At 45.0% G+C, this 121,896-nt stretch overlaps 2 protein-coding genes across 2 annotated transcripts; one reads left to right on the top strand and one right to left on the bottom strand.

Annotated features, from left to right (window-relative positions):
• The first annotated feature begins 352 nt into the window (after nt 1-352).
• GPR101 (G protein-coupled receptor 101) lies at nt 353-7,685 on the top strand. The gene has a single exon (XM_023249204.2). It carries the CDS (start codon nt 452-454, stop codon nt 1,943-1,945), a length of 1,494 nt encoding a protein of 497 aa, XP_023104972.2. The 5' UTR covers nt 353-451; the 3' UTR covers nt 1,946-7,685.
• A 3,102-nt stretch (nt 7,686-10,787) lies between these two features.
• LOC101083916 (transmembrane 9 superfamily member 2-like) lies at nt 10,788-99,240 on the bottom strand. The gene is made up of 17 exons (XM_023249085.2): nt 98,797-99,240; nt 89,207-89,274; nt 87,533-87,626; nt 82,713-82,840; nt 81,906-82,035; nt 65,876-66,003; nt 60,708-60,819; nt 48,262-48,341; nt 44,166-44,274; nt 42,795-42,927; nt 41,203-41,322; nt 40,944-41,001; nt 31,172-31,331; nt 29,414-29,562; nt 26,580-26,691; nt 24,538-24,709; nt 10,788-10,953 (listed from the first exon to the last, which is right to left on the bottom strand). Exons 1-17 carry the CDS (start codon nt 98,980-98,982, stop codon nt 10,886-10,888), a joined length of 2,007 nt encoding a protein of 668 aa, XP_023104853.2. The 5' UTR covers nt 98,983-99,240; the 3' UTR covers nt 10,788-10,885.
• Between the last annotated feature and the right edge of the window lie 22,656 nt (nt 99,241-121,896).

Below are 121,896 nucleotides of genomic sequence, written 5' to 3'. Positions count from 1 at the left end.
CGAGAGAGTCGGAGAAAACCGGTGAGACGCGGCACACACACACCCCCCGAGAGACACGTGACGAGTGCGCTAGTGCGGGACACTGGGGCGAGAGAGACAGCGACACGTAAACAGGCAGAGACAGCGCGCGCGCATGCGCCGGCGGGAGAGATCGCTGGAGAGATGCAGAGACGGTGGGAGAGAGACGCAGCGCGCGCGCGCCCGCCGAGGGGCCGGCGGGGGTGGGGGATGGGGGGTGGCGCCGAGACCCCGAGAGGGAGGGGCGGAGGGGCCCGGAGAGGCAGAGGAGGTTCAGACGAGCCGCGGTCACGCGCGGACTGGCGCGGCGCGGGGGTCCCCGAAGCGGCCCCGCTCGGCGGGGTGACTAACCCGGCCCGCGTGTTTTCTTTGGTCCCCGGCACAGGCACTGAGTGCGGTCCCGGCGCGCCTCCGCCGCCCGCCCTCTGTCGCCATGACGTCCACCTGCACCAACAGCACGCGCGAAAGCAACAGCAGCCACACGTGCGTGCCCCTGTCCAAAATGCCCATCAGCCTGGCCCACGGCATCATCCGCTCGAGCGTGCTGCTCGTGTTCCTCACCGCCTCTTTCGTCGGCAACATCGTGCTGGCGCTCGTGTTGCAGCGCAAGCCGCAGCTGCTGCAGGTCGCCAACCGCTTCATCTTCAACCTCCTGGTCACTGACCTGCTGCAGATTTCGCTCGTGGCCCCCTGGGTGGTGGCCACCTCCGTGCCTCTCTTCTGGCCCCTCAACAGCCACTTCTGCACCGCGCTGGTGAGCCTCACTCACCTGTTCGCCTTCGCCAGTGTCAACACCATCGTGGTGGTGTCCGTGGACCGCTACCTGTCCATCATCCACCCTCTCTCCTACCCGGCTAAGATGACCCCCCGCCGGGGCTACATGCTCCTCTACGGCACCTGGATCGTGGCCATCCTGCAGAGCACCCCCCCTCTCTACGGCTGGGGCCAGGCTGCCTTTGACCAGCGCAACGCCCTCTGCTCCATGATCTGGGGGGCCAGCCCCAGCTACACCATTCTCAGCGTGGTGTCCTTCATCATCCTGCCGCTGGTCGTCATGATTGCCTGCTACTCCGTGGTGTTCGGTGCCGCCCGGCGGCAGCATGCCCTGCTGTACAACGTCAGGAGCCACAGCTTGGAGGTTCGGGCCAAGGATCGTGTGGAGAACGAGGACGAAGAGGGAGAGAGGAGGGCTGCGTCCCGGCGCCAGGACGGAGGTGAGGCCGAGGCCGAGGAGGGCGGCGTGCAGGCCGAGGAAGAGAGCGCGGAGGCCAGTGCAGGTAGGGTGGCGGCCGCGGGCAGCGAGGAGGTCTGGGACGGCGGCTCGGTGGCCAGCGAAGGCAGCTCAGAGGGCCGGAACGGTGGCCCCCACCCCGCCGGCAGCGTGAAGGCGGACAAGGGCCGCGTGGAGGTCAGCCAGTGCAACGTCGACCTGGGTGAAGATGACGCGGAGTTCGGCGAGGATGACCTCAACTTCAGCGAGGAGGACGTCGAGGCAGTGAACATCCCCGAGAGCCTCCCGCCCAGTCGTCGAAACAGCACCGGCGAGCCCCCTCTGCCCAGGTGCTACCAGTGCAAGGCTGCGAAAGTGATCTTCCTCATCGTCTTCTCCTACGTGCTCTCCCTGGGGCCCTACTGCTTTCTGGCGGTTCTGGCCGTGTGGGTGGATGTCCAAACCAAGGTGCCCCAGTGGGTGATCACCATAATCATCTGGCTTTTCTTCCTGCAGTGCTGCATGCACCCCTACATCTACGGCTACATGCACAAGACCATCAAGAAGGAAATCCAGGATATGCTGAAGAAGTTCTTCTGCAAGGAAAAGCCCCCGAAAGAAGACAGCCACCCGGACCTGCCGGGAACAGAAGCCGGCACAGAGGGAGGGACCGAAGGCAAGACCGTCCCTTCGCACGACTCCGTCACTTTGCCTTGAAGCTAGCCAGAGGGCAAACCTTGAACTGTCCACAGTGCGGAAAACGGGAGCGGCTTTGTGTCACACGGACCCCCCACAGCCCCACTCACGCCAACCCCCGCCATTTCAGGCCAAGGTGTTGCACGCGTCCTTCTCACCACGAGATAGACAGACAGACAGATAAATACACGGAAGAGGTAGGAACTGGAGCATTCCCTTAAAAGTGTGCCCCTCAAAGCACGGACTTGAGGATTCTGACTGAAATTTCTCGCCCCCCCCCCTCCGCCCCCCGCCCCAAATTATTAGGCTCTAAATTTCTTAAGGCAACAAGGGCTCTCCACTTTGGTCCTGGATCTGTCTGCCCAGAGCTACAACGTCCCAGCTTTTGCTCTGAGGGAAAAGGAAGAGGAAGAGGAAGATGACGCCTGTGAACCTGGGGACTTTTAGGCCCTCGGGTCAAGAGATTATGGGTGAGAGCTACAGCCTAGCTTCGACGGAAAGAAAAGCAGTGACCAGATCGTTCCTGGAGCCCACGAGGCAGAACCTGACTGACTGATCCGTGTTGTAAACTGAAGAGACCCACAGTCCGGTGCAAAGACTGTTTTGGAACCTAAGACAAAGGGCGTCGTGTGTGGAAGATACGAAGAAGGTTCCCAGATCCTCTCAAGGGACCCAGAGAAGTGGAAGAGGATATTAGGGCATGTTTGAAATGGGAAGCCGGTCCTAGGGAACAGTTAGAGAAATAACACACATCCATGAGGCTAAACAGTTGGCTTTTTTTTCTTTCTCTGTAAAACCCTGGGTTTGTGCATGGGCTGGGACCAAGGTCATTCCCTACGCACGGAAAATTGTCAGTTGACACTAAAACGGTGTTTGTTCTGTCTCCTATTTGAGCCACAGTGGGACAGGAATCACGCCACTACTTTGTAATGTTCCTCTTGTGGTCGAATTGGGATGCCCATCAGAATCTGCAACATCTCCTCTGCCAGTCCCAGAGGCCTTTTCGGTCAAACAGATGTTTCCAGAAAAAAAAAAAAAAAAAAAGAAATGTAACTAGGAGTGGCCAAAAGTTTCTCAAACTCACACTCCCGATCGAGAGTGGCGTGCCCATTAGAAATCTCTTTTGTGTCAAGGGGATCATAGACAAGAAACGTGACCTCCACGTGGGGAGCAAGCGAGGCAGAATAAACATTTTTCTTCCCCCAGGCACACCCGTGGGTTTTTTCTACCTGTGGCTCTCCCTTAAAGCCCTTAAGCTCCCCGCAGATGTGGAAGAGAAATACAAGAGAGTCAGAAATAGCAGAGAGGATGGTTTCTCAATACCTAGCAAGCATCCGACCTATTTCAAGCAAGCCTAGTTTCAAAGCATTCGGGTCAGACATGTCCCGATTATTGCTATTGGAATGTATTGCTTTGGGAAGACCGTTACAATATCTAAATTATCCCCAGGGTCGGTGCAGAGGGAGGGCTTTTCACATCTCCGACCCTGAAATCACTCCGGGTCAGGAGATCCCTGTGTGTTCCTGGGGGCCCAGACCACGTCGACATGACCAAATAATGTGGGCCCCCAAAACGGTCAAGAGAGTGTTTTTGATCGACCTGAAGGTCGAATTAAAGCCGACTGGTGGCCAGTCGACTGTTCATGCAGAAATCCAATGTTAATATGGGTGGAGGCACAGGTGGGAGGAGTTGGTTGAAAAATGTTCATCGGACGGTTGTGTATAAAGATGGCCACGTTCAGAGTTTAGCCTCATTCTTGTGTGGTTACCGTGTCTGTATTAGAACTCAAACTTCAGCCATGTAAATGCCCGGCTCACTGATATTTTCTTTATCTCTTCCTCCTCACAGATCCCAACCTGAGCTTCTCAAGGGGGAGAGGTAAACAGCATTAACCTGGAGTGTGTGGCAATTGAGACAAGACACGCGGGCTGCTGTTTACCCTCGCGCTATCGTTCATTTTTCTACCAAAATGTATGAAGCGAATTAAGAGTCGTCAATTTATGACACCCGTTCATTGCCACATTCTCACACTGCCCCGTCCTCAGAGGATATCTGGGTGCGGAAATAGCCTGTGTGGGCGACCCTGTTATGGGGGGAGGGGTATCGCCTCGGAGGTCTGTCATGGTCAAGAGTTCCAAACAGCTCCGGCCTGTCCTTTGGGTAGAAATGCTTACCTGGGTAGGAGACAGGCTTTCAAACGTAAGTGTCCCCAAAATCATAATCAGAATGGAACCACAACCTGTGCGAGCGTGGTAAGTTCATTTAACAGCACACACAACATTCTCCAGGGCGCCAGGACTCGCCAACTTCCTTCTCAGAGTTCCTCTCTTCCCTGTTTTAGTCACTGTCTGTTCTCACGGCAAATTGGATTTTTCAAAGGTGAAAACCTTTTGAAAATAGACTGGAAAAGAGGACCTTCGAATCGAGAGCACTCTGCTTTGCTGACATTTTCTGCTTAATGAACAATGGGGCCTCTAGTTAGCTCGAGATAGCAACTGCTTCAAATTTTGTGCCATTTCGAATAAAACACTATCAACTTAATGAGGTTTTACTGCACATACTCTTTTGTCATTTAAAACTCTGGAAGCACACACAAAAAAGCCATCATTAGCCTCACACATCCTCATGTGCAATAGCTCTCCCTAAATGTTTTTAAAGGATGTATTCTTTTGCCAAGGCCACTTCATATGTGCAGTAAAAATCCCATTAAAGTACAGGGGCCAGACGAACCAGACTTTGAAATGATGTGATTTCCAACTTAATGATTTCCTTATTTAAAAATAATAAAGCATCCAGTTTTGCCAAGGAGCCGCAGGTGCTCTCGCTAACGTACCAATTTCAACAAGCTTGGGAAGGCGGTAATAAGGAACAAGCCCAGGGCTTCTATGATGCAAGGGTCCATCTTCTCGAAGGCACCGCCGACGGCAGCTGCCGGGAAGTCCTCTGCACTGCCGGCTCCCTGCCCCCCTCTTGCCCATCACACCCCTGCCTCCACCTGCCTCACTCCCCCTCCCCCTTGCCTGCGCTGGCCCCCGAGGACGCTCCGTGGGCTCACCCCCTCCCATGCGTCCCCTCCTCCTCCGGCACCCAGAGCTGGCACATTCTCCAAGGGACCCCGGGGGCCCGAGGAAGCAGGGAAGGAGAGAAGTGAAGGATAGGAGTGGCCAGCAGTTAAAGGCATGTTTCCGTCCAATACAATTTAGAGATGACGGGATATCAACTTCAAATCCGACGTAAGGAAAAGGGCCATTTTATCATTTAGGAGGTAGGCACCTTGTTTCTTACCCAGAAAAGCACCCACTACCACCCATCTTCGGGGGCACATTCAATCCTGTGGACCACCGTCCACTTATTTCAGAAAAAAAAAAAACCCACAGAACACTAAAAAAATCCCTTACCGATAAAATTACAAGGTGCCTAACGCCTTACTTGATACATAATTAGCCAATCGAGCTGAAGTTACTTCAGAAGGTTTCGTTTTCGTACCACCTTAAAGAATAACGTACGAGATTAAACTAGGCGTTCTCTCTTAGACTTTGCCAAGATGCTCTTAAAAATGTCTGAGATGCACCATTTGGAAGAGAAGAATCCTGTATCACCTGATAGTTGGAGAGCCCCCAAATCGAAGCCTCCGAGGTGGTTGGGAGGAAGCCTTCCCCCACATTTTGAGGACAAAAAAAATCAAAAGAAGTGTTTTCCCCTCATGTTTTTTTGCTGTATTGCTCTTTAAGACAAAACCCATGCGGTCAGGAGAGGCTTCTCTAAAGCAAAACGTCTTTTCCTCCTAGAGCAGACGAAAGATTAAAGGAACAGTTGGCTGCCAGCCAGTTACCAAGATAAGGAGAGAAAAGCTGGTCAGTCATGGCTTTAACCCTGTCCCTCCTTATCTCTGTCCCTCTCGTTTTCTGCGGGCCGGACAGGGGCTCTTGACCCCCCCCCCCCCGAAGCCCCTCCCAGCTTAGGCATAAGGAGACAGGCCGCCGCCGAAAACGTAGAAAGAATGGAAGCCCTTGTCATAAATTCTTTCCAGTTACTTCCAAACGCTCTCTTCCTCTACGGCCAGTGCCCTGCCTGCTGGCAGCAGTCTTCTGCTAAAAGCAACAAGACTGGCCGGAGGCAGAAGTAGGAAAGCCACAATCTGCAGAACTTGACCACTGATTGCCGCGTCACCGGCAAGTTCACCGCTCTTTGGTAAGTAGAGTAGGCACCCTCGAGGTAAACAAAGGTTGCCAACGGGAGTCAGACGTTCCCACCGTCACCTCCCAAAGCTCTTCGATCTCAAAGCACGCACGCACCAAGAGGGGACCGCATCATTTCCACACTCGCCAGAGGCTCGCCGTGTCTGAGGGTTCATTACCGGATCTCCCTTATTCCAAAAACGAGACTGGTTTCGGTTCGGTGCTTTAAAGTTGAGTGGATTCCACCACCCCACCCCCCACCCCCGCTTCATCCGTGTTACAACTCTGATGTTAAAAATTTGATATTTTTGTCCGTTTCGGTGGTGTATTTCTCTCTGTAGTAGTTCTCCGAATTGTAAGCTGTAACTGTATATATAATACCAGTGTTCTTGGAGATAAGGTGCTAGATATTAGATCTTGTGTGTTCATAGATAGTGTCATCCTCAAAAATGGGTAGATGTACATGTAACGTTAATCAAGTGCATGCGGAATTCTCTGTGTGACCCACACCTTGGTCCGTTTCTAAAGTAGAACGTAGTACATTCGTTTGTAAAATTTCATTTTTAAAGTGTATGCTACGGGCTGTATAACATGGCTCCAAGGTGGGGTAGCAGGTAACGGTGCCTTTAATTCCTCAAGCCCCTGGTAGAGTCTCTGACAGGTGAGAACTCATTCTGGTACAATTGGCCACTAATGCGAATTAATCATCTCGGCAGTTCTCCACGACACTCTTGGCACTGGTATGCCTGGCGTCCACGAGTTGAACGTATAGAATGCAGAATCCGAGAAGACAATCCTTTCCCCCTCAAAGAGCAAAGACCCCCGGATAGGCTGTTGGAGTCCTGTTAGCAGGATTAAAAAAAAAAATTACTGTGAACCGACAGGATTTGCATTTAGCAGGTCTATATCGTACCCCTCCCCGCCCCCTAGAGCAGCGCCCAAACCAGAAAAAGGCTGCTCGGGTTTTTTTCTTTGGTCGATCACCTGAGAGAGAAGACAGAGCACGGGTGGGTAAATAAAGTAGTGGGACTCCCCCAGGGGTCACAGCTAAGGTGTTTGAGAATATCACAATCGTGTATCGACAGCGTTTGCATCAGACAAAAAGAGAGAACCACGAGTTTATTATATTTTAAGACCAAAAATATTACAACTAGAAAACTGTGTATATATGGATACCCTCACTGAATAATTTCTCAAACTGCCTTTAATACCAAATTGTGCTACTTTGAGACTGAAAACAATAGAAATCTTCATTCAGTCAACAAACAGTTCTCCTTAGTATTTTAAATCTTGAATTTAAAATGTTCCTTTTCCTTTCCCCCCAAAAATTTGTCATTTAGAAGTGCCTTTTCAAAGGATTGCCAAACTACAATCCTGGGGCCAGGTTCCCATTGGCACAACTTACCTTCAGGTGCACAAAAGGGGTGGGGCTTTGTCCTCCTCACCCGGCAAGAAGAGAAACCCCGTCACACCCCAGTCAAATTCATAAATCAATACTGTTACACGGACCAGTGTCTCAGAGACTCTGCCCAAGGACAAGGTTTCATATATTGGTTGGCTTAATTTGGATCGTTTCTAAAATGGTTACGATGCATTTTTTTTTTTTTTTTTTTTTTTTTTTTTTTTTTGCTGGACAGGAATAACGGACTCCTGCTTGGGGAAGGCAGAGAGTTTGATGTTTGTGGCTTAACTAATTATTCTTGAGTAATGTTTGTGTTTCTTAAATAGGTGCTGTTAATCTGTCCTTGGTATTCTTCTTAAATATGCTAAATAAAGTCTAATTTTAATGTGCGTATCTGGTCATTATGTGGGAAGACAGCGAGGGAGACACACAACCAGCTGTTCGTGCCTCCTCTTTCGCTGCAAGGGAAGACGCGGGATGAACTAACTGTATTACACAGAATGAAAGACGGGGGCTCTGAGATTTCCCATTGTGCTATCCAGATATAAGAAGTACGCAATGGGACGGGGGAGCCGTCCTGATGGGCTTGGCAGAAGAGGGGCGGGTGCCTAGCCCTCTATGAGTGAAAAGGATGTCAAAGTGAGGGTGGGGTGGGCAGAGTGGAGAAAGAGCGGGTGGCCTGTGGGCCTACCAGCGCCCGTCTTTATTCCCAAGGCAATGAGGTTGGGGGGGGTGGGCGGGGCAGGGAATAGCCTTCATTTTCAGGAAACAGGACTGCCCAGCACCCGGGCCACCCCCCACTGGGCTCCTGACCCCCCCCCCCGGTGCCCCGCTACTCAGGACTAGAACACCTCCCTGGGCCCAATCCGGTCACAGCCACTGCGGCTCACCAAGGTCTGGGGGACAAGAGGGCAAGTGCATATTCCCTGGAGCCCCAGGGTGAGAAAACGGTGACACCTCGAACGCCAACCATGAAATATGTACACACGGGACACGGATGAAATAGTCAAATATGTCTAAAACTTAAGAGCCCGCCAGTTCGTCTGGAGCTGACGTGCTTGACCTACTCGTAGCTCTTCTTCTGTCATTTCATCAGCAGTAGCTCAAGGAATCGCATGCCTCGTGCTTCCCGAGTGGCATTCAGGGCCCACACGCAGAGGCTCAGGGAACTATTCATCTCCGTTTCAATCAAAGTGAAGAGCCCTTCTCCAGTTTTCACTCCAAAATCAAGCTAAATACTGACTGACACATTGTATTTCAAGATGTTCAAAGATGGCTGCCATGAGACCCGCATGTGGCTACCTTCACCTTAACCTGTGAATGCCATGTCTAGGCGGCGACTTTTTCCTGCTGCAAAAATAGATTTGCCTTTGTCTTTTTAGCCCTTGTTATTGAAGCATAGTTGACTTAGAATGTTATATTAGTTTCAGGTGTACGACGTAGTGACTCAACGATTCTATACGTCACTCACCGCTCACCACGGTGGGCATAGTCACCGTCGGTCACCACACAACATTATTACGCTATCACTGATGGTATTCTCTTTGCTGCACTTTTCATCTCCGTGACTTATTTTATAACTGGAAGTGCGTACCTCTTAATCCCCTTTGCCTATTTTGCCCATCCCCCCACACCCCTACCCTCTGGCAACCACCAGTTTGTTCTCGCATCCATGAGTCTGTTTCTGTTTTATTTGTTCATTTGTTTTGTTTTGGTTTTTAGATTCCACGTATGAGTGAAAGCCTATGGTATTTGTCTTCCTCTGTCTGACTTATTTCACTTAGCATAATACCCTCTAGCTCCATCCATGCGTAACAAATGGCAAGATCTCATTCTTTTAATAAATTTGCCTTTCGAGCAAACTACTACCATTAATGCAAGTAGGAGGGCTTGTGAGCTTAAATAAAACTATCAGGCAGCCAACCCGGCGGGAGAAGAGTCCCCCGAAGCTCACTATAACAACTGCTTAGTTCAAAGTATTTAGAGGAGAATGGAATTGGTTCCAATGAATCTCGTAACTGCACTTACTCCTCACAGGGCTCAGCCTATGATTCTGAGACTGAATGGAAGAAAGTCGAGAGGATCTGAAAATTCCACTGTTAAGAGACACCTTTGACCTTGCGTAGCCACTCCCTCCTCTCTCACCGGCCAGCTCCAGGTCCCAGGCCTATTTGCCACCAATCAGAGCCCTGATCCTTCAATGTAGACAAAGGCATCCTAGTGGTTCGGAAATTACCTCCCTCCGTGAGGAAACCAGTCGAGTTCCATGTCCCCCCAACTCTCCTTCAGAATGCAACTCTCTGACCCTGTCCTTCTGAATTTCAATCTCCCCTTCAAGGGTAACCCGACTTCTTTGATCCCCCCCCCCCCCCCCCCCCGCACACAAACAAGTACTCCTCAGCTTAAGGACGGCTTTGAGAATGTTCATGAATTGAAGCATATGTGTACATTGTTTTCAAACGTTTTCCCCAATAAGGCCAATAATTATCAATAAAATTTATCACAGGAAATGTATGATTTTCATGACTGCTTCCCCAAAACGGCAAGCTGGGAGAATATTTGCCACACAAATTCCTGACATTTGGGGAGTTATGACACCTGACTATTGTTTAGTCAAAGCAAATAAATCCAAGAAAATTGAGTCCCAAGATTTTTAATCTACACACAGCTAAGTCAAACTTGAACATTCTCAACCTCCAAAGGACAGCAAACAGAAAAAGACAACCAATAACCAGAAATGTGCAGATTTAATTGAGGAATATGACAGCGGTATCTGGTATTTCATAAACTTTATATGCTAAACCAATGTGCATTTTTAAAATGGTCATCCAGGGACACCTGGCTGGCTTAGTCAGTAGAGCACGTGACTCTTGGTCCTGAGTTCAAACCCCACAATGGGCATAGAGATAGATAGATAGATAGATAGATAAATAAAATGATCAACTACAAGAATGGAATACAGTTTGTCCAATTCACTGACGTTAGAAAAATTCACGTTTTATTTAACATTTATTTGACAATAGTTCTGATGCCGTATACAAAATGAGGAAGAAAAAGGAAAAAGGAAAAAGGAAAAAAAAAAAAAAAACATTTCATCTGAAAAGCCAGTGTGCTCACCTTTCATTTTGTAAGGAAATGTGCCTCCCTTGCTCTAATTGCTTTCAATTAAACCTTTTTTATGCTATCTCTTCAGAACGGTCTGACTTTGAATAAACCTGTTTCCCAACCTGTTTTTTCCACACACTCGGTATTTTGTGTCATACAAACGGAAGCCAGACAATGAGATTTTTAAGTGATATCTATTTATAGATGTTCATTTCGATACAGATGTATATATTCCAAAGCCACGGTGATGTGCCTGGAAGCCCCTGGGTACGTTCTTTAATCCACTTTCACCACACTGTAGATTTTAATAATAAACCAAAAGCAGGAAAAAAACCCAACTGTCCCTGAAAGAAAATGAAAAAAGATCCTTGTTAACCAGACACTATAGCAAATCAAAGCATGTCAGTTTTGAGGTGGGCCACTGATTCTCTAAGTCTCAAGACTCGTACCTTATCAAATAAAAAAATCACCAGGCTCTCTTGCCGAGCAAAGAGGATGAGCAGAAGGGCTGGAGTAGCTTAAGTTCTCTATTTCAAAAAGGATACAAAGAGGTCCAAGGCTTGTTCCTAATATAATAAACTTGGTAGAACTTGCTTCGATTTAGAAAATGTAAATAACCGTTATCATTCTATGTAACAAAAGTGGCAATAATCTATTATTTACTTGCATACCCTGGACATATATTAGTTGTTTTTTTTTTTAACGTTTCTTGATTTTTGAGAGAGACAGAGACAGAATGCGAGTGGGTTAGGGGAAGAGAGGGAGGGAGACACAGAATCCACAGCAGGCTCCAGGCTCCGAGCTGTCAGCACAGAGCCTGACGTGGGACTCGAACTCACAGAGTGTGTGATCATGACCTGAGCCGAAGTCAGACGCCCAATCAACTGAGCCATCCAGGCACCCCTATATTAGTTTTATTTATTTATTTATTTTTTATTTTTTTTCAACATTTATTTATTTTTGGGACAGAGAGAGACAGAGCATGAACGGGGGAAGGGCAGAGAGAGAGGGAGACACAGAATCGGAAACAGGCTCCAGGCTCTGAGCCATCAGCCCAGAGCCCGACGCGGGGCTCGAACTCCCGGACCGCGAGATCGTGACCTGGCTGAAGTCGGACGCTTAACCGACTGCGCCACCCAGGCGCCCCTATATTAGTTTTATAAATCAAAGTTTTGTCTTATTAAACTTGAGAAATATCCAATTTCTGGGGATTTATCTAAAAGAAATGACCCCATAGAAGGAAAAAAAATTACATCCAAAAATGGCATTCATAATACTATGATTTATGATATTGAAAAATGAAAAACAAACCAAATGCCCCCAAATAGGTGACTTAGCTCAATGCTGGACTAAGTGCTCAATGAAATAAGACAGTCGTCAAAAGTGCCTGGGTGGCTCAGTTGGTTAAGTGTCCCACTCTTGATGGTCGCTCAGGTCATAATCTCCCGGTTTGTGAGATCAAGTCCTGCCTTGGGCTTTGTGATAACAACACGGAGCCTGCTTGTGATTCTCTCTCTCCCTCTCTTTCTGCCCCATCCCTGCTTGCTCTCTCAAAATGAAACATTTTAAGAAATGACAAATTTAAAGCAGCATGGGGCAATCTCTGTAATATGGTGTTAGGTAAGCCAGACCTTAACTCACCAGTGTGGACACGGTATATACACTTAAACCCAAGGACCAGATAGAGCAGAGCGTGGACGAAAGAAAATACCTTTATATTTACAGTGATACAATTGTGGGCAAATTTTTCTTTACCATAGGATTTCACTGATGTTCGTGTTATAAAAGCAATTCTCAGATATTAAGGTTCAACGACTCAATCAAAGAGAACTCTAACAGTTCTCTTTCCCAGATCCTATAACCTAATGGGGCACCCCGAGACAATTCGGTTGTCTAGGAAAACATCTTAACCACAGAAAGCATTAGGCAGGATTTGGTCCCTTTTTCTTTGCCATTCTCCAAGCTCAGAATAACTTCCCATCCAATACACTATCCTGCCACTTCCCTCCCTCCCTTCAATGCTCCTTTTCAGCAGTCAGTATGGTACAGTGACTAAGACCATGGGCTCCGGAGTGACACAAATCTACCTATTCCTACTTTAAGCTTCCTCTCCTGAATCCAGCAACTTTAAGGGTTCAGGAGACGGCAATGTGTAGCTAACACATGCCTCCGAATCTAAGACATTCCTGACTTCAGTTTGCTGCATATTGTCCCCATAAACTACGGAAATGTCTATGAATTTTCAACTTTTTGATGCTCTACTTACAATACCCAAATTGTCTCCTACCCCAAACACAAATATCCAGCAACCCTCACACTGTTCTGATAGTCGACTGAGCTCAGTCAGCTGACTTCGGAGTCAGGCAGGCACTTAGCTATATGATATAGAACAAGCTACCCATCTCTCCTGCTCCTCCTAAGTGAAAAGGAGTTATATTCCCACCCAAATAACAGGCTTGACCTGAGAGAAAAAGGTAAGATACATCAGCGTGCCCGTCAGAGTAGAAATTACAAGAAATTACAGCTGCCGTTCATGTTCTGATTTGAAAAATAGGTTCATGTTGAAAAATATGGTCACATGGGGCTTATTTGACTAGTGTAGTAGGACTCAAGATTGCCTGTACCCTGGAATCATCTGGGGAGATTTAACAACTACTAATGCCTGGGTCACAACCCCCAGAGATTCTGATTTAATTGATCTGGGATGCAATCTAAGTATCAAGATTTTTAAAACCTCCCCAGGTGATTCTAACATGCAACCAGGGTTTCAGAACCTGTGGACTAGCGGGGCGCCTGGGTGGCTCCGTCCGTGAAGCACCGGACTTCGGCTCAGGTCATGATCTCACAGTTCATGAGTTCAAGCCCCGCGTCGGTCTCTGTACTGACAGCTCAGAGCCCGGAGCCTGCTTCGGATTCTGTGTCTCCCGCTCTCTCTGCCCCTCCCCTGCTCGTGCTCTCTCTCTTTCTCAAAAATAAATAAACATTAAAAGAAATTTTTTAAAAAAGAACCTCTGGACTAGCCTGCCTGCCTTCCTACCTTCCTTCATTGTATGTAAGCAAACATAATTAAGTATAAAGAGAGGTGGGGAAACTTCTCTTCTGAAGGTCATTGAGCCACACAATTGAAAAAATAACTTAAAAGGATCTGGAGAAATTAAAATTTTTTTTTCTACAACTCAATTGCGTGTAGCACAATTTGAAGGTAGAAAAACAGAGACGGGCCAAAAAGGGAGAGAACGATCACTTCGGTGTCTCTGTCTACTTTTGCCTCAGGTCAGAGAAAGTACTAACGCAATACGAGAAATGTCCCGGTTTCTTTCTAAGCTTCATAACCTTTTATCGTTAGGTCAGGGGATACATAAGAAAAAGACAATCTCACCACAGAATCTTGATGAGGCACTCCAAGACAAGCAGAGAAGCCCATTTTTCCCCTTGTCTTTTCCCTAATTGCAGTTCTAGCACATTCTACTCAATATAACCAATCTTTAAAGGGTCTTCCCACAGCCACGGTGGGCGCTAAATTCCAATACACATTAATTTAAGAATGTGCAGCACTGAGTAAACCATGCAGACGAAAGCTTTTCCTGAAGTTGGAATTAAGGCCGTGCGTTGCACGAAGGAATGAAGAGAAAGCTTGTTTGGAGAAGAGAGTCTTGAGGGTCGTGACTCCCTTCAGCCATGTTTGATTCAGTATTCATGAAGCACTCTCCCCGGGCCTGGCCCTTGCTGGCCAATGGGAAGGCCAGACAAGGGCTCTCATAGGGACTGATCTCAGGTGATGTCTACACACTCCTATCTCTACTTACATAGACAACACGTTAAAGCCTTCTTCATTTGCATCCACATCTTGTGGATCACATCACCAAGACCTGCCAATTCCAACTACTTATGACCTTTGGAATCACCCCCTCCATCCGTCTGCTCAACTGCACAGCAACTGGGCCTCCAGCCACATCCTTTCCGTCTCTCATCTAGAAAACTCTCTCGGCTTGCCTCTACCTCCAATCTCTCTCTTTCTCTCTCTCTCTCTCTCTCCCTCTCAAATCTATCTTCCACCCTGTCAGAGTGACGGTGAGATTTCCAAAGCACAATTTTGATTACCATGCCTCTACTTAAAACCTTACATTGTTTCCCATAGCAGAAGCACTCAAACTCTTGAGTGTAGGAGAAACCTTTTAAGCTGTTAAAAATAAACATCAGCAAGGATTCTGATTCAGGGCTGTGCGATGGGCCATGGGCATCAGATATATTGGTTTTAAATAATTTTCACAAATGAATGGGATGCACACCCCCATTTGAAAACGACGACTGGATATAAAAATTCCAACTCCTTAGGGTTGGCACACGAAGCCCTCCAGGACTGGGCCCTACCCTACTTCTTTAGGACTTGTTCTTGCCACTTGCCATCCCATGTCTTAAATTTCTTTTTTTTTTAATGTTTATTTATTTTTGACAGAGAGAGAGAGAGAGAGAGAGAGAGAGAGAGAGAGACAGAGCATGAGCAGGGGAGGGTCAGAGAGAGAGGGAGACACAGAATCCGAAGCAGGCTCCAGGCTCTGAGCTGTCAGCATACAGCCCAACGCAGGGCTCGAACCCACAGACCGCGAGATCATGACCTGAGCCAAAGCCGGACGCTCACCCGACTGAGCCACCCAGGCGCCCCACCCATGTCTTACATTTCAAACTCCGGCAGCCCAAAGTTACCTATAGATCTCCACATGCCATGCCTTGCTCAGCCTGTCAGTTCCCCCTTCACCCTGTTAAGACTCAGTCTTCCCTCAAGACTCCACTCTATCACTTTCTCCAGCAAAATTTTTTCTGATCTCCTTCGCTCCCCCCACCACCTATGTCTGAGCTGGGAGGCCCTGTTCAGGGCTTTCACAAAACCCTGGGCTTCACTCTACTAGGCTCCTTGCCACAATGCATGGAAATGATTTGGAGGTCTTCTCTCTCCAGACTGTAGCCGTGAGGCTAAGGGTTAAGCCTTGCTCAGTTTTGTACCCCCAGTGCTTAGCATAGTGCTGAACACATTGTAGGCAGACGACACTCGTTTGTTAAACTGAACCGTTTGAATGAACTGCATAGCAATGTAAGCTGCACGAGGGTAGAGATTTTTATCCTGTTATATAAAGTTTTGCTCACGGCTACAGTCCCGGCCTCTAAGGACTGACGCACAGTAGGTATTCAATATATACTTCTTGAATGAATGGCAAGAATTTGGAGAGGGCATCACAGAGAAGGTACTCTAAAGCAGGACTCAGAGGCATTGGAGGATGGGAGACAGCTCTTCGAGACAGAGCAAAAAGTACCCATAAAGGCCTGGAACAATTAAACCCGGCAGTGTTAAGGAACAGCGAGAACCATGGCAGAAGAATTGGGACATTAAGGATGTGTCATCAAAGAATGAAAGGAACATTGGGGAGCCTGGCTGGCTCAGTCAGAAGCACACACGACTCGATCTTGGGGTCGTGAGTTTGAGCCCCATGTTGGGAAGAGAGATTACTTAAAAATAAATAAATAAACTTTGAATATATTTTTCAAAAATTAAAAAAAAAGTACAAATTAAGGGAACACCAAAGACAGCATATAGGAGAAAAAGTAGGTGAGAGCCAAATAGGGAATGGCGAGTTAAGAAGTTTGGATTTGATCAGGCAGGCGCCTGGGAGCCAATGAAGGCACATAAGCCAGAGAATGAGACGACCAAACTTGTAGTTCATGACGACGACAATAATGATGACAGTAATGCTAAAAATGATGAGCATATCTGCTGTGTCCTAAATACTTACATGCTCAGCTCTGGGTTAAGTGCTTACATGTGCGATCAGATTGAGTTGAAGTCTCCGAGGTAAGTACCAGGATTTTTCCCCACTCTGCGAGGAAAGAGAGGCTCAGACAGCCCGTTGACTTGCCTCGCAACACCCAGCCAATAAGCAATACAGCTGGAGCTCAAAGCCAACCCTGTCCGATTGTTCCGGGTTAGGGAGATCAATACAGGTTGAGGTGACCATGAACTGCTTTGTGCAGAAAGACCTCGAAGAATAAGCACCAGTTGGACACAAAAAGCTTGGGGTGGAGGGAGGAGACATCAGTTCAGGTATGAGATGCCAGAGAATGTAAAATACACGATACGAGAACGCCAGAGAATGCAGATTCTGCTCCCCTCCGGGGAAAAGGAACGCTTCCCTTCCAAACTAGAGGAATACCGGCTGCTAGGGGCCCAGAGCTGGAGGAGGAGGCCAGCAACCACTTGCGCTGGGAAAAACAATGGGAACCGGAAGTTTTCAATACCCTTGAGAATCGACGGGACTCTGTCCTGCTCATTTCTACAGCACTTAGCATTTAGGGCCATAAATGTAAGTTGAAATCAAAATGAGCTGGGACTGAAGAAGTAATGAAACTATTCCAGAGGAAAAACTAGAAGAATGTGCCTCTATTTTTTTGTTTTGTTTTGTTTTTTGTGCCTCTATTTTTTTGAAAGAAGGGTCGAAAGGGCATGGGAAACACTTGAGATACTGTTTTCATCATGGATTCCCAAGGGCGATATTGTATCGTCTTACGTGTGCCGATCAGCTCTCCCGATTAAGAGCAATCTACCTGGTCAAACAGAGGACCACAGAGAAGAGTCCGTGGGCATTCTTCCGTTGTTGGTTTGGCCTCCGCCCAAGGAGAGTCTCTCTCTTGAGGAGGACATCAGAGTTGTATTCAAGAGAATGAGCTTTGGAGTCAGACCAACCTGGGTTTGACTGAATCATAGCTCCAACGCGTACTAGCTGAGTGACTTTGAACAAGTCACTTAATCTCTCTGGGGCTCAGTTTCCTCACCCATACAATGGGAGTTACATGACCTAACATGTCATGATAATTAGACAATTAGGTGAAAATTAAGTGAGATAAATATATGCAAACAGTTGGTACATAGTCAACTCAACAAAAAATAAATAGTCTCAGATCTGTGTTTCCGTATTCCCTATTAGCACATTGCCAAGCCCACAGAAGCTTAATAAATATTTGTTTGTCGGTTAACAATTAGCATTAATACATCTTTATCCCTTTTTTTGATTTTTTGGCCTTTAGAGCCGAAAACTTTAATAAGGCAGAGACAACTTGGTGTCGTAAAACACAAAAGGCCCACTAGAGCTAACATTTGTGTGTTAAGGTAATTGGACTTTTCCTTCAGGATATTTCATCTTACACTGATAAACTATTACACAATAGAAACTCTCAAAACATATTGAGCGTCGTGAGGCTCTTTTAATGAATAGAAATATATTCAAAGCACAGACACTTAGTGAGAAAGCCACCAGAAAGGCACTCTGCACCTGGCTGACACTTCTTCTGGGTCTCAAACACTCCTTGTACCACACTGGCTTCAACACCGCACAGTGATTGGTGGTTCGGAGTCTCAGATTCTAAACATAATCTTGATTCCTGAGACGATCAAAATTGTCTTTTGAAAACAGCATCAACTCCCAGGTAAAAGTGAGGTTCAGAAATAGTTCAACTCTAGACCAGGGTTTCTTAACGGTGGCACTGTTGGGCATTTGGGGCCAGATAATTCTTTGTGGTAGAGGGCTGGTCTGCACATAGTAGGATGGTTAGCAGAATCCCCCCCACCCACTAGATGTCACTACCAACCTCCCAGTCATGACAATCAAAAATGTCTCCAGGGGCACCTGGGTGGCTCAGTCGGTGAAGCATCCGACTTCGGCTCGGGTCATGATCTCGCAACCGGTGAGTTCAAGCCTCACGTCGGGCTCTGCGCTGACAGCTCAGAGCCTGGAGCCTGCTTCAGATTCTGTGTCTCCCTCGCTCTCTCACTGCCCCTCCCCCACTGGCTCTGTCTCCTTCTCTCTCTCTCTCTCTCAAAAATAAATAAACATTTTTAAAAAACTAAAAAAAAAGTCTCCAGATATTGCTAAGTGTTCCCTAGGGGCAAATTCACCCCTAGTTGAGAACCACTGCTCTCAATGGCTGAATAATAGATTGTGGCTAAATAAAAGCATTTTTCATTGCTTGCCTAAAATATACATCATCACATAAAATATTTCATTTACTACCCAATATCCATGGAAGCCAGGTTTACATTAGGCTATACATTATAATACAACATAGCACTATAGACTTTTAGAGAAGGAATCCTAAGGTTAGATCTTAATTGGTTATTGTGATCTTCTGGCCTTCCTATCAATATAAAAATCTATTATTTCAATTCATTTTCTTAAGCCTTTAACTTATTTGGGGTGCCTGGCTGGCTCAGTCAGTAGACTGTGTGACTCTTGATCTCAGGGTCACAAGTTTGAGGCCCATGTTGGGTGTAGCGATTACTTAAATAAATACATTTTTAAAAAATAAATAAAGGGGCACCTGGGTGGCTCAGTCGGTTGAGGGCCTAAGTTCGGCTCAGGTCATAATCTCACAGTTCATGAGTTCAAGACCTACATCGGGCTCACTGCTGTCAGCACGGAGACCACTTTGGATCCTCTGTCCCCCCTCCCTGCCCCTCCCCTGCTTGCATTCTCTCAAAAATAAATAAAACACTTTAAAAATTAAAATAATAGAGGCGCCTGGGTGGCTCAGTCGGTTAAGCGTCCGACTTCAGCCAGGTCACAGTCTCGCGGTCCGGGAGTTCGAGCCCCGCGTCGGGATCTGGGCTGATGGCTCAGAGCCTGGAGCCTGCTTCCGATTCCGTGTCTCTTTCTCTCTCTGCCCCTCCCCCGTTCATGCTCTGTCTCTCTCTGTCTCAAAAATAAATAAACTTTAAAATAAAAAAATTAATTAATTAATTAACTAAAATTAAAATAATAGGGGCACCTGGGTGGCTCAGTCAGTTAAGCATCCGACTTCAGCTCAGGACATGATCTCACGGTTTGTGAGTTTGAGCCCCGCATCAGCTCACGGCCTGGAGCCTGCTTCCGATTCTGTGTCTCCCTCCCTCTGCCCCCCTCCCTTGCTCACACTGTCTCTCTCTTTCTCAAAAACAAATAAACATGTTTAAAAAATTAAAAAATAAATAACATAAAATAATAAATACATACATAAATAAAAATAAAGGATTTGTAGCAACATGGAAATAGACTTAGTGTATAAAGAGTCTTCCCTAGAGTCACAATACTCAATATTAAAAGATGACAGCTGTGAAGTCCTAGCCTTCTGCTGTGATGACACAGATGAATCCAAATACCAAAGATAAATGTGGTGATCGCAAGGAATAGCTTCGGATGAATGCATAATTATTCTAAATAAGTGTGAAACTCCTCAGCATTTTTTACCATGAGTGGACACTGCTAATTTCCAAGTTGCCATTAAAAAAAAATCACTTTCAGGGGCGCCTGGGTGGCTCAGTCGGTTGAGCATCCGACTTCCGCTCGGGTCATGATCTTGCGGTTTGTGAGTTCGAGCCCCGCGTCGGGCTCTGTGCTGCCAGCCCGGAGCCTGGAGCCTGCTTCGGAGTCTGTGTCTCCCTCTCTCTCTGCCCCTCCCCTGCTCACGTTCTGTCTCTCCCTCTCTCTCTGCCCCTCCCCTGCTCACGTTCTGTCTCTCTCTCTCTCTCTGTCAAAAATAAATAAACATTAGAAACAAATTTTTTTAATAAAAAAATCACTTTCAGAAGCATGTGTCTACAGCAAGAAAGAGTAATCAGCAATTAATAACCGTACTCTTGTGTACATCTATATTCTCAAGACTAATGATTTAATTGAGGATGGCTTCCTCAAAAGTGAAACAACATGAACATAGACAATAAGACCTGCTTCCTGCCGTGAACCTCCAAATACAATGATAATGAAAAAATAAAAGCAATTCAACAGGAAAAAACTATATGATGATGAAATGTAAGGAGATGCCATTTACAGGTCTGTGAGCAGACAGGGATTCTTAAAAAACAATTCTAGAAAATAGACGTCAAAAACACACTTCATAATTTTCCTAATGTTTTTTCTGATACGAACGATAACCAGAATTTACCTGGGAGGTTTCTCATACCTATGATGTAATTTTTAAAAAAGATATGGAAACATCATGCCATAATGGTATCTCCTCTCTTTCACACTCTACACAAGTCAAGAAGAAACATGTGCTTTGCACAATGAAGGATACAAAATAGGCATAAGACACAGTCCCTGTTCTCAAGGAGATTCCAATTCCGTGCTCAGTCTGGAGGAGGCTTAGAAAATACACTGAGTAGGCAGAACAGGGGCCCAACCCCCAAGGTCAGTTTACCCTTGATAGACAAGGACATACGTCACTATTAAAGTTTTCTAATTAGAAGAATGATGGGCGCCTGGGTGGCTCAGTCGGTTGAGTGTCCGGCTTCAGCTCAGGTCGTGATCTCACGGTTCATGAGTTCAAGCCCCTCATCAGGCTCTCTGCTGTCAGCACGGAGCCTGCTTCAGATCCTCTGTCTCCCTCTCTCTCTGCCCGTCCCCTGGTCGCTCTTTCTCTCTCTCTCTCAAAAATAAACAAACATTTAATTAGAAGAATGAGGGCACCTTTTGGGATGAGCACTGGGTGTTGTATGGAAACCAATTTGTCAATAAATTTCATATATAAAAAAAATAATAAAATAAAATAAAATAGGAGTCACAAAAAAATAAAATAAAATAAAAAATAAAACAAAACAAAAAAAAGAAATATAAAAATAAAAAAAAAAAAAAGAAGAATGATACAATCACATTAGTCCCTTGTTTAAACTCCCTGAACTTCCTATGGCTCCTCTAATAAGATCTAAATTCTTTAATATAGTTTCTAAGACCCTTGTAAGATCTGACCCCTCCTTACGTCTCTAACATCACTATTGTCTCCCAGAGGCCCCCTCCCTCTAATGCCATCCTAAGCTTCTCTGTGTTCTTTGAAGATGTCAAATTCCTTCCTATGTCAAGACTTCTGAACACACTGTCACCTCTGCTTGGAACAGTTGACCACCCACCTCTTCTTTAACATCATTTCTTTCATGAAGCTCATCCAACTAATAATTGCTTGTCTCCCTGCATTAGAATATAAGGTCCACAAAAACATGGGACCCCTATGTCTTCTTCACCCCTATGTCCCCAGCACCCGGCATAGTGTCTTGTGCAGTGTAAGCATTCTATAAATATGTGTTGACATATTAAAATTAATCTTGGACTGAATTGCATTAATATAATGAAAAAAAACGACAGAAGTTCACCATCAGGTAGTGTGCGGAGTGGGCTAGAAAGAAGAGACTTGGGTCCAGCCAACTGAATAGGAGGCTGTCGGAGCAATTCTGGCATCAGGGAACAAAGGCCTCGACCAAGACCAAAAGCAAGAGTTGGGCAGAATGAACAAAGATAAGAAACTTCCGAAGAAGCACGACTAGGGAAGTTTAATTGGCTATCGGGCACGAAAGGCCTATGTTAAGAATTCCTGACTTGGGAGCTGTCGGCATCGAGCAGGTAAACAAAGCCACAGGACCGAACGGGCTCCGCCAGGGAGGCGGTACAAAGAGGAGACTGAAATGCTGAAGACTGAAGCTTGGATAAAGGCTAGAGGTAGGTGACAGGATAGGGGAAGGGAAGCAAAAGAAAGCCCAGAGGGGCACAGGGAACATGACACAAATCACACTGAGAGACTTCCACACAATAGGTGTTGGGGAGTGAGCTGCAGAAGCCCAGGAGGGTGAAGGCTAGAGAAAGGCCACTGGATCTGGCAAGGGATCACCGGGAACCTTCACGAGTCAGAATTCGGGGGGAGGGTGACAGACGACACCGCAAACGGTGGAGCCAACCAATGGGAGAAGATTTCTGCCCGCAGTGTGACCATCCGGGATTCCACCTACCTTCGGAAAGAAGCTGTTGTAATACGAGGCTTCCAGAAAAAAAGCAACCGGAGTCAAAGTGCTAGGTAATGAAGAAAACAGAAGCCTGAAATTACCGTGCTCAACACAGCCAACTCCGTATCACTCAAATATAAAAGCCAGTCAGTCCCTGGGGGAGAAATCCAAAACAGAAGACACGAGGGGTGTAGAACGTCCAGTGGCTGAGAGACGAGAGGAAGTCTGCACAGCCTTCTGTGTACCGAGGAGTTGAGACCGGCAGCTCACGGGTAATACGGTATCAAAAAGGAGCCGCCACCGAGATGCCTTGGTTTCTCCGGTGACATTTACACCTGACTCAGGGCTTTGATTTCTTTTTTTTTTTTTAAGTTTATTTCTTTTTACAGAGAGAGAGAGTGCACACGCACACAGGAGAGAGGCAGAGAGAGAGAGAGAGAGAGAGAGAGAGAGAGAATCCCAAGCAGGCTCCAGGCTATCAGTACAGAGCCTGTCATGGGGCTCGATCCCATGAACTGTGAGATCACGACCTGAGCCGAAACCAAGAATTGGACACTTAACCAACTGAGCCACCCAGGCGCCCCTCTTGGCTTGGATTTCTGACAAGTTTCCACTGTGGATTTTTACACATTTGTTGAGCCTGAGACTTAAAATCCGAGACAGTAACTTAAAATTTGTCAAAATGACCTGTGACTTGAGCTAAAACTAGAACTTAAAAATGAAGAAAAAGTATGGGGTGCCCAGATGGCTCAGTTGGTTGACGAGCATCCGACTGGCTCAGGTCATGATCTCACAGTTTGTGAGTTCCAGTCCCACATCGGGCTTGCTGCTGTCAGCATGGAGCCTGCTTTGGATCCTGTGTCTCCCTCTCCCTCTGCCCCTCCCCCGCTTGTGCTCTCTCTCTCTCTCTCTCTCTCTGTCTCTCAAAAATAAGTACAACATTTTTTTTTCCAACGTTTATTTATTTTTGGGACAGAGAGAGACAGAGCATGAACGGGGGAGGGGCAGAGAGAGAGGGAGACACAGAATCGGAAACAGGCTCCAGGCTCTGAGCCATCAGCCCAGAGCCTGACGCGGGGCTCGAACTCACGGACTGCGAGATCGTGACCTGGCTGAAGTCGGACGCTTAACCGACTGCGCCACCCAGGTGCCCCACAACATTTTTTTTGTTAAGTGAAGCAGGTAGATGGGTGCCTGGTTGGCTCAGTCATAAGAGCATGTGACTCTTTTTTAATTTTTTTAATGTTTATTCACTTTTGAGAGAGAGAGACAGAGCGCAAGTGGGGGAGGGACAGAGAGAGGGAAACACAGAATCTGAAGCAGGCTCGGGGCTCCGAGCTGTCAGTATAGTGGACACACTGATGACTAGAACCCACAAACCACGAGATCATAACCTGAGACGAAGTCAGAAGCCCAAGTGACTGAGCCACCCAGGAGCCCCAAGAGCTTGTGACGCTTGACCTCGGGGTTGTGAGTTCAAGCCCCACATTGGGTATCGAGATTACTTAAAAATAACATCTAAAAAAATAAAATATAAAATAATAAACTCTTTTTTTAAAAACGTGAGGCAGATAGAGATGGGACACTGCCTCACTTGTACTGAAAAGGGTTCCAAGCTCTCTGAACTCATAATTTCCTTAACCGGATCATTTTATACACCACTCCATTTTGTCACGTACTTCAACAAGCCTTCATCTACAGAAAGGCTGCTGTCACATGTTGAACCCAAATAACAACCCCAAATGAGTAATCCTGGGGAGTATACATCTTGTCCCTCACATCTAATTGCTTATATGGCCACACATTTGCTTCATCTACTTTTGCTAATTTAAAAGTTATTCAAGTCAGTTCATTTTTATGCTTGGAGGCTATTCAAAGGTGATTACACATAACCCTTTATGTGCTTTGGAACACATCCCTACTGTTTAGAAACATTCACAAGGGACAATCTTGAAGCTAAGTACATCAGGTCCCTCCGGTTCCCCAGGCTTTACAATCTTTTATCCCCAAAGCATAGAAATGAACATGATGAATTTGTTCCCTATTCCTTCCATTAGTCCTTAATTGATGCTTATCACATTATGGCTACCTCCAAGTCTCTTCAGAGAGTGTGAAATGCATGAAGTCATTCTGTGGTTACCTGTGAAAAGGAAGAAAATCAGGACCATGACCATCGTGTACCCAAAATACAAAATGGCGCTTGCCATGCCTGTGATTTGAAGTTTGGCGAAGAAGTAATGAACTGTATATATCAGAAGATAAACAGCTGTAAAGCTGCTAGTGAAAAAGGCTCTCCACCACCAGTGATAATCCTGCAAAAAGAAGTGGAAAAAATTCACTGTAGGTGAAACCTAACTCTAAACGGGTTAGCAATTATTGTGATAACAAACCACATGAAACAGGCTCCGTTAGATTATGGATGAGAAGAAATCCAAGGGGAAGTTTTAGAAGAAACCGTCGGACTAATGTACGTTCTGCTTGGGGTGCCTTAACATTGATAAACTCCCTGTTTCCAGGGGGAGCACGTGTGCCCTCGGGGACCGTACTTGTAATGCACGCATCCTTTCTGTCATGACCCTGCCTCAGCCTTGGAAGGCTTTCGGGTCAGCTTCAATTTACTGGCAGGAGCTGGGCCTGAATTGATGTTTCGGGCCAGGTAGACAAAGGTTAGTACAGAAACTGCATATAGAGCTTTATGGTGAATGGGATTTGTCTCACCCAGCTGAATTCAGGACCCATGGGGGCATGACTGAGGTCAATACACAGGTTTGCCTCACCCTTCCCCACGGCTCCAACTGATGCTCACTTTACTGTAAAGGCACTGTGGTCAAGGGCCAAGGGAACCTACAGTGCAGAAAAGAGTTAACATAGCAGGTCTGAAGTTGCTATCTTTAGAAGGGCCTGCTTGCAAGGTTGGCCCTTGGCTTATATCTGAGAATTCGGCATTTAATCATCCCCTGACTGATAAGACGTGTTGGCTATACCTAGGCCGTACGAACAGTGTGATTTATGGCGAACACATGCTTTCCTTTTGGGGGTCTGGAATTGTTGTAATTGCTAGGCAGAGGGTGCCTATGTGACCAGCTCCCGGTAAAAACCTTGGATGTGAAGTCTCCAATGGGCTTCCCCGGGCAGAAACATTGTACATATATGACTATATTTTTTATCGCTGAAAAAGGGAACGTAATTGGTGCGTCCCCTCATGGAAAAGAAAAGGCACAGGAAGACTAGACGTGGATTTCTCCAGGCTCCACCTGTGTCTTTTCCCCTTGCTGATCCTGTCGCGTGTCCTCTGGCTATATTAAGCCCTAGCCAGGCGTACATCTGTGTGCTGAGTCCCACGAATCTTTCCAGTGAACCACCAGACATGTGGGTGGTCTTGGGGGCCTTCAAAACACTTCTAAGAAACAGAAATATACACATCATCTGCCTGTGAGTATATACTTCATTCACGATTGTTGCGGGTTTTCTGTGACAAAAAATACACCGTAGAACTGAGAAGCTGAGTATAATATATACAAAATTCTAATTTTTTCACCCTTATACTTGTAGCTCAAGAAGAAAATGCTCTAAGAACATCATGCATATGATCCTCATTCCCAAAACTCTCTATTGTTACGTTTAGAGAGTCACATTTAACTGAGGGATTTAGGGGATTTAAGAAAATAATGTTCACTACCACCTTACTTACCCAGAAGGACATCAGAAACAAAGTGGGGGTAAACAAAACTACTTCTGCCCATGGTAACCAAAAGTAAGAGAAAAGGCCTTTAGCAGCAATCTCAAACCCATAAAATGCAATCCTGGCCCAAGCTGTGAAAACTTCAATTGTCAAAAAAAAAAAACAACAAAACACCAATTGAGCCAGATCTTTTGTATGTCTAAATATCAAATCAGTTCCCTGCTTTTTTCTATGTTAACTGAATATTATGCAGCAATTATAGTAACGAGCCGGAGAGAAATTGCTTTCTGTTTAGATTTTCCATCAAAGTGGCATTAACTTTCCATCAAAGCTGCATCAAAATCAACATGTGTCATCAGGAAAACACAATATGAAACTGATCCCAAGTTGTAGAAACGAGGTAGTTAACATGTGCTTCAATTCCTTTCTCAACACAGGCTTCCACTTCCAATAGCGCGAGTTTAGGAAGGAGAAGATGCATTCGTTTCTTAGGTCTTTACCTCAGCACACAAGTAGAAATAACACAGCAGAACTGCAGCTTCTGAGCAGGTAATCAGGAGAATTATAAAGACCAAGAAAAGGAAGCCAAACATGAAGTACATTTGATGAGACCTGAAAATAAAAATGATAGCCTTAAAATTAACTTCACAATACACAGAAAGACCATTCCGAATGAATACAAGAGACGGTCACGTTTGTCTAACCTGAGAGATTCACTCCAGACCTTCATCGATCCATCCAACATCCAAAAACCATTCCCTGACCGACCAATGTGGCTTCAGAGTTTGGCCTGATCTCCTCCAGTACGAATCCGTGTTCCTACTTACCCCTATTCCTCTGCTCGTGCAATTCTTCATCCACATTTTATGGTTGCTTTGTTTTTTTAGAGAGAGAGAGAAAGCAAGCGGTGGAGAGGGGCAGAGGGAGAGAGAGACAGAATCATAAGCAGGCTTAGCCTGACGCAGGGCTCGATCGCACGACCCTGCGATCATGACCTGATCCAAAATCAAGAGTCGGACGCTTACCTGACTGAGCCACGCAGGCGCCCCTCTTCACGCACACTTTAAGCCATGCTTTCTTTTTAGCAATGGAAGGTTATAAATGCCATAAATATCAGCAAATACATTATACAACCAAAAAACCCCCACAGAGTCAGGGGCACCTGGGTAGCTCAGTCGGTTGGGCATCTGACTTCGGCTCAGGAAATGATCTTGCAGTCCATGGGTTCAAGGCCCGCAACGGGCTCTGTGCTGACAGCTCAGAGCCTGGAGCCTGCTTCAGATTGTGTCTCCTTCTCTCTCTGCCCTTCCCCTGCTCGCTTGCTCTCTGCCTGCCTCTCTCTCTCTCTCTCTCTCTCTCTCAAAAATAAATAAGCGTCAAAAAATTTTTTAAATCTCGTGTAGAGTATATACCTGGTTGCAAGGACGAAGAATGGGGGTTGGGGAGCATCATGTATATAGATAATAAGTATATACAATGTCGTACACAGCAAGCACCCTCTTTTTCATTGAAACAAAAGTTAACTTGTCCAAAGAAGCTTTTAGTTTTCACTTTAAAATTATCCCATCAAAAACATCTGGAAAATACAGTTACATAATCTATTTTGCAGCATGTTAAATATTTCGTTGCTGACAAGGTAACAGATTTTACTGCTTATCTTTTAAACCAATTTGCCACAATGCTGTTTAAAAAGTGAGCAATTAATGTGCATGATTAAACCTCACTTTTGAGGACTTGAAAGCTTTGTCTGAAAGATTGCTTTGGGATGAAAGTGTTAGAAATACACGCAGCTGGCTACTCCATTTGATTTTATGGGGCCTGTGCCCCATCTCCAAAACTCCCTCTGCAGCGACACCCCACTTGCCCAGCTCCTGAAAGCAGAATGCAGTCAAGCATCAGGAATTAAGGAAAAAGGGACTGGGGGAAACTGAAATAGCTGTCACGGACCTGGAGCTTTGCAAGTAAAAACTGTCGCGCTTTGGAAAGCCTGGGTTCTCACCTTACGTGCGTTTCTGTCTTGGTTACCAGAATTCTTTAAAAAAAAATTTTTTGGGGGGCGCCTGGGTGGCGCAGTCGGTTGAGCATCCGACTTCAGCCAGGTCACGATCTCGCGGTCTGTGAGTTCGAGCCCCGCGTCGGGCTCTGGGCTGATGGCTCGGAGCCTGGAGCCTGCTTCCGATTCTGTGTCTCCCTCTCTCTCTGCCCCTCCCCCGTTCATGCTCTGTCTCTCTCTGTCCCAAAAATAAATAAATGTTGAAAAAAAAAATTTTTTTTTAAAAAAAATTTTTTTTAATATGTATTTATTTTTGAGAGAGACAGAGACAGAGCATGAACAGGAGAGGGCAGAGAGAAAGGGAGAGACAGAATCCAAAGCAGGCTCCAGGCTCTGAGCCGTCAGCATAGAGCCCGTCGTGGGGCTCAAACCCACAGACCGTGAGATCATGACCTGAACCGAAGTCGGTCACTCAACAGCCTGAGCCACCCAGGCGCCCCTTGGTTATCAGAATTCTTTTTTTAGAGATTTTTTTTAAATGTTTATTTATTTTTGAGAGAGAGAGAGAGAGAGACAGAGCGTGAGCGGGGCAGAGGAGAGGGAGACAGAATCCGAACCAGGCTCCAGGCTCCAGCACAGAGCCCGACACGGGGCTCGAACTCGCAAACTGTGAGATCATGACCTGAGCCGAAGCCGAACGCTTAACCGACTGAGCCACCCAGGAGCCCCGGCTATCAGAATTCTTAAACCCCAACAGATTCAAAGCAGCAGATAAAAGGGGGAAAGCTGTGAGGAAAGAGCGGGCATCCTGACACCAGAACTAACACTTGACAGAAAGGAGAGCCGAAAAACATGACTAACAGCTCAAAGTAAGTCTTTGAAGCTGTAAGTCTTCCAAGTATTTTTAGCGGAGGAACTCTGAACTCTTGCATGGAAGGTCGGTATGGAAAAGAGATACACATCACGGCTGCCTCTTCCGGTCTTTAGGTGCCTCCTTCCAAGGGACACCCCCCCCCCCGCCCCACCCCCTGCGAAGGCTCGGAGAAGTGTGGTGTGAGCCAACTTTGTAAGTCATCTGGAAAGGCTTAAAAAGAGGTTACTGCTTTTAAAAAAGGAAACCTGCATAGAAATTTCCATCAAAAACTGTCTTTAAAAACTTGTGAATTAAGTCTCAGTTCCCTAGGAAGTCCCCCCCACCCCAGGGGTCAGAGAGCTATTTCCTGGATAAAACCCGAGGCAAATGAAGTTTTGCCATACCCAGACTCTAACCTCCTTGAAATATAGGAAACTTCGTTTATCAACAATTAAGATGTTTTGAGGTTGTGACGATACCGTACTCACCAAATACTGTTCAGAATGAGAAAGAGTTGAATGAAAACACAGCCAAAAGGTAAAATGCCACCGACCATGATGCCAAACAGTGGTTTCGTAAAAAAACTCTGCTGAGGAATGTGACGGGGAATCTGGTTCGTGCAAACTGGAAACCTAAACTGCTCGAAGAGAAATCAAGTGAAAATCAGAATGACATGAAATTGAAGTGAATTTATAGACATATAATCACAAGACAGAATCCTGAATCGGAACTGGACGCAGAACACTTCCCAGAGCAGTCATGTGGGCAGAGGCTAGACCGACACTGTGCTATAGAAAGATAATGCAAGCCACATAGGCAGTTTTAAATTTTTTAGAAGCCGCATTTTAAAGAGTAAAAAGAAACAGGTGGAATTAATTTGTGAATCCATTTCACCGGATCTAACAAATGTTCTCAGTTGCGTGTGTCATTGCTATAAGAAGGACTCAGTAGGGGCACCTGGGAGGCTCAGTCTCTCCAACGCTCTCTCTCTCTCTCTCTCTCTCTCAAAAATAAATACACATCACAAAAAACTGTTTAAAAAAAGAAGTAGTCAATAGATGTTTTCTATTTGGCTGCTGTTGTTCGGTCTGCAATCCACTGTGGATTTTCCACTTCCTCACAGCACATCCCAGTTTGGAAGCAGCCACATTTCAGGCCCTCAAAAATCACACGTGGCCAGTGGCCACCACACGAGAAAGCACACAGCTAGGCAACAAGGATGTTTATCATTTCCTGTCAGTTTCAAGGGAGAGACCGGACAAGATTTAGTGGTGCCTATTCCAATATGAAGTAATCCATGTCAAAAAGTCGTCTCAGAATTTGTCTCACGCATTTCCCTTAAAATCTGTCGGGAGGTTTCAGACATTTTTTCCTTTTTTCTGCTCTCTGTGGACCTCCAGCTTCTGTTTTGTGTTGTCTGATTTCTCCCTTTGCACACAGTGTGCAAACTCACACTATGTCTTTATACATTCCTTTTGCAGAGTAGTCTTTTCAGTGTCCTGCTCCTTTGCCCTCTATGTAGAATAAGCTAACTTCAAATCTATAAACTCAACAGTTCCATTTTCAGACTGTACCTTAGCTTTCTTCCCCCGCTGTCTACTTTTCTGACTCGGTTAAAGTCAGCCTTCCTACTACTATATATCCTTTTAATTTTCTCCAACAGAGACAGAAATTTAAACAACCTATAAAGTGGGGAGTACTTTAACGTCTTTTAAAGGGTTACTGGGTTCCATTTTTGTTAATTTTTAAATCTTTGATTCTGGAATGATTATCCCAGGATGCCTGGCTGGCTCAGTCAGAAGAATGTGTGACTCTTGATCCTGGGGTTGTGAGTTCGAGCCCCATGCTGGGTATATAGATTACTTAAAAATAAAGTATTTTAAAAAAGGAGTATTCTAGGAGCACTGGGGTGGCTCAGTCAGTTAGGCGTCCAACTTCGGCTAAGGTCATGATCTCACGGTCTGTGGTTCAAGCCCTGTGTCAGGCTCTGTGCTGACAGCTCAGAGCCTGGAGCCTGCTTCGGATTCTGTGTCTCCCTCTCTCTCTGCCCCTCCCCTGCTCATGCTCTCTCTCTCTCTCTCTCAAAAATAAATAAACATTTAAATAAATGAAGAAATAAATAAATAGGATTATTCTTCGTAGTTTTCTCCAATGGTACATTTCACATTCCATGTACAGTAATATACACGTTGAGGTATTATTTCAGACATCAGTCAATGGTCAAAAGCAGTATTTTAGAAATTTACCTTTTTCTTGGCTCCAAAGTACGCACCCACAAATGTTAGGGGTACTGAAATTCCACACCACATTGCAAGAATCCCTATCAGAGTACCAAAGGAGATGGCAGCCGATGAACCTTCCACCCAAAGAATCACGTTCATAAAAAAGAGGTCGGCAAAGACGATACTGGGGAGAAAAAGAGTCATCAGGAAGCAATATGCTTTCGTGAAAATGTTAAACTCATACTTGAGGTGAATATCAGAACGTTCTTTTGGTGAGAAGGATAGAATAAATTATAAGGCTATACCCTAAAAGAATAGTAAATCTCACTGTGGGAAACCAGTCATTGAGCTGGGACTTAAACCCAATACCATATAATAAGATAGCAGTTCATTATAGGACATCATTTCCACATCCTACTCATCTTTGCACCCCTAGAGTCCAGCAGAAAATAAATGAGATGGGGAGTAATATGCCACGGAAAAACTCAATATGCAATAGAGCGAACACAATAAAGACAATGCATAGACTAGGGGCGCCTGGGTGGCTCAGTCGGTTAAGCGTCCGACGCTTGGTTTCCACTCAGGTCACGATCTCATCTCACGGTTCGTGGGATGGAGTCCGGCATCAGGCTCTGCGCTGACGGTGCAGAGCCTGCTTGGGATTCTCTCTGCCCCTCACCCGTCTGCGTGCTCTCTCTCAAAATAAATAAATAAATAAACTTAAAAAAATGCATAATAAAAACAGATTTTTTTAAATTTTGTTAAGTTATTATTTGAGAGAGAGACAAAGAACGTGGGGGGGGGGGCAGAGAGAAAGAGAGGGAGAGAGAGAATCCCAAGCAGGCTCCGAGCTGCCTGTGCAGAGCCCGAAGTAGGACTGGAGCTCACGAAACCCGCTAGATCACGACCTGAGCAGAAATCAAGGGTCGAACACTTAACCAATCGAGCCACTCAGGCGCCCCTAAAGACGGATTTTAGAATCCTAGACTGAAATAGGCTACAAGCCTCAAGTCCAATAAATGTTCACTTAAAGCAAGAGCTTTAAGTCAATCGCTCAAAATCAACAGGTCAGCTGCTGAATCTACTGGATAAATCACCAGGCAAGCCCAGTTGTCGTGCCCCTATTTGTCCCAGGCAAGTTGGGCTACAGGTGAGTATGGGCAACCATATGGATGTGAGTGTTTCTGAAAGCCTAAAACATGAGGTTGAAAAGGTGGGCGGAGGCTAGACTGTGGAAGGCTTTGAATGGCAGGGTAAGGAATGCGGACGTCCAGAAGCGGCCAGAGGGTTTTTATGCTCAAAGCTGTGAGGTACATAATACAGTCTTCCCGGCAGATGAGTCCACAGCGTGGCAAAGGACAGACCTAAAGGAAGAGAAACTAGAGACCAGGAGACTAGATAAAAAGTGGTAAGAAACAGTAAAATGTGGTGATGGTTAAAACCTAAGTGATGGATATGAAACACGTGAAGAATTAAGAGGTTTGGTCAAAGATGGTACATGGAAATCACACTTTTGGCTCTGCTCCCTCCTCAAAACTCTGATAAAATTATGGTAAAAGAACTTTAAAAGGGTATGAATACACAAGGGTGGGGGACACAGGAGAGAAGCAACCCATTTTGTAAACCAGACAGCAGAAGGACAAGTAGTAACTGAGTTAGTAGAACAGGGAGACCTGGGATCCCGAGTCGTCCGTAGGAAAAGCTGAGAGGCAACTCCGCTGACACCAAGGAGCTCCAACAAAGGCTCAGGGATTTGTAGCGCCGCGTTCCTCTGGAAGTGGGAGGGAAGGAGTGGCTAAAACCAGGACTGGTTGGAAGTCAGCCTAAGACACTGACAGGGTCGCCGGCTCCCTCCCGACTCTGCAGAGCCAAGGAACTTCCCTTCCTGACCCCAGCAGAAGACTGGAGGTCTAGTCTCTCAGAGAAGGTCCCTGAAGCTCAGAAGAAAATTTTAAAAAGGAAAATCTGTGACTGACATCCTCGGAGAGATTAGAGGAGGCACTGCAACCATGAAGCAAGAGGAATTAGAAATATGACAAGGAGAACTAAAACCTCAGTAAAAGGGTTGGGATATAAAGCTAATGATATGTCTTAGAGAGCAGCGTTAGGGGTGCCTGGGTAGCTCAGTTGGTTAAGCGTCCGACTCTTGGTAACGGCTCAGGTCATGATCTCAAGGCTCGTGGGTGGAGTCCCAGGTCAGAAGGAGGATAAGGAGGAGGGGGGGGAAGAGAAGAAGAAATGAAGACACCCTAAGTGCCCATCGAAGGATGAGTGGATAAAGAAGGTGTGGTGCACGTATACATTAGCATATTATTCGGCCTAAAAAGTGAGGAAATCCTACCATTTGCCACAACATGGATGGACCTTGAAGGCATTATGCTGACTGAAATAAGTCAGAGAAAGACAAACACCGTATGATCTTCCTTACACGTGGAATCTAAAACGCAAACAAAAGCAAACCAAACTCCTAGAAGAAGAAAATCACACTTGTGGTTTCTGGGGCCAGGGTGGAGGCACGGATTGGAGGAAGGTGGTCAAACTTCCAGTTAGAAGAGAAGTACGTCCTGGGGACGTGATGTACAACGTGATGACTACAGCTAACACGGCCGTGTGACAGGGAAGCTAAGAGAGTAAATCCTCAAGACTTCTTATCATCACAAGGAGAGATTTGTTTTCCTTTTTTTCCCTTTCTTTTCTTTTTATTGTATCTACGTGAGATGACGGACGTGAGACGAACCCTTTGTGGGACTCATTTCACAATATATGTAAATTGAACTGCGATGTATGTCGATTGTTTCTCAACAAAACTGGAGGAAAAAGAAAAAAACTTGAACAGAAGAAAAAAACGAAAGAAAGGAAAATTAGATAGACAACCCAGGCACGTGCAAAATAGGAGTTACTTGAATAGACAGAGTTCTTTTTTAATTTTTTTTTAATGTTTATTCTCGAGAGAGAGAGAGACAGAGACAGAGACAGAGACAGAGACAGAGTGTGAGTGGGGGAGGGTCAGAGAGAGAGGGAGACACAGAATCGGAAACAGGCTCCAGGCTGTCAGCACAGAGCCTGATGCGGGGCTCGAACTCACATACCGTGAGGTCATGATCCGAGCCGAAGTCGGACGCTTAACTGACTGAGCCACCCAGGCGCCCCTAGACAGAGTTCTTAATGTCTTTTAGGGATATTAAATAATTCCTCAAGGTCAGACAGCTGATAAGAGGCAGAGCTAGGATTGGAATTCACGTGTGTGTGTGATTCTTTAAGGGCAAGCTGTTTCCATCCCACTACGCTATACTAAAGCCTCTATGGTGGGGACCTCCCCCCACCACCAATCGGGTGTATCTTCTCTTCCCCCAGACATTTAGTCAAACACCAGAGACAGGGAACATGGTAACATCCACATTATGAGGCACCAGGTAAGGCTTTGAGGTCTCCCGTCGAGGGAATCTCTGGTTTAGTCCTGTAGTTGGAAGTTCTCTCAAGGTCCATTCCAATTCTAGGATTTAATGCTGCCTTCCAATTTCTGTTTCGGGATCTTTTTTTTTTTTTTTTTTTTTTTTTTTTTTGGATGTTCCTCATCTCTCATGATAAACCGACTTCAGCCATTTGCTCCTTCATTTTACTATTTCTGCCTCACCTCCCCCCCCGCCCCCCTGCCACCTTGTGTGTACGATCTCTTCTGCGTACTAAATCTATGTCGGTAGGGACATTGTGCTTTTTCAAGGCTCATACTTTGCCCCTGCTGGAGCTGTGGTTTTGAACCCTTTCAAACAACAACAAATACAACCACAGTAAACCTCCACCTTAGGTCTCATTGGTTTCTGGCATCTTAATAAGGGAGGCTGGTTTCCCATGATTTAACCATGCTTCTTCAAATGTTTCTTAATACCTTTCTGCTCTAATGAATTTGTTTAGCCACGGTATTCCTCTGCCAAATTTCCTAGCTTTTGAGAGATTCATTTCAGCCGTTATCATTCCATGGCCAGAAAAAATTACTTCTCACTTGACAAATCATAACCTCCCTTCTTATACATAAACTCAATTAACCTGTCTCAACGATTTCCCTTTTGAAAGTACACTCTAGAATGTTAATATGTGTTTAACAATTCTGTAACTGCCCTTCAGTTTCCAGTTTTTATATTCTAAATAGTTCTTCCTTTGTTGGTCTCTAATTATTTCTAGACCTTTTCATGGAATCTTAAACAGCAAAACTAAAAGGAAACTTGAGAGGTCATCTGGGTTCATCTCCTACCTGAAACATTTATTCACACACTCATCAAACATTTATTGAGTACCTATGTGTTAGGCCCTGGTGTTCAAAGATAAATAAAAATCTTTGCTCTGCAAAGCTCAGTCTAGTGGGGGACAGAGATAAACAAATAAATTACAACACGACACGGAAAATGCTATAGCAGATGATAAACACAGAGCCGTAGGAACACAGAAGAAAAGAGTGACCAAAAATACTTTATAGCTCACAAAACAATTTCACAATCCATTAGTTCATTTACTTCTCTGAACGACTCTGTGACACAGGCATCACAGGCAAGGAAATGGACAATCAGGAAGGGGATAGGACTTCCCCAAAGTCACTTAGCTAATACTGACTGCCTAATATTAAGTGCTGGAATTCAGACTTGCTTCTTATGATTGTTAAGTTTGGGTGCATGACCATCAAACTATGCTGCCTCTTCTTTTCCCCCCCTACCACTTTTGGGGTTACATGAAGGAAACGTATATAGTTTAATAATCTTACTTTCTTCCATTTCTTCTAGGGAGCATAAGTGTTCATTAGTCTAAATGCTTCTCCTCTTAAATGTAAAGCCTGATTTTTTTTTTTAAATAATAAATTTGAAGCCAGTTCTACACTGCCCATTTATGGCACTGTATCAGCTACTCACACATTTATACACTGCGAGGCACTGAACTTCTCTTTCAACCTACTACTTTCTAAGAAATAAGAATGCCAGTACCTTACGATTTTCTCTCCCATCGACCTAAGAGGGCCCCTAAACCACTTGAGGGAAATCTATCCTTTGTATCATGCCTGTTTACTGCTTTAAAACTGCATTCAGGGGTGCCTGGGTGGCTCAGTCAGTTGAGCGTCCGACTCCTGATTTCGGCTCAGGTCATGATCCCAGGGTCGTGGGATCGAGCCCCTCATTGGGCTCTCCACTGAGTGTGGAGCCTGCTTAAGATGCTCTCTCTCTCCCCTTCTGTCCCTCTCCCCCACTCACACTCTCTCTCTAAAATACAATTTTAAAAATTTAAAAATGTTTACTTGCATTTAGTTCTACTAACAGAACTAGGAAACTGAATCTGTTTTGCACTTTTAAATTATTCACTTGATTCAATCAGACAGTGATTATTTACTGAGTACTTGTTCCATATAAGGCACTTATACTCTGTATAAGGCACTTGGTTACACACTGTGAAAGATACAGAAATGAATAAGACCTCATACTCACCCTCATGAACGTTAGAATGCAGAATAAGACATACCACAAATAACCGTAATCTAAGGAACACTGTGATAAGTAGTATAGCGATGGTGAGAGACACTGTACAATTTCAAACATGGAAATGGTGGCATTTGAGCTGGGGCTTAAAACAATGAATAGAAATCTGGCATCGGAGGGTTGGAAAGAAGTGATTACAAAAAGGTGGAACAACACAGAAAGATGGAACAGCATGAGCAAAGGCACGATAGCAGAAGGGTTGCTAATAACCACAGCTACCATTCACTGAGCACTTAGTATGTGCGAGGCACTGTTCCAAATGCAGTACGTACGTTATCCCGTTTAATCCTCACGGCTCAACCAGGAGGAAAGGGATACCATTATTCCCATATGACCCATGAGGAAACCCAGGATTAGAGAGGTAACACCACTTGCCCAACAGGCCATGGTGAGTAAATATTATCTGAAGCTCTTTTTTTTGCCGAATTTAAAAGACACCTGCGTAGCGCGATAATTTTAAATCTGCGCTGACGAGCATACAAAGTATTAAGACGTAATTTGTATGGCAGTGACAGCACGAAGAAGGGAGGTGAGAAAGGAGCTTGATAGGAGCAAAGTTTTGTCTAATATTGAAATTAAGCTGGGATTCATCCGAACTAGATTGGTGTAAATTGGGACACTAATTGTAATCTGTAAGGTAACCACTAAGAGAATAACTCAAAAAAAAAAAAAATGGTAAAATAGATGACAAGGGAACAGAAATGGCACCGCAGAAAATATCTATGCAACGGAAGAGAAGACAAAGATCTCAAAGAGGTACGTGCACGCCTATGTTCGTCGCAGCGTTATTCACAATGTGCTCAAGGCCCGGTAACTAGGAGGAGGTAGAATTGGGAAATGAACCACTCTATACGTTTGCAGTACAGGGTACGTGTGCGTGCGTGCACGCGCGCGTGTGTGTGTCCGACTCTAAAGTCTGGGCCGTCAGCTTCTAGCACTACCTCTCCCCTTTAATATATGGTTCTGAGTTGGTGTTACTGTTGTTCATAATGAAATTACTTAAAAATAGGTAACACGGGGGCGCCTGGGTGGCTCAGTCGGTTCAGCGTCCGACTTCGGCTCAGGTCACAATCTTGCGGTCCGTGAGTTCGAGCCCCGCGTCAGGCTCTGTGCTGACTGCTCAGTCTGGAGCCTCTTTCAGATTCTATGTCTCCCTCTCTCTCTGACCCTCCCCCGTTCATGCTCTGTCTCTCTCTGTCTCAAAAATAAATAAACGTTTAAAAAAAAAATAAAAAAAAAAAACAGGTAACACGTGCATATGGTACATGATGCAAAAAGGTGGGGGAAAAAAAAGCGAAAAGTAAATCTAATACAAATAGTCTCCTTCACACTCCTGTCCCCCAGCCCCCCGAAAACCCACCCAGGACACAACCACTGTTCCCAGTTGCTTTTCAAATCAAAAACATTTTTTTTTTTACTTTGACAAAACTGTGTCTTGACACTGCATCATCTCAAAGTCCATGTAAACCTGAGCCGTGTAATTATGGATTTCTACTCGAATTTTTGAATTTCTCTGTGTAAAACATGCTTCACAATCAATCTCACAGAAAACATGATGAAAACAGCTCATAGCGCATTGGGAATGCTAATGCTTTTCTCAGACATTGATTGTTCAATTTGGCTCATCAAGCTTAGCGATATGATATATTCTAATTCTTTTACATTTTCTTTTTTTTAATTTTTTTTAACGTTATTATTTATTTTTGAGACAGAGAGAGACAGAGCAGGAGCAGGGGAGGGTCAGAGAGAGAGAGGGAGACACAGAATCCGAAGCAGGCTCCAGGCTCCGAGCTGCCAGCACAGAGCCCGACGCAGGGCTCGAACTCACGGACCGTGAGATCATGACCTGAGCCGAAGTCGGACGCTTCACTGACTGAGCCCCCCGGGCATCCTTTACATTTTCTATTTCTATGATGTAACTTCTTTTTACAGTAAGATGGAACATCTGTGTGATGAACGCTGGGCCAGTATTAGTCCTCTTAAGCCACGAAGACAGTTTCAGAGACAATTTGTGTTTAATTTCCTCTACAGTGCCTAGGATAATGCCTTAAATAGAGTAAGAACGAAAGCAAACACAACCAAAAAGACCACACTGGGTGTGCCGAATGAGTAACGAACTAAAGCAGAGAACAGCGGACGGTTCGTGGACTGGTTCCTGCACGTGCTGCCCCTTGTAGTACAACCCAGTATAATGACACTTGCACAATGGCACTTTGCTGCCAAATTTATCCAGTGTGGGATTCATTTGAGTCTTGAACTTGAAGCAACAAATAGCTGAAATATTGTCAAGGACATTGCTTTCTTACATAAATGTAATAAAGCATTCACCTCAGAGAAGACCACCCATTCTAGTTCCCTTGAAAACAGTTACAGGAAAAGCAGATGGCTCTAGTCAAGGTGGGGAGGGGGAGGGGACTGCATTGTCCTTACTTTAAATAAGTCAAAAATTCTGAGGTTCCTGTATTTGGTGTGCAAACTCGTAATGTTCAATCCTCTCAATGATCTCCTCTTTTTCCCCGGAGTTTCAAGGAAAACAAGCCACATGGAGATAAAAGGTTACGGGTCTACAGAATCTATCACTGTGTTGCCTCATTCACGGCATCATGCACAGCCACAGAGCACTGTTAGAGCATTTTGCTCTCCCTTTGCCACCAATCAGCATATAATGTAACTGAGTTTACTATGTATAACTTTCCTTATAGGACCTCTTCCACTATGGGGACATACCTCTAGCATCAAGGACATAGGAATTTTGTAACAAATAGGAACTAAAGTACATGACAATTAAGATAGAATCCACTAGTTTTTCTTTAAAAAACAAAAAAAGTGGGGGGGGGGGAGGTGGGGAGCCTGAGTGGTTCAGTCGTTTAAGCATCTGACTCTTGATTTCAGCTCAGGTCATGATCTCGTGGTTCGTGGGATCAAGCCCGGCATCAGGCTCCTGGCTGACAGTGCGGACCCTGCTTGGGACTGTCTCTCCCCCTCTCTCTCTGCCCCTCCCCCACTTGTGCTGTCTGTCCATCTGTCTCTCTCTCTCAAAATAAATAAACCTTTTTTAAAAAGACCTTTCCTTCATAACATCAAGGAAAGAATATGAGAAATGAAACGTGCTATGCACTGATCCACAAGGTAATGGTATTTGGGGGTGGGGCCTTTGGGAGGTGATTAAGCTTAGATGAGGCCTTCATGATGGGATTAGTGCCTTTGTGAGAGGAGACACTAGAGAGTTTGCTGTCTCTGCCTGCCATGTGGGGAAACAGCAAGACTGCAGTCGTCAACGAGCTAGGAAGAGACTTCTCACCAGGACCCAACCCTGTCGGTGCCCTGATCTCCAACATTTCCGCCTCCACAACTATGAGAAATCAAATGTGTATTGTTTTGTTTCAGCCCCCTCCCCCCACTCTATGGGATTTTTTTTTTACATTTATTTATTTTTGAGAGACAGAGACAGCACAGGTCGGGGAGGAGCAGAGAAAGAAGGAGACACAGAATCCAAAGCAAGCTCCGGGCTCTGAGCCGGCGGCACAGAGCCCACAGAGCCGGACGCGGGGCTCGAGCTCACAAAATGAGATCATGACCTGAACCGAAGTCAGACGCCCGACCGCCTGAGCCACCCAGGCGCCCCTCCAGTCTATGGATTTTGGTAGGGCAGCCCGAGCTGACTAAGGAGATGAAACCCTAAGTGAGTCAGCACTTCATCAGCGAGGTTCTGTGGGAAGATCCCAGGACGGGATGCAGGGGGGACATTCGGTTATATATAGCGCTCTGTTACTGACATCCCACGTGACCTTGAACACTTGCTCCCCGGCTTGGCCACCAAGCCCGCACGTCTGTAACTAGGGGGCTGACGGCGCTACTCACACAGCCACTCTGCGGCCCCGCCCACTCCCCCTTGGACAATGACTCTACCCCCGAACTGCAGTCACTAATGACAGTGCAGTCACTAAGGGAGACGGGAAGAAAGAATCACAGAAGGCAGCGACAAGGGGACTAACACAAGGTGGTGCCTAAATTGCCATTCTAATATGGTATATAATGCAAGATGTATAACTGAGATGAGCATTTATGAAATGTGCTCCAAGACCGAAGATCAAAATTCAATACAGCAGCACCCTGGCTATCTCTTTGCGCTCGAGGCTACGCTGTACAAAGAGAGAATGCTGCCGCTACAGAAAACTCCTCTCCCTTCGACCCTTCATTATCACCTACGATGATTTCTCCAAGGCGAAGTCTAAGGAAGAGTGTAATTGCATAGAGAACGGAGAACGTGCAATGCTCACCCAGGACATAATAGTGCCGTCAGCAAAAAGTTGGTCTTCCATTTAACACCTTTAAGTGCTGAGGAAGGAAAAGACAGAAGAGTTACTGTCGCAACTTGATTCGGTCCACTTTAGACCTACTTTATGACCAGGACACAAGTACCTTTGGATGGGTCGGCTAAAATGCCCCATGCGATTCTCAAATGTTGTGTTTTACGGCCTTTTAATTTCTACACTGAACGCATGAACTTACTGGAATGAGAGCAGATGTAATGCTTACTCTTATACATTCTTGCAGACACATATCCGGCAGGGGTTCCCAGAAGGACCCAGAGCACAACGGCACAGGTCATTAAAGCGCCTCGGTTGGAGGGGGATAGAAAACCAAGGCAGGCCAGAACTAAAGGCACAAAAAAGAAATATCAAACCAGTTACGATCATAGCCTCAGAAGCACACAAGACTTTGTAATAAATTAAAGACCCACTGATTAAGACATATTATGTGTAACAGCACACAAGGATATTCTGTCATGTGAGATCTTAAGTGACACTGTGAATGAATGTTATTCACTTAACTAATGACAATTTTGTCTTAATGAAAAGGTGTGATTTTCAAGGCAAGGCAAGTGAAGTTCAGCTTCCAAGTTGGATCTAGTCTTTACCTCACCGTTTAAATCAAAATTAAATAAACAATCCCCCTTACTCTAGTATCATTCCGTAAACAGAAAATCATTTTCCCACAAAAATTTCCTTCTGCTTCCTTGTATTCAAGGGGAAGAATAAAAAAAAAGATCAAAGCAGTGGGGCACCTGGGTGGCTCAGTCGGTTAAGCATCCGACTTTGGCTCAGGTCATGATCTCATAGTTTATGAGTTCGAGCCCCATGTCAGGCTCTGTGCTGACAGCTCAGAGCCTGGAGCCTGCCTCAGATTTTGTGTCTCCCTCTCTCTCTCTCTGCCCCTCCCCTGTTCTCTCTCTCTCTCTCAAAAATAAACATTAAAAAAAATTTTTTTTTAAATCAAGGCGAGGGGCGCCTGGGTGGCGCAGTCGGTTGAGCGTCCGACTTCAGCCAGGTCACGATCTCACGGCCCGTGAGTTCGAGCCCCGCGTCGGGCTCTAGGCTGATGGCTCAGAGCCTGGAGCCTGTTTCCGATTCTGTGTCTCCCTCTCTCTGCCCCTCCCCCGTTCATGCTCTGTCTCTCTCTGTCCCAAAAATAAATAAACACTGAAAAAAAAATTAAAAAAAAAAAATCAAGGCGAGACTTGGTCTCAGGAAAATACAATCTTAAAAGCTGAATTTTGAAGTTAGCACTGACATCTGAAACACCTAACAAGCCTTTTTTTTTTTTTTTTTACAGCAGCCTTGTTTATGAAAATCACCACTCTGGCCATCAAAAATTGACAGGCTCCATTTTTACTTTATACATGAAGGCAGCCAGGGTTCAACAGCCATTGTGAGCCTCCTAAAGATGCCATTCTGTTTATACGTTTAAAGACCAGCACTTAGGCTTGCCACAGCATTTCAAAATGCTAGTGTTTAATTATGAATTCCCTTAGTCCACTTAAAATATGATTCTACCCACATGCTGATTTTCAAGAAAGCTTCTCTTTTGCAAAGCAAGGACTTTGTTATTGGACAGCGCAATAAATAATTCACAACTGAAGAAGCCATGAAAGGTCCCGGAGACAGGAACGTATTCAGACTCCTATCCTTAATTTGAGAAGATAGAATTGTAAGTACCATAAAACGTACATTTTCTTAAACTTTAGGGTATTTTCAAAGCCCTTTTGTACACGTGGATCAAAATTTAACATACGGCAACAGTTCACTAAGAATGTTTAAGATGACGCATATTGATCTGAGCCTACTTACATAAGGTGATAAACGTCATGATCAAAACTTGTATTCCTTGGCCCAGGAAAACTGACAGCAACATTCTACTCCTTGGTGGTCTGAATACATCCCCATGAAGCAGCTTCCAACCAAAGTCCTCCTGGGCGTCTTCCTGCATATGAGAAAATCTTTGGTAAACACACTGTGACAGAAAGTTACCAGAACTCAGAAACTTAGACGGAAATGAATTTTCCTCTAAAGACAGACTAACTGGAAGCCAATGGCTCATTCTGGATACAGCAGCCCTCTGGAAGGTAGGTGATCCTGCCATCCAAATGAGGCACTCCCTTACTCTAGGTTTTGCATTCGAGGGAATGTGTTCCTCATATAAGGAACACACCTGGCTTAATTGCATGAAGAAAGTGAAATGATTTAATATACAGAGGGAATTCGGCCAATTTTTATAGAAATTTAAAATTCGGGGCACCTGCGTGGCTCACTTGGTTGAGCGTCTGACTTCGGCTCAGGTCATGATCTCATGGTGTGTGAGTTTGAGGCCCGCATCGGGCTCTGTGCTGTTAGTGTGGAGCCCGCTTCAGGTCCTCTGTTCCCCCTCTCTCTGACCCCACCCCCGCTTGCACTCTCTTTGTCAAAAATAAATAAACCTTAAAAAGAAAAGAAAAACAAAGGATTCTCTTTTAAAAAAAAAAATAAATCTAAAATTCACCAATACACAGATGATTATAAGAGTCGAAACAGTATAAATGAGATAAAACTAAATTTAACCTCAAAAAAAATTTGTTAAAAAAAAAAAGAGGGGTGCCTGGGTGGATCAATCGGTTAAGCGTCTGACTTCGGCTCAGGTCATGATCTCACAGTTTGTGAGTTCAGGCCCCGCATCGGGCTCTGTGCTGACAGCTCAGAGCCTGGGGCCTGCTTCCGATTCTGTGTCTCCCTCTCTCTCTGTCCCTCCCCCGCTCACACTCTGTGTCTCACTCTGTCTCTCAAAAAATGAATAAATGTTAAAAAAGATTTTTTTAACTAAATTTAACCCAAATGATAACATTTTGCAATGTTTGATACATTTATCTCATACTCCAAATTAATGGAAACATTAAATAAAACTTTAAAAGTTCAGAAACATATAAAAAGGAATAGAACCAGAGTGGGTAACAAATACCTCTCTAATAAACTGACTGCTACTTTTACAGAGCATACCCAACTCTATACTTTCTGATAGAACCTACCCAACTCTATACTTTCTGATTTGGTATAATAGGCTAAATTGCTAGACGTCGAAATGTGCTGTATTCGAGGTATTATATGCCCTAAGTAAAAATATAACATTGACAAGTGGACAGAGTAGGCATTCAAATATTTGCTGAATCAAATATGTGCATTTTTACTTACAGAAGAACTCATCTCATTGTATCTGATAATATCTCTATGAAGAGTCCTCAATATAATTATAGCCACCATGCCAGATAAGAAGAGAATGATAACAAAGGAATTCATAATACTAGAAAATTTAAAGAAGAAAAAAGAGAAGTTAAACGTCAAGTTCCTTATTTAAACAGTGAGAAGAAAATGTGGGTACATATAAAAGAAAGGCATTCAAATTATCATCATGTTGATCACTTTTCCAAGGTTAAACTTAGATCAAAAGCTGAATACATCAGTATATTAAATGAACTTAATATATTATAATACACAATATATTGATATTATGTATTAATACACATAATCCACAAAACTGTATTGCAAATAAAGCAATATAGGGGCGCCTGGGTGGCTCGGTCTGTTAAGTCCGACTTCAGCTCAGGTCATGATCTCACGGTTCGTGAAGTCAAGCCCCACATCGGGCTCTGTGCTGACAGCTCGGAACCTTCTTCGGATTCTGTGCCTCCCTCTCTCTCTGCCCCTCCCCCGCTCATGCTCTGTCTCTCTCTGTCTCAAAAATAAACACTAAAAAGAAACAAAACAAAACCAAATAAAGCAATAGAAGCAACATTATTCTTAAGGTGATTTTAGAATTTTTTAAGGGTACATTCCCAAAAAGAAGCAAGAAGAAGTAAATAAGATCAATTAACAGAAACTCAATTCCAGACCATGGAACTGAGAATGAAAGTCCAGGAATCAAGGTTGAACTAATGGCTGACTGACTTCTTAACTGATAGACCAAGGTTGTGGTCTTTTTATGAGCTTCAGGGTAATGACCCCATGGTCACTGTACTTCCCAGCTCTTACTGTTTCTAAAATTTAAACTTCAAAATTATTCCCAAATCAAAACCAATCCCTTCTGCCATCCCACCACCCAGCCAAACCCAAACACATCAACAAAGCTTCACCAGAATCTGAAAAGACCAACACTGTTCTAGAAAGATGCCAATAAGGAGGAGCCTGGGTGGCTCAGTCAGTTAAGCATCTGACTTTCCCTCAGGTCATGATCTCACAGTCCGTGAGTTTGAGCCCCACATCAGGCTCTCTACTGTCAGCGCGGAGCCCATTTCAGATCCTCTGTCTCCCTCCCTCTCTCTCTCTGCCCCTCCCCCGCTTGTACTCTCCCTGTCTCTCAAAAACAAATTTAAAAAAAGATGCCAATAAGATGATTGATGTCTATGGTTGCCAGAGAGGAGGTAGTATGGGGGGATGGGCAAAATAGATGAAGGAGATTAAGAGGTGCAAAGTTCCAGTTATAAAACAAATAAGTCACTTGTGGCTGCCAAAGGGGAGGGGGTGTGGGGGGATGGGCAAGATGAGTGCAGGGGGTGGGAGGTGCGGCCTTCCAGCTATGGAATGAATAAGTCACAGGGATAAAAGGTACAGCATAGGAGGGGCGCCTGGGTGGCTCAGTCGGTTGAGCGTCCGACTTCAGCCCAGGTCATGGTCTCACGGTTCGTGAGTTCGAGCCCTGAGCCAGGCTCTGTGCTGACAGCGCGGAGCCTGCTTGGGATTCTCTGTCTCCCACTCTCTCGACCGCTCCCCTGCTTGCGTGTGCACACTCTCATGCTGAAAATAAATAAATTTTTTACATTTATTCATTTTTGAGAGACAGAGAGAGAGAGCATGAGTGGGGAAGGAGCAGAGAGAGGGAGACATAGAATCCAAAGCAAGCTCCAGCCTCTGAGCTGTCAGCACAGAGCCCGACGTGGGGCTCAAACCCACAGACCACGAGACCATGACCTGAGCTGAAGTCGGACGCTTAACCGACTGAGCCACCCAGGCGTCCCTCTCAAAATAAATAAATAAATAAAAACTTTCAGGGGCGCCTGGGTGGCTCAGTCGGTTAAGTGTCTGACTCTCGGTTTCAGCTCAAGTCATGATCTCACGGTTTGTGGGTTCGAGCCCCATGTGGGGCTCTGAGCCGACAACGTGGAGTGTGCTTGAGATTTTCTCTCCCCCTCTTTCTGCCCCTCTCCTGCTCATGCTTTCTCTCCCTCAAAAATAAACATTAAAAAAATTTTAAAGATGACTGATGTCTAAAACGTCTGTTAATGTAGTAAGTGAATTAGATCATGGCTGAAACAAAGTACATTCCTTATTACGCTATAAATACGAATACTACTAGAGATTAGCCCCCACAGTGTATCTGGAGGCCCTTTGGTCTCCCAATCCCTTTGGAGAAACCATTTAAATAAATTTTACCTGAAGAGACTTCTGGGGATGTGAGAAAATGGGACCTGGACAGTTGCCCAAACAGAAGACTCTGGAAAAGCTACCATATGATCATAATAATGAGGAGGAGGAGGAGGAGGAGGGGGGAGAGCAGGAAGACACGAAGGAATACGTGTAGAAACACAGGAGCGGGGCGTGTTATTCTCACTTAAAAGGCAATGGGTATATAAGGAGGGTCGTCACCTCAAGAGACCATACTCGGAACCACACCTTCCCTCACTTTCATTTTTACTTTCATAGTCTTCTTCCACCCCAACTGACCTACCCCCCGACCTCCCTCAGCACTTGGCCACAGTCACGCCCAATCGTCACGTTCTCAGCTGGTTCCTCCCTCCATTTCAGGCCGAAACTTCCACCTCTGCGGTTTGGCCCTGTTGAAGGTTCCCGAGCGATCAAGCTCGTGTCCTCTGCATCCGCCCGAACATAAAGCCTCGCGGGAGCAGAAGTCCGTCTGCCTCCCTCACGCTGTCCCAGAGCCCAACAGGGCGTCTGGCCGCCTCGCGGGGACGAGGAAGCACACCAGTGGCATGAGCAGCCCTTCCCCGACACACCTCGTCCCCCACACGGTCCTCTCTGTCACCCGCCCCGCTGAGGGAACGAAGGGCCCCTTGAAAGGTCTTGGTGTCTCACATGTAATGCCTCCGCCTTCCTCCTGGCCCTCTTCCTCAGACTTTCTGAACCCAGGAGCACAAGTCTCTACTGTGTTTTCCTCTCACCTCGTGCGCAGTCACACCCTGCCCACCTCAAGCCGCTCTTCCCTTCGGCGTACGCAGGCGTGTATTTAAGGCCCGTCTTCCTTTTTCTCTTTCTTTGTGCACGTGGAGAGGTGTGTGCGAGAAAGGAGAGGGGAAACCAGCCACAGGGAGGAAAAGGTGTCGCTCAAGATCATCTCCAGTAACAAAATAGCTTTTTAAAACACATAGGTATAGGGGCGCCTGGGTGGCTCAGTCGGTTAAGCAGCCGACTTCGGCTCAGGTCATGATCTCGTGGTCCGTGAGTTCGAGCCCCGCATCAGGTTCTGTGCTGACAGCTCAGAGCCTGGAGCCTGTTTCAGATTCTGTGTCTCCCTCTCTCTCTGACCCTCCCCTGTTCATGCTCTGTCTCTCTCTTTCTCAAAAATAAATAAACGTTAAAAAAAATAAATAAATAAATAAATAAATAAATAAAACACATAGGTATATAGATCTCACCACTCATGGGTTCGAGCCCCGCGTCCGGCTCCTTTCTTTCAGCCCCGAATTTTCTCTCTGCTTCTCTCCCTCTCTCTCTCTCTGCCCCTCCCCTGCTCGCTCTCTTAAAATAAACTTTAAGATATATATATATGTACATATATAAAATATAAGATATATATAAGATATATATATGTATATTTAATACAAATATATATTTACATGTCTCCTACTGAAGCTACCTACTCTTTGTTTTATAAAGTACTTACCTGGAGGGGGCACCTGGGTGGCTCAGTGGGTTAAGCGTCCGACTTTGGATCAGGTCCTGATCTCACGGCTCGTGAGTTTGAGCCCCGCGTCGGGCTCTGTGCTGACAGCTCGGAGCCTGGAGCTTGCTTCAGATTCTGCCTCTGTCTCTCTGTCCCTCCCCTACTCACTCTCTGTCTCTCTGTCTGTCTCTCTCTCTCTCTCAAAAATAAACATTTAAAAATAAATAAATACATAAATACATAAAATAAAGTAGTTACCTAGAAGCACCTGGCTGGCTCAGTCAGAAGAGCATGCGACCCTTGACCTCAGCATGCTGAGTTCGAGCCCCCTGTTGGGCAGAGGTTACTAAAGAAAATAAACGTAAAAATAAACAATAAAAATAAAGGACTTACCTCAACCACTGAATGTTGGTATGAGGCATGGAATCCAAAATGTAGTCCCACCTGGATGCCCACTTGATGCTTTTGTTTTCCTAACAAACAAAAATATACAGTTATATGACCAAACTTCTAGTGACTTGTGCTGGTTATAATCCTAAAACAGACAGAAAGTTATTCTGCATATATTTTTGCCTTTTCTTTACTACTAACTTCCTGGAATAGTAAGATGTGTCCTGACATTTTTATCTTATTTTTATTAAGTGATATTCTTCTTCATTTCAGGAAGGAACTAGGAAGAAAGTACTGGTAGCCTGCCACTGTTCACCAGAAATAGCACCTTAAAAAAAAAAAACAGACTCAGTATTTATTTGTTTGTTTACTTATTTATGTAATCTCTATACCCAACATGGGGTTCGAACTCACCACCCCAAGATCAAGAGTTGCATGCTCTTCTGACTGAGCCAGCCAGGTGCCCCTGCATTTTTATATGTTAAGTATTTTGAGATGTCGTAGCAACAAGTTTATAAAAGATGCTTTGTTTTTAAGATTTGTAGTTTTCAATACTGAATAAACCATAAGAAAATACAATGACTGGGGTGCTTGGGTGGCTCAGTCAGTTAAGCATTCGGCTCTTAATTTTGGCTCAGGTCATGATCTCACAGTTTGTGGGATCAAGTGTGGAGTCAGGCTCTGTGTTCACAGCATGTGGCCTGCTTAGGATTCTCTCTGTCCTTTTCTCTCTTCCCCTCTCCCTCTTCTCTCTGCCCCAGCCCTGTTCTCTCTCTCTCTCTCTCTCAAAATAAATAAATAAACTTAAAAAAAGAAAGAAAAAACAATTACCAATCAAGCTGTTTCTGTGACATGTGATCAACCTCAAACTGTCAGTAGCTTTCTTACAAAATAGCCCCAATAGATGAAGTTCGGAACTGGGAATCCCCAATAAACACACCATTAATACAGTGTAATCACCGCTCAAATCAATAACATGCTTTTAGCAAAAGGAAAATGCTGGTACAAATTGACTAAGTAATGTTTGAAATGACTTATTATTTAAAGCTGGGTGTTAGGTGTTTTTCCCGAAGTTTAGAGTTGGAGTATGGAGAAAAATTAATATACACTGCTTTTTTTTCCTACTTTTTTCTTAAGTAGGCTCCACACTCAACATGGAGCTCGAACTCATGACCCTGAGATCAAGAGATAACGCTCTACTGACGGAGCCAGCCAGGTGCCCCTAAAGTATGCCACTTAAAAAAAAAAAAAACCCAAATGATAGATTTTAATTGGGTTTTAATTCAATGATGGATTTTAGTTAAAACCTGATGACCAGGTGACCCTAGTTAACATTACCAGTGATGGGGCAGGTTGACATCACGTACTTCCTGATGTATGCAGCATCAGGTCTGTGGTACGGTCCCTGCCAAGGACGTACAGCCCGAGCCTTGTCATAAAGAACCATCAGACAGGGGGCGCCTGGGTGGCTCAGTCAGTCTGACTGGTGTCAGACTGGTGGAGTCAGTCAGTCTGACTGGTGGAGTCAGTCCGACTCCAGCTCAGGTCATGATCTCGCGGCTCGTGGGTTCGAGCCCCACGTCGGGCTCTGTGCCGACAGCTCGGAGCCTGGAGCCCGCTTCAGGTTCTGTGTCTCCCTCTCTCTCTGCCCCTCCCCCACTGTGCTCTCTCAAAAATAAATAAACATAAAAAAAGGTTTTTTTTTAATTTTTTTTAAATAAGAACCACCAGACCCAGTTTGCTGGATATCCTGCAGATTGTAAGGTCTGTACTCTATAAAAATTTCAAGGATGTGAAAGACAGAGAAAGACTAAAGAACGGGTCTGGATTGGAGACCACAAACTAAACAACACATACTCCTAGACAGGACCTCAAACCACAAAGGGGAAAAGTGACATTGTTGGCCAGCTGGCAACATTTGAATGGATGCATGTGGACGGGATGGTAATGTGATAGCAATACAGATTCCTGATTTGCAGAGTTATATGCTAGTTGTATGCTATTCTAGTAGGAAAATGATCTTGTTTGGGGGACTCTGGAGCGTTTAGGGGCGATAGAACATCTAGCTCTCAAAAGATTCAGAGAAAGACTAATGATAATGGACACAGAGAGAAGGGTGAACCATGGAGCAAATGAGGTAAAATATTAACAATTGGGGGGTTCTGATTAAAGGGACTGGGGGAGCTCTTTGTATTGTTCTGGCAATCCTTCTGTGGTCCGAAAGTGTTTCAAAATAAATTATCACTTAAAACCTACAAATTGGAAATCAGAATTCACAGATAAATCAAGGGATCAACTACTCACTGCATAAAAACATACATCTTAGCTGTTCTACTAAAATACTGGGCCTGTCGTCAAATGTGACTTAATTTGTAAAAATTTGAATTGCAGGCTTCTCTTCACCAGCCTACCCATTGCCTTAAGCAAGTTAATTCATATCGGGTCTTTCAAAAAGGAGAGATACTTTCCAATATGCACCATGAAGTTTGAATTTTAAATACTAAGAGAGCCTAGAAAAAGCTGCAGCTGGTAAGCCTGACAGTTTTTGCACCAAACATCGCCATCTGCTGGCAATAACAGACCATAACACGTGGTACTCTGCCCTAAGAAAACAAGGAACCATTTAAAACTCCTAAGGCACATTTGAGAGCAAAATGACAAACGCAGGAAGGTAAGTAAGTGGTGAAACCTACTTCCTCAATCCCCCGAACACTAATGAGCTATTCCGCTTCTTTACATTGCAGTTCTCACAAAACCACAGCAGGTAAACAAGTCCTTGGTGTTTACTACCGGAGGCACGAGCCGCAAAAGTAGAAACAAAACCAGACTTCTTGAATCCTGACGCAGGACCCCACGATGGATGTCGACTCAAAGAATATTCACGCAGGGACTCAGAGAATCAAATGGGCAGACAGCTGGGGTTTCTTCTGGTCCAGGTGATTGCAACAGAGGGAGCAGCACCCCCTAAGGGGCATGATGAGGATGCGTAGGGGATACTTCAGGGATCAAGCAGCAGAGAAGGCGGGACCCACACGGCACTTCCCTGGGAGACGAGCACAACACAGAACTGAGTTGATCAACATCTCAGAAAATCATGCCCTCTCTCGGAAAGATGTGGAACTTGAGCTACCAATGGACGATATTCTCATATTCATCTGCATTCACAGCCCTGACATTTACAGTGATTAAACACATTGGTGCATGCATCTGACGGGGACTGAAATATGTACTGAAATACATGCTATTTTCTTAAAAAATTACTTTTTTTCTTTTATATTATAGTTAGGATGTTATACTGATGTTTATTGAAACTAGGTGTACAGACAGGTTCAATCATCTAGTGTCTATAAATATGAATTTACAATAGTAAAGGGAGACAGAGAAAACATTTGATATTAAAATAAGACATCAGGGCGCCTGGGTGGCCCAGACTGTGGAGTGTCGGGATCTTGAGTTCCACTCTCAGGTCATGATCCCAGGGTCCTGGGATCGAGTCCCATGTCGGGCTCCACACTGAGCATGGAGCCTGCTTAAGATTCTGATTCTCTCTCTCTCTCTCTCATCACTCCCTCTGCCCCTCTCCCCCACTCATGCTCTCTCTCTCTCTAAATTAAAAAAAAAAAGAGGACATCAGTCTGATAGGGTTGAGACTACTGATCCATTTCAACTCTCTCATTTTATTACAGGGGAAACTGACGTTCAGAGAGCAAAACGAACTTGCTCAAGGTCACAGTGTGAGCTTGAGGCAAGCCAGCGCCAAAATTCTCTGCTTCTCAATTCAGTTACTGGCCCATGCTGCCTACAAATCAAGAATATGCTTTGGAGGGGGAACAAAAACCCAATGCTATAAATGTGGCTAGGATCCCAGGCCAACCCACAAATGAAGCTTATGTAAGTCACATACATAGCTAAGAGTAATGTGATTAGAATGAAGCCACAAAATCTTTGGTTCGTGGTATAAAAACGGTAAGTTTCTGAAATAAAAGTATTGTGAATCGTAATACGTAGCCTGGCATTCAAGGCCATTCAAACTCTGGCCCAAGTCTATCTTTCTAAACTTCCTACCAATACTATATAAACGATTAAAGTCTGAGGTGTCAAACTGAATCTTTTGGGCCTTTAGGGACCCCAGCACCTAATCCCTGGCACATAAAATGCATTTACTATCATCTGATGAATGAATAAGCAAATGAAGACAATTTTCTTTCAATTGGACTTTTGTTCACTCTTCCCCATAGGCACTGTTCCCATGTACACTCTTACCCAGAAAGCCCTACCCTAGCTCCTCCCCAAATGCCTAAAATCTAGGTCTCTTAACTCAGTCCATTGGCCTTCCCACAATGCCTCACACTCCTCTCTTATAAAGCCTTCTTGGCCAATTCACCTGCCATAATTCCTTCCCATTTTAAACTCACACCATGTATTACAGAGGCTGCGTCAAGAGCCTGGACTCTCTAGTCAAACTAATCTTGGTTTATAATCCTTTACATTTGTAAAAGCCATTTGGCAAGTGGCTTTCCCTCTATGGGTCTCAGTTTTTATTTCTTTTTAAGTTTATTTCTTTATTTTGGGAGAGCGAGAGTGAGGGAAGGGCAGAGAGAGGGGAGAGAGAGAGAATCCCAAGCAGGCTCCGCGCTGTCGGCACAGAGCCCCACGCGGGGCTCGATCTCACAAACTGTGAGACCGTGACCTGAGCTGAAACCAAGAGTTGGACGCTCAGCCGACTGAGCCGCCCACGTGCCCCTCGGTTTTCTTTTCTATAAAGTGGAGTTTTAAAACAGTACCTGCTTTCAGAGGACTATTGTGAGAAATGAAGGTAAAGAAGTTACTTAATAAAAATTCCCAGGCTAGGCATATAGTAGGCACTCGACAAATATCTGTCATATAAATGTATGAATAAAAGGTCTTCACTCAGATATTAATCTTTATGACCCATCCTTCAATAACTTCTGAACATATTTGTTATATAAACTCCAAACTGTATACCCATTTGGGAACATGAATCATTTTCTGAAAACATAAAATACACAAGATGCTTTCTTTTTTTTTTTGAGAGAGAGAGAGAAAGAGAGCATGTGCACTAGTGTGGGGGAGGGGCAGCGGGAGAGAGACTCTTAAGCAAGCTCCAAGCTCAGGTGGAGCATGACGCAGGGCTCGATCTCATGACCCTGGGATCGTGACCCAAGCCAAAATCAAGAGACAGACGCTCAACCGACTGAGCCACCCAGGTGCCCCACAAGACGCTTAACTAAAAACCCGAAAAGAATTGTAACTAAACACTATACCGCCTCTGGACCTTTCTGTAGCCAGTAGCTGCCTGACCAGGGGCTGAGGCCCACGACCTCACCAATGACCGTGAGCTCTGCTTCCAAACAGCAGTTTGCAGGTGACTGTCGAGGAGGTTCAAGGAGGTCTCCGGTGGTCGAGGGCCCCAGCTGCTGCATGGTCCTGACACCTGTAAGTGGTTTGACGTATGCATGGGGTGTGGCTTCCTGTCCGTATCTCCCTGCCCCGTCCCTGCGTCAGGATTGTGCCTGCCCCTCCCCCACTGACCCCGAGAAGGACCCCGTGTGCCAGAGGTACATGGAAGCCTTCCGCAGTCCGCACGGGGTGAGACAGTGTAGTTCATCCAGCCAAGGGCCTGGAATCCATCCGTGTCACGAGACCTGGTGAGATTTTCTGTACTGAGAGTGAGAAGCAGCAGGAAGGGGGGAAACACGCGGAAGCGTGGACCCGAGGGGAAATTCCCAGGAAGCACGGAGATCTAGATCTTTGCCAAGGTAGTGGCCCCTAGTCACATGTGGCTATCCAGCACCTGAAATGTGGCTAGTCCTAAGTGAGATGAGCTGTGTGAAATATGTGCTGGCTTTCAAAGATTAAAAAAAGAAAACCATGGGGCGCCTGGGTGGCGCAGTCGGTTAAGCGTCCGACTTCAGCCAGGTCACGATCTCGCGGTCCGTGAGTTCGAGCCCCGCGTCAGGCTCTGGGCTGATGGCTCGGAGCCTGGAGCCTGTTTCTGATTCTGTGTCTCCCTCTCTCTCTGCCCCTCCCCCGTTCATGCTCTGTCTCTCTCTGTCCCCCAAAAAATAAACGTTGAAGAAAAAAAAAAAAAAGAAAACCACAAGGTATTTCTTTACTAAAATGAGTGCTATAGATACACTGTATTCCAGTTAATAAATCTGTCTCTCGGCGCCCCTGGGTGGCTCAGCCGTATAAGCATCTGACTTTGGCTCAGGTCGTGATCTCATGGTCAGTGAGTTCGAGCCCCGCTTCGGGCTCTGTGCTGACCGCTCAGAACCTGGAGGCTGCTTCCGACTCTGTCTCCCTCTGTCTCTGTCCCTCCCCTGCTTGCGCTCTGTCTCCCTCTCTCAAAAATAAACATTAAAAATATATTTTAAAAAATCAGTATCAGAATTTCCCATTTATAAATAAATTAATTAATTAATCTCTCACAGGGGTATGGGTTATCAGTTTTGACACTACATGTATGCTAGGACTGAACAAATAAATCAGGAGTGCCTGGGTGGCTCAGTTGGTTGAGCGTCCAACTTCGGCTCAGGTCACAGTCTCACAGTTCATGGGTTCGAGCCCCGCATCGGACTCTGTGCTAACAGCTTGGAGCCTGGAGCCTGCTTCAGATTCTGTGTCTCCCTCTCTCTCTCTGCCCCTCCCCCACTCGTGCTCTGTGTCTCTCTCTCACACACACAAAAATAAATAAACATCAAAAAAATTTTTTAAAAAAAACAAATAAATCAACACATTATAGAAGAATGGGGGCCATATTTCTCAGCATCAGAGAAAGAAGTTAGCAGTCAGCAAGAGGAGAGGGCTAGCCCGAACGCTGTAGTGCTGCATTATGGTCAGAGATACTGATACGAACTCGTGTTCATTTATTTCCTTATCCACTCACTTATTTTTATATTTTCCCATTTGCAATTAGCAAGTCATGCGTGGGGTGACACTCTCCCACTGTGAGAACAACCAGCTTTCCTAACACTCATTCATCTCCGATTTTAACATCCATTGATACTATCGGCCTGAATCAATTACTTAATTGGAGGTTGAAAAATAGTGATTTTCAAATTCACGTTCAATTTCCACTTCAAGTAGTTATTACCACTGAAGCAATTCAATAAATAATGATATCAACCCAGCTAACTGACAAAATCCTTCATACGCTATAATGCGATTTCAGTTCTTTTATATCACAGTTACCAACATATGAAGGTTTGCTTCTTATTTGTCGGCGGAAAACTCAAGCTCTGTTGTGGTTTCAATAAGATTTTGTGAGCTACTGTAAGATGCAACCACCATGGACACTTGAGACACCCCAAGTGGGAGCCACGATGCAATATAGATTTTACTCCACAAGAGTACTCCAGAGTCCAGTGTGGTTGCAAAATGCTGAGTTAGACTCAGTCAAAAGATTTCTTCATTAGGAGACTTTTAAATATTTTACTCGTGTGCTTTGGGAAGCTCAGAAAGGAAGTAGTAGAAAGCAGCATTTTCCAAACTTGTCTGACTCGTGTTCTAGGGAGTGCACTTTGGGAAGGGTTGATGTGCATCATTACCACCGGGTTAAGAAAGCATTTTTCAACTCAAGACCATAAAATGAACAGCACCAGAGATGTGTAACCGCACGCTTCCTTACGCTCGCCCCCGCCTACAACGGCAACGCGCTGGTGTTCAGACACGGACTATGGGGCGTGGTGTTTTCTCACCGCACAATCTCACACTGCTGTGTGAGCCACCTGGAAATCAAGTGCTCCCGTGTCCGCAAGAAGGAATGGAAAGGATTGTGTGCCAACTACAGGCTAGGCACGGTGCTAAACGTTTTATGTGAGCTCACATACCCCAGAATAATCACCGGAGGTGATGATTTTATCCGCATTTTACAGATGAGGAAGTTCACACAGCTAATAAACGTCAGCGCCAGTTTTCAAACTCAGGCGCGTCTGGGCCTTTGCATCATGCCACTTTTTGAGGCCAAGGGCCTCCTAAGAACCCTAAGTGAGTTTCAAGGAGAGGGAAAGAATTCCCTCTTCTGGAAAAGCTTCCAAAAGTAGGTGTGTTAAGGAACAAGGGATTGAGCCCTAACCCCAAAGAACGTGACTTCCCCAAATTCCCCCATTTGGTACAGCTGCATCTGAACTTGAGCTTCAGCTCGGTCGGTAGCCACAGTTGCTTCCTGACAGGCAGACGGTCCACTAGCTCCATACCATGGAGGCTCCCAGTGTGAATCTGAACTTCAATTTAGATGTGCGTTCCCTTGGCTTTTACTGTATGCATAAAAGTTCCTACATTAAAAATTTTTTTTTTTTAATTTAAGTACACTCCGTGCCCAAAGCAAGGCTTGAACTCACCACCCTGAGATCAAGAATTGCAGGCTCTACTGACTGAGCCAGCCAGGCGTGCCACTACATTTAAATGTGTATAGCTGACGAATAAGTGATAAAAATGTAGAAGGGCTTCAGTTCTTTGATCATCTTCTTTTAATTTTTTTAATGTTTATTTATTATTCTTGAGAGAGACAGAGAGAGAGAGAGAGCATGTGAGCAGAGGAGGGGCAGAGAGAGAAGACAAAGAATTTGAAGCAGGCTCCAGGCTCCGAGCTGTCAGCACAGAGCCCATCGCGGGGCTCAAACTCACTGACCATGAGACCGATCATGACCTGAGCTGAAGGCGGACGCCCAACCGACTGAGCCACCCAGGTGCCCCTGATCAACTTCTGATAATAACTTAGACTTTTAATAATGTTCTCGATCATTAGGGAAAGGTTATTTTAATTTCTTCAGGGTGTATTTCATTCCTTCCCCCAGATTACACTTCTGTATTTCATCCAGAGATCAGAAGGCTGACCATATTGGACTAGTAAATTGCCTGTTTTCACCAATTGTACTTTGCGTAAACCGCAGGATGTAGGCTCAAGTAATCCTGACCTCTAGCCAGATGATCCAAAGCACACACACGCATTTCTAACATAAACGTTTCTCATTTTCTTTAGAGTAACTCTGTGGACAGAAGATATAATAGACCTTCAATACGGAAAGCCAGAATGGTATAGCAGAAAAGCTATGAGTTTGGGGGCCAGACAGTTTGAATATCACTTGCACCTCCCGCCAGCAATGATCCTGAGAAAATTACCCCACCTCACTGGGCTTCAGTAGCCTCATTTATAAAATGGATATAACCACATAGGTGATACATAGGGACAAAAGCAAGGCAGCCCTAAGATGCGATTGCTTTCAGAGTGAGATTAGGAAAAAATCATGTTGTAATGGCTGGCAGGTCATGTATAGAAATGACACAAGCTGAGCACAATTTGTAAATGTTTGAAGAAATTTGAGACCTAATCCCCAATAATGTGATTAGAGCTTGGTCTCAAGAAAGCACATCTAAAGCTTTAAGAAATAAGTCATTTACACCAAATCGAGTATGATCAAAGCCGACTCAAAAATATGAGATATTGCCTTAAAAAAAATAAAAAGAGAAATGCATAAATCTATATAGTCTTAAAAGGCTTTCCCTATAAAAGGAAAGCCCCCAAGTTAATCTTTCGATGAAACACCTGTAATACTGTCCAGGACTAAGAGTACCCAGCCCATGAATATAAACATCTGGTCCATGGGCAAGCAGAGGACTAGAGGGCCATGAATATCATGTTTTAATACCCACTTCCTTTTGCTCTGGGGTCCTAGGCTCACCAACAAACTTCCTATTTATGCTATTCTATTTCTATTTGCTTTCTCATATATCGTTATCACAGGCAGATGTGCTAACCAGCTAACATGAATGGTGTGGTCCCTGGCACTCATATTTTTCCACGTAAATTAATAAATCGGTATTCTGGTTTATACATCGGACCCTTAGGGGTTTGCTCAATATAAATCGATCTCCCTTTGGTATAGTCACAGAATTAAAATTCGGAAGCATAGGCCCGCTCTTGGTCTGGGCTCAGGTTATGATCTCACGGTTTTGTGAGTTCGAGCCCCGCATGGGGTTCCATGCTGACAGTGCAGAGCCTCCTTGGGATTCTCTGCCTCCCTCTCTCTCTGCCCCTTCCCTGCTTGCACTCTCTCTGCCTCTCTCAAAATAAATAAATAAATCTTAAAAAATAAATAAATAAAATAAAACTCTGAAGCAAAATTTTAAAATATTGACAAAAACCTAGCACTGCTGAGTATGTGAGGAAACAGCACATCCTCGGGCCAGCAACTTCTCTGGACAAGAATTTGGCAATGTGTTCTCGAAATCTGCACGCCCTTTTACCTACATAATCCTGGTGCTGGGAATTGAACTTTAGGAAATAATCACACAAGAAGAAACATAAGAATGTTCATTAAAGCACCGTTTCTAAATTAAAAATTAGACATTTGGGTTGTTTTTCTCAATGAAGCACTAAATAAGTCAATTATGGCCTACACATTAAATGTAGTATGCAGTAAATTAAAAAAAAGGATGGGGGGGTGCCTGGGTGGCTCAGTCGGTTGGGTGTCCGACTTCAGCTCGGGTCATGATCTCACTTTTTGTGGGTTTAAGCCCCGCGTCGGGCTCTGTGCTGACAGCTCGGAGCCTGGAGCCTGCTTCAGAATCTGTGTCTCCCTCTCTCTCTGCCCCTCCCCCACTCATTCTCTCCCTCCCTCTCTCTCTCTGTGTAAAAAATAAATATTAAAAAAATTTTTTTAATAAAAATTTTAAAAAGGATGGGACTCTGGGGCGCCTGGGTGGCTCAGCCGGCTGAGTATCTGACTCTTCATTTTTAGCTCAGCACATGATCCCAGGGTCGTGGGACTGAGCCCCCACATGGGCTCCGCACTGAGCATGGAGCCTGCTTAAGATTCGCTCGCTCGCTCTCTCTCTCTCGCTCTCTCTCTGTCTCCCTCTACCCCTCTCCCTGACTCATGCACTCTCTCTAAAATAAAAATAAATATTAAAAATTTAAAAATAGGGGCACCTGGTAGCTCAGTCAGTTAAGCATCCAACTTTGGCTCAGGTCATGGTCTCAGTTCGTGAGTTCGAGGCCCGCGTCGGGCTCTGCGCTGACAGCTCAGAGCCTGGGCCTTGCTTCAGATTCTGTCTCCCTTTCTCTCTGCCCGCCCCCCCCTCATGCTCTGTGTGTGTCTCTCTCTCAAAAAAGGAATAAACAATAAAGAAATTTTTCTAATCAAAAAAAAAAATCTTTAAAAATTAAAAAATAAAAAGGATGTGACTCTACTGACATACACATGAAGTGAAAACAGCACATGTAAATATCTCATTTGTACAAAGTCGTATATTTTTTGGCACCACGTGCAGTGTTGCCCTTGTATATTCTAAAGAACATTATATCCCCATGAGTTCTGCCATGGTCTATGAAATGCTAAGTATTATAATTATCTTTTGAAAATTCAGTGTTTTTTAACATAACGAATACTCTCAATGCATTGTTTTAACATTGCTTGACCTAGCATTCTGCAAAGTAACCTCATCACAGGACCCTTTTCTCACCTAACACCCTTTAAAACACAAAGCAAAAATAAGGGGCACCTGGGTGACTCAGTCGGTTGAGCGTCTGACTCTTGATCTTGGCTCAGGTCGTGATCTCACAGATCGTGAGTTCGAGGCCGCGTCGAGCCCTGCTGAGCCTGCTTGGGATTCTGCCCCTCCCTCTCTCGGTCAAAATAAATGAACTTAAAATAAATTTGAAGAAAAGAAAATATAAAGCAAAAATAAATAAAATATGAAGCAACTAGTTTCCAGAAAAACCTTTGGGAAACACGGGCATCAGAGAGCTGTTAGATTATTCACCAGACTGTTAATAGTCAGTCTGTACGTCTCTCTAGCCACTGAAGATACACACCACTTCATAAAAACAGCTACTTACGAAAGAAGAATTAAATGTGTAGAAACAATAACGAAGGCCATATGTTGAGGACCTATTCTGTGCAATGCTAAGGCCTTTATATATTCTGAAAACGAGGAACAAATGACCAGAGAAGAAATCGAGCCTGAGATCCCACGACTTACCTAAGCTCACGTGGCCAGTAAGTGGCCAAGCCTCAATTTGAACCACAGGTCAGTCTGAGCCCAATATGGATGCTCTTCTCACTACATATCCTATCCTCTGTCTCTTCCACAACATACTCTTCCTTTCAGGTCCCACTCGAGCAACCTGCCAAGCCCAGGCAACACCCCTCCGGTTTCCCACGTACTTCCTTCAAACCTCTGAGGAAGTAGGAGAAAGTAAATTACCTGACACGGTACCTGAAATGTGGTAAATTTAATACAGATATTCCTTTAAGGATGGTCCTCTGAACGGTTTGAATGTAAAGAACTTACCTACTTTCTCGGGCTTTTGGCTGGGTTATACAACCCTGATGATCAAAATTAAGGCTTTAATATTAATGAAGTATATGATAGTTCTGTACCTGATTTGGAACAAAAGTAAGATGATGGCGTGGAATACTTACTTCAAATTGCACAGAGTAAGTGTAGGTTACATTAAACTTCTCTGTACGTCCTTCAGGAATTTCCATAGGGGGTCCATTACAGGCTAGGCGGCCTTCACCTGAATGCTTATAGCTAAGAAAGAAGGGGGGAAGGAAGAGAAAGTAATTTTTATACCAAACTACCGTTGTAAATTTCCGATTCATGGCTATTCAGGAATGTAATAGTAGCAGGCTGAAAAAATTTGCCTTTCCTTATAATTAGTATTTAAAACTTTATGATTTTATTTTTTTAATGTTTTTTATTTATTTTTGAGACAGAGAGAGACAGAGCATGAGCAGGGGAGGGGCAGAGAGAGAGGGAGACACAGAATCCGAAGCAGGCTCCGGGCTCTGAGCTGCTAAGCACAGAGTCTGACGCGGGGCTCGAACTCACGGAGCGTGAGATCATGACCTGAGCTGAAGCTGGACGCTTAACCGACTGAGTCACCCAGGCACCCCAAAACTTTATGATTTTAAATACTTTTGTTTTGGGGCACCAGGGTGGCTCCGTTGCTTAAGCGTCCGACTCTTGATCTCAGCTCAGGTCTTGATCTCAGGGGCGTGAGTTCAAGCCTGCTGGGCATGAAGCCTACTTAAAAAAAAAAAAAAAATAGCCTTGTTTCTAAATGTCCCTAACACTCAAATAAGAGTCAATATACTGCCCAACACATCAAACAGGTATCCCCTGCTTTTCCAAAGCTCACTTTATGCCACTTCGCTTCTACGAAAGACCTCCATTAGTACCTGTTTTCACTAAGTGAAAGAAATCCGAAGAGGATTCTCACTTTTCTGAAAAATCAAAAAGAGCATTCAGTGTTGGTGTTGCAGGGAGCCATTGGAGAGGCAGTTCCCCTCCCACCCAGTAGCGAGAGTGGCGCCGCCCAGCTCCTTCCTGGGGAACTACACTCGACATTTCGACAAGCCCCCAGAGCTCTGAACTGTGTGAGCATCTGCGCTTTATCTTGGCTTATTTTGTGCATCCATTAGCAAGATGTGCCTTAAGGTATCAGAAAAGCCTAAGAAAGGGGATTTGGGGAGTCTGGAAACGCTCACAAAGTTTTCCGTATAAATGAATGGCAATTGCTTCTTCACTTTTGACATTTCGACTTCCAAAAGCTTTCAGAGGAACGCTCTACTTTCAGATAGCAAGAGAAAATGTGTCGCTAAGAACCTTCTCATGGGGCACCTGGCTGGCTCAGTCGATAGAGTACGTGATTCTGGATCTCCGGGTTGTAAATTCGAGGCCCATATTGGGTGTAAAGATTACTTAAAAATAAAATCTTTAAGAAAAAGGAATAAAGAGACTGCAATATCACGCAAAAAATAAAAGAAGAATAAAGGGGAGATGGAAAAATCAAAAGGAGAAGCAGTGATGCTTCCCTTTTGAATTATTTGCTCAACATACAATTTATCCCTTGGCTTCTGTTTAAAGAATAATATGCAATCCTTGTGGGACTGTTATTTCTACAAGTACGTGTGCAATAACGCCATTCACTCACACTTGCGGATGCCATTCATGGGCACCTCTTCCCATTCATTTTTTGTCACCCTAGTGTCTGACATATGATATGTCCTTACTAAGTATTTGGAGGGTGAATTCATTGAAAGCCAAATTGTATTGTGAAACAGCTATGAATTTTAAAAATGATCATTGTTAAGGCTACCGACAAACAACATCTACAGAAAAAAATTCAATGACTGCACGATAATGCATACCAAGGTTCCCTGTTTAAGTCTGGGCCTTGAACCCAGCACATGAAATATCTGCATTTCACATCAATGAGATTATGCGGCAAAAATTGCATTAAGATCTCTAATCATGGGAATGCAAACTGGTACAGCCGCTCTGGAAAACAGTGTGGAGGTTCCTCAAAAAATTAAAAGTAGATCTACCCTATGACCCAGCAACAGCACTGCTAGGAATTTACCCAAGGGATCCAGGAGTGCTGATGCATAGGGGCACATGGACCCCGATGTTTACAGCAGCACTTTCAACAATAGCCAAATTATGGAAAGAGCCTAAATGGCCATCAACTGATGAATGGATAAAGGAGATGTGGTTTATCTACACAATGGAATGCTACTCGGCAATGAGAAAGAATGAAATCTGGCCTTTTGTAGCAACGTGGATGGAACTGGAGAGTGTTATGCTGAGTGAAATAAGTCAGAGAAAGACAGATACCATATGTTTCACTCTTATGTGGATCCTGAGAAAGACAGGAGACCATGGAGGAGGGAAAGGGGAAAAAATAGTTAGGGAGGGAGCCAAACCATAAGAGACTCTTAAAAACTGAGAATAAACTGAGGATTGATGGGGGGGGGGGGAGGGAAAAGTGGGTGATGGGCATGGAGAAGGGCACCTGTGGGGATGAGCACTGGGTGTTGTATGGAAACCAATTTGACAACAAATTTCATATTAAAAAAAAAGATCTCTAATCAATGTAAAAGCCCTATCTTAAACCACTGGCCTTGCGTGTGGTCTGTATAAGGCCTTGTAGGCCATTTTCAAAACTGGCTTTTACTCTAAGTGAGATGGGAAGTCACTGGAAGATTCTGAGCAGGTTAACATGAGCTGACATTTCAAAAGGAATACTCTGCAAGCTGTATTGAGAAGAGACTGCTGGAAGTCAAGGGTGGCACCAAGGAGACCAGCGAGGGTTTTGCCCTAATTCACTTGAGATATAATGATGTCTTGGACCAGATGATAGTGGTGGAGGTGATGAGAACTGGTGGTGGGTCCTGAATATATTTTAAGAAGAGAGCCACGTTATCTGCCAAAGGTTGGCATGGATACAGGGTATGAATGAAGAACAATAAAGAGGAGTCAAGGGTGTGGCCATAGTTTGGAGGCCTGAGAAACTGGAAGGATGTAGTTGCCATTTACTGAGATGGAGAAGACACTAGGAAAAACAGGTTGGAGGAAAGATTAGAAGTTCATTTCTGGCCGTGTTAAATTTGAAGTGCCTACTAGACATCCAAATGAACATGTCAAGTAGACAGCTGCATATACAAGTCTACAGATCAAAGAGTCAATGTGGGCTCTAACACCAGGAGACAGGGTAAGATTGCCAATGTGTAAGTATATATAAAGAAGAAAAAAAGTTCAAAGACTCAGTCCCGGGACCCTCCAATATTGAGATGTTGGAGAAATGAGGAGACGACTGATAAGCAACTAGTGAGACAGGAGAAAATCAGTGAAGTATGGTATTCTCAAAGCCAAATTAAGCAAGTGATTCTAGGAAAAAGGAACGATCAACCATGGTAACCATCAGGCAAATTAGCTGGGTACAGTACCTAAAAGACAACACAAGATGGTAGGCTTAGAACACCATTAGGCCTAACTCACTGCTATGGCCTTGAACAGATTGTCTAATTCTAAAAAAAAAAAAAAATTAATTATAACACAGTCCTCATTCTCAAGAGGCCCACAAAAATGACCTTTACAATGACTAGATACATGCTACTCTAAAAAACCATTTTCTTGGCTTTTTACTCTGAGTCTGAGAATATGAGGTATAACTGTAAAGCCTTAAGTTTGATTTTCATATAGCTGATGAGACTAGCTTCTTCCTGGATGATCATACTTTGTATGTTTACTACCTAATGACGTTGAATATGAGCAGCCATCCTGAGATAGACCTCACAGTCCATCGTCCTAAAATTCTGTTGCCAGATATCAGAAGTGACATACACACAAAAAAAGCACGGGTGATTGCCCTTGACAATGATGAGTATTTCCTGGCCTCTCTTGGTAGCTATGTTTATTCCCTATTGTTCAAAAAATATGCCCTGATCCTTTTCCCCAGGAAAATACACGTCAATAAAAATTTCCAGGGTTTGATACATCAGGGGCCATGTGAAAAACTCCTAATTCAGCCCTCTCCTTTCACAGATGAGGAAATTAAGCCTATGACAGATCAAGTTAACCTACCCAGGGTCAAAAGCTTGGCACGATACATTCTCTATTCTTTCTCTTTGAGCATCATCTGTGACAGATGGAACAGCCGTGGCTAAAGTAAGATAGGGTAGTAGCCTTAAAAATAATGAAGTCTGACTCATTTCTACAAACTTAGGGTTCACTTCCAAAATGGAACCAGGACAGATGAGACTAAAAATCCAAATTTCCTAATTCCTTGCTCCGTGTTCAGAAAATTATACCACATGTGCTTCCTTTAATATACTTCACGGAAGTTTCAAGGGACAACTTCCTCATCTTAATATTTCAGGTTTTGTATATTTTTCCCATAATGGACCATGATTTTATACATTGTGTGCCATATTCCCCTCTCTACCTGTCTTAATGGAAGAGTACTAATTTATCCTATAGGATCTTAGAGTCGGAACATTAAAGGTCGCCTGTCGAGTCTGTTACCCAGTGTCCTTTACAATTCATTGAGCACTTACTTACTAGGGACCAGACACTGTGCTGGATGCCTACTTATGAACTCTCCAACACCTGGGTCATCCAGGCTCTTTCTGTAACATCCAGGGATACAGTACTCATTAATTCTTGGGATTGCTTATTTAATTAGAGTTAGAGAACTCTAATTGTTAGTAGAGTCTTCCTTATACTCAGGTGATACCTGCCTAATAGATTCCAGTAAGAGACCTGTCCTCTGAAGAAGCACAAATTGAAATCTAAGCTCTTGGGGCGCCTGGGTGGCTCGGTCGGTTAAGCATCCGACTTCGGCTCAGGTCACGATCTCACGGTCCGTGGGTTCGAGCCCCGCGTCGGGCTCTGTGCTGACAGCTCCGAGCCTGGAGCCTGTTTCCGATTCTGTGTCTCCCTCTCTCTGTGACCCTCCCCCGTTCATGCTCTGTCTCTCTCTGTCTCAAAAATAAATAAACGTTAAAAAAAAAAAAAAGAAATCTCAGCTCTTTATCATAGGGCAGCAAGTAAAGAAGAGAGTAAGGATGCCCTCAGTAGGTCTACTCCCTTCCATATCTGTCAATTCTTTCTCACATCACATGGTATTCAAACGCTAACTACAGGCAGAAGGGAATAAATTGCCTATTTGATTTTTCAAATTGTATGTCTGAGGTGACATCACACATGTATCCTAAAAATGAGAATTCTAGTTGAGAACTTCCATATTCTGAATTAATGTTTAAATGAATGGAGCTAATTAAAAAAGATACTCTCTAATTACCTTTGGGGCTCGAGTCTAGCAGAAACCAATCTCGCAAAACCCCCATTTCTTCCACTGTCCTCGTGGTATGTAATAGTAATATCAACGTGGTTGAAGAGGAAGTAAATATTACTTTTGTTGAATTCAGGCTGCAAAAAGATAAAGAAATTTTAAAGAAGCTTGAACTTTTCTTAAACACTAAAAAAAATAGGGGTGCCTGGGTGGCGCAGTCGGTTAAGCGTCCGACTTCAGCCAGGTCACGATCTCGCGGTCCATGAGTTCGAGCCCCGCATCGGGCTCTGGGCTGATGGCTCGGAGCCTGGAGCCTGTTTCCGATTCTGTGTCTCCCTCTCTCTCTGCCCCTCCCCTGTTCATGCTCTGTCTCTCTCTGTCCCAAAAATAAATAAAAAACGTTGAAAAAAAAATTTAAAAAAAAAAAAAAACTAAAAAAAATAAAATCTGGCCATGGAATAAAAATGAGATACACTATAATATTATTGACTATATTCTCTCTGTTTTTCATCTCCATAACTTACTTTTTTTTTTTTATACCTGGAAGCTTGTACCTTGTAATCCCCTTCATTTATTTTTGCCCATCCCCCAACCCCTCCCCTCTGGCAACCACCAGTTCTCCCTCAGAACCTTCGGAAGGAACCAAGGCTGCTGACGCCTTGATCTTGAACTTCTAGTCTCCAGAACTGTGAGACAATGAATTTCTGTTGGTTTGAGCTCCCAATTTTGTAGTGTGTTTTTAGAGCAGCCCTAGCAAACGAAGGGCTTGGCAATATGAGCTTTGCAATCAAACAGCTGGTTACTAGCTGCATGACCATAAACAAGTCATTTAACCTCTTGGACCCTCAGTTTCCTCTTTTTATTTTTTTAAGAATTTTTTTAATGTTTATTTATTTTGAGAGAGAGAGTGTGTGCCCATGCAGTGGACTGGCAGAGAGAGGAGGAGAGACACCCAAGCAGGCTCCATGCTGTCAGCACAGAGCCCCATGCAGGACTTGATCCCACAAACTGTGGGATCATAACCTGAGCCGAAATCAAGAGTCGGATATTCAACAGACTGAGCTCCCCAGGCACCCCTCCTCTTTTTAAAAACGGGGACAATAGGGACACCTGGCTGGCTCAGTCGGTACAGTATGTGACTCCTGATTTCAGGATCATGAGTTTGAGCCCCATGATGGGTATAGAGATGACTTAAAATTTTTTTTTAATTAAAAAAATAAGATGGCTCATAGAACTGTTGAGGACTACATAGAATCATGTATGTAAAGTACATAATGAAGTGCTTAGCATAGGAAGCCTTGAATAAATAGTAGCTGTTACATCACCCAGGCCCTTCAATCTTCAGAAAATGAGTCCAAATGAACCTTGTCAATTACCATATTGAGTAATCTGCAACACGCAGAACTCCTAGATTAAGAATCATGGCTCTGCAAATCCCAGAACTGAGAGTGACGGGCCTGAAGGAACTTTAGAGATCCTTTAGTACAGTGATGACAGAGGGTAAGAGTGATCCTACTGGGGCTGGGCGACTGGGTGGCTCAGACCGTTGAGCGTCTGACTCTTGATCTTGGCTCAGGTCATGATCTCACAGTTCGTGGGTTCGAGCCCCGCATCGGGCTCTGTGCTGATGGCGCAAAGCCTGCTTGGGATTCTGTCTCTCCTTCTCTCTGCCCCTCCCCTGCTTGTGCGCTCTCTCTCTCTCTCTCTCTCTCTCTCTCTCTCTCTCATTTAACATAAATGAATAAACTTTTAAAAATATAAAAAAAAAAAAGAGTGCCCTTGTGGGGGAGTATCACAATCAGCTTGGGGTGGAGAGTAAGTACTGCTCACGGCAATGCTGTCCATTATTGCAAAGAACTAGAAACTGGAAAACAAGACCATGAGGACAGTGAAATGAAATATGGAATAACCATACAGAGCAATAAAGTGCAGCTAGCAGATTTGCATGCACTAGGATGGAGGGATACCATGTATCGGTATTGGATGTTCATGATCTGTACTAACAGAAGCGGCACAAGCAGCACAGCACAGTGGTTAAGGATGTGGACTCCACAGTCAAACCGCCTAAGGTGGAAAGCTCGGGTACGGCATCCGCTAGCCTGTGTGACCAAGTCGCTTAACCCCTCAGTGTCTCCGTTTCTACACCTATGACGCAGAAATCGTAACAGTACTTACCTTTTTTATTTTATTTTAGAGATAGAGAGTGAGTGGGGGAGGGGCAGAGAGAGAGGGGGAGAGAGAAAGAATCCCAAGCAGGCTCTGCACTCAGCGCAGCGCTCAGTCTCATGGACCATGAGATCATGACCTGAGCCCAAATGAAGAGCGGAACACTTAGCTGACTGAACCACCCAGATGCCCAATAACAGCACTTATCTTAGTGGGTGCTGTGAGGATTAAATCACCCCAGGAACAGCATCTCCACCACTCTGGGACACAAAAGGGTCCAATGTGATGGGTAAAGTGGTAACAAGGCCCTTAAGGATCTGGATCCTGCGTCTCTCTCCAGCCTCATCTGCCGCCACAGCCTCTATGTCTAACCAGGTAAATGACTACAAAGAATTCTTTATGCTGTGCTGTCATAGCACTGGGCTCGTATGCCAGTCACTGACCACATCAAATTGTAGTCAGTGTACTCACACGTTTACATCCTCTAGTCAACTGTGTTCCCCAGCAGATCACAAGGCTGGGAACTTTGCTTCATTCATCCATTCGTCCATTCAGCAAAATATTTTTGAACATCTACTATGTGCCAGGCACTTCTTAACTGTGTCCTAAGAGCTAATATCCTACAGGGGGTCAAAAAATGCAAGAGGTAGTTTGGTATATTGCAAAGAGACGAGAATTTGGATCAAAAACCATTGGGATGCAATTCAGATTTTGCCCCATATAATCCTCTGTAGGTCAGTCTTTATTCGCCTTAGTTTTCTTTTTCTTTCTTTTCACATAACAGGAAATGAATTTTTCTTTCTTTTTTTTTTTTTTTTGAGTGAAAGAGAGGGCAAAGTGAAGGAGGGCAGAGAGAGAGAGAGAGAGAATCCCATGGGGGCAGAGAGGAAGGGGGAGGGAGAGAGAGAGAGAAGTGGGACTCCAGCTCACCTAATGCGGGGCATGAACTGGTAAATGGTGAGATCATGACCTGAGCCAAAGTCGGATGCTTAACCGACTGAGCCACCCAGGAGCCCCCAAAGTAAAGTCTTTTAAATTAAAAACAAAAACAAAACGTGAGCTGACAAGAAAGTAAAGAACTGCCATGTCAAATTCTAAAGCAGGAAGCCAGAGAGGTAACCTCCGTGAGGGAGCATTGATGGTGCTCTTGCCCTGGGGACATCTGACCTGGGCAAACTTGGAAAGACAGTTTGGGTAGCCTCCTGGAATAAACAGCAGAGAATTCGAGGAGGGCCCTCCCAGGCAAGAAGGCTCTGAGACCACCCACTCCGCTCAAAACCAATACTCTCAGGGTAAAGACGAACAGGAAGCAAGCTTTTTCTCCTCCCCCAAAGGACTACAGGGAAGATGGCCTTGGTGCTAAACAGAAAAGGCAGTGGGGGAACTGTCCTTGAACAGTTGTGGCCACAGGCCAGCCCTAACATATATATGCAGTTTGGAGTCCCATCACCGAAGTGGCCCCAGGAAAGTCAAGTCGTGAATTTGCTTTCAGGCGGCCCCAGACTGGTATTTCCCAAAAACCCCTTGAAGAAGTCAATGAAAATCCTTTCTGGAGGAAAGTACTTTGACCCCAGGGCTCAAAGAAACTCCACAAACAACTGTTGAGAACAATGTGTATGTTGGGGCACCTGGGTGGGTGAGTCTGTTGAGCCTTCTGACTTCAGCTCAGGTCATGATCTCGAACCCCTCGTCAGGCTCTGTGCTGACAGCTCAGCCTGGGTAGCTCCGTTGGTTAAATGTCTGACTTTGGCTCAGGTCATGATCTCAGGGTTCATGGGAGGCCCCATGTAGGGCTCCACGCCGACCGTGAGGAGCCTCCTTGAGATACTCTCGCCCTCTCTCTCTGCCCCTCCCCTGCTTGCATGCACACTCTCTCTCTCTCAAAATAAATACATAAATAAAAACTTTTAAACATTTTTGCAGAAATGAGACAGATGATTACTGAAATTAAAAATTCAATCCCTATGTTCAGGTGAGCACACGCCCCGCTTAGGGCAAACACGAACCCTGCTTCGGGTGAGCCCCACTTCTCTCTCTCTCTCCCTCTGCCCCTCGCTCACTTGCGCTCCCTGTCTCTCAAAAAAAAAATCAATGCCTATGTTTATTTTTTTTCAGTATTTTTGAGGTTTGTTTATGGATGAAATAACTTAGTAATTCATCACTTACATACAACACCCAGTACTCATCACAAGTGCACTCAATGTTTGTGTTTATAAGAGAAGAAACAAGTGAGGAAGAAAATTTATAGACTAGAAGATAGGGCAGAAGAACACGGCACAGGAAAAAATGGAAAATACAGAAGGAAGGTTAAGAGACACAGAGGAGAAAATAAAAACTTTTAACCTAGGTTTAATCGGAGTCTGAAAAGGACAGAAGAAAAGTTCTGACAATGGCTGAGAATTCCAGAACTGATAAAAGGCACCAATCCAGGGGCACCTGGGTGGCTCAGTCGGTTAAGCATCCAACTCTTGATCTCAGCTCAGGTCTTGACTCGGGGTTGTGAGTTCAAGCCCCACATTGGGCTCCATGTTGGCATGGAGCCTACTTAAATCATACTACAGGGCATCTTGGTGGCTCAGTCAGTTGGGCATCCGACTTGGGCTCAGGTCATGATATCACAGTTGGTGAGTTTGAGCCTCGCATCCGACTCTGTGCTGACAGCTCAGAACCTGGAGCCTGCTTCCGATTCCATCTCCCTCTCTCTCTATGCCCCTCCCCCCTCCCTGCCCCTCCCCCAGCTAAAGCTCTGTCCCTCCATCTCTCAAAGATGAACATTAAAAAAAATTTTTCATCATACTTCACAGAACCCAAATGCCACCAATTATAAAACATCATTATTTTATGTGCTGCTAGGAAAAAACCTTGCCAATTAAACTTTGACAACCCATCATCTGAAAGAGACACATCCTAATTTCATAAATGTTAAAATATGGGAAAATAGAGTTTTAGAATCAATAAAATGTGGGATATAAAAATAATTTACAAAGCATAAAATAATACAACAGAACTGAGACCAAACGTCATATCCATAAATGTAAATATGTTTAACTCACCTGTTAAGAGGAAAGAGGCTTTCAGAAGTTACCACAGAGCAAAACTCAACAATACATTGTATATAAGAGACACATCTAAAACAAAAAGGCTCTGGGGTGCCTGGCTGGCTCAGTCAGTAGAGCATGGGACTTTTAATCTCAGGGTTGTGAGTTCAAGCCCCATGTTGGATGTGGAAACTACTTAAAAATTTTGAAGAAAATAAAGAGTTTCTGAAAAATTAAAAAGAAAGGAAGGGCCAAGTTACAGAGTGTGAACGGGGGAGGGGCGGAGAGAAAGGGAGACACAGAATCCGAAGCAGGCTCCAGGCTCCAAGCTGTCGGCACAGAGCCCGACGTGGGGCTTGAACTCATGAACCATGAGATCGTGAACTGAGCCCAAGTCGGACTTGTAACCAACTGAGCCACCCAGGCACCGCTTACGCTTTGACTTTAAACAACTAAAACCAAAATGGATAATAAAGTATATGAAAACAACAGTTTTTGAACCTCAGACAACAAAGAACATTAAGAGAGTGATCACCAAGAGAAAGGCAACGAATACGCTGAGCCCTACTACTGCATCAAGCTTACTTCCCAGAGAGAGTTTCCAGGCTGTGGTGCAAGGAAAGGGGCCCCAAGCAGCGCCCTGCAGGCTCCCCGAATTGAAGACAAGTTCACAGTCCAGGGACACCGAGGGGCTAGATGGTGTGGGGCAGAAAACCAGAGAGAAGAGAGCTACCCAGAGATTTCTGGAGGTACGCAGAGGGCTCTCTTTCATCACAGTATTGATGAGTACACGCGTATAAAGTGTGCCAGTCCAGGGGCGCCTGGGTGGCGCAGTCGGTTAAGCGTCCGGCTTCAGCCAGGTCACGATCTCGCGGTCCGTGAGTTCGAGTCCCGCGTCGGGCTCTGGGCTGATGGCTCAGAGCCTGGAGCCTGTTTCCCATTCTGTGTCTCCCTCTCTCTCTGCCCCTCCCCCGTTCATGCTCTGTCTCTCTCTGTCCCAAAAATAAATAAACATTGGAAAAAAAAATTTTAAGTGTGCCAGTCCTTGTCTTTTTGCCCCTCATCTCCAAATCCATTCCCTTTGGTCTCTGTGAAAACCATCTAGGCCCTTTAGTTTCCCTTTGCAAGCTGGCGCCGAAAGAAGTTTCGTCAGTAGAGGGCGCTAGACAGCCATTACCCGGGAATAGGCAGAAAGCAGAAGGCAGGTGATTTGTGGGGCAGTGAAACTACTGGGTATGATACCGTAACAGTGGACACATGTCATCACACATTGGTCCAAACCCACAAAATGCACAACCAAGAGTGAACCCTACCGTAAACTGGGTGGGTAATGGTGCAAGAATGTAGGTTCATCAATTATAACGAATGTACCACACTCTGGTGAGTGATAATTGATCCCGGGGGAGGCTATGCATGTGAGGGGGAGAAGGGGGTGCATGGGTGGCTCAGGTGGTTAAGTGTCCAACTCTTAACTTTGGTTCAGGTCATGATCTCATGGTTTGTGGGATCCAGCCCCTGCTTTCGGCTCTGCAGCGACAGCATGGAGCCCGTTTGGGATTCCCTCTCTCTCAAAATAAATTAAACACGTTTATTTTTGAAAGAGAAAGCGGGCGTGAAGGAGAGGCACAGAGAGAGAGTGGGGCAGAGGATCAGAAGTGGGCTCCCCTCTGACAGCACAACCCCGAGGGAGGGCTCAAACTCACAAACCAGGCGATCATGACCTGAGCTGAAGTCAGACACTCAACTGACCAAGCCACCCAGGTGTCCCAATAAATAAACATTTTTTTAAAGATAGATAAATAATGGGGCTAGAGAGAAACAGAGTATGAGCAGGGGAGGGGCAGGGAGAGAGGGAGACCCAGAATTCGAAGCAGGCTCCAGGCTTTCAGCTTTCAGCACAGAGCCCGACGTGGGACTCGAACCCATGAGCCATGAGATCATGACCCGAGCCGAAGTCGGATGCCTAGCCGACTGGGCCACCCAGGTGCCCCTATTTAAATTTTTTTGAGTTTAATTATCTTTAGTAATCTCTACACCAATGTGGGGATCGAACTCACAACCTTGAGATTAAAAGTTAAATGCTCTACCAACTGAGCTAGCCAGGCACTCTGTCTCTCTTTCTCTCTCAAAAAAATAAACATTAAAAAAATTTTTTTTAATTTAAATAGAAAAATAACACAGGTGCCTCAGATCTGGCAAAAATAAACCAAGATGGTGTACAAATGACTGAAATTTAGGAAGCACCTGCCCTCTTCTCTGGAAAGAAACAGTTGACAGTATCATCAGTTAGAGCATGGAAGTTTTTTGTGCGTCTCGTGTCCATGAAATACAGCCAGACCAACACTAAACCATCCTACACACCTAGAAAACGAACTGGAGGATAAAACAACCATCTGCACAACCTGAACCCCAGAAATCAGCAGGTACGCGGCGCGGAGAGGTGAATTTGGGGAGCGAGAAGCCGCAAAAGGTAGGGAACCGCTTTTGCGGGCAGAGAGAGGACGGAGACTGGGGAGGGGAGGAGAATACGGGAACAGCACCCCTCCCCAAAAGCAGCTGGAGAGAAAGTGGAAAATTGGAAACAGCCGCAGGGACTGAGCTAAAAAGGGAGAAAAGAGAAAGGAGAGGGCTTAAATTCCATTAAGACCATAAACAAGGGGAAAACAAAGGCTGCAACTCTGCAGTTCGATACCTGACGGTGCTCTGGTGGGAAGGGCGAATCCCCAGGAGCAGGGTGGGCTCCGGGAGGTTCTCGGGCCACACGGGGAGAAGCGGTCCACTGCTGGAAGGACATTTGGTAGAGACTGTTGAAGCCACCTGGTCCCAGCAGACCCCGCAAAACGGCCACATTCGCTGGTGCTGGAACAAGGTCATTAAGGGGGAAGCCTGGTGCCAGATGTGTGTCGTGATTTTCCTTCATCCCTGAAACGCTGCTGCTACGCTGTCTCGCGAACTTTTTCTGGGGCGGGCTGGCACCTGGCCGCAGTCTCGGGGTCCCGCCCGCGTTCCTGGGTGCAGCCGACATTCGGCCATTGCTCATTCGGCCTTTGCTCTGTGAGACCCTCCCGCAGAGGGGCGGACCGGGTCAAAGCCGAAGTCCTTCGGAAGTAAGGGGCCGGGGAACACAGCCGCATCTGAGACAAAACTTCGGAGAGAGGTACTGCCTGGGGCCTGGTCACGGAGAGTGAAAAAGCGGGGAGTGGCCGAGAGCTGAAGACAGGACGGGTGCGTGATTGCTGAACCAGGAGAACAAACAGGGAGGCTGGGTGGCGCCATTTTCACCGCTCCCGCGCATGCGCATAGGCACCTACGAGCACTGCAACAATCCACCCCAGTAGGCTAGCAGCGCCATCTAGTGGAGAGCGGAGCCGTTACACTGAGCCCCGCCCACCTGGGCCAACCTGGCTCTCAAGAACACAAGTCTCACTGCCGGCTTAGTTTATGGACTATAAAGTGCTACATACACTAACATCTAAGGGAAAACAAAGCAATTTCAGTCCTACTTTAATCTGTGAGGTTCATCTATTCATATTTCTTTCTTTTCTTTCCTTTTTTCTCTTTCTCTTTCACAATTCTTTTCTTTTTCTTGAATACAGAAAGAGAAAAAATGCATTTTTATTTTCAATTTTTATTAAAAATATTTTTCTTTAATTTTTCTTACTATACTTTTTCCTTTTGTGTAAATTTTTTCAGATTCTATTTTACTTCCATCATTTTATTTTAGTCTACTTCAGTGTATTCACCTTTTCAAATTTTCAAACAATTTCCTTTTTTCTTTTCTTTTGCTTGAATGCAGAAAGAGAAAACTTCATTTTTACTTTCAATTTCTTTTAAAAATACTTTTCTTTAATTTTTGTTGCTATATTTTTCGCTTTTATGTAAACTTTTTCAAATTCTATTTACTTCCATCATTTTATTTTAGTCTAATACAGTGTATTCACTTTTTCAAATTTTCAAACGATTTCTTTTTTCCTTTTTTTATCTTTTTTCTCTTTTTCCTTTCTTTTCTTTTTTCTTAAATACAGAAAAAGAAAAAATTCATATTTATTTTTAATGTTTATTAAAAATATTTTTCTTTAATTTTTCTCTACTATACTCTTTACTTTTGTGTATATTTTTTCAAATTCAATTTTACCTGCATCATCTCATTTTAGTCTACTTCAGTGTATTCATGTTTTCAAATTCTCAAAAGATTTCCTTTTTTTTCTTCCTCCCTTTTATTTTCTCTAATCTGTCTAACCACTTTCAACACCCAGACCAAAATACAACTAGGAACTAGCATCATCTATTCAATTTGTATGTGTGTGTGTGTGCGTAATTTTTAATTTTAATATTTTTTTAATTTTAATTTTTTTAATTTCAATTTTTCTACCTCATTAATTCCTTTTCTCCCTTCAAAATGACAAAACGAAGGAATTCACCCCAAAAGAAAGAGCACGAAGAAACGACAGCCAGGGATTTAACCAACATAGATACAAGCAAAATGTCTGAACCAGAATTTAGAATCACGATAAGAATACAAGCCGGGGTCCAAAATAGATTAGAATCCCTTTCTGCAGAGATAAAAGAAGTAAAAAATAGCCAGAATGAAATGAAAAATGCTATAACTGAGCTGCAATCACGGATGGATGCAGCGGCGGCAAGGATGGATGAGGCAGAACAGAGAATCAGCAACATAGAGGACAAACTTATAGAGAATAATGAAGCAGAAAAAAAGAGGGAGATTAAGGCAAAAGAGCATGATTTAAGAATTAGAGAAATCAGTGGCTCATTAAAAAGGAACATCAGAATCACAGGGGTCCCAGAGGAGGAAGAGAGAGAAATAGGGGTAGAAGGGTTATGTGAGCAAATCGTAGCGGAAAACTTTCCTAACCTGGGGAAAGACACAGACATCAAAATCCAGGAAGCACAGAGGACCCCCATTAGACTCAACAAAAACCGACCATCAACAAGGCATATCAGAGTCAAATTCACAAAATACTCAGGCAAGGAGAGAATCATGAAAGCAGCAAGGGAAAGAAGTCCTTAACTTACAAGGGAAGACAGATCAGGTTTGCAGCAGACCTATCCACAGAAACTTGGCAGGCCAGAAAGGAGTGGCGGGATATATTCAGTGTGCTGAATCAGAAAAATATGCAGCCAAGAATTCTTTATCCAGCAAGGCTGTCATTCAAAATAGAAGGAGAGATAAAAAGTTTCCCAGACAAACAAAAATCAAAGGAGTTTGTGACCACTAAACCAGCCCTGCAAGAAATTTTAAGGGGGACTTTCTGAAGGGAGAAAAGATGAAAATATAAATAAATAAATACATACATACATACATACATACATACATACATACCAAAGGCAACAAAGATTAGAAAGGACCAGAGAACACCACCAGAAACTCCAACTCTACAAGCATCATAATGGCAATAAATTCATGTCTTTCAGTACTCACTCTAAACATCAATGGACTAAATGCTCCAATCAAAAGACATAGGGTAACAGAATGGATAAGAAAACAAGATCCATCTATATGCTGTTTACAAGAGACCCACTTTAGACCTAAAGACACCTTCAGATTGAAAATAAGGGGATGGAGAACAATCTATCATGCTCATGGTCAACAAAAGAAAGCCGGAGTAGCCATACTTATATCAGACAATCTAGACTTTAAAATAAAGACTGTATCAAGAGATGCAGAAGGGCATTATATCATAATCAAGGGGTATATCCACCAAGAAGACCTAACAATTGTAAACATTTATGCGCCAAATGTGGCAGCACCCAAATATATAAATCAATCACAAACATAAAGAAACCATGATAGTAGGAGACTTCAACACCCCACTCACAGCAATGGACAGATCATCTAATCAGAAAATCAACAAGGAAACAATGGCTTGGAATGACACACTGGACCAGATCGACTTAACAAATATATTCAGAACATTTCATCCTAAAGCAGCAGAATATACATTCTTCTCCAGTGCACATGGAACGTTCTCCAGAATAGACCATATACTGGGACCCAAATCAGCCCTAAGTAAGCACAAAAAGATCGAGATCATACCGTGCCTATTTTCAGACCACAATGCCATGAAACTCGAAATCAACCACAAGAAAAAAATTGGAAAGGTAACAAATACTTGGAGACTGAAGAACATCCTACTAAAGAATGAATGGGCTAACCAAGCAGTTAAAGAGGAAATTAAAAAGTATATGGAAGTCAATGAAAATGATAACACCACAACCCAAAACCTCTGGGATGCACCAAAGGCGGTCATAAGAGGAAAGTATATAGCAATCCAGGCCTTCCTAAAGAAGGAAGAAAGATCTCAGATACACAACCTAACCTTATGTCTTAAGAAGCTGGAAAAAAGAACAGCAAATAAAACCCAAAACCAGCAGAAGACAGGAAGTATAAAGATTGGTGCAGAAATTAATACTATCGAAACCAAAAACACAGTAGAACAGATTAATGAAACCGGAAGCTGGTTCTTTGACAGAATGAACAAAATTGATAAACCACTAGCCAGTTTGATCAAAAAGAAAAAGGAAAGGACCCAAATAAATAAAATCAAGAATGAAAGAGGAGAGGTCATAACCAACACGGCAGAAATAAAAACAATAATAAGAGAATATTATGAGCAATTATATGCCAATAAAATGGGTAATCTGGAAGAAATGGACAAATTCCTAGAAACATATACACTACCAACACTGCAACAGGAAGAAATAGAAAATTTGAACAGACCCATAACCAGTAAGGAAACTGAATTAGTAATCAAAAATCTGCCAAAAAACAAGAGTCCAGGGCCAGATGGCTTTCCAGGGGAATTCTATCAAACATTTAAGGAAGAGTTAACACCTATTCTCTTAAAACTGTTCCAAAAAATAGAAATGTTCCAAAAAATAGAAAACTCCCAAACTCTTTCTATGAAGCCAGCATTACCTTGATTCCAAAACCAGACAGAGACCCCACTAAAAAGGAGAACTATAGACCAATTTCCCTGATGAATATGGATGCAAAAATCCTCAACAAGATATGAGCCAACTGGATCCAACAATACATTAAAAAAATTATTCACCACAACCAAGCAGGATTTATACCTGGGATGCAGGGCTGGTTCAATATCCGCAAAACAATTAACGTGATTCATCACATCGATAAAAGAAAGGACAAGAACCATATGATCCTCTCAATAGATGCAGAGAAAGCATTTAACAAAATACAGCATCCTTTCTTGATAAAAACCCTCAAGGGGCGCCTGGGTGGCTCAGTCGGTTAAGCGTCCGACTTCGGCTCAGGTCGTGATCTCACGGTCCGTGAGTTCGAGCCCCGCGTCGGGCTCTGTGCTGACAGCTCAGAGCCTGGAGCCTGTTTCAGATTCTGTGTCTCCCTCTCTCTGACCCTCCCCCGTTCATGCTCCGTCTCTCTCTGTCTCAAAAATAAATAAATGTTAAAAAAAATTTTTTTTAAATCCTCAAGAAAGTAGGCATAGAAGGAGCATACCTCGAGATCATAAAAACCATATATGAACAACCCAATGCTAATATCATCCTCAACGGGGAAAAACTGAGAGCTTTCCCCCCAAGGTCAGGAACAAGACAGGGATTCAACATAGTATTGGAAGTCTTAGCCTCTGCAATCAGACAACACAAAGAAATAAAAGGCATCCAAATCGGCCAGGAGGAGGTCAAACTTTCACTCTTCGCAGATGACATGATACTCTATATGGAAAATCCAACAGATTCCACCAAAAACCTGCTAGAATTGATCCATGAATTCAGCAAAGTGGCAGGATATAAAATCAATGCACAGAAATCGATTGCATTCCTATACACCAACAATGAAGTGACAGAGAAATCAAGGAATCGATCCCATTTACAGTTGCACAAAAAACCATAAAATACCTAGGAATAAATCTAACTAAAGAGGTGAAAAATGTATACACTGAAAACTATAGAAAGCTTATGAAAGAAATTGAAGAAGACACAAAAAAAATGGAAAAAGATTCCATGCTCCGGGATAGGAAGAACAAATATTGTTAAAATGGCAATACTACCCAAAGCAATCTACATATTCAATGCAATCCCTATCAAAGTAACACCAGCATGCTTCACAGAGCTAGAACAAATAATCCTAACATGTGTATGGAACCAGAAAAGACCCCAAATAGCCAAAGAGATCTTGACAAAGAAAAACAAAGCAGGAGGCATCACAATCCCAGACTTCAAGCTATACTACAAAGCTGTAATCATCAAGACAGTATGGTATGGGCACAAGAACAGACACTCAGATCAATGGAACAGAATAGAGAACCCAGAAATGGACCCACAAACGTATGGCCATCTAATCTTTGACAAGGCAGGAAAGAATATCCAATGGAATAAAGACAGTCTCTTCAGCAAGTGGTGCTGGGAAAACTAGACAGCAACATGCAGAAGAATGAACCTGGACCACTTTCTTACACCAGACACAAAAATAAGCTCAAGATGGATGAAAGACCTAAACGTTAGACAGGAAGCCACCAAAATCCTCGAGGAGAAAGCAGACAAAAACCTCTTTGATCTTGGCCGCAGCAACTTCTTCCTCAACATGTCTCCGGAGGCGAGGGAAACAAAAGCAAAAATGAACTACTGGGACCTCATCAAAATAAAAATCTTCTGCACAGCGAGGGAAAAAATCAGCAAAACTAAAAGGTAACAGACAGAATGGGAGAAAATATTTGCAAATGACATATCAGATAAAGGGCTAATCTCCAAAATCTATAAAGAACTTAGCAAACTCAACACCCAAAGAACAAATAATCCAGTGAAGAGATGGGCAAAAGACATGAATAGACACTTCTCCAAGGAAGACATCCCGATGGCCAACCGACACATGAAAAAGTGCTCAACATCACTCATCATCAGGGAAATACAAATTAAAACCACAATGAGATACCATCTCACATCTGTCAGAATGGCTAACATTCACAACTCAGGCCAACAACAGATGTGGGCGAGGATTCGGAGAAAGAGGATCTCTTTTGCATTGTTGGTGGGAATGCAAGCTGGTGCGGCCACTCTGGAAAACAGGATGGAGGTTCCTCAAAAAACTAAAAATAGAACTACCCAACGACCCAGCCATTGCACTACTAGGCATTTATCCACGGGATACAGGTGTGCTGTTTCGAAGGGACACATGCACCCCCATGTTTATGGCAGCACTGTCAACAATAGCCAAAGTATGGAAAGAGCCCAAATGTCCATCGATGGATGAATGGATAAAGAAGATACGGTATATATACACAATGGAGTATTACTCGGCAATCGAAAAGAATGAAATCTTGCTATTTGCAACTACGTGGATGGAACGGGAGGGTATTATGCTAAGTGACATTAGTCAGTCAGAGAAAGACAAATATCATATGACTTCACTCAGATGAAGACTTTAAGAGACAAAAAAGATGAACATAAGGGAAGGGAAGCAAAAATAATATAAAAAAAGGGAAGGGGACAAAACAGAAGAGACTCTTAAATATGGAGAACAAACTGAGGGTTACTGGAAGGATTGTGGGAGGGGGATGGGCTAAATGGATAAGGGGCATTAAGGAATCTACTCCTGAAATCATTGTTGCACTATATGCTAACTAATTTGGGTGTAAATTTTAGAAAATAAAAAACAAATTAAAAAAAAAAACAAAAAAAGAGTACCATCAGTTAGACAACCAAGCAAGAAACTGGGCAGTCATCCTATATTCTTCCTTCTCTCTTCCCCTTTGTCCCCATCGCTGGCCCACATCGAGTCTTGACACGTAAAACAAATTAAAACAGTGCTGTCCTGGCTGAGCTGTTTTGCGGCCATTCGAGCCTCTTCATTAGCCTCCACAGCAGTCTGAAGACCCTCCTGTTACCCTGGGGCCCAGTGGAGACTGCTGGAGAGCCACAAGGCCGACCGTGAGATCGGGACTTCCAAGCTAAAAAGCTCTGAGCTGGATTCCTACTTCTGCACTTAACAAGCTGTATGCCTCTAGTCATGTCACTTAACCTCTCAGAGACTGAGTTTCATCACCTATAAAATGGCAGCAGTAGGGTCCTAGCAACAGGGCTGTTCTAAGGATTAAATCAGGCACTGTAGGAAGTAATATCGCACACAGGACCTCCCTCCACGACCCAGCTTCTGCCCAGCCACCTTTTCAGCATCATCTCTAGCTGCACCTCCCAAACCCTAAACCTTATGCCACAGACATGCTCAACTACTCACAGTCCCCCAATCATAGCATCCTGTTTCAGACTTCCAAGTTATTTTTTTTAATTTTTTTTGTAATGTTTATTTATTTTCGAGAGAGAGAGAGGGACAGAGTACAAGCAGGAGAGGAGCAGAAAGAGGGAGATGCAGAATCTGAAGCAGGCTCCAGGCTCTGAGCTGTCAGCACAGAGCCCGACGTGGGGCTTGAACCCACAAACCGAGAGATCGTGGCCTGAGCTGAAGTCAGATGCTCAACCAACTGAACCACCCAGGTGCCCCCAGACTTCCAAGTTCTTGATCACACTGATTTCCCTCCTAGAAATGCTCACCCACCCATTTATTTCACAAATACATTTTCACTCCCTCCATTATATCCTCCTTGTCTCTCAGTCTCCTATCACAGAACATTCTGTTGTGTTGATCTGTCTACAGGTCTATCTCCTTAGTCAGGACTGTGAACTTCTAGAGGACAAAGACCACGTCTACTTGAGTTTGTATTCCCAAAACCTAGAAGATGGTAGGTGTCCCATTAATGTTTGCTAAGTGACTATCCTAAGAAGCAAATTATTAAGTGAAGCAGTATTCTTATATTTCTAAGTAAGTTCTCAACACTTACATGGGTAAGGCAGGCATGTTTCGATTCGCCACTTTTGGTAATAAAACATCCTATCGGAAATCCTGGTGTGCAGCACTTTGTTCCATCCCCTGTATTACGGCACCATATTACAGGCATATTGTCAATAATCCTAAATACAAATATTTTAACAATAAAAGTTTTGACAAGCGTTTCACACCAAGCAAAACCAACATCATCTTGCACGGATTTAAGTTCAAGTTTTTAATCAAAGTTACAAAAAATAGCATACAACTTCAAGGACCTATTAAAACTACTACTTTGGGGCACCTGGGTGGCTCAGTCGGTTAAGCGTCCGACTTCAGCTCAGGTCATGATCTCGCGGTTTGTGCGTTCGAGCCCCGCATCGGGCTCGGTGCTGACAGCTCGGAGCCCGGAGCCTGCTTCGGATTCTGTGTCTCCCTCTCTCTCTGCCCCTCCCCCACTCACACTCTGTCTCTCTCTCCTTCAAAAATAAATAAACATTTTTTAAAAATTTAAAAAAACTACTACTTTTTTTTAGGGGCACCTGGGTGTGGCTCAGTCACCCAGGCGTCCAACTCTTTGTTTCAGCTCAAGTCATGATCTCACGTGGGCTCAAGCCCTGCGTCGGCTCTGTGCTCACGGTGTAGAAGCTGCTTGGGATTCTCTCTCTCCCTCTCTCTCTCTGCACCCCCCTTCTCGTGCTGTCCCTGTGTCTCTCAAAATAAACTTAAAAAAATTTTTAAAAACCTACTTCCTTTTTTTAAAAAAACTACTTCTGAGAGAACTTGAAAAATTAAATCATGTCCTCTCATTTGCCGAACCTACCAGTGATGCTGATAATTCAGTCGTATTCCTTTCCTCAAAAAGGCCAGCTTTTTCTCCTGGTCATCATTTGCTGTATCATAGGATTTTACACAAACTTTTACGCATGTTCCTGTCCTGTTAAAAGGAAACTGTTGAGAAAGAATTAAAAGATTAAAAGATTTGACTAAGTTTTATAAATCAAGGGTCGCAAAATAGGCAATTTATCTTACAGATAAACCTTTCCTTCAGAGACTTCAGTGTGCCATCATCCTCAACACTATCTCCTTTAACTTTCGATTTATACCTGAAATGATTATACCACACACACACACACACACACACACACACACACACACACACTATGCTTTCACGACTAAGACCAATTTGCCTTCTTCAATAACTCTCATATAGAACCCTTCACTTAAAAGTGGTAACAGAAGTGATTGTAATCATGGTCACACAACTCTCTCAATATACTAAAAACATTGAAGTGGACACTTTAAGGGGTGCCTGGCTGGCTCAGTCAACAGAACATGCAACTCTTCATCTCAGAGCCATGAGTTCAAGCCTCACCTGGGGTGTAGAGCTTACTTAACAAAAAACTGGACACTTGAAGTGGGTGAATTATTTGGTATGTGCAACTCTCAGTGGAGCTGTGCCCAAAAAAGTGATAACAAAATATCTGATATTTTTCATATGAAGCCTCTTGTTTATAAAGTCTAGCTATGAGGGATTCCCAGGGTAAAGTGCCAATGTTATTAATCAGGAAATCAGGAGCAAGCATAAACTATGAAAAGTGTTATATTTAGCACCTCATATCCTGGAAGCACACGAAGACTAATCCCAAAGTTCCCTACTGGCAGCTGCGGAGAACACTCTCGTGCGTCTTTCTTTCTTTTTAATACGGTCATGTTTGTTTCTTCATTCCAAGGGACACCATTTCTGGAAAAAGTTCACTTTTCCATGAGGACAGTGGTATGCCACAAGTGTATGTTGGGCAACTTTAATTGTCAAAAAGCTAATGCCTGACACAGAGACCAAAGGAAGAGATCAGCCAAGAGCCCAGAAATAGATCTACATAACTATGTCCATGTGATTTTTTTTTTGGACAAAGTTCCAAAAGCAATTGAGTGGAGGGAGGATAGTCTTTTCAACGGCAGGTGCTGAAGCAATTGGACATCTACAGGCACAGGAGGAAGAAGAAGGAGAAGGAGAAGGAGGAGGAGAAGGAGAAGGAGAAGGAGAAGGAGAAGGAGAAGGAGAAGGAGAAGAAGAAGAAGAAGAAATTTCAACCCAATCTCATACCTCATACAAAATAACTCAAATAGAACAGACTTAAATATATAAAGTAATTATGAAACTTTTAGAAGAAAACGTAAAAGAAAATCTTCAAGACCTAAAGGCTGTATCACATCTCCTTTGACCTGACACCAAAAACACAACCCATAAAAAGAAAACTTGACTATTGGACCTCATAAAAAGTTAACAAAGTTTGCTCTGTGAAAGACTCTGTTAAGAAGGTGAGGAGTGCCTGAGGGCTCAGTCGGTTAAGCATCGGAGTTCAGCTCAGGTCATGATATCACGGTTCGTGAGTTCGAGCCCCACGTCGGGCTCTGTGCTGACAGCTCAGAGCCTGGAACCTGCTTTGGATTCTGTGTCTCCCCCTCCCTCTGTCCCCCTCCTGCTCACTCAATCTCTCTAAAAAAATGATTAAAAACGTTAAAAAAAATTTTTTTTTAGATGAAAACATAAGGGTGCCTGCCTGGCTCAGTTGGAAGAGTATGCAACTCTTGATCTCAGTCATGAGTTCAAGCCTCATGTTGGGTATAGAGATTACTTAAAAATAAACAAATAGGGGAACCTGGGTGGCTCAGTTGGTCAAGAGTCAACTCTTGATTTTGGCTCAGGTCATGACAGCACACTCATGAGATTGAAACCCGAGTCAGGCTCCATGTGTAGAGTCCGCTTGGGATTCTCTCTCTTTCTGTCTCTCTCTCTCTCTCTTTCCCTTTGTTCCTCCCTCTGTCCCTCCCATTCTTGCTCGCACCCTCTCTCTAAAATATAAATAAATCGGGGTGCCTAGGTGGCTCAGTTGGCTGAGCCTCTGACTTCAGCTCACATCATGATCTCAAAGTTTATGGGTTTGAGCCCCATGTTGGGCTCTGTGCCAACAGCTGAGAGCCTGGAGCCTGCTTTGAATTCTGTGTCTCCCTCTCTCTCTGCCCCTCCTCCACTCGTGCTCTCTCTCTCTCTCTCAAAAATAAATAAACATTAAATAAATAAATAAATAAATAAATAAATAAATAAATAAATAGGCTTTAAAAGAAAAGAAGGGGCACCTGGCTGGCTCAGTCAGTACAGCATCTGACTTTCCATCTTGGGGTTGTGAGTTCAAGCCCCACATTGGGTGTAGAGATTACTTAAAAATAAAATCTTTTTTAAAAGTAGATGATAAAAACACAGGCTGCAGACTGGGAGAAACAATTTGCGAACTACTGTTGCACCAAAGGAATCACACCCGGAATATATAAGGAATTCTGCAAACTCCATAGTAAAGGAACAACCAATTCAAATAGAAAATGGGTCGAAGAGGAGACATCTCACTGAAGAGCATATACAGATAGTAAACGCCCACATGAAAAGGTGTTCAACATCATTAGGCGCTAGGAAAATGCAAATGAAAGCTACGGCAAAACTCACCTATCGGAGTGGTTAAAATAAAAAATGACAACACCTTGTATGTCAACTATACTTCAAGAACGATTTTTGTCATGACAACACCAAATGCTGGCAGAGACGCAGAGAAACGCCGTCACTCCTACTTTGCTGGTCGGAACGTAAATGGTATGGCCACTTTGGAAAAAGGCGGTTTCTTGCAAAATTAAGCACGCCACTCTCACATTACCCGGCAGTTACACTCTTGGATGTTTACCCCGGAAAAATGAAAACCCAGCCGCACACAAAAAAAAACCTCCACCTAAATGTTCACAGCAGTCTTACTCATCACAGTCGGACGCTAGAGAAACAATCCGAGTGTCCTTCAACGGGGTAAATAGTCAAACCGGAATATCCACACCATGCAGTACTACTGTGAATGCACACAACCCACGTGGATCTCAAGGGGATGATGCTGACAGAAAACAAAGCTGATCCCAAGAAGGTTGCAGGCAGCATGATTCCACTTGTGTAACATAATTGCAATAACATGGTAGAAACAGAGAGGACTGGAGGTGGGTGGGGGGATGGGTGAAACAGATGATGGGTATGGAGAACCATTTATCGCGATGAGCACTGGGTAATGTATAAAATTGCTGAATCACTATATTGTACACGTGAAATTAATGTAACACCGTACATTAATTACACTGGAATCAAAGCAATAAATTAAAGGACTTGAAAAGAGGGGTGCCCGGGTGGCTCAGTCGGTTAAGTGTCTGGCTTCAGCTCAGGTCATGATCTCACGGTTCATGGGTTGGAGCCCCGCATCGGGCTCTGTGCTGACAGCTCAGAGCCTGGAGCCTGCTTCGGATTCTGTGACTCCCCCCCCCCCTTGCCCTTCCCCCCGCTTGCATTCTGTCTCTCTCTCAGAAATAATACATGAGTAAACTTTAAAAACAGGAAGGTGTTACCGTTGGGCAAATCTGGGCAAAGGTACCAAGACCTCCTTGTTCAAGATTTTTTTGTAGCTTCCTGTGAATCTATAATCATTTCAAACTAAAAAGTTTTAAAAGAAACTAATGCCTGATGGTTTCACAAGTGTCTACATATATTACAATTGGGGCACCTCGGTGGCTCAGTTGATTAAATGTCCAGCTCTTGATTTCGGCTCAGGTCATGATCTCACGGTTCCTGAGATTGAGCCCTACATCAGGCTCTGCACTGACAGCATTGAGCCTGCTTGGGATTCTCTCTCTCCCTCTCTCTCTCTCCCTCCCCCACTCACACATGCACTTTCTTTCTCTCTCTCTCAAAATAAATAAATGAACTTTATTAATTAAAGAAAAATAAAATTGGCCAAACTACACACTTTCAATACACACAGTTTACTGTACTTCAAGTATATTTCAATGAATTTGGAAAGAAGGAAGGAAAAAGTTAATGCCTTCATAATCATAACTGCTTATGAAAAGATCCTTACTCTATCCCAATATTAAGATATTGAAGGCAAAATCAATAGAGAATGACAGTCCAATTACATCTGCTTATATCACCCTACCCAAAATATGCAGGAACCATAAATTAAGCTTCTTTCCTTTACAAAGCAAAAGTAAAACCTCAAAGACAAAACCTTTACGTGGAACCTCAGACAGTTTGAACAGCACATATTAAATGCATTCTTCTGGCAACACCACATTCTATCTCCTTTCCTTTTCCGGACCTCCTTTTAAAACAAAGACTCTTTAGGGATGGCCTGGGTGGCCCAGTCAGTTAAGCGTCTGACTCCAGCTCAGGTCATGACCTCATGGTGCATGAGTTCGAGCCCCGCATCCGGCTCTGTGCTGACAGCTCAGAGCCTGCCTGAAGCCTGCTTCAGATTCTGTGTCTCCCTCTCTCTCTGCCCCTCCCCCACTTGCGCTCTCAAAAATAAATAAACATTAAAAAATGAAAAATATCTCAAACAAAGACTCTTCGGGGCGCCTGGCTGGCTCAGTCAGAGGAGCCCACAACTCGTGATCTTGGGTTGTAAAGTTTGAGTCCCACTTTGGGTATAGAGATTACTAAAAAAAATAATGATAATAAAAAAATAAATAAAACAAAGACTCTTTGCTACAATTTTAAGCACCCAGTTTTGAAAAGATTCAATTTGAAATAATATTTAATAAGAAGATCAGTTGAATCACCTTATAAGGAGATGATGATATTCGTTCTCCAAATAGCACTTGTCCAAGATTTTCAGAAGGATTTCTCTTTTCAGAGTCTTTACAGAAGTCAAAGCTAGAAGAGAAGCTCAGGTAAGATAAAAAAAAACATCAGCAAAGAAATCCGTCTTTGTAATCTGTCTAGCGTTTACACTGTTAATGGTAGATGCTTCTAAAAACATGACCCAGAGGTGTCTAATTATGATTTATAGACTTCATTGTAGATTCCTTTTTAAATTATTTAATCTTTTATAGCTATGGATTCATTATTTAAAATGCTCATGTTACTGCTCTTGACTTCTGTATGTAGGTAATCACAATCTTAAAAAAAAAAAAAACGAATGGTATTTTCAGGGCTAAACTTCAAATTACATAAAAATAAGCAAACAATAGCTTAAAATGTGTAGTAATTCTAACCTGAGACATCTAGAAACTGCAATTATCGGTTCTGATCAAAGGAAAACTGAAACAACAAAACCCCTCCTCAAATACATGCCCACAAATTCACTCACAGATCAAATGGTTACTACATGAAAAGAATTACAACTACCTTTAAGTAAATGTGAATATACAAAATCGAATATAAAATGGTAGAAGATAAAATCAGTTGGTGGGTTTGTGTAATATTTTAAATGCTTATACTAACATTTAACATTTAACTTGGTATTTTAATGAAAATTAGACCTGATTTTACCTCTGTTTCATTAATGGAAATAAAGCAATATCAAAGGGAGTTACAATTATTTTTCTAAAAAGTACATCATTTGTGGGGCGCATGGGTGGCTCAGTAGGTTGAGCATCTGACTTCGGCTCAGGTCACGATCCCACAGTTTGTGAGTTTTAGCCCCAGGTCGGGCGGGCTGTGTGCTGACATTTCAGAGCCTGGAGCCTGCTTCAGATCCTGTGTCTCCCTCTTTCTCTGCCCCTCCCCTGCTCGTGCTCTGTCCGTCTCTCTCAAAAATAAATAAATATTTAAAAAAAATTTTAAGTACATCATTTGTTGTTATTCTCAAATGACTGATCTTAACCTTGATTATGTGATACATGCTCGCTATTAAACTAAGCAGGTGCATTCATTAAGTACCTTAGGATAAACCTAACTAGCCTATGTTTTAGAAATACATTACAAATCTGTGAAGATTTTTGTAACTTCAAAAGGTAGTAAATTTATAATTTGCTTTTCTTAGAAAAATCAAATATGGCAACTTAAATTTTTAAACACTTGTCTCACATTGAAATCTCTATATTCGAATCATTTCATTCCTGTTACCTTTATTACAAAATTAGCACCATAAATCTTTAATATATCCAGGGCTTTCATTCACTATCATTAAAAACTTTTTAACACATTCTAGGGCGCCTAGATGGCTCAGTCGGTTAAGTGTCTGACTTCAGCTCAGGTCATGATCTCACAGTTCGTGAGTTCGAGCCCCGCATCGGGCTCTGTGCTGACAGCTCAGAGCCTGGAACCTGCTTCGGATTCTGTGTCTCCCTCCCTCTCTGCCCCTCTCCCTCTCATGCTCTGTCTCTCCCTGTCTCTCAAAAATAAACGTTAAAAAATCTTTTTAACACATTTTAGCACAATAATATCATAATTGTGATATAACCACAATTATATCAATTATATCAGACATAATTATAATACTTATAACTTACGTATTGTATTCATAAGGTAGGACAGATTCCACGGAGTCCAATCTATTTACAAACAGTGCTACTGTGGACTACAAAACGGAAAGAAAATACTCGTTAATAATACAAGATAAAATAAGGTAGCACTTGCAAAATACATAATGAAGTAACTGAAAGGTAATGGGGTCTATTGCTCCCATCAATTTATAACTGTGCAATTATAAATTTATAACTTAGTACAGTGTTATAAATTTTTAACATAGTGTAGCTATAAATTCATAACATTTCATTTGGCTGGAATCATTGGATTCTCTGACTACATAAATTTTTCAGATACCTCAGCCATCTTAACCCTTTTTAATTATAGAACCCTTTGAGAACTTGATGAAAGCCATGGCCCCTCTCCCCAGAAAAGCACACGTATTCACCAAAGTCACGGCTCTGTTTTAAGAGGCTTCATAGGACCCTTGGAGTCCATGGAATTCAGGTTAAGAAAATGAGATACTTATTTTCTTTAAAGGAGGGGGGCACCTGGGCGGCTCAGCCGGTTAAACATCTGACTCTTGATTTCGGCTCAGGTCATGATCTCAGTTTCATGAGTTCAAGCCCCATGTCGGAAAGCTGCCTGTTGTATTATTTTAACCACTTTTATAAGAATCATTCTAAAATACGGGGCGCCTGGGTGGCGCAGTCGGTTAAGCGTCTGACTTCAGCCAGGTCACGATCTCGCCGTCCGTGAGTTCGAGCTCCGCGTCAGGCTCTGGGCTGATGGCTCAGAGTCTGGAGCCTGTTTCCCATTCTGTGTCTCCCTCTCTCTCTGCCCCTCCCCCGTTCATGCTCTGTCTCTCTCTGTCCCAAAAATAAATAAATGTTGAAAAAAAATTAAAAAAAAAAAAGAATAATTCTAAAATACACTTCACTCTTTCCTATCTTAAACAGAACATGATGATCACAATGTGACTTTCCCTGATGGTTCAGGGTCACTTTGGACTTTAATCCTTGTGCCCGCTTTGACTCCGTGACTTACTCAGTATCTGAAGTGAGAACCATTTGCTCCAAAGCCAAATTGCCATTGGTGTTACCCACACTCCTAATACCCACATTCCTCACCCCTACCAAAGAACTTAAACTTCTTGGTAAAGATTTTATGTCTTTCTTTTCAACTGTCAGTTGTCGTGATGCCTCTTCTCCCTTCTCCCCACCCCCCCCCCATCTGCTAGAAAGCAAGCCCTCAATTTGTGGAATAAATCAGCAGATTTGTTGAAGAGCTTGAGAGTTAGCACATGAATATTAGGACATCTATCCTGGCTTTTCACAGGATACTTCTTCTTACTTTCCTGGACCTCAGCTGTGTTCCTGATCATTTACAAGACAGGATTTTTAAAACCACTAGAACAGCAGAACTTGGGTAATCATTTTATTCAAAATTCCGTAAACTGCTTTTTAAAAAAAACATGAACATCCGCTATCATCTTTACCATATGGTTAGATTTTTTGTAATAAAAGGATGTAGAAAATCAAGTTTGGGAACAAATACAAGCCTTACTATAACTCCGTAAGAGCATCGTATCTTCACTTAATTGAAATCTAATCAGGCAGTTAGCAATAGCAACATTTATCAGTCATAGTTTTGCGAAGGTGAACAGGCAAAAGTTTCTAAAAGGACAGCAGATAATTAAGGATAATACTTCTTATCTAGAATCCCAAAACACAACGTACATAAGATTTGAACTATATTTTAAAATGCATATTTGGAGCTTAATGTATTTCAAAGAACCTTAATAGTTTCTCAGAGCAAGTGGAAAAAAGACAAATTATTCTATAATGGGGTTGAGACAACTGTTCAGTGATTGAGGGAAAAAAAAGGTAAGTTGGATGCTTACCTCATACATTACACCAGGAAATATCAATTTTATGTGTTACAATTTAAACCGTGAAAGTAGGGGCGCCTGGATGGCTCAGTCGGTTAAGTGTCCGACTTCAGCTCAGGTCACGGTCTCGCAGTCCATGAGTTCAAGCCCCGCGTCGGGCTCTGGGCTGAAGTCTCAAAGCCTGGAGCCTGCTTCGGATTCTGTGTCTCCCTCTCTCTCTGCCCCTCCCCCATTCATGCTCTGTCTCTCTCTGTCTCAAAAATAAACGTTAAAAAAATTTAAAAAAAATAAATAAATAAACCGTGAAAGTAATAAAAGAAACCAGGGGAGAATTACTTTAGAATCTCAGCTGGCTTAGTTAAAACCTTTTGAAACAGGGCACAAAATTCAGACCCAAAAAAATTGTTTTATTTATTTATTTATTTTGAGAGACAGCATGAGTCAGGGAGGGGCAGAGAGAGGGAGAGAACCCAGGCAGGTTCTACACTGACAGTACAGATGTAGGGCTTTAACCCAGGGACCATGCAATCATGACCTGAGCTGAAGTCGACTGCTTAACTGACTGAGCCACCCTAAAAATTTCCTTTGATAAATTAGAAGTCAATTTGTCGAAATGGCAAAAAACAGAAACAAAAACAAAACACAAGAAGCAAAACCAAGAGGCAACTGACAAACAGGAAAATGATGTCACAGACAAGGGACCCATTTCCTAATTTAACAGTGTCCACAAATCAGTTTTTTTATTTTTTTATTTTATTTTATTTTTAATTTTAACCTTTATTTATTATTGAGAGACAGAACATGAGCGTGGGAGGGGCACAGAAGAGAAGGAGATGCAGAATCTGAAGCAGGCTCCAGGCTCTGAACTGTCAGCACAGAGCCCAATGCAGGGCTTGAACCCGCAAACTGCGAGATCATGACCTGAGCCGAAGCCGGACGCTTAACTGACTGAGCCACCCAGGCGCCCCAGTTTTTTATTTTTTTTAATATTTATTTGTTGAGAGAGAGAGAGCGTGCGCACGCTCTTGTGCGCGAGCGGGGGACGGGCAGAGAAAGAGAGGGAGAGAGAGAGAATCCCAGGCAGGCTCCTCACTGTCAGCACAGAGCCCTAGGCAGGGCTCAAACTCACGAGTTGTGAGGTCGTGACCTAAGCCGAAACCAAGAGTCAGACGCTTAACCAACTAAAAATGTGTTCATATGGAAAGATGGAGTTAATACAAAAGTGCGGGTTACAAAATAACATGGATACTATGATTTGATGTTGGTAAGCAATGCAGGTGGACTCTCATTCATTGCTAGTGGGAATGCAAAATGGTACAACCGCTTTGGAAGACAGCTTGGCAATTTCTTACAAAACTAAACATATCCTTAGCGTGCAATCCAGCAAGGATACTCTTTGGTATTTGCCCAGAGGAGCTGAAAACTTACGTCCACACAAAAACCTACACGATGTCTAGAGCGGCTTTATTCATCATTGCCAAAACATGGAAGTAACCAGGAGGTCCTTTAGTAGGTGAATATATAAACGAACTGTGGTACGTTCAGACAGTGGGATATTATTCAAAACTGAAAAGAAATGAGCTATGAAGGCATGGAAAGGCACAAAGGAACACCAAATGCATATTCCTAAAAATAAACATGTGGCAGGGGGCCTGGGTGGCTCAGTCTGTGGAGTGACTTCACCTCAGGTCACGATGTCATGATTTGTGAGTTCGAGCCCCGCATTGGGCTCTGTGCTGCCAGCTCGGAGTCTGCAGCCTGCTTCAGATCTTGTCTCCCTTTCTCTCTGCCCCTCCCCTGCTGGCATTCTGTCTCTCTCTCTCAAAAATAAATAAACATGAAAAAAATTTTAAATATACAAATGTGGATATTAGTATATATAGAAAAAAATGTACAATATATGTGGTTTTCAAGGTTTTGTTTTTTTAAGTAATCTCTACACCCAATGTGGGGCTCAAACTCGTGACCCTAAGATCAAGAGTCACGAACTCTTCCAACTGAGCCAGGCAGATGCCCCTGGAATACATACTAAGATATCAGAAGTAGTAATTCTATAGTTATTATAAATGCTTTTCTTTTCTTATTTTTGCTTGTCTGCTATTGCTTTTGTAATAGTAAAAATTTTTAAACTAAAAAAAAAATCAACAGGCGCCTGGCTGGCTCAGTTCGTTAAGCATCAGGCTCTTGGTATTGACTCAGGTCACAATCTCATGGTTCGTGAGTTCGAGCCCCATGTCAGGCTCCACACTGAAAGCACAGAACCTGCTTGGAATTGTCTCTCTCATCCTCTCTCTCTGCCTCTCCCTGGCTCTCGTGTGTGTGTGTGTGTGTGTGTGTGTGTGTGTGTGTGTGTCTCAAAATAAATAAATAAACTTTTTTAAAAAATCAAGGGGCTTGGGGCACCTGGGTAGCTGTTGGTTAAGCGACCGACTTCGGCTCAAGTCATGATTTCACAGTTCATGGGTCTCCCCTTCCCCTGTCTCGCTTCTCCTCTGCCCCTCCCCTGCTCGTGCTTGCTCTCTCTCTCTCTCTCTCAAAAATAAATAAAAATTTTAAAAAATTAAAAAAAAATCAAGGGGCTGGACACTAGCAAGTGAAGGAAGTTTGGAGTGTTGAACCTAGAAATGAGAGATTCACCTAAAGACAGAAGGCAAAATCTCAGAATAAAAAGTAGAACACATTAGGGATACAAGTAACAGCCTAAAAAGAAAAGAGCTCACAGAAAAGAAACTCCAGATATTTGTTATGATTAAAGATGTTTCTTTGCTAGGAAGCCTGCTGAAATAGAGAGCCAAGATGAGGTATCACCAGAGAGAAAGCAGACATAAAAATATTTTTTAAAGGCCATTTCTTTTTTTTTTAAGTTTATTTTGAGAGAGAGAGAGAGGGAGCAAGCATGGTAGGGGCAGAGAGAGGGGGGAGAGAGCGAATTCCAAGCAGGCTCTGCACGGTCAGCGCAGAGCCCGATGTGGGGCTTGAACTCATGCACTGTGAGATCATGACCTGAACCGAAATCAAGAGTCGGACGCTTAACCAACTGAGCCACCCAGGTGCCCCTAAAGGCCATTTCTGTAGGAAATTACTATCAATACTTCCCGCAGGAAAAGGCAAATTCCAAGTTTTAAGAGCAAACTTGCTGCACCTACAACTGGCCTTTAGAAAACCCCGGAACTTTCAAGTTGGTTAAGAATGTAGTCAAACCACACCCAGCACTGTTCTGAGCTTCCCAGTGCCCTTGTGGTATGCCAGAACACTCCCTCATACAACTAGATCAGGCAACTAGGAGTCAGAAAAATAAGTCCCTTTCTAATGTTTATTTATTTTTGAGAGAGAGAGAGAGAGAAAGAGAGGCAGATCCTGGGTAGGGGAGGGGCAGAGAGAGAGAGACAGAATCTGAAGCAGGCTCCAGGCCCTGAGCCGTCACCACAGAGCCCCAGGCAGGACTTGAACCCAAAAACCTGCAAGAGATCTGAGCCACCCACTGAGCTCAGGGATAGGGAAAAGGAATAGGGAGAGGGAGAGGGGCAGGAAGAGGGAGGAGCCAAGGAGGGGGAAAGCAGAGGAGCCCGACAGAGGAGGAGGAGGAGCAGCCAATAGGGAGGGGGGAGAGGGAGGAGGCCCAGGAGGAGCCCAGAAGGGCAGTGGAGAAGTAGCCTAGAAAGGAGGAAGCAGAGGAACTAAGAGAAGACAGCCAGCCAAGAGGGAAGAGAAAGAGGGTGGGGTGGAGTTAGGTGGGAGGCGTGGGACCCAGACGGGAGCGGTGGGAAGGGAGCATTGGGGCCTAGAGGGAGAAGGGAGGGGATGGGGCCTGGATGGAGTGGCAGGGTCTATAGGGGAGGGGGGGGAGCACAGAGAGGTAGGAATTGGGAGGGGAGGTGCCTGAGTGGAGGGGCCAAGCCTAGAGGGGAGAGGAACATGGAGGGGCGGGGCCTGGGTAGAAGGGAGGGGCCTGGAGGGTAGAAAAAAGGGGAAAGGCGGGGCCTACAGGGTAGAATAAAGGAGAGGGTCGACTCTTAGAAGGGAGAGGAAAGGGGAGGAGCATGGACTAGAGGGTAGAAAAAAGGTGAGGGGTGAATCCAAGGGAAGAGAGGAAAGGGGAGGGGCGGGGCCGGGGGGAAAAGCAGGGTCTTGAGGGAAGAGGAAAGTTGCCCAGGTGGAGGGGCATGGCCTTGGTGGTACGGTGGGGCCCAGATTGCAGAGGAAAGTGGAGGGCCAGGGCCTACAGAGGACAGGAAAGGGAAGGGGAGGGGACTGGGTGGAGGATGGGGACCTAAGAGGGAGAGAGGAAAGCTGAGGGGCGGGGTCTAGAGGGGACAAGAAAGTGGTTAGGCGGGGCCTGGTTGAAGGGGCGGGGCCTAGAGAAGTGAGGAACGCGTAGGGGTGGGGCCTGCATGGAAGGTCGGGGCTTAGAGGGGAGAGGAAAGGGGAGTGGAAGGGCCTAGAGACGAGACCAAAGCAGAGGGGCGGGGCCTACGAGGAAAGGGGACTGGAGGAGCCTACATGGGAGAGGAAAGGGGAGGGCGGGGCCTAGAGTGGTAGGAAAGTGGAGGGCCGGGTCCTAGAGAGGAGAGGAAAGAGGAGGGGAGGGGCCTGGGTGGAGGATGTAGATAGGGGAGAGGAGAGTTGAGGGGCGGGTCCTAGAGGGGAGGATGGGGGATGGTTGGAGGGGCAGGGCTTACAAGGAATAGGAACGCGGGGCGGGGCCTAGAGGGGAGAAGAAAGTGGATGGGCAGGGCCTGGCTGGAGGGGCAGGGCTTAGAGGGGTGAGGAACCCGGAGGGATGGGGGCTGAGTGGAAGGGCAGGGCCTAGATAGGAGGGGAAAGGGGAAGGGGGAGGCCAGTGTGGAGGGGCGGGGCCTAGAGGGGACAAGACCTGGGAGTGGAAGGGCCTAGAGGGGAGAGAAAAGGAGAGGGCCTGGGCACAGAGGAGAGAGAAAAGGGGAGGGGTAGGGCTTAGAGGGAAGGGGAAAGGGGAGGAGAGGGGCCTGGGTGGAGAGGCAGGGCCATAGGGGAAAGATAAGGGGAGGGGAGGGGCGGGACATAGAGGGAGGTAGAGGGGGGAGGAACTTGGAAGAACAGTTCTCCGTGGAAGGGCAGGGCCTAGAGATGAGAGGAAAAGGAAGAGGAGGGGCCTAAAGGAAAGGAAAGGGGAGAGGTTGGGTCTAGAGGAGAGAGGAAAGGAGAGGGGTGGGGCCTAGAGGGAAGAAGAAAGAGGAGGTGAGGGGCCTGGGTGGAAAATGGGGACATAGACAGGAAAGTTGAAAAGCTGGTCCTACAGGAGAGAAAAAACTGGATGGGTAGGGCATGGTTGGAAGGGCGGAGCCTAGAGGGGAGAGGAAGGTGGAGGGGTGGGGCCTGGGTGGAAGGGCGGGGCCTAGAGGGGAGCAGAATGGTTGGGCGAGGTCTTGTTGGAGGGGCGTGGCTAAGAGGGGAGAGGACCATGGAAGGGCGGGGCCTAGATCGAGAGAAAAGGGGAGTGGAGGGGCCTACAGGGGACAGGAAAGGGGAGGGGCAGGGCCTAGACCAGAGAGGAGAGGCGGGGGGAGGCTCCTGGGAGGAGAGAGGAAAGTTGAGGGACGGTCCTAGAGGGTAGAAAAAAGTGGACAGACAGGTCGCGGTTCTAGGGGCAGGTACTAGAGGGGAGAGTGATGTGGAAGGGTGGGGCCTAGAAGGGAGAAGAAAGTCGATGGACTCGGCCTGGTTGGAGGGGCGGGCCTAGAGGGGAGAGGGGTGGAGCCTAGAGTGGAGAGGCAAGTGGAGGGCCAGGCCCTAGACAGGAGAGGAAAGGGGAGGGGAGGGGCCTGGGTGGAGGCTGGGACTCTTGAGAGGAAATGAGAGGGGTGGGGCATAGAGGGGAGAGGAAAGGGGAGGGGAGGGCCTGGATGGAGAGGCGGGGCCTAGAGGGGTGAGGAAAGTGGAGGGCCAGAGCCTAGAGAGTAGAAGAGGAGGGGCTGGTCCTAAGGGGAGAGAAAAGAGGGTCAGGACCTAGAGGGTAGATGAAAGTGGCCAGGTAGGCCTGGGTGAAGGGGCGGGGTCATAGTGGAAGGGCGTGGCCCAGAGTGGAGAGGAAAGTGGAGGGCCTGGGCCTAGAGAAGAGGAAAGGGGAGGGGAGGGGAGGGGGCTGGAGGATGGGAACACTGAGGGGAGAAGAAAGTTGAGGGGCGAGTCCTAGAGGGGAGAAAAAACTGGACGGGCAGGGCGTGGTTGGAAGGACGGGAACTAGAGAGTAGAGGAACGTGGAGGGGTGGGGCCTGGGTGGAAGGGCGGGGCCTAGAGGGGAGGGGAAATGTGGGGCCAGTGTGGAGGGGCAGGGCCTAGAGAAGACAAGACCAGGGAGTGGAGGGGCCTAGAGTGGAGAAGAAAGTGGAAGGGCGGGGCCTGGTTGGAGAGGCGGGCCTAGAGGGGAGAGAAAAGAGGGCTAGGGCCTAGAGGGTAGATGAAAGTGGCCAGGCTGGCCTCGGTGGAGGGACGGGGCGTTAGTGGAAGGACAGGGCCCAGAGCGGAGAGGAAAGTGGAGGGCCTGGGCCTCGAGAGGGGAGAGGAGGGGAAGGGAGGGGAGGGGAGGGGCCTGGGGAGAGGACGGGAACACTGAAGGGAGAGGAAAGTTGAGGGGCCAGTCCTAGAGGGGAGAAAAAACTGGACGGGTGGGGCGGGTTTGAGGGGCATGGCCAATAGAGTGGGGGCGTGGCCTGATCGAAGGGCGTGGCCAAGAGTGGAGAAGAAAGATAATGGGTGGAGCCTGGTTGCAGGGGCGGGGCCTAGAGGGGTGAGGAATGCGGAGGGGCGGGGACTGCATGAAATGGAGGGGCCTAGAGGAGAAGGGAAAGGGGAGGGGCGACCCTAGAGGGGAGGAAAAAAATGTGGGTGGGAGGGGCGTGGTTGAAGGGGCGGGGCCTAGAGGCAAGAGGAAAGCGGAGGGGCCGGGCCTGCGTGGAAGGGCGGGGCCTAGATGGGAGAGGAAATAGGAGGGGTGGAGCACAAAGGGGAGAGGAAAGGGGAGGGGTGGGGCATTAAAGTGAGAGGAATGGGGTGGGGAGGGCCTAGAAGGGAGAGGCATGCAGAGTGGAGGGTCATAGAGGCGAGAGGAAAGGGGAGGGATGGTGCCTAGACAAGAGAGAAAAGTCGAGGGACCGAGTCTCGGTGTAGGGGCGGAGCCTTGTCGGAAGGGCGGGCTCTAGATGGTAGAATAAGGGTGAGAGGCAGGGCCTTGAGGGGAGAGGAACGCGGAGGGGCAGGGCCTAGAAGGGAGAGGAAAGGGGCGGGACAGGGCCTGGGTGGTTGGGCGGGGCCTAGAGTGGGGAGATAAGTGGAGGGGCGGGGCCTACAGGAGAGAGAAAGGGGAAGGGAAGGGCAGGGCCTGGATGGACAGGGATCAGGGAAGGTGGGAAGGGAGGAGCAGAGCCCAGAGTGAAGAGAAGAGGAAAGCTGAGATAAAAGGGCGGGAGCTGAGGGAAAGGGGGGAAAGGAGGAGCTATGAGGGAGAAGGAGCTGAGCGGGAGTTGGACGAAGGCACAGCACGGGGCAGGAGCCAAAAGGGAGGGAAATAGAATCCGGGAAAAAGAAAGGTCCAGATACTCCCAAGTGCGAGGCTCAGAGACTGGGACGTTGAGACACACCTATGGACAGGGCTTTGGCGTTCCGGGTCCGAGTCCAAGAGCTCACGACCATGGTCTCCCCTGGTGTGCCCGATACCCCAACCCAAAGCCTTCCCCTCACATCTCACTGCCTCCCAGGGGTCCTCACCTTGCAGGTTGCAGTCTCTCGGGATGCCTCGCAGAAGTTAACTGGAGCCAACCCGGGGAGGTAGAAAGCTGCGCTGCGGGAAGCCTGAAGCCCCAGGAACAGCCCCAGCCCCAGCAGCCACCTCAGCCCGGGCCGGGCGAGCCTGAGGCGCCAGGGGTTGGTTCCCATGCGGAAACGAGTACTCATTTTAGGAACCGCCTCAGGGCTCGGGAACACACACCAGAAGACGAGATTGAACCAGTGGAAGGGAGAAGCGGGAATGATAAGGAAGAACCGTGGACCGGGAGGAGCCTAGACCGGCTGGTTGGACGAGAACTCCTGGGAAGGCCACTTATTACGGCGAGACAGTGGCTTGGAACCCGTTGCTAGGGCGCCAGGCAGTGTTTGCGAGCGCATTCAATACGCATGCGTGCGGGTCCCCGCTGCGCCTTCCACCCCCTCCCCGCCGCGTCCCCCATTCCCCCATCCCCCCACCCGCAGCCCGGCACTTTCCAGCGGTTGGCTGTACCTCGAGAGCTGCCTTTGGTGCTGTCTCGCGGTGCGGGGGAGGGGGACAAGGAAGTCTGGCTGAGAAGTCTCAGCATCTCAACGTCACATCACAGGGTCTTGCGTCCTCCCCGAGTTTGCCTCGGCCCCAAAGTAGCAGTGTTACCGCCCCCCATCATCTTCACTTCTTCCTGCGAGGTGGGGGGGACAAAACGAGAGAAAGGGGGGGAATTCCGGGGCCAGACCGTACAGGATGATGGGTATTAGGCGCTAGAAATGCAGCCAGTCCGAAATGGATGTTCCATAAGTGTCAAATGCACACCCAATATCAGAGACTGCCTGGAAAAAGGAGTGCAAACCTCTGCATTCGTATATTGATTGCAGGTCGAAATGACAATATTTTGGGTCTATTGCGTTAAATAAAACATTTTGTAAAAATAAAGTGTGGCTGCTATAACATAGAATATTTACAGTGACGTGGCTCGCGTCATATTTTTTTGTTAAAGCAATTTTAATATAAATGCCGCAAAAAAAAAAAAAATACAGCAGACCCCAAAAAGCCATTCAGTGATACAGACTAGCCAGTTAAGCTGTTTAATATTTGTATGTGGTCTCTGATGATATATGAATCACTCAATGTGAAATAAGTTGTGCCATCATTTCTACCCGGGAGATACAACTTTTATTTCACATGCATGACTTAAGCAGAGTATGTTTATTATATTATGATTCATTGATCATCTGAAAAACCTCAAGATAAAAATCACTTGAAGAAAGAAAACCACAATAATCACATCCTAGAGAATGTCAGACGGGCGTATCCCAAATTTTTTATTGAAGTATGGTTGACAAAATGTTATATTAATTTCAGGTGCACAGCATAGTGGTTGGACCCTAGTATGGGTTCACTCGCATTCTATTTCTGTTGGACAACATCCCAGGACAGTAGAAGAGCTGATCCTTTTTTTCCTCCTTGTCTCTCAAGAGCTTTGGAGAACAAGAGGTCACTTGTTTATGCAGAGACGAGTGCGCCTCGCCATTCTGTCCAATTTCCCTCGCTTGGGAGAGGTCTGTCCTCTGCCGATTGGCAGGCGACTATTGGAGGCAGAACAAAGGCAGCGAGCTGGCCCTTAGCAGAGGCATGTAGAATTTGGCGAGTTAACTCTTGGACCAGGGAGGCAGGAACGGTTGAAGGAGAAAATGTACCAAGGATCAGAATTCGGGGCGTTGGGAGAGTGGAAAGACCGGACTTAAGCACGCGGGCCGGAGAAGCCCTTGCAAAGATGTGGAGAACAGGATAAGGCCATCTGGAAAAGGACCCCGTTTGTGCAGAGGAACGGGAAAGGGAAGGTAGGGAGCGGTAGGGCGGTCACGGTTAGAAGTCACCAGAGCTTGAATACAAAGCTTACGTTCACCACTGCGTTACCGTCCCTGTCCCTCTCTGATCAGCCTTGGATGACAAGTGTACGTGTTCGCGTAAATGGGAGGCCCGGCCAGCCTCGGAGGCCTGGGCGCGGGAGACTGGCGGCTGCCCTAGGGCCCTGCGGAGCCGGGATGGCTGCGGGACTGGGCGCCCTGCTGAGCGAGCCGTGGGCGGCTCGGGGAGCGAGGGGACCGTGGGCGCGACGGCGCTCCCCGGGGCGGGTGTGCCACCCAGGTCACCTACGGGCCGCCGGCCCCCCCGCCCCTCCGCAGGCGCCAGAGACGGATAAGCAGCAAAGAGCCGCGGTGAGCGTGTTCGCGATCCTTTTTTCCCACCATCACCTTCTTCACGTACAACTCCAACCGTGGCATTGAGGCCTTCCATTAAGGCTCCCGGCCGGGGCCGTGTCGGTTAAGAAGTGGAGCGTCACCGAAGGTTACTTCCCCGTTCTCAGCTACAAGATACAGCCCCTCCTGGTGTCCCCAGTGTGTGACTGTCACCAGCTCCACCCACCTGCTGGGCCTGAAATGGAGGCGGTTCACTCCGGTGGATTCTCTGTGCTCCTCCCCCCCCCCCCCCCCCCCCCCCCGCTCTAGGAGTCGTCTTCTTGTCCCCCACCCCGCCCCCCAAATGCAGAAGCCCCTGGGCAGTCTTGAGCAAGCTAATCACTAGGGAGGCCTGGCTTTGCCCAACGCCAAGGCTCCCCCTCCCCCAGTTTGAAGAACTCTTGCAGAGTGGGGCCTGACTGCCACCTATAAATAGGGACAGTTTTATTTCTTCCTTTCCAATTCGTATGCCTTTTTTTTTCTTGCCTTGTCGCACCAAATAGGATTTCCAATAGGATATGGAGTATAAGTGAGAGGAGACATTGTTACCCTGTTTGCCATCTTAAGGAGAAAGCATTCTGTCTTTAACCATGAAGTGTGACATCAGCAATAGGCTTTTTATACTAGTCCTTTATCGGGTTAAGAAAGTTCCTTTCTCTTTCCTAGTTTGCTGAGAGTTTTTACCACGACTGGATACTGAATTTTACCCAATTTTGGGGGCAGTGTTTCTTTTATTTTTAAGTTTATTTTATTTTGAGAGAGAGAGAGAAAGAACAAGCAGGTGAGGGGCAGAGACAGAGGGAGAGAGAATCCCAAGCAGGCCCTGCACTGTCAGCACAGAGCCTGACTCAGGGCTGGATCCAATGAACTATGATAACATGACCTGAGTGGAAATCAAGAGTCAGATGCTTAACCCACTGAGCCACCCAGGCACCCCTTGGCAGTGTTTCTTATTAAAACTATTAATATGAGGAGCGCCTGGGTGGATCAGTCCATTAAGCGTCTGACTTCGGCTCAGGTCATGATCTCATGGTTTGTGAGTTCGAGCCCCACGTCGGGCTCTGTGCTGACAGCTCAGAGCCTGGAGCCTGCTTCGGATTCTGTGTCTCCCTCTCATTCTGCCCCTCCCATGCTCGTGTTCTGTCTCTCTCTGTCTCTCAATAATAAATAAATGTTAAAAAAAAACTATTAATATGATGTATTACACTGATATTCAAATATTGAATCAGCCACGTATTTCCAGAATAAACCCCACTTGTTAGGATGATGTATTTAAAAAAAAAAAGTAACAGCAAAATAAATGGGGCTATATTGTGGTGTGGAATGCAAAATTTGCAAAGCTTTTAAAAGACAAAATTCAAGGGGACCTGGGTGGTTCAGTCAGTTGCACATCTGACTTCAGCTCAGGTGATGATCTCACATTTTGTGGGTTTGAGCCGAGCATTGTGCTTGCTGCTGTCAGAACAGAGCCTTCTTTGGATCCTCTGTCCCCCCTCCTCTCTCTCTGACCTTCCCCTGCTTGCACTCTCTCTCTCTCTCAAAAATAAATAAACATTTAAAAATTTTATTTTAATTGTTTATTTTTGACAAAAAGACAGAGTGCAGGTGGGGAAGGGGCAGAGAGAGAGGGAGACACAGAATCTGAAACAGGCTCCAGGCTCCAGGCTCTGACTTCTGAACACAGAGCCTGACTCCAGGCTCAAACTCGCAAACCGCGAGATCATGACCTGAACCCAAGTCGGATGCTTAACCGACTGAGCCACCCAGGCGCCCCAATAAACATTTTTTAAAAAGATAAAATTCAAGAGAGAGAGAGACACAAACCAAGAAACAGACACTTAACTATAGAGGACAAACTAATTGTTATAAGAAGGGAGGTGGCGGGGGGATGTGGATTAAATGGGTGATGGGGATTAAGGAATGCACTTGTGCATGTGATGAGCCCTGGATGGTGTGTGAAAGTGTTGAATCACTATATTGCACATCTGAAACTGCATTTTAATTGGAATTTAGATACAAACTTTTCTAAAAAGATAAAAGTCAAAGAAATTAATTTCTTTTTTTTAATGTTATATTTGAGAGAGAGAGAGAGAGAGAGAGAGAGAGAGATCACAAATGGGAGAGGGGCAGAGAAAGAGGGAGGCCCAGAATCCAAAGCAGGTTCCAGGCTCTGAGCTGTCAGCACAGAGCCCAACACGGGGCTCGAACCCACGATCCACGGCATCATGACCTGAGCCAAAGTCAGATGCTTCACTGACTAAGCCACCCAGGTGCCCCAAAGAAATCAATTTTGTAATGTAGGCTATGCCCCAAACTCCAGGGAGACGTGGGTTTTCCCTCCTGTGCCATTAGGAGTATTTTGGTGGAAAGTGAAGAATACATTATTCATTTTATTTGCTTACTGATCTCTCTTCCTCTACTGGAAGTAAGTGTCTCAAGTACAAGATCTTGTTCTTGTCTCCATATTCCTAGCACAGACTCAGGCACTTGGGAAGAGTATGTTGGAGAAGAAATTTTTTTCTCTACCCTTTAAAGTTCTTTTGACTACTCAAAGAATTACACTGACATAAGACAGATTAGCAAGAGACAATCTAATTTAATTACATACATATGGGGAACCCACAAAAGCATGAGAAATTCCAAAGACAGGGAAAATGAAGTATATATGTCATTCTGGAATAAGGAGAAGGGGTAAGGATCTGGGGCTTCAAAAGGAAGGCAGGCAATTCACAAGAAGATGAAAATGAGCAAATATTTGGTAAACAAATGTTTGCTGGGCTATACAGAAACAATGGGACACAGAGAAGAATTTTAACAGATTTTCCTAAATTCCTTTGTCTACCACACCTAGATTATGTTATACTGTAGTTATCTGTCATGATAGCTCTCTTTCTGGAACAGGTCCTCTATCTAAATTCTTTTAGGCAGTTAAGGGGAAGGTAAAAAAAAAAAAAAAAAAAAAAAAAAAAAAGAAAGAAAGAAAAGAAAAGAAAATATTCCTGGGGCACTGGGCTGGCTCATTCAGAAAAGCATGTGACTCATGATCTAGAGGTCATGAGTTCCAGCCCCATGTTGGGCATAGAGATTACGTAAATAAACAAATACACTTTTTTTAAAAAAAATTTAAAAGAAGAAAAGAAAAGTAAAACTTCCCAAGTCTTGTGTTTCTTAAAAATAATCAGCCTAAAATAATCCACATGCCAAAAACACACATTTGGGGGTAGCAGTTTGCTCGCCCATAAGGACAACACATTGATTCAGAATAAATTAAAAGATGGATGAATGAATGCCATGTAACTTACACTGTTGTTGGGATTTGTGTCTATGTTACCTCACATAAAAGTCAAAAGATGATGCGACCAAAAGTAGGGGTGCCTGGCTGGCTCAGTCAGTAGACTGTGCAACTCTTGATCTTGGGATCATGAGTTTGAGCCCCCTGTTGTATGTAGAGATTACTTAAAAATAAGGTCTTACAAAAAAAAAAAAAGATGAGAGCAAATGTAGATAACAGGATAGTACCCATTTATGTGAGATAACTGAGGCCAAGAGAAGTAAGTTTGCTTGTCCAAGGTCACATAGCTAACAAATGACCAAGTCAAGGCCAGGAAGCAGGTCCCCTGGTACCTAATTTAGTTTTGAAACCTAAGGGTATGAAAAGGAAATGCAAAGTGGTAATAAAAAAGAAACAAACTCAGGGCCCCTGGGTGGCTCAGTAGGTTAAGAGTCCAACTCTTGGTTTGGGCTCAGGTCATGATCTGTGGTTTCGTGAGTGCGAGCCCCGAGTGGGGCTCTGTGCTGGCATGGGGGAGCCTGCTTGGGATTCTCTCTCTCCCTCTCTCTCTCCGCCCCTCCCCCACTTATGCTATCTCTGTCTCTCTCAAAATAAACTTAAAAAAAAGAAACTCATTTTACGATGTAGCTGTCGAATTTCCAGCTACATCAAGTATGAAACAAGCAAGTAAAAGATTGAGTGAAGCATATGGGCCTTCGGAGGAGCTGTCTTTGACAATGGTGCGTAGCGAAATTTGACCATGAAATTTGTGATACGTAGTGTCACTCAAACAACTTTGTGAAAGGAGAGAAACACAATAATGGCACTTCATAAAAGTGGGTGCTGCAGAGTGCAGTAAAGAAAATATGTAAAAAACTGGGGCGCCTGGGTGGCTCAGTCGGTTGGGCATCCGACTTCGGCTCAGGTCATGATCTCGCAGTCCGTGAGTTCGAGCCCCGCATCGGGCTCTGTGCTGATAGCTCAGAGCCTGGAGCCTGTTTCAGATTCTGTGTCTCCCTCGCTCTCTGACCCTCCCCCGTTCATGCTCTCTCTCTGTCTCAAAAATAAATAAACGTAAAAAAAAATAATAATTTAAAAAATAATAATAAAAAAAAGAAAATATGTAAAAAACAGATGAATACAACTACTAGGTCTGTAATAGTTGGTTTTTAATAGGTAATTTTTTTCTCCATAGTTCTAACCATGTGGAGTTAAAGATATCCAAGGGGCACGTGGCTCAGTGGGTTAACTATCTCAGAGCCTGGAGCCTGCTTCAGGTTCTGTGTCTCCTCTGTCTCTCTCTGTCTGTCCCTCCCCTGCTCGCACTCTGTCTGTTTCTCTTTCACAAATAAATAAACATTTGGGGGCGCCTGGGTGGCGCAGTCGGTGAAGCGTCCGACTTCAGCCGGGTCACGATCTCACGGTCCGTGAGTTCGAGCCCCGCGTCGGGCTCTGGGCTGATGGCTCGGAGCCTGGAGCCTGTTTCCGATTCTGTGTCTCCCTCTCTCTCTGCCCCTCCCCCGTTCATGCTCTGTCTCTCTCTGTCCCAAAAATAAATAAAAAACGTTGAAAAAAAATTTTTTTTAAATAAAAAAATAAAATAAACATTTAAAAAAATTATTAAAAAAAAAAGAACACTGTAATCCAGTGAAGTCATGTTCTGTTTAAGCCTCATTTCTAAATCAGCATATTGGAACATCAGAAAAAGAACCAGGGGCACCTGGGTGGCTCAGTTGGTTAAGCGTCCGACTCTTTTTTATTATTATTTAATTTTTTCTTTTTTTAAAATTTTTTTTCAACGTTTTTTATTTATTTTTGGGACAGAGAGAGACAGAGCATGAACGGGGGAGGGGCAGAGAGAGAGGGAGACACAGAATCGGAAACAGGCTCCAGGCTCCGAGCCATCAGCCCAGAGCCCGACGCAGGGCTCGAACTCACAGACCGCGAGATCGTGACCTGGCTGAAGTCTGGCTGAAGTCAGACGCTTAACCGACTGCACCACCCAGGCGCCCCATTATTTAATTTTTTTAATGTTTATTTTTTAGTTTTGAGAGAGAGCCATGAGTGGGGGAGGGGTCTGAGAGAGAGGGAGACACAGAACCTGAAGCAGGCTCCAGGCTCTGAGCTGTCAGCACAGAGCCCAACGTGGGGCTTGAACCCACGACCCAAGAGCTCATGACCTGAAGTTGAAGTCGGAGGCTTAACCGACAGAGCCACCCAGGTGCCCCTAAGCATACAACTCTTGATCTTGGCTCGGGTCATGATCTCACGGTTCATGAGATCGAGCCCCACATTAGGCTCTGTGCTGACAGCAGATTGGCATTCTCTCTCTCCCCCTCTCTCTGCTCCTCACCCCCCAAAATAAATAAATAAACTTTAAAATAAAAGTTAAAAAAAAAAAAAAAGAAAACTAGTATGCCATGGTCGGCCAGGGTGTCAGCTTCAGAAGCTACATCAGACCTTTCACAGGGTGCTGACAGAAGTCAGTCTAACTTACCCCTCGGGCCTCCTGCCTTGAATCACGTTTTGCTTCCCAGTTCCCCCAAATCTGAATAGGCTTCCTTGAAACTGATAGTGTAAATCTATCCGTTTCACACTCCTCCTTAAAAGCCTTTGCTGCACAGGGGTGTCCGTCTCAGTGGGATCCCTCTTGATCTCGGGGTCATGAGTTGAAGCCCCACATTGGGTGTAGAGATTCCTTTAAATAAATAAAAAGTACAATTTTTTTCGCTGCACAGATCAATGTAATGTGGGGGCCCAGATTGGATCCTGGCACAGAAAAGGGACACTAATGAGAAAATTGATGAAATCCAATTACGGTTGTAGTTTACGTAACACCATTGTGCTGATGTTGATTTCTTCCTTTGCTCCTTTGATCATTGTACCATAATTATGTACGATGTTCGCAGTAAGTGAAGCTCGGTGAAGGGTATATGAGACCTCTCTGTACTATTTCTGCAATACGTCTGTAAATCTAAAATTATCTCAAAATAAGAAGTTGAAACACTCTCCTACTGACTCCTCATTGCCCTAAGGATTAAGTCCAAATTTTGCTTAGTGAGGCCTGCTCTACCTAACCCCCAGCCCCCAACACCTACCTCTCCAGCATCAAAATTGGGGACGAGGGAGGGGGAATGGGGCTCCATTCCCACAATCACTCTGATTCTGCTCCAGAGAATTGCTTTTAGTTATGTGAAGAGGCCACTCTCCCTAGCCCCTCGCCTGGGAACAAATTGAGCCTTGCTGCTCATTGGTCTAGAATGCTCGGCGAGCACTCAACCCCTCTCCTACCTTTTGCTTGGCTGAAATCTTGATCCTATATTTCAGCTCATAATTTGGAAGTTACTTTGCCCAGCACATGTTTCCTGACAGCCGCCCCCCCCCCCCCCCCCCCCCCGCGGCAACACTATACATGTTCCACCCCTTCCAACACACACACATGCACAGAGTTGGGGCAAGTGTCCCTTGAATGTGTTCCCACTGCACCCTATGTATACCTCTGGTTTGTCGCTTTCACACTGCGGTAAGGTCCTGTCTGCCCCGCCCCCATTCGTCAATTGCTAACTCTGGCCCTTCCCCTTGTATACACACTTAGCACTTTCCTATAGCAAGACAGCCATTCAAAGTAGCTCGACCTCACAGGCTTTACACTCTGAGGCTTATGTTTCCCATTTGAGTAACTATCCTCGGAATTTATATACTCTGATACAGCGAGAGGGAAGAGTTTTAGTTTTTCCCTTGGGACTATAGAGTTTCCGACTGTGAAATATATTTCTGCACCAACAGCAACTTGTTATGAACGGACACGTATATCCCTGTATTGCAGGAACCATTGCAAAACGATCACCACCATAAATCTAGTTAACATCCATCACCATAACAGAGTTACAAAATTTTCTTTCTTGTGATGAAAACCTTGAAGATTTACTCTTAGCAACTTTCAAATATACAACATGGTATTAACTATAGGCAGCATGCTGTAAGTTACATCCCCATGACTTTGGTACTAGAAGTTTGTACTTTTTAACCCCCTTCACCCGTTTTCCCACCCCCACCTCCCCACCGCTGACAACCACTAATACGTTCTTTGTATTTGTGAGCTCGCTTTTTTGTTGCTACGCGTTTCTGGTGTTTGGTTTTTTTGTTTTGCATTCCACGTATAAATGAGATGGTATGGTATTTGTATTTTCTTTTTTTAAGTTTATTTATTTATTTTGTGAGAGAGAGAGACAGAGACAGAGACAGAGAAAGCAAGCATGCGAGCAGGGGATGGGCAGAGAGAGAGAGAGGGAGAGAGAGAATCCCAAGCCGGTTCCATGTTGACAATGCAGAGCCAGATGTGGGACTCGATTTCACGAACTGAGAGATCATGACCTGACCCGAAAGCAAGAGTCAGACACTTAGCCAACTGAGCCACCCAGGGGCCCTGGTATTTGTCTTTTCTGTTTGACTTATTTTGCTTAGTGTAATGCCCTCAAGGTCGATCCATGTTGTTCCAAATGGCAAGATTTCCTTCTTTACTACGGCTAAATGATATTCCGTTGTATATATTATGCCACATTTTCTTTATCCATTCATCCGTTGAAGGATATTTGGGTTGCTTTTGTATCTTGGCTACTGTAAATAATGCTGCAATCAACATTGGTGGGGGGAGCTATATCTTTTCAAATTAGTCTTTTCATTTTCTTTGGATAAATACCTAGAAATGGAATTGCTAGATTACATGGTCATTCTATTTTTAATTTTTTAAAAGTTTATTTATTTTTGAGAAAGAGGGAGAACACAAGCAGGGTAGGGGCAGAGAGAGAGAGGGAGAAAGAGAACCCCAAGCAGGCTCCGCCCTGTCAGCACAAAGCCCCGCGTGGGGCTCAAATTTACGAACCATGAGATCATGACCTGAGCTGAAATCAAGAGTTAGACGCTTAACCCACTGAGCCACGCAGGTGCCCCTATTTTTGATTTTTTGAGGGACCTCCATACTGTTTTCCGCAGTGGCTGCATCAATTTACATTCCCATTAGCAGTGTGCAAGCATTCTCTTTTCTCCATATCCTTGCCCACACTTAATATTTCTCATCCTTTTGGTAGTAGCCATTCTAACCGGTGTAAGATGATGTCTCGCTGTGGTTTTGACTTGCATTTCCCTGATGATGAGTGATATTGAGCATCTTTTCACGTGTCTGTTGCCTATTTGTATGTCTTCTTTGGAAAATATTTATTCAAGTCCTCTGCTCATTTTTAATCAGATTATTTTGTTTTTGTTTTGTTTTGTTTTATGTGTTTTTGCTATTGAGCTGCATGAGTTCTTTATATATTTTGAATATTAGCTTATGAGATATATGATTTGCAGATATTTTCTCTTTCAGTAGGTTTCCTTTTCATTCGGTTGATGGTTTCTTTTGTTTTTCAGAAGCATTTTAGTTTGATTTAGTCATGTTTGTTTATTTTTGCTTTTGTTGCCTTTGTTTCTGGTGTCAGATCCAAAAAAATCATTGCCAAGACCAATGCCAAGGAACTTGTTGCCTGTGTTTTCGTCTAGGAGTTTCATGGTTTCAGATCTTACATTCTTATCTTTAATCCATTTGGAGTTAATTTTTTGCATATGATATAAAATAGCATTCCACTTTTATTCTTTTGTATGTGGCTGTTCAGTTTTCCCAACATCATTTAATGAAAACACTATCTTTACTTCATTGTATATCCTTGGCTCCCTTGTCATAAATTGATGGACCACATGTATGTGGGCTTATTTCTGGGCCCAACTTTGTTCCATTAATCTAAGTGTCAGGTTTCTTTCCAATCCCATACTGTTTTGATTACTGTATCTTTGTAGTATAGTTTGATATCAAGGCACACAAGGCCTCCAGCTTTGTTCTTTCTCGGGATTGCTTTGGCTATTCTGGGACTTTTATGGTTAATACAAATATTAGAATTGTTTGTTCTATTGTCTATTGGTTCTTTTTTTTTTACTGCTTTTTTTTTTTTTTTTTTTTTTTGAGACAGAGAGAGACAGAGCATGAGCAGGGGAGGGGCAGAGAGAGGGAGATACAGAATCCAAAGCAGGCTCCAGGCTCTGAGCTGTCAGCACAGAGCCTGACACAGGGCTCGAACTCACGGATTGCAAGATCATGACCTGAGCTGAAGTCGGACGCTTAACCGACTGAGCCACCCAGGCGCCCCTATTGTCTATTGGTTCTTAAAAACACCTGTATCCTCTAAAACAAAACAGAGTAGTGAGAAGCGTGGTATTGTTGCAAATAAGCATTGCAAACAAGCGTGTCATTTTTGCAGATATTTTTAATGTCTGGCTTAATAGAAGACAGCCAGATGCCCCTACTTGTTTCTGCGTTCAATTTGTCGTGACATCGCATGTCACATAGCCTCTGGACTGCTGCATATTCAAGCAAGAATAAGAGTGAAAAAGGCACGTGATATCTTGGTGTTACTATGCACATTTTTTCATCTTGTGAATGCACGAGAAGCGTCTCCAGATTCCCCCCCCCCCCCAGCGTTCTCAAACCAAACTTTGATAACCTCTCAACTAGAGCATTACACTAGTGTTGACCATGGATATAATGAGCTATTGAGGAGTGAAAACTGATGGGATTGGGTGATTGATGGATCACACTGGGGGTGGACGGAGAGGGAAGTGCGAGTTGCACCGGTGGCCTTATGGTGGAGCCACTCACTGAGACATGGCATTGGAAGAGGACCAAGTTCAGGGGTGACAGAGAGAGATCAGGAGGGGTGTTTTGGGAACCGTTATACCTGAGGACACGCTGAGAGTTACAAACGGAGATATCAAGCATGCAGCACTATCTACAGCTCTGGGATGGAGATACAGATTTGGGAATTGGTGGCTTTTGGATGATAGAAGAAGTCACATCCTGGGAGAGTACAGAGCGAGAGCAGTAGAGAATGGAAGGCCAGTCTTTGAAAAATGTCAACAATTTGTGGTTTAGTCGAGTGATAAACTACAGAGTTGCTAGAGAGGTAGCAAGCAGGGAGGTGGGGGTGGGGGGGGAACCAGAACTATGTGATGTTAAATATAAAAGGGCTTGGAAGCCAAGGGAAGAGAGTATTTCAAGGAGAAAATGGTCAAGAGCGGCAACAACAAAAAAGCCAAGTAAAATAGCACAGAGCATCTTATCTTTTTTTAAAAAAGGATTTTATTTTTTTTTTTCAATGTTTATTTTTGAGAGAGAGAGAGACAGAGCACGAGCGGGGGAGGGGCAGAGAGAGAGGGAGACACAAGAATCCAAAGCAGGCTCCAGGCTCTGAGCTGTCAGCACAGAGCCCGACGCTGGGCTCGAACTCACAAACCGCAAGATCGTGACCTGAGTTGAAGTCGGACGCTTAACGCACTGAGTCACCCAAGCGCCCCTCAAAAAAAAAAAAAAAGATTTTATTTTTAAGGAATCACTACACCCAATGCGAGGCTCGAACTTACAACCCTGAGATCAAGAGTCGCATGCTCTTCTGACTGGGTCAGCCGGGCATGCCGACATCTTATCTTTTTGGTTTGGTGACACAGATGTCATTGGTGACATGAGAGAGAGCTATGTGAGGGGAAATTATTGGGATTAAAGCCAAATTAGAGCAGATTCAGAGTTGAATAACAGGTAGTGAAATGAAGGTAGTTGGTATAGACAACTCTATTATTTGATTAGCTTTTAATTGCATAACTAATACATAAATGTATTTCTCCTATAGGGGCATCTGGGTGGCTCAGTCAGTTAAGCATCTGATTTCAGCTCAGGTCATGATCTCACGGTTCGTGGGTTTGAACTCAGAGCCTGGAGCCTGCTTTGAAGGCTCCCTCTCTCTCTGCCCCTCGTCTGCTGGTGCTCTCTCTTTCTCTCAAAATAAACAAATAGACTTAAAAACAAAAGCAAGTTTGGAAGTTTGTGATTAGATTCTCAAAGAAAAGTATAGAGAACATAATGTGTGTTGTCGAAAAAGCCAATGATGGGGGCGCCTGCGTGACTCAGTTGGTTAAGTGTCTGACTTTGGCTCGGGTCATGATCTCACAGTTTGTGGGTTTAAGCCCTGCGTCGGGCTCTGTGCTGACAGCTCAGAGCCTGGAGGCTGCCTTAGATTCCGTGTCTCCCTCTCTCTCTCTCTGCCCCTCCCCCACTCACACTGTGTCTCTCTCTCTCAAAAATAAACATTAAAAACAATTGAAACATCACAGAGAGCACTGGAATCCTCTGACCACTGTCACCACATCCTCCATCTTCCAGAAGTAACCATTATTATTTGCTTGGTGTGTCCTTCCTGGCCTTTTTGTATGTATTAACATGTTGGGGTTACACATATAGCCTAGTTTACACATAAACATACACACATATACTCATGCATATTTTACGTGTACCTATTTTACATATGTATAACATGTATAGAACGATGTACTTCAGTGTTTTAACAGATACGTTACAGATATTACATACTACGAGTATATCATCATTTGGCATTCCTCTATTGGCAATCATTTAAGTTGTTTCCACCTTTCTCCCCAGTCACTAACAATTCTGCACACAAAACTGCCTTAGACACACTGGCCTGGGCATTGAAGGCAACAAGAGTGGTATGTTCATTTAAATTTTATTTAAAAAAAAATTTTTTTTAACGTTTATTTATTTTTGAGACAGAGAGAGAGAGAGAGAGAGAGACAGAGCATGAACGGGGGAGGGGCAGAGAGAGCGGGAGACACAGAATCGGAAGCAGGCTCCAGGCTCCGAGCCATCAGCCCAGAGCCCGACGCGGGGCTCGAACTCCCGGAACGCGAGATGGTGACCTGAGTCGAAGTCGGACGCTCAACCGACTGAGCCACCCAGGCGCCCCTCATTTAAATGTTAGTTGACACTGCTTGTGCTTTTGATTTTTTTTTTAAAGATTTATTTATTTATGTATTTTAGGGGGGGAGTGGGAGGGACAGAGAGATAGGGGGACAGAGGATCTGAAGCCGGCTTCATTCGAAGTGGGGCTCGAACTCACGGTTTGTGAGATCATGACCTGAGCTGAAGTCGGACGCTGAACCGACTGAGCCACCCAGGTGCACTGATATTTTAATAGCTACTACCAAACTGCCCTCCCAAAGGACTGTACCAATTTGCCTTCCCACCAGCACTGGGCATCTCATGAGACCACTGTCCCACACGCTCAACTCTTTCAAGATGTTTGGCTGTGGAGGCGAGGAAAATTATCAAGTGGTAGCCAGAAGGAGATGAAATATTGAGACCGAGGGGAGGGGAGCGTTCTTTTTTTTTTTTTTTTTTTTTTAAAGTAAGCTCTTCGCTCCAGGTGGGGCTTGAACTCACAACCCCGAGATCAAGAGTTGCATTCTCCACCGACTCAGCCAGCCAGGTGCCCCAGAGTCGTTTTTCTGTATGAGAAAGGCTTGAGCATGTTTTAACGTGCAGGAGAAAGTTCCAGTTGAGAAGGAGTGGTTGAATGAGCACAAGAAAAAAAGAATTAATGACATAAAATTCCCAAGAAAGCAGGGGAGGACATTGTCTAAGGCAAAGATAGGAGGACTGGCCTTGGATGACAAGAGCCATTATTCCTCCTCTGCATTGCTTCCCCGAACTTGATTGTACAGCAGAGTTCCCTGGAGAGCTGGTCCAAACACAGGCTGCTGCCCTCCCCCCACCAGAGTTTGTCATTCTGTAGGTCTGGAGGTGGAGTCTGCAAATTAGCATTTTTTAAAGCTTATTTATAAGCTTTTTATAAGCTTATTTTGAGAGAGCAGGGGAGAGGCAGAGAGAGAGGGAGAGAGAAACAGAATCCCAGGCAGGTTCCACCTTGTCAGCATAGAGCCTGATGCAGGGCTTAAACTCACAAACCACGAGATCATGACCTGATCCGAAATCAAGAGTCAGACACTTAACTGACTCTTGGGTGTCCCAAGGTGACCCAGATTTTCTCTTCTTAATCTGTTTCATGTCAATTTAATTCTTAGACCAGCCAGAGAAAACAAACAAAGAACAGAGAAAATTTTTCCTCCTCAATCGTACAAGTCCCAACCTTGGTGCCCAATGCGTAGTGTGTATCAGCTCAGAGCCTGGAGCCTGCTTCAGATTCTGTGTCTCCTTCTCTCTCTGCCTCCCCCCTACTCGTGCCCTCTCTCTCTCTCTCTCTCTCTCTCTCTAAGACAAACATTTAAAAAAATTAAAAAAAATGCATCCAGAATGTAACAATTTCTCACCACCTCCACTGCTCTGCCCTCCATCCAAGGCACTACCACAATAGCCTTCTCCTAGGTCTCCCTCCTTCCCCCGTCTCCAGACACTGTATCCTGGACAGAGCGGCCAATGAGATTCTGTAATGAGGTATGACGAGAACATTCCTCTCTGCTCAAGGCCCTCGAGCGGCTCCCGATTTCAACCCCAGTAAAAGGTGAAAGAGCAGAGTTTCCCGTGCCTCTTTGGCAAAAGGATGATTTTAACGTAATTATTTTTATTATTTATTTATTTATTTTACATTTTATTTATTTTTGAGAGAGAGAGACAGACAGAGCACAAGTTGGGGAGAGGCAGAGAGAGAGGGAGACACAGAATCCGAAGCAGGCTCCAGGCCCTGAGCTGTCAGCACAGAGCCCGACTCGGGGCTCGAACTCACAAACCGTGAGATCACGACCCGAGCCGAAGTCGGACGCTTAGCCCACGGAGCCACCCAGGCGCCCCTAATGTAATTATTTTTTAGAAACTTCACAGGAGAAGCTCTAAAAACGCAAGTAGAAGTGGCCTTTTTGTAGGACACGTTAACATTTTGAAGGGAACCTACATTTTTTAAGGGCTCTCCCTCTTTGTACTGGGAAGGAGGACACTAAATCTCTAGAAACTCTTATCAACGGAGAAGGCGATGACTTCAATCTGCATAACAACCTTACTCTGTTTATTATGCATTGTATGCTAACATCCTGTAACTGACTCCCCAACCCCCAACCTTTTTTTTTTTTTTTCTTGTTAGCGGAAGATGGTATCTAAAATGAAGGCTAGGACCTTTTGAGAGAATAATTCAGATTTCCTGGTCTTTCCCATGCCTATAGGAGGTATCCGTGTTACTAAACCTGTTTTTCTCCTGTTCATCTTTTATTATGGGGGGAGGGGGCATGTCCTCGGCCAAGAATTTAGAAGGCTAGAAGGAAAATTATGTTTCCTTTCCAACAAAGGTAAAGTCTTTTCCCGGGGCATCTGGGTGGCTCAGCCGGTTGGGCGTCCGACTTCCCGGCTCGGGTCATGATCTCCCAGTTTGTGAGTTCAGGCCCCACATCGTGCATTTGAGTCCCACATCGGGCTCTGTGCTGCCAGCTCAGAGCCTGGAGCTGATATGCCCCGATTCGAGAGACCCCCTGAAAACAAACCACCAGAGTCCAGAGTCAAAGCCAAGCGGCAAGGGTCGTTTATTGCAGGTTCGAACCCGGTCCTCTGCGCACTCGTTGCCGGTGACGCTAAGAGGCCCCGGGTGAGGATCTTACAGCTTCTTTTATAGACAGGCACAAACAAGTTAGGGATTTTTCGCGGTTACAGAGCTGTTATTGGTTGACATTTAAATTTGAACACTCAGCAGAACTTGATTGGTTCTCGCCTTTTTTTCAAACCACTCAGCACAACTTGATTGGTTCCCACCTTTAGGTCAGACCACAACCGGGCACGCCCTGGCTGGTTTCGAGAATGGCAGGCGGGGGGCGGGGTCTTTTCTTTGCAGTTGTGAGTACACCTGGTAATTTTTCTTAGTCTCTCATTCCTCCCTTTCTTTGGTGCCTTAAGAGCCAATCTTGGATCTTATGTGTCTGACTCAAATGTTTCGGTAATGATAGGTTGGTATTGGGTCCTAAGGACCATCAGTTGGACCGTGTTAACTCGGTCTTTGATAAAGGCAACTAGTTTATTAATAATACAAGGCCCGAAGGTGAGGAGGAGAAGAAGTATTAGGGGCCCAGCTAGAGCAGAAAGCAGGGTGGCTAGCCATGGGGACTGACTGAACCAAGACTCAAACCAGCCTTGTTGTTCTCGTTCACTCCGTTTGGCCAGGCCTTCTCTAACTTTAGCCATGGACTCTCGGGCTACTCCGGTGTGGTCAGCATAAAAACAACATTCTTCTCTTAAGGCTGCACATATACCTCCCTGTTGGAGGAAGACTAGATCTAGCCCCCTTCGGTTCTGAAGGACCACTTCAGAAAGGGAGGTCAGAGATTTTTCGAGGTGCGAGATTGAGTCCTCAAGTCTGGCTATATCCTCATCAATGGCTGCCCTTAGGCTACTGAACCCCCGGTGCTGGATGGCTAGTGATGAGATCCCTGTTCCTGTCCCTATGGTACCGAGACCAAATAAGGTGGCCAAGGTTATGGCCGTAAAGGGTTCCCATTTTGTTCTTATTGACTCTCTTGCTTCCGTCCCTTCTGTCCACAGATCATATACAACATTTTCTCGGTGGTAAATAACCTTCGGAAATACTAATACCATGATACAATATTCGGTTGACGAATTAAAAACATCTCTGCTAACACATGGGGTGAGCCCTGTCTTAGAACAAATCCACCAACTGTCAGGAGCTGGAATTGTCCATTTAGATTCACCCATAGAGTAATTAGGGCCCAGAGCTGGATATGGCTAGAGGGGACCTTTCCTATACAAGTCCCATTGCCAGTGACCGCTTGCAGTGTGAGGCCGGGGCCCTTTCGATTCCACTTGCAAGCTGCTGGTGACTCTTCTCCTGACTGTGAAAAAGGGGCAGCTAGACCTATGGCTTCGTAGAAGGGGGGTTTTATATCATAACATAGCCAGCAGGCCCTTGTTGCCTCAGGGTCCGATCGGTTTAAGGCCTCATACGCTGCTGTTAGCAATTTCCATAGGGAGTCTATGCCTTCTGGGTTCTGATTTTCTCGGACAGCTTGTGCTTTTACTCCTGGGGTAAGGATGGGGGTCCTGCTGGAGGGAGTAGTGGAGATCTGCCCGGGGATAAGCTTATCTGTTTTTTTTTTTTTTTCAATACCTGATTTGGCCCCACTGGTTGTACAAGAGGGGAGACTTTTAATTTTATTTGAATGGCAGTCCCAAAGAGGGGACGTTGATATAAGTAGAGTCCCCAAGTGAGTCCTGAGACCCACCGCCTGTCCTTTTTCCCCTTCTGTGTAAATCTTACACGAATAAGGTTACAGTTTTCATCGTACCTGGTGCGGGTACATGGTTGGACATAGGACATTTCAATAAATTGGGGTTTTACTTCCCACTTCCATTCCCCATCATTGGAGGTGACGCAACTCCAGGCTGCGCAATAGAGGGTTTCAAACCCTCCGCATGTGCGCCTCATCGCCCCCGTCCTAAATCCCGGACATGCATAAAATCCCTTTCTACTTATTGATACCCTCCTTTGCAGTTGCCTCCATTTACCTCCTTCCATTTCTTCTAATGGAGTAACTTTTTCTAAATTAAAATATAAATCTGGCCACCAGGTGTTTAATGGGGCAGTTCCTAGGGTTTTGTTGTAGATTTCATGAGTCTCTAAGTTAGTAATTTCCCATGTCAAATTATAGGGGGTGTGGGGGTTTGGATTTACGACAGAATTTGCAGAACAATCAAGAGGAGGGCAAGTACCATAGTTACGGCTCAGTCCGTTGGCGGCGTAGGGTCAATTTTAAAGGATTGTCCTTAGTCCGATCAACAGTCCAGGTTGTCTTTGAAGGTCCGATGAGGTCTGAGAACGGGTCCACCGGTTTGGCGTGGGTGTAATGGATCCAGGTGGTGATTCCGTCTACTTTGATGGCCGTAGGCATTGTCAGGATGACCTGGAAGGGTCCTTTCCACCTGGGTTCCAGAGTCTCCTGCCGATGACGTTTGACGAGGACCCAATCCCCGGGTCGGAATTGATGAGGAATAGGCGGGGGTCCAGTCTCATAAAGTTCTTTTAATTTGGGCCATACATCTTCATGGACCCTTGTCGTCTCCGGGAACCAGCTTTCTTGCTTCTAATTGGATCCTCTCTCGCTCCTCTGTAGTGAACAGGATGCGGAGGAGCTGCTGACAGTCGTCCCAGGTGGGCTGGTGGGTGAACATGACACTGTCTAAAAGAGCTATTAGGTCTTTAGGGTTATCAGAGAATGGAGCGTTCTGTGTTTTCCAGTTGTAAAGGTCACTGGTGGAAAAGGTCCAATACTGGAGTCGGGGGTTGTCTGTTTCATCTGGGGGTCCTATTTCCCGCAGGGGTAGGGCCACAGTGGAGTTGGGGAGGCGAGGGTTTGGCTCACGCTGGGTGTGCCCGCGGGTTCGGCCAGCTGGCCCCTCGCGGTTGGTTTCGTTTTCAATGGGGCCCTGCGCGGCTGCTGCCTCCCGTCCTCCTGGTTCCGGCACAGCTGCCGCTTCCCGTCCTCCCGGTTCCCCTAGGGGGGCGACTAGCGGGGCGACTGCTGTGGGCAGGGCCTGGGGTACGAGGGGAGGGGGATGATAGGGTGGAGGGTCTAGGGATAGTAGGTCCTGACTATCGGGTAATATGGGATACAAGGGCGCGGCTGGCGTCCTTGATTTTGGGGGATCTGCAGGCCGCATGACAAGGACCTTACACGTTCCCGAGGATAGGAAGGGGGCCAACCAAGGGGGTGGATTTTCCACTAAATTCCGCCATACAAGAATGTAGGGAATCTGATCCGGGTGCCCCTCGCGACCCGGTAGAAAAATCTTTGACTTCACCTTAGCGATTATAGGGAGGCAAAAAGTTCCTTCGGTTGGCCATCCAACGCCGAAGGTTGGCCATTCGGAGCGGCAGAGGGTTATTAATTTTCCCCTCCGGATGTCTAGACTCAAATTCTGTCCTCTGGTTCTAACATCCCTGAAGTTAGCAACGAGGAGAGAAAGGGGAGTGCTTTGAGATTGGCCCATTTGTATCCTGGAGGTGGAGGAAAGGATTAAAAGGAGAAACAGTAAAGTTATGAGGATTTCTGGCTGGGCCAGGCCAGGTCACCTGCGAAGGAGAAGGGGTTTAACACTTAAAGGTTATAGAATAGATAACACAATACTTAGATCGCTAGTGCGTTTCGGGTGTCTGTCACCTGGACGGAAGAATTCCGATGGGCCCAAAAAGGTGCCCCAGACGGGTGCCAGTGGACATCTCCTACTGGACCTGACTGACTGCCCTATAGCGCGTCAGCCAGGGCTGTGTCAGTCCCCGATACAGATCCTGCGCGGGAGAGCCAGAAACGAACAGACAAACAGAAATGGACAGAGCCGGCTCACTTACCGATCGGTCTCAGGGACGACCCGTTGACTTGGGGTCTGGTGGGCTTGGGGGGATCCCGGATGAGCCCCCAAATGATATACCCCGATTCGAGAGACCCCCCCCCCGAAAACAAACCACCAGAGTCCAGAGTCAAAGCCAAGCGGCAAGGGTCGTTTATTGCAGGTTCGAACCCGGTCCTCTGCGCACTCGTTGCTGGTGACGCTAAGAGGCCCCGAGCGAGGATCTTACAGCTTCTTTTATAGACAGGCACAAACAAGTTAGGGATTTTTCGCGGTTACAGAGCTGTTATTGGTTGACATTTAAATTTGAACGCTCAGCAGAACTTGATTGGTTCCCGCCTTTAGGTCAGACCACAACTGGGCACGCCCTGGCTGGTTTCGGGAATGGTGTGGGGGGGGGGGGGAGGTCTTTTCTTTGCAGTTGTGAGTACACCTGGTAATTTTTCTCTTAGTCTCTCAGAGCCTGCTTGGGAATCTGTGTCTCCCTCTCTCTCTGCCCCTTCCCCACTCACGCTGTCTCTCTCTCTCTCTCAAAGATAAACATTAAAAAAAAAAAAAAAAGGCTTTTCCATGGTCTAGAAAAATCTACATGATCCGGCCCCTCTGCTACTTCTCATCCTCTCCTACCACTCTTGTGTTTCCTCACCCAGTTTGAGCTATACCGGCCTCCTCGCTGTTCTTAGAACATGGCAGGTAGGCTTTGGTCTTTCTGGCCTACTTTCCCCCAGGATATCCACACGGTTTACTTCCTCCTGTATCTTTGTTTCAAATGTTACCTCAGTGAAGCCAATTCGGATCCGCTCTTTCAAGGTGGCACCCTTCCATTCCATACTCTGGACCCTCCCTCCTTACTATGTACACTGTTTCTTGCACAGCAGTTTTCAAGTTCAAACGTACTGTGTCATTTATTTATTTATTTATTTATTTATTTATTTATTTATTTATTTTTTAATTTTTTTCAACGTTTATTTATTTTTTTGGGACAGAGAGAGACAGAGCATGAACGGGGGAGGGGCAGAGAGAGAGGGAGACACAGAATCGGAAACAGGCTCCAGGCTCTGAGCCATCAGCCCAGAGCCCGACACGGGGCTCGAACTCACGGACCGCGAGATCGTGACCTGGCTGAAGTCGGACGCTTAACCGACTGCGCCACCCAGGCGCCCCTCATTTATTTATTTAGATTGTTTACTGTACCTCCTCCCTGTAACTAAAATGTTAGCTCCAGTTAGGCGGGAACTCTTATCTTTTTGTTCGCTGGTGTATTCCCAGCACTGAAACAGGGCTGGCGCAGAGTAGGCACCGTATTTGAACAAGTACTTGCTAAGGGAATAAAATGAATGGACGGATGGTCTGCCTGACAAGATTATAAAAGCGCCTACCCATTTTTCTCCTACTTCAGCGGTTCTACATTTCAGTCCTTGAGTTGGAATTTATCTCGAACTAGAAAGTGTGGCATGAATCCAAATTCCCCTCCCCCCTTCAAATGGCTAATTGTCCTAACACGATCTATTGCAAAACCCACCATTCCCCTACCCCCTCATTTGAAATGTTTCTTAAGACATACCTTACCTCCTTTGAATCAAGTATTAAGTTTAGTTAAAACTCATTATCTCCTGGGACACCGGAGTGGCTCAGTCGTTTAAGCATCCAACTCTTGATTTCGGCTGGGGTCATGATCTCACAGTTTGTGGGTTCGAGCCCCATGTCAGGCTCTGTGCTGACCGCTTGCCCAGAGCCTGGAGCCTGCTTCAGATTCTGTGTCACCTTCTCTCTCTGCCCCTCCCCCGCTCACGCTTTGTCTCACTGTTTCTCAAAAATAAATAAATGTAAAAAGAAAAAAAAAAAAAGAAAAGAAAGGTCCGGTGGAATTGGACCTTCACTCATTCAGCCAGCGTATAGCGATATCAGAGCTATACATTGGTTGAAAAATTTTTTATTTTTCACTTATTGTCGCGAAGCAGGCCATCTTCCGGAGAGTGGCTACTTTCAGTGGACTGGAACGTCTCCCAACCTTTAATCCCATAAAATTCTTCCCTCCCTTCCTTTTTCTTGCTTGACACCAGATAACAGACATTTTTAGAACACGTGGCAGGATATCTTTCTGTAGTTGGGAAAACAGGCATAACTGGGTGCAGAGTGACCTTACATTTGCCCTTCGTGTAAAAATGCAAGCCTGCCAGAAGTCCCACTTTAGTCGTCTCAGAGTGATCCTTAGTTTGATGACCGAAGTTTCCTTCTTAAAAACGTTTTCTTGAATTAAGTTAGGGTTCTCTCTTAATCATTTCATTGCTTGAAGCTTTTAACACTGAATGGAGTGCTGCGCTGTTGTTGTTGTTTGTTTTAGTAAAGTGTGAACCCTTTG

This window comes from Felis catus, chromosome X (assembly GCF_018350175.1).
Source record: "Felis catus isolate Fca126 chromosome X, F.catus_Fca126_mat1.0, whole genome shotgun sequence".
Classification (NCBI taxonomy): domain Eukaryota; kingdom Metazoa; phylum Chordata; class Mammalia; order Carnivora; family Felidae; genus Felis; species Felis catus.
This window is presented reverse-complemented; position numbering and strand designations above follow the sequence as displayed.

Coding starts and splice junctions, on each gene's coding strand:
- GPR101 (XM_023249204.2), top strand. CDS start 452: ATGACGTCCACCTGCACCAACAGCACGCGCGAAAGCAACAGCAGCCAC.
- LOC101083916 (XM_023249085.2), bottom strand. CDS start 98,982: ATGAGTACTCGTTTCCGCATGGGAACCAACCCCTGGCGCCTCAGGCTC. Junction 89,275..98,796: donor GAGAGACTGCAACCTGCAAG/GTGAGGACCCCT, acceptor TCCGTTTTGTAG/TCCACAGTAGCACTGTTTGT. Junction 41,002..41,202: donor GTCTGCAAGAATGTATAAGA/GTAAGCATTACA, acceptor TTCCTTCCTCAG/CACTTAAAGGTGTTAAATGG.